This window comes from Leuciscus leuciscus, assembly GCF_965113295.1.
Source record: "Leuciscus leuciscus genome assembly, chromosome: 12".
NCBI lineage: Eukaryota > Metazoa > Chordata > Actinopteri > Cypriniformes > Leuciscidae > Leuciscus > Leuciscus leuciscus.
The window spans coordinates 5795750-5939928 of NC_138736.1; the positions used below are offsets into that span (position 1 = coordinate 5795750).

Below are 144179 nucleotides of genomic sequence, written 5' to 3' on the forward strand. Positions count from 1 at the left end.
AGCAATAACAGCAGCAGCAATAACAACAACAGCAGCAGCAGCAGCAGCAATAACAGCAGCAGCAGCAGCAGCAGCAGCAGCAGCAGCAATAACAGCAGCAGCAGCAGCAATAACAGCAGCAGCAGCAATAACAACAGTAGCAATAACAGCAGCAGCAATAACAACAACAGCAGCAGCAGCAGCAGCAGCAGCAATAACAGCAGCAGCAGCAGCAATAACAGCAGCAGCAGCAATAACAGCAGCAGCAGCAATAAAGCCGCTTGTCCACCAGCGTCTCGATTTCTGACGCGACGCCAAAGCCCATTCATTTCCTATGGAACTACGTCAGGCAGCAAAAACCTGAGATTTTCAATGCTCAGAAGGGGAAGAGGAACTGAAATATGACTATGCTATTACTTCACACCATTGATAACATAAAAGATAATGACTATCTTTATCTATAATTTCCCATACATGATGAGCAGTTCATGGAGTGAAGAGAAATAATCGTTGTAAGGGTTCTTCAAACACAACACAGCCTGTATCTTATTTGCTCAGTGCCTCAGGGAGTGAAGGTGGCATCGTGACAAATTGCAACGTACATGCCAAGTTTGCCTGAGCGTGCATTAGACGTGATGACGAGCAATCGGCCTAATTCTCACAAATGGTTTGTTATGGAGACTACACTCTGATTTCTCTTTTTTAAGACTCCAGAAAGGAATGATATCATGGGTGGAGTGTATGACAGCACATCCAAATGGATTAGAATCAGATGAAATAATAGACATCAACGATCATCATATTATCTTCCTCTGAAAGGTCCATAACACAATGATTGGTAATATGCTGCCACCTCACTCAGTGATACAGTACATCAACTCGGGCCACTATGTTTTTGTGCTGCAGAGAGATACTCAATACTAATCCGAATGATTGTATAGTGGGGACTATAGTTGCTTATAAGAACAAGTGTGATGTGATCTCATGATAACTCTCTGGACGCTGGCCTGCTTTCATCCTCCTGTGAGAGACATGTATGGCCCTCAGTTCCTCTGCCTTTTCTTTCAGGCATGAGCAGGCTGGTGTTCTGCTCTGATAACTGCTGTGAGGGAAAAATAAGGACATCTTGTCTTTGTGTTTCCTGCTGAGTTTAACCTTTAACTGAGGTCGGCCTGAACTCTTCTGAAAGCATCTCTTCTGAAAGTGAACAAATGAAGAGGAGAACAATTTATAACTGGGAAAATTACTGTTATGATTAAAGGGGACCTATTATACCCTTTTTCAAAGGCTAGACTAGGTTTTCATGCTTGATTTTTCTTTTAAACACACTACTTTTCATGTATTTGACATTGTTGCAGCTCTTCTCCTCCCAGTATGTCAGTAAAACTCTGTTAGTCTCTATGAAGCCCCTCCTTCTGAAAAGCACAATGTGCTCTGATTGGTCGGCTGGATCAGTGTGTTGTGATTGGTCAACCGCTTCCAGCATGTTCATAACCGCACACTGTACTAATGCAACTCATGCCCCTTTTTTTGCGTATGGGAATTATTTTCCCGTTTCAGGGAGTTCAGAAACAGTGACACTGACATAGAGAATAACTCACTTTGGACTGACTTTGTGCTTTGTAACTTTGCAGGCCTTTTTAAATCCTCAAACAGCAGCATTGCACACTAAAGAAAGTTGGAAATCTAAAAAAAAACATAATTTACTTGAAGAGGAATATTCAAAGTAAAAAGTAAAAGCTATTTCAAATGTTGTGTTCACAAAGACATGGAGATAATTCCAAATATGTGGATCGGTACACCTCTCTCAGAGACAAAAAGTATTTAATCTCAAGCTTCTGAATATGGCACGTTTAGTCCTTCTGAGCCATAAAGATATCATCCTTTGAAAGTTTTAATGTGTCATAAATATGCTGCTTCATGCTTATCAAATCTTTTCCTGTCTGAGTGTGAGTGTGTGTATGAGTGTGAATTTATGCACAGATGGGAAAGGAGGTGGATCAGAAGGAGAGAGAGCGTTCGGTTCATGTAAGAGTCACGGTGTTGCATTGTTATGGCATAAATGAAATATATAAAATAAAGCCGCGCTTTGAAGAACGGTCAAGACAAGACAAAATGCGCAGTGTATATAGCTCAACTAATGTTTGTAAAAAAATAAATAAATTTTGTTGTTGTGAATTTATCACTAAAAGGATATACTATTATTAACCCAATCTTAGAGGCAAGACACAGGCAAACACACTGATTTTTATCTGTCAAAGATTTGGGGCTTTTTAGCTTTTCATAAAGTGTTTTTTCAGACTTGTGGAAAGAAAACATTCAAAATACACTGTGTGTATCTCTTATAGCACTTTATCTATTTGCCTCTGTAGATTTCAATTAGGCTACATTACATATATTTTCGTTTTCTCAAAATGATTTTTTTCTCCTGCTCAGAAATCTCCACTTCAGCAGCACTTACATACACCAAACAGAGGGGTTTGTTCATATACAATTTGCCTGATTTTATACATTTTATTCCTAATTTTTTGTTGTTGATTTTTTTCTGCCTGTTGACAGTATTTTCGGATAGTGACAAGAAGAGATATCCAAAATCCCCTCAGTAAAAACCTTTGACTTTATGTCAAAAAACTAAACAAGAATTTTGAGTCTGGCTTCATCCAATGTTCAGATTTTTTTTTCTAGAAATACAAATGAGTGCATATTTAATAAAATAATGCTTCATTTACATATTTAAACATAGCATTTCAGAAAACATGTAATACAAATAATGTTTGCAATTATTTATGTAATTAATCAGAGGACTATGGTGATCTATATTAGTTCATTTTTCTTTACCCTATTCCCCTGGGGTGTCTTGCTTTAATAGTGTGGATGAAAAGGTTGTGAAAATCAGAATTATAGCTTCAGGAACATCACAGCAGGATTGGTTTTGCCCTCAAATTTTCTGCTTATTCTTTCCTTTATCATCATTTTGAATCTCGCAGCACATTGAAAGTTTGACATCAATTTTCCAGCTCCTTGAACTAAGGCAGAACCTTTAAACATTCTCAGTTCACGACTGTGAGAGATGGTATGAGCAACATGTGAGGAAGAGATGGCAGACAAACCAAAGGGAATTATTATTTCCCTGTAAACATGTAACTAAACCAAGCATCCAAAAAAATAAATTATCAAAACAATCAAGAAACCGAAAACTGATGATTGTCACTGTATTATGGTCATTATGTTTTTTAAGAAGCATCATATTTATGAGATATGTTATTGAGACAGTACGTATCTCCCCCTCTCAGGTAAATGTGTCATGGTTCCAAAGTGTATGCAGAATAAACAAATATTTTTACTGAACATAAATTCCACTGAACAAAATTATAAACGCAACACTTTTGTTTTTGCCCCCATTTTTCATGAGCTAAACTCAAAGATCTAAGACCTATTTCTCTCAAAAAATTTTCACAAATCTGTCTAAATCTGTGTTAGTGAGCACTTCTCCTTTGCTGAGATAATCCATCCACCTCACAGGTGTGGCATATCAAGATGCTGATTAGACAGCATGATTATTGCACAGGTGTGCCTTAGGCTGGCCACCATAAAAGGCCACTCTAAAATGTGCAGTTTTATCACACAGCACAATGCCACAGATGTCGCAAGTTTTGAGGGAGCGTGCAATTGGCATGCAGACAGCAGGAATGTCCACCAGAGCTGTTGCCCGTGAATTGAATGTTCATTTCTCTACCATAAACACAAAGGCTTTTCAGAGAATTTGGCAGTACATTTGGCAGGTGCTCAGATGGAGCTGTAGTGATGAAGTAGCAGAAAGAGTGAAAAGACAGCAGTTTTTTAATACAGCAGGGTAACTTTTCAGGAAAAACTAAATAATTTTTCAAAATAACCACTTGCTAAATGTGTACTATTTCCTGATTATTAAAAAAAATAGCATTTCATAATATCTCAAGTATCTTTACACAACTTCTGTATCATTCTGCTTTTGGTGAACAAGCTGCATCTTGAAGCTTGTGTTAGTTCAGGAATATGAATCTCCATTGTAATTGGAATAGCCAATATGGGAGCACTTTCTCTGTAACAAATCCATTCTCCCCACTCAAGGAAGCAATTAATTGCAGTTCAGACATTCTACATTTCCCTCCTTTGCAAGCTCAGTGTTTTGGGTGTCCCCCAAAACACACACAAAAAATATTGATTTAATCACCTAATACAAAACTGCAAATCATAAACCTGCATAAACAAGATCATAAACAAGCCTTTTGTCTTAAACCACCTTTATTAAAGTATAATCTTTCATAACCTATGTACATTTTTAATGTTTTAAAATGATTAACTTTCTACTTCCCCCTTTTGTTATTGCACATGGCAAGGCACTTTTACTTCTAAAGCACATTTAAATCAGCCACTGCAGACCAAAGTGCTGTACAATCTAACAAAATTAGACTATAAAATAAATAAACTGACAAGAAAACTAAATTTAATAAGACTACATTGATCCAAATGTCAGAAAAAAAAAAAAAAAAAAAGTTTTCAGTGAGGTTTTAAAACTATCAACATCGGAAGACAGCCTAATGTGTCCTGGCAAATCATTCCACAGGCATGGAGCAGCGACAGAAAAGGCACGATCACCTTTTAACTTCAAACGAGACCTTGGCACAGTCAGCATCAACCTGTTGGAAGACCTTAGAACATTTCCTGTGGAGAAGATCTGTAATGTATTGTGGAGCCTGTCTGTTTAACCCCTTAGAATACACAATGGAACCTTAAATGTATCACGATATCTGACCGGCAACCAGTGAAGTGAAGCCAGAACAGGCCAAATATGTTCCTTCTTTCTAGTTCCAGTAAGAAGCCCGGCAGCAGCGTTTTGTAGCACTGTTCAGGAAAGTGTTGTGGTGTTTGTTGTTAATGAGTGTTGTGGGAGAAAAAAAGAATAATTTGACCTTTAACCTAAAATCTAAAAATATTTGTAAGCCATATTTATGTGTTTGAAACTTTTAGATTTTGACATAATAAAAAAAATTAAATAATTGTATAATTCAATAGGCAATGAACAAGATGTAAGTATTTATTTCATGTTGGCTACTTGCAATCCACATTGTTATTGTGCTTTCTAATAAACACTTATATGCAATAGCCAACTTGAAGATGGACATCTTTGACTGTTGCGCGTCGTCTCTCTGATTTATTTGGCCAATTGTTGAACCACTGTAGCTATCGGCCAGTAGGACTATTGTTAGTCAGCAGGTTTTAGTAAACCGCTGATGAGGTAGGCCTAATTATAACTATTAAATAAAACTCTACAGCGAAATTAAGTCCCGAAAACTTAGGCAGCTGACTTGTTGGCTCGCTGCATTCTCAGGCAAAGACTTTGTAGGTAGTGTTTGCACGTGAAGGGACCTCATGAGGCAGCGTTCAGATGCCATCTTTATTTTCTTTTATATATTTTTTTTAGCTCAACTGTCACAGAATGGGAAGCCCAGAATTGAGGGATATCAAATGCAGCCAAAGTATATAAACATATGCCTCATTAGTGTATGTTTATGGGCTGCTATACATAAGCTGAGAACACAGTACATTGAGCTTCCACAAGAACCAATGAGGTTTGTTCTCGTGCGTCAAGCAGGTTCGGGTGTGCTTCTATTTATGTTCACTGATCAATGTTAAAATGTGAATAAAAGCCTAAATTAAATCTGTTCATCATGGTGGTGGTGGTGGCGGCGCAATGGATAAGACACATGCCTTTGGTGTGAGAGACCCGGGTTCGAATCCACTGTGAGACACCAATGTGTCCCTGAGCAAGACACTTAACCCCTAGTTGCTCCAGAGGCGTGCGACCTCTGTGTTGCATATATAGCAATTGTAAGTCGCTTTGGATAAAAGCGTCAGCTAAATGAATAAATGTAAATGTATTAAGCGACCGTGTCTCTTCAGAAAATTTGGACTAAACCGCTCAATTCATATGGATTAGTTTTACAATCTCTTTATGAACTTTTTGAAGCATCACAGTGGTAGTTGCGTAGCTGTCAAGCTCTCAGATTTCATCATAAAGATCTTCATTTGTGTTCCGGAGATGAATGAAAGTCTTACGGTTTTGGAACGACATGAGGGCGAGTAATTACTGACAGAATTTTTGGGTGAACTATCCCTTTAAGGGTATTTATTCTTTTACCTAATTATAAGCTATATTTGTTTCAACTAACTACATTTCAGAAACCACAGATGGAACAGAAGTCGCGTTCTAATCAGGAAATGGCCTGACCATAACAACAGTTCAGCACTGGAGCGTTCTCCATCAGGATCGGTTTTAGAAACTGCACTGACAAATCACAAGTTCGCAGGCTAATATGTATCACGTTATTGTAGTTTTTTTTCTTTAAAAAAAATCTTTCACAAATATATCAAAAACTTTAGTGCGTTGTTTAGGTAGGTTATGGTTTGGGCAGCAACAGAAAAGCCCCCGAATAATTCTCACACTGTGTGAATATATGTCTATTATTACGCTATAACTTCGAAACGACAGCACATTCTATGAATGGAAGGTTTTTTGTTTTGTTTTTTTCAAGATTCTTTGATGAATAGCCTATGGGTATCAAAATGCTGTCTATGAAGGCAGCTCACTAGGTTTTGAAACACAGCCTAAATGTGTGTTTGAGCGTGCTGGAGCCCGCTGTCAGTAATTCTAGGAGGAGCCCACGCGCTCCACATGCTCGGCTCGAGATGAGCGGCTGTTAGATGCACTTGGATTACCAGCTGCTGAACTGAAACAACGTCTCGCTCTCAAAAAAATAAAAAAAATATGTAAAACTGTGACGTTTCTGATTACACGTCTTTTTAACGAGTGGATATTCTCCTCAGACGGAGATAAAAAACACCAGATGCAGTAACAGCATCACTTATTTTTAGTCCCAGACGATGGAATTCAGTTTGAGAAACCCAGTGTGAGAAAGTGAAGTACGCACAGGATTTACATTCTCATCCACATGAAGGTAAGATGTACATTTCATTATGATGGGCGCCTATTGCCTAATTACCTGCAGATTATATATATATATATATATATATATATATATATATATATATTCCATTTGTAACCGATTGCATGATATGATTTCTGCGTATATGTGGTGCTTTACATTGATCTTTGATTTAGTTGTTAAATTTGTTAATGATTTGAATAATACAAATATGGAGAATGGAAAGAAAATGTTTTTTCTTTCTGAAAGATCAGTTTGCCAATAGAAATAATTGCAGAAAAAAAATTTAGATTCATAATTTCTTACTGTCACTAAAGAAAGACTGTATTGGCTGATCTTAAAGCTGTTTGAAAACATGAGTTGAGCTCTTCTGTTACCTTAGAAATTATATTGTAAGAGTGCACATGTCAGCATGGCAAGATCTATTTTATATATCTACTTTAAATATGAGGCATCCAGTCTGACAGTGACTGATATCGCTCCGGATTCTTCATAAACTGACAGTGTTTTGCAGTTCCATGCTGTGTACTGGTCTAGTTAAAGTTCCTTTGGTTATGAATATGATAACCACACCGTTTCATCATTTGTGTAGAACATTGGCTCATTATATAAACCATATACAGGAAGCAGAGCTTCTAGGTTTCTGTCTCCTTTATGGTAGGAGGATTAAATTGGATTCGCCACTGTATATTCCACTGATAGGATTAAGAGATGCTACTGGGAAAGCAAAAAAAAAAATATTATGAAACAAACCATTGCAGATGTTGTTTTTACAGTTTCATTAGTGATCTTTTAAAGAAAGTGTGCGTTGTGATGCATATGATCTTTTTTTATCTAAGTTAAACGTCACAAAAAGCACAGAAAGACACAAAGCAGCAATGATTTTTCTTTGCAGAGATAAGGATTCGACCTGTAATCAAATAGTACAAAATGCATTATTTGAGTCAGGCTGAGAGCAGAGCTAGATATGGACAGCGATTTCTAGATACCGACTGCTTTTAAAGCATGCTTGTGGGTTTCCTTTCAGATCAGCCTGACAACAAGTTCATCTCACACATGAAAACAAGGAAACCAAACATGACAGTGAATCACCATAGAGAGCGAAAACAAGCATGTTAATGTAGGACTAGTCTCAGTTCATGGGGTCATGAACATTCACTTGTTGAGCTATGCTCCTAATTCAGCTAATGGCTCATGCATTATTCATTAGTGTGTTTGGGACGGTCATATAGGCCATGTCTGCAGTGCTTCAAATATTATGAGAAGTTAATCTACCATAAAAACGATACTTGACACAGAATGGGCTTTTGTAGCGAATACAAGTAATAATCTACTTGACTATGACATCCATTGTTGTATAATTGAAGGCTTTTTTACAGTTGATTTATTGACCATGGCTAAGCATAAGCAAATGTTTGAACTTGTTAAAACAGATTATGGATTTTATAGTTCTATGCAAGAGATGAAACTGAATATAATTTAGCTTTTTCCCTTTGAATGCGGAGTGTATTTTATAATAACATAAAGTGCAGAGCTTGAAAATTAAACCCATTATCTAATTACGTTTTCTGTTTATTTTGCATTCAGTTATGAGCATCAATTGAGAATTAATGTTATACAAAACATGCATTTTAATGCGCTCTTCTTGTAGGATGTATAAAATTCGTCTTATTAAGTAGTCAGTTGATGATTTAGCTCGCAAGAGTAAATATATTCCTTAATATTATTACAGATTTCTGTTGAATAATCTCCTTAAAGGCATATAGTTCTCCCACATTTTTTGTCAGCGCTTACTCACCCTCAAGTTGTTCGCAATCTGTATGAATTTCTTACTTCTGCTGAACACAAAAGAAGATATTTTGAAGAATGCTGTAACCAGACAGTTGACGGCACCCATTGACTTCTATAGTAAAAAAAAAAAAAAATACTATGGAAGTCAATGGTTACCATCAACTCTCTGGTTGCCAACATTTTTCAAAATATCTTCTTTTGTGTTCGACAGAATAATGAAATGTATACAGGTTTGGAACAACATGAGGGTGAGTAATGAAGACAAAATTAAAATTTGTTGGGTGAACTATCCCTTTAAAAGGTTTAATGCTGCTCTCAGGTAGACTTTAAATTAATCTGGGCACGTTTGCAATACACAGGCAGGCTTATGTTCATCAATGCTTGTTCTGGCCAGTCTACACATGAGATGCGATGTACTGTATCAGTAGGTGGAGCTAAAGTACAGTCATGGGCCATACAGCGATAGAGCTGTGCACTACAGAGAGGCATTTAGACTGATAGGGATGTGTTTGGGCCATTTTAAATGCGAAACATTTAAAAGAATTATGCAAATGAATGCACTAAAGTTTGAGGTCAGTCATTTTTTTTCTGAAAAAAATTGTACTTTAATTCAGGAAAGAAGCATTAAATTGATCAAAAGTGATAGTAAAGTCATTTATACGTCACACAAGATGTCTATTATTAAATAAAAAATGTATAAAGAAATCTTTATAATAGTATATATATATATATATATATATATATATATATATATATATATATATATATATATATATATATAATATAAACTTTAAAATTTCAATTTTCCAAAGATTCCTGAAAACAATGTATCACAATTTCCACAAAATATTAAGCATATATATATATTTAACAATGATAATAAGATATGTTTCCAAATTCAGCTTTGCCACATGAATAAATTAAATTTATTTTACATTGTAATAACATTAACAATATTAAAAAAATCTTACCAACCCGAAACTTTTTAACTGTAGTGTACATTTGAAGTACGGATCTACGCTGTTCAGTGTTTCTTGTGTTTGTCTTTCTCAATACATTATAAATATTCATTAGTAATGTCTCATGCCCTATTTATCATGATTAAGTTCATTTAATGGAAGGCATTTTTTTTCCGCTCAGATATTAATTATCATGCTTGTTTAAACTGAATTGATTTGAGTATTTTTAAATGAAGCATATCACATGAACTGTAGACGCACTCGTTTTCATAAGCACTTCGGTGTGAATGAGGAACGTTCTTTACTTTTGAGCGTGAGAATTGAAGTATCTCAGAAACAGGTCCTCACAGATTAATCACATAGAGAAATCAAAATGGAACAAAATGGTTTCTAAATTAAGCCTCACAATAAGCTCTTCCTTTATGCCTGAAGTATGTCCACATGTTAACACGATTTTTTTTTGCTGCCATTTATTTACCCATTTTTGTTCACTCTCATCTTCACCAATGTTATGTGCTAAATTCGGTTAACGCAGTCTTGCTTCATTTTCGATCTGGTGGTCTTCACTGCCTGTTCTCATTTGCAGCCTATTTGGTTTTCTCTATTTTCTTGAGTGTCTCTCTGTTCACGGGAGGCTGGCCAACAGGCAAGCAGAGGTTGACAGCAGGCAATGCATGGTTGGTTTGGAGCTCTCTCTCTTTCTTTCTCCTTTTCTCTGTGTAATGGGAATGTTTGGCATCACATGGTTCTGTCTGCTCAATTCACTGCCTTTCCGTCAGTGGCGTTTCGTGATTGCTTTGCTAAAGTTATAGAATACGCAGAACAATCTTAATTGCTTTCCTGAGAAGGTGAGGTTGTTTGTCACAGGTTTGTAAGATTCACTGTCACCGAGGTTTAGACATCATGCAGTATCAGCATGTCAAGTTCTTGCCGTGCTACTTATATTAAACTATATATTTTTTATTTTATTCAAATACAATAGATTTGATAATGGCACTAATGCAACATGCCTCTTAAAGGGATAGTTCACCCAAAAATGATAATTTACTTACCCTCCAAACCGGTATGACTTTCTTTATTCTGTGGAACAAAAAAAGAAGATAATGTTGAAAAATGTCTCTGTGCTTTTTTTGTCCATACATTAAAAGTCAATGTGGTGTTTTGAAAGCCACTGCACTGTAAAAAATTATTTCCATGATTTGTTAACACAACATATTTTCTTTTGTCAAATCAACTTAGATGCACTAATGTTGTTCAGATAACAAAACATTTTAAGTTAAGGTTTATTAAACTAATGGCGTGGTGGCAATTCACTGATATAAAATAAAAACATTAGTTGATTCAACTAATAGATAGTTCACTAGACTTCTGAGTCTTAGTTTCCCCTGCGCATGCGCCGGACGCCCGGGAGACGAGTACGAGTACGACACAGACGACACTTGATTGACTTGAAGTCTTGAACGAGAGGGCGCGATTTTCTCCTCAGCTTGACAAGCTATAGCTTCTTCAGAAGCAGACGGTTTATGGTAAGTAATTTTAAAATTCAGTGTCTTAATAGACTGGTTTTCTCTAAGGGCAATGTAATTTATTTGCTAGGAAGCGAGAATTCATAAGAAGGTTTAAATCTGTAATAATTTTGCCTCAGAAATTCCAGAAGTTCCCATTGAGGTTATTTTATATAGTGTTTCTTATCTTTACAGTTTAGTAAGGCTGTTAGTGAAGCGTTTCAACCTTAAAATAATCCCGATAAATAACAATATTTTTGTTATTTTTAATTTTTGTCTTGATTGAACACGAATGCGTATTGCCCGTTTTAAAATATGCATTCAGGTTAAGTTAACGTTACATTTAAGAGAAGGAAACGGCAATAAGTAGGCTAATAGAGATTGAACTGTTAACGTTATACTTATGATTCTTAAGCAATAAGTGTTCAAATGAATCTTTTTATGTGATATTTCAGACGTGTTGAGCTTTTGAACATGTTTGCCAAGTTACACGACGTAACTTTGTAACACAGCTGAACGGGAAGGCGCCATATTCTTCTAGGCTGTTTATGGTAAGTATTAATCTCAACTGGTTTTGTCTAATATTAATTTAATGTATTTCCTAGGCGGCAAAAACTCCGAAAATGGTTTAAATTTATTATAATTCTGCATCAGAAATGTCGTCCTCTTTTTCGTTGACCCGTTTCCATTGAGTCCATTTAATATACATAACGTTAACGTTAGTGGTTTAATGTTAACGTAGTAGCTTTCACACATGAGCCTTTTATACGTTTTTTACATTTTAGAGATTATGTGTGAACGGATCCTAAACATGTTAAAGATGTGAGGAGCAGATGGCCTGCTTTATTTACCCAGAGACAGGTTAGCATTCTTTACTAAAACATGGGTTAACTGTTACTTTTGTAATACAGCATTGCCTTGCATTATAAACCATCTTTTTTAAACTACCTATTCTAAAACTTAAAACACTTATTTATTTATTTTAATCTTTAGAACCCATTTCTCAATACTTGGGTTACTTTGTCAAAACTCTTCACACAGTACGCACAACAGTGGTCTATGTGGGTTAAACTGTGGATAATTTATCACTGCTTTGGCACAAAATAAATTCAATGAATATATCTTTCAATTAATCTTTGCATGATTTCTTGTCTCTTACAGACAACCATTACCAAACCTGCAGGCCAATCTGCACGTTTACATAGGCTACTCTTTTGAAAACTGAAAAAGTGACCTCAGTATTGAGAAAATGTGTCCTAGCAATTGTTAATAAAAAAAAAAAAAACTGTAATATTCTAATTGTGGGTCTGTCATTTTACTAGATTGCTGCAAAATTTGGACGCATTGTGTCCACCGACATTAAGGCAACCTTTTTCCATGGGCTTGATGAGTAACGAGTAACGGATTTTTGCGGTTGTACCAACCCAAAGACATTGGAGAACTCAAGACCCTGATTCAGTCTCTTAAGGATGATGTGAGTATATGTTAATTTATTTTTAGAAAAATGGTTCCAGTGTCATATGCCTGATTAATTAAAATTTCCATGCAACAGCATAGGCGTGTTTCCACTATCAGGCCAAAATCGAGCATGCTAGTGCGTGCCAGGGCCAGTCGTGCTTACACTGTCACTTCCAGGGCTTGATCAGGCCTCAAATGGACTTCCTCGGGGCAAATGGCCAGAGCTTTTTGGAGGTTTTTTTATTATATAAAATAAATGTATCATGTTATTTTATCAGGCAACCAGCTAACTTCAACATTTAAGACAATTTTAGCAATTTTCAGTTCTCAAAACTCACTTTAAAGGGTTAGTTCACCCAAAAATGAAAATTCTGTCAGTAATTACTCACCCTCATGTTGTTCCAACCGCACAAGACCTTCGTTCATCTTCGGAACACAAATTAATATATTTTTGATGAAATCTGAGAGCTGATCACTCCTCCGTATAGGCTGCTAGGTGGCCCAAACTTTGTTGGCCCAGAAAAGTTATTAAAGAGATCTTTAATATAGTCCAAGTGACTACAGTGGCTCAATCTTAAGTATATCAAGCGACGAGAATACTTTTTGTGTGCAAAAACAAACAAAAATAACGACTTTATTCCATTATTCATTTCCTTCTCTCTGGGCCTCGTAGTGTTTTTGCGCTGCGCGTCTGTGTTATACGTCATCACGCATCACACACATGACCAGCGTTGGCCAATAGTGAGCCTACGTGGTGACGTGTAACACAGACGCGCTACGCAAAAACACTACGCGAACCAACTAGAGGTCCAGAGAGAAGGAAATGAATAGTGAATAAAGTAGTTATTTTTGTTTGTTTTTGCGCACAAAAAGTATTCTCGTCGCTTGATATACTTAAGATTGAGCCACTGGAGTCACTTGGACTATATTAACGATCTCTTTAATAACTTTTCTGGGCCAGCAAGTTTGGGCCACCTAGCAGCCTACGGAGGAGTCAGACAGAGCTCAGATTTCATCAAAAATATATTAATTTGTGTTCCGAAGATGAACGAAGGTCTTACGCGGTTGGAACAACATGAGGGTGAGTAATTACTGACAGAATTTTCATTTTTGGGTGAACTATCCCTTTAAGACACCAGCGAGTGTTGCGATTCGATGGAGATTCTGATCACTGTGAAGCAGATATATATTTATATGTGATGCTAAAGGCTACTTATGCTAACCATAGCGATAATAAATACACGTTTTATGTCTCTTTTTTCCCTTTCCCTTTTTTTCCCATTTGTTGATGCTCTTTTATATGAAATGATAAATACCAGTTTGATTCAGAATGATTGATAAGCACTCCTGACACAAAGTAATAAGTTAATGTCACTGTAACATTTTTATTGTAAAACATTGGTCAAATATTGATACTAGAATCTCAAGTCTTAAGTAATGGTGGGGTTGTCTGATGTTGTTCTATGGAGCCATGTTAAGGGTGGGTTTGAGGGAATCACTGCAGAGCTACTGGCCTGAAAGTGGAAAGCCTTAGTGCTTGAGGTCCGAGGCTATTGGCCCTCTCCCGGCACGCTGTTTGCCCTGGCTCGCACTGGCATGACAGTGGAAAAGTGGCTTATGACTACTAGTTTTTATTTAAAACAATGTTTTTCATTGCAGAGCTTAAACCAATCTAGAAGAGCACTTGTCCTTTTTGGGTTTCCTTACTTCCTTAAAGAGGAACCCTCCAAGTTCATCAAAATTTGTGAGGTATGTAAATATCATGTTTGTTGTAATACAATAAAGTCAGGGCTCAATGCTAAGGATTTTTTTCTACTGGCTATCACAGATACACATATCATAGTATTGATGCTTAAACAATATATTGTTCAGACCAAGAAAAGTCTATTTTTGTGTTTTAAAATATTTTATCAACACATTGCACTTTTTTGGACTGCAAAGCTAAAAGTTTTTCAGTAAAATAATTTATGTCACATTATTAGTGTCATATTTGTTTTTTTGTTTGTGTTTTTCTTATGGGGATGGGGTTTGGCCAATGACTTTTCTTTTTTTCAGGGGAGGGAGTCTACCCCATGTAGAATGTAAAGTTCTTTGGAGTAACTGAAATAATTTTAAGCTATTTTAAACCGACGTGGCCAAGACCTAGCATTATTGGTTTAAAATAATTAAAACATTAAAGAACATTTGCCATTAATTGTACTATAGATTAGGGCTGAACGATACATCGAATTTTCATCGTCATTGCGATATGAACTCGTGCAATGAACACATTGCAACAGACAGCCTGACACGATGAATAATGCCTGGTTCAGATTACAAGATTTTTGTGTCTGTTACGATAGTCACGGTGTCAGATTACACGATTTTGACTCTTGACTCGTGTCATGGACAAGAAACGTCAGACTACACGTTGCTTTCCGGCCAGTCATCGCGTGCCGTCACACGCGCACACACACACACACTCACTGTCCCTCGCTCAATCACTCACTTGCGCTCTCGCGCTGAGTCGCGCACACACACACGCTCACTCGCGCGCGCGCGCACACACACACACACTCAGTGTCCCTCGCTCACTCACTCACACACACACTCACCCGCGCACACACACACTTGCACGCACGCACACACTCGCACGCACACACTCGCTCACTGGCGCACACACACACTCACTGTTGCTCGCACTCTCACTCACTCGCGCACACTCACTCTCGTTTAAATACTCAACCCGTCGTAGAGGACCGTTAAAAAATTAAACATGCTAGTCTTTCTGTTGTGATGTCGTGAAGCATCGCAGATGCAACATAGGTTGTCGCCCACTATGACACTATACGAGATGAAACGATCGAATCTTGCGTCCCGACGCCCGTTGTCGTTTATGAATCCCCACAACACCCTACGTCAAACGGATCGTGCCAAAATCGTGTAATCTGAACCAGGCAGGTAATAAACGTTTGAGAATCACGCAAAGAACCTATTTGAGAATCACGCAAAGAACCTATTAAAGTACTAAGACATGGGAACAGTATAGCTAACATTCACATTTGAATATTTATCGCAAGTCGTATCGTCATTGCAATATTAAACAAAGTTATCGCACATCGCAGCTTTTCCTCATATCGTGCAGCCCTACTATAGATTCTATGGACTATGCAGGCTCGCCTCTGTTTAAAACTCATTCATTGTTAACCTACAAATGCTTTGCACTTTTATGATTCATAGTAATTTCCCTTTTCTCTTATTAGCCAACTGATGAGGAAGAGGTGGTGAAGGGGATGAATGTTGGACTCTTGGTGGTCACAGAGAAGAACACTGCAAAACTTCTCCCAAAGGAAATAATTGATGTGGCTGTGGTGTTAGAGGAGGAGATTGTGCTTGATGGCTTAAAGGACGTGTCAAATGCCTTTGCTGTACTAATGGGGCTTCTTTATGCTCTGGATATCACTTACCCCAAAGAGGTCAAATATACATTTGAAGTACTCCAAAAAGTGCTCATGAAAATTGGTGGCGAGGCATGTTCGCGGAATAAGGAACAAACTGTTCAGTGTTTAGTGGAAGAGGATTTTACTCTCCCCTACTCACACGCACTGACATTCTGACTTGGTGTTTTTATTCATCAACTTTGAAGACAAAATCTCTGAAACAAATATAACTCTTTGCTAGCTCTAATGAAAAGGAGAAAATCATTTTGTTCAAAGATATGCAACTTCAATGTAAGTGTTTATTTTTTATATATGCTGCATCTTTCTCACCTTTTTTACCCCTGACCTGTTTTCATGCCTGATAATTGAAGTAATCCATGTGAGTCCAGTGGATTGAGCTCAAGTTTATGAAGTGAGTGCTTTTTTTGCACAAAAAAAACGTGAATGTGCGTTGAAGATTGATAGATTAATATTTGGGTAAATATTTTTATTTTTGCACTAAGCACTCACATCGCTTCATAAACTTAAGGGTTAAACCACTGGAGTCACATGGATAACTTCTATGATGTCTTTATTACATTTCTGGGGCTTTAAAGTGGTAGTTGCATAGGCTGTCAATGAATGGACAAAAAGCTCTCAGATTTCATTAAAAATATCTTAATTTGTGTTCCAAAGACGAATTAATGTCTTACAGGTTTGGAATGACATGAGGGTGAGTAATGACAAATTTCATTTTTGGGTGAACTTACCCTTTAAATGCTGTTTGAGAAATGCTTTTTAATATTTGTTGAGATTTGTTATGAATAGTGGCCTGATATTTTGTGGTTTGCTTGTCAACAGTTTTCTTATTTCATTCACTTTATGAGGTTGTACATACTCGCATACTCCATACTTGTATTGTTTTATTGAACAGACAAAATATTGTTTTGAGCAAATGATTTTCATGTGTAATGTTCATTAAATGGGTTTTTTGTTTTTAATTCTATTGCACTTAATTCAAGCTGATGTTAATGTCATCACACTGACATTTGTTTATTCTCACACATGCTTGACATTTATAGCAGCAGCTTGTATCCTGTTGCTTTAATGTATTTTTTTCAAACAGCAGTTAATTCTCTCATAGGCCTACTAATTTATACTAAGATATACTTGTCAGACAATTCAATTAATTAATATTTTTGTGAATGTTATAATAAATGTTAAAGTTATGGTTTATTTGTGCTCTGTTATTCCAGAATTTGTTTTAACAAAAAAGCTTTTGTCATGTTAAGTTGTGTTGAAGTTGACTTAACTCATAATTTTAAGGCAACCGTGTAAACTTCTTAGTTAATTGTTACAACAAACTATATGTAGTTAAGATTACGCTGAGTTAACTCAAAATGAAGTTGACTTAACTCATAATTTTAAGGCAACCGTGTAAACTTCTTAGTTAATTGTTACAACAAACTATATGTAGTTAAGATTACGTTGAGTTAACTTAAAATAGTTTGTTCATATAATATTGAATTAAGTTGAGTGAATTTAAATTTGTAAGTTAACTTAATCCCTTTGATTGCTTGAATAAGTTGATACAATATTTAATCCTAAATTATGACAACAAAATCACTTGTTGTAAAAACTCACATTTTTAGGTTCAATGAACTCAAAATTTTAAGGCAACCAGGTAACTTACTTTTTTTAGTCAAACTAACAAATCATTTTTTACAGTGTGACTTTCATTGTATAGACAAAAACAGTTCAAACGTTCAACAAAAAAATCTTCTTTTGTGCTCTGCATATCTATAGTCATGCAGGTTAGGATTGACATGAGAGTAAGTTGCTAAATTTCATTCTTGGGAGAAATATCTTTTTATTCTATATGGTTTCAAGTAATCTTCATCATGTTGGACACTAATGGAACAAGAAAAAGTGTTATGGTGCTTGACAGCAGTCAAATACTTTAGTAATGTTTTCTCATATGGTCATGCTTAGATGGGACCGAATATGGGACGAGCGTACTGAACCGGCTTCGGTCTCAGCGGAGGCACTGTCAGGCTGCCATATGTGTTGTGTAATGGACTCTATAAAGCTTTTATGTAAGGTTGAATTGGTTTGCAATGATTGACAGTCATGGCAGGCAAAGGAATGCGCTTGTTTGAGAAAATGAGCAACCACTGATCATATGATCACATGTTTGTAATTCTCATTAATGGTTATAAATAACCAACATAAAAAAAAAAAAAAAAGGTTAATTAATAAAAATGTAGCCGAAATCATAACACTTATTAGAAGTTGTGTTGGTGAAAAGCTCTTTACTTGTAAATCCAAAAGATTTTCTTACATAAAAATACATTAAATGTTACGTGTGTATAGGAACATGCTTTTCCAATACATTTCTCCCTCTCTATCACATATTTACTTGTTTTAAGCTAACTTGTTTTAAGTTATTTATTTTTAAATGTTAGAACCTACACATGTGTAGGCCTATAAAAGCAGCCTTTTTCTATGGATGCTTGTTTCCATCACTGAATAAAAATAAAAAGATAACTGGAACTTTTTATTTCACAATTCTGACTTTTTCCCCCTCAGAATTACAAGATGTAAACTCGTAATTGCAGAAAATTGTCAGAATTGTGAGCTGACTTTTTCCCCCTCACAATTCTGACTTTTTCTCACAATTGTAACTGTATTTCTCATAAGAAATGTAAACTGTGGGAATTTTACTGTATTTTTTTATATATATATTTTTTTATTCTGTGGCCGAAATAAAAGCTTCCATCCATATTAATATTGAGTTACATTTGTGTCAGCCCAGCGGTGTCTTATTTGTACCTCTCCCAAGTAAATATTTATTTGTTTATTCGTCATTATCTCTTCCAAATAGTACTGAACTACCTATATTTCCACAATTCCATTTATATATATTGCACCATATATTCATTCCAGGATTGTGTTTAGTGAGGCTGACAGCGCCAGATGCTTTTCACTGCATACACAAGTATTTTAAAACTGTGAATCAAACGTTTCCAAGCGTCATTTTCAATGCCAAGTCACCGACTCAAGACAGAGGAAGTCTTTTCATGTGGTGATCAAAACTTTTCCTGGCTTCTCGATTCTCAGTGTGGAAAAAGAGAGTATAGTGTATTTAAAGTGTCTGAACAGGAATTTTAGTCTTTACATAATATGCACAGACTATTATCAGAATATCATAAAATTGACTGATGAAGACATATTTAATCATTTTAAAGGGGTGGTTGATTAGGATTTCACTTTTTTAACTTTAGTTAGTGTGTAATGTTGCTGTTTGAGCATAAACAACATCTGCAAAGTTACAATGTTACAATGTTCAATGTTCAAAGCAAAGGGAGATATTTGCTTTTAAAGAAATTGCTTTTTAAGGACTACAACAAACGGCTGGTACACAGCAAAATCTCCAGTGTTGAAATCCTGGTGTTAAGGACTCTTAGAGTAAAGAGTTCAATTTCTGGTGTTGAATTTCAAGGGATTAACACTGCTAGTGCAAACCGCACCCTCTGGCTGGTGTAAATATGTAGAGTTACTAAATTTACACGGAGAGAGTGTTATTAGTTACATCCGGGACATTTACGCGCTGGGCGCGACGAAACAACCTGAAACTTTTTTCACAGACGCCATTTTCTTTGACTCGCGATGCAAGGCATACGAGGAGGGAAAACGCAGATATGAAGTGTTTTATCGCATTTATATATGCATTTTATACAATTTTATTACATCATATTGTTTTATTACAATATGTATGTGCTGTGAACGGCTAAATCGTTCTCAGAAAGGCATTTTCGTTGATGCGCGATGCGGAGCAGACCAGGATGAGGTTGCTTTTAAACAGAGAAACGACGAAAGTAAGTGTTTTATCTAATTTACAATATGTATTTTATAACATATTGATTTATAGAGAAATTTAAATGTTCTGCGTGTTTAAACGAGCCGAAACCTTTCTCAAAGGCGACATCTTTGACTCAATACGGAGCTGACGACGAGAAGGTTTGCTTGTAACGTCAACAGGGAAAACACCCAAAGTAAGTTAAGTGTTTTTAACCTAATTTACAACATGTATTTCATGGCATTATAATGTTTTATAACGATATTTATGTGATGTGCGCCTAAACCTTTCTCACAGACTAACATTAGCTGCTGCCCTGCATCTTCTTTGACTCGTGACGCAGTGCAGACGCGGAGTTTGCTTTTTAACGGTGAAAACACAGAGTAAGTGTTTTAACTCATTTACAATACGTATTTTATAATGTTATTTTGTTTTATGACAATATTTGTGATGTGCAAATATCATAATGTGTTTATCCTCAAACTATCTTTTACTTTCATTTTATCTGAAAAACAAACTTTCTTAGAATGTGTAAGTACTTCTTTAAGATTATGTTTATGAAAATGTATTTATCAGATTAAATTTTGGTTGATATTTGAATATGCTTTCATGTTTAAATGTATTGATTGTGTTATTTGTGTTTGTTAGGAGCATTTCCATGCTGGACCAAGTGGCTAAGGCTAACCAGGCTTGGTCTTTAAAGGCTGTAACGTTACAGACTAGAACCTGGTGAGGGTCAGATTTTACAGATAACATATGAGATAATCATGTGCATAAACATTTTTAAAAAATTATAGCTTTGTTGCTAATTGGTATAACGTTAACTAGATTTTTTGTGTTTCATAACAGTCATTTTGAATTTGTCCAGTCAAATTACTTTACAAAAGTTACTTTTCCTTTTCCTTAAATAAAATTAGTTTTCAAACCAATTGTTTTCATGATTTGACAGGTAGATGTTTTCTTGGTTTTTAATTTTAGACTCAACTGATTGGGAAATCTCTGCCCATCACCTGCCTCCGACATCACAAAGCCACAAGAAGGGAACGAAGATTCTTCTGTCAGCTGACTATTTAGTGAGGTTTCTTAAGGTGCGTGTCTAAATTTATTCCTAAAGGGTTAGTTCACCTACAAATGGAAATTATGTCATTACTTACCCTCATCTCGTTCCAAACATGCAAGACTTTATTTCATCTTCACAACACAAATGAGGATATTTTTAATGAAATCTGAGAGTTTCCCGTCCCTCCATTGACAGTCCACGCAAATACCACGTTCAAGCCCCAGAAAGGTGTAAAGGTACATCATTAAAGTACTCCATGCGACTCCAGTGGTTTAACATACATTTTATTAAACTATGCAAGTGCTGTGTTTGAAGCAAAAAATCATTTACCACTTAATTTGTAAAATATTAATTTCCAACATGCGTTGTTAAGTGAGCGTGCATCGAAGATTAATAATTTGTAAATGAAGTTGAGTTTTTGTTGTTGTTGTTTTTTCGTGCAAACAAAGCACTTTTGTTGCTTCATAAAAAAATTTGAAGTTAAACCACCTGAGTCACATGGATTACTTATGATTTCCTTTATACCTTTCTGTGGCTTTGGAAGTGATAGTTGAATAGGCTGTCGATGAAGGGACAGAAATCTCTTAGATTTTATAAAAAATATCTTAAAGGGATAGTTCGGCCAAAAATTATATTTAACCCATGATTTACTCGCCCTCAAGCCGTTCGAGATGCATATGTCAATCTTTTATCAGACGAACACATTTTCAGTTATTTTAGAAAATGTCTTCGATCTTTCAGTGGTTATAATGTGAAGCAATAGGGTCCACTGCTTCAAGTCCAAAAATGTGCATGCATCCTTCACAAAAGTAATCCATCCGGCTCCAGGGGGATAAACGAAGGCCTTCTGAGGGTAATCCGTGCGGTTTTGTCGTAAAAATATACATATTTACTGGCTGCGCTGTCACGTTCGTTTTATGTCACAACGCTTCCTACGCTATACGTCCTACGTCATACGCCAGCATCCATCTCCGTAAACGCGCGTCGACCGTTGCCGGAAGCCAGTTATTTTCGTTTATAAAGTTTTAAATATGTATATTTTTACGACAAAACCGCACTGATTACCCTCAGAAGGCCTTCGTTTATCCCTCTGGAGCCGGATGGATTACTTTTGTGAAGGATGCATGCACATTTTTGGACTTGAAGCAGTGGACCCTATTGCTTCACATTATAACCACTGAAAGATCTAAGACATTTTCTAAAATAACTGAAAATGTGTTCGTCTGAAAAAAGATCGACATATGCATCTCGAACGGCTTGAGGGTGAGTAAATCATGGGTTAAATATCATTTTTGGCTGAACTATCCCTTTAAGTGTTCCGAAGATGAGCAAAACTCTTACTGGTTTGGAACAACATAAGGGTAAATAATGACAGAATTTACATTTTTGGATGAATTAAGTCTTTAATTTACTTGGAAATCAGAAAAATTCCAGTCTTAATCTAACCAAAATAGTTTATTGTTTGAGTCACCTTGCTGTATTTATAAAACACAAATAGTATTAATTGTAAATGGTCTGGTTTTGTGTTGTCTACTCTAGGGAACCAGCACTCCAGGATTTTGAGAAAGTTGGATCTGCACAGCCTTTCCTGCTCTGTGAAACAACTAGGCTATGCACTGAACTTTACTGTCAGCAACTGGACACAACTGATCCACTCATATCCTGCAACTGTTTTTCATCTGCTGAATGTTGTTGCTGTACTGTTGCAAAGTCGAAGGTATTGACTCAACTTCACTGACACAGGACTTACATTCACTGACATGTACAGGACTTGAAGTATTACAGAGATACAGACCATTTGATGAGCAGCTTTCACATAATTCTGATGACAGAAATGCCTATATTTTGCCTTCATTTATTTTAAAAGTTAACATATGTAAAGGGACTTGTTCGTTAATAAAAACTAGCTTGTTAAAACAACTGTTTGCATTTTGCCTTTATTTTTAACTTTACAATGAACCGAATTCTAACTTTCTGGATTGTTTTGATGTGCATTCAATGTTATCAATAGGTTAAATGCTTTGCTTTTATTTCTGAAAAGATTCCTTTTGTCAAAAAGCACATCTCATAAATACAAACTCAATTTGAGTCAAATTTAACACTCCTGAAATGTATATATGACTCCCTCCATTTTGGAGTTAAAATAACACTTTTGAAAGTGTGAAATATGCACATTACTCACGGAGTACATTTTAAACACTGTAAGAGTTCAAATGTACTCCATGAGTAATGTATATTGACTCAAATTGAGTTAAATGTACACTGGCTTTTTTGCTGACATGGATTTTTTGCTGTGTACCTTAATAAAGAGTGTTTGTGACATTTTCTGCCATTTGTCTTTAGTAGGAATGGAAGCAGCTCTAGAGGTAGCCTATTGGTATTGACACTCAATAATGTTATTGCTGAACAGTATTTTAACACTTAATGTTGTTGTATTCACACTACACTGGTGTTGGTGTAAAAATAAAAATGTTACTCAATAACACTGTAATTTAACACTAACACTAGTGTGGTGTAAAAACAACAATGTTAAGTGTTGAATAGTGCTAACTTTTAACAATATACAGTGTTGAATTAACAGAAAATTAGTGTTAAAAAATTAACACTTTCAAAAGTGTAAATGTTACACTGTGTAGTGTGGACACATATACACACTTTGCTGGTGTTAAATTTGACACTGTAGGTGTTGATTTAACACTGGGGATTTTGCTGTGTAGAGACTACACGACATTCCTACCGGGTTAGTGACATCACTAACCCTAAAATTTGCATAAACCCCACCCCCAGGAACGCGATTAATAGATTATCATGACCGAATATGCTAATCAATGACTAGAAGATAACTACACAAAAACTATTTAAAATCATCATCAACTAACCATTCAGAAATGTCCTGTTGGATTCTACATGTTGTTACTTCTTCTTGAGTCTCTCCATCTTTGTTTGACTCCGGTTTGAACATTAAAGGCTAAAAGTTTTTGACATTTTCAGTGCATGTCTGTGTGAGTGCAAGCTCTTGAAGCTCCGCCCCCTGTGCCGGGAGCAGCAGCTCATTTGCATTTAAAGGGACAGACACAAAAACAGTGCGTTTTTGCTCACTCTCAAACAGTGACAATTTTATAACATGTTATATAAAAATATCTGTGGGGTATTTTGAGCTAAAACTTCACATACACACTCTGGGGACTCAGTGAAAAAGACATTATACCACCCCTTTAAACAAAACAGGAAACAATAGTCATAAGCCTATTCTTTGCATTTGAGATTGACAGGAATTAGCTCAAAATACCTTCAGATGTTTGAGCAAAAATGTATTCCCCCCCATATTCACACACTAATTTATAAAAATGGGGCAAATCATAATTTTTTGTTATTGGTTTAAAATGCTTCCTCCGTTGCTTTGCTGCCAGTTGTGACTCTCTGGAGGACCAGCAGCACATTTTCTCAGCAGGCAAAGACAGACACAGCTGTGCGGGCTTTATTTTTAACCTCATATTGGCTGTTGATAAAAACAAAAAATGATTTATATAATTCATGTGGTGAAAACGTTGAATGCTTGTATGTTGTATGTTAAAAATGCACATTAACCTGATCGACTGAATTTAGACATAACGTACTTACATAATTTATATACAGCATGTAATTATATTCCATTCAATTTATATGTTCTTGAATTAGGGTGAAAAGTTATTTAAATCAAGGAGTGCATGAATTAATACACACACACACACACACACACACACACACACACACACACACACACACACACACACACACACACACACACACACACACACACACACACACACACACACACACACACACACACACACACACACACACACACACACACACACACACACACACACACACACACACACACACACACACACACACACACACACACACACACACACACACACACACACACACACACACACACACACACACACACACACACATATATATATATATGAAGAGTTCAGATGCAAAAACCTCTAAATGCCATCTGAAATTTTCTTCTAGAATGATCATTTTTATCAAGCTCGTTTAAGTTCAGGTAATTTTAGGTAACATTATTAGGTAATTTTCATTGCCATTTAAGTGAAATTACTGAACTTAAATGTACGAGCTTGATAAAAATGATCATTCTAGAAGAAAATTTCAGATGGCACTTAGAGGTTTTTGCATCTGAACTCTTCATATATATATATATATATATATATATATATATATATATATATATATATATATATATATATATATATATATATATATATATATATATATATATAGATATATATATATATATATATATATATAGATATAGAGATATATGTATAAGGGTCATCTCTCAGCAAAAAATACTAATAAAATAATTAATACCAACAGTAAACATTTTTTTCTTGAAACAAAACTTTGTACTGTATGTGACTGTGAGAAAGGAGAAACATTTAATTTTAGGACCAAATCCATGAAATAAGCTAACATATAAATGAGATTTCTTTGGGTTGATCATGTTATTGATAGAAGATGTTAGCACTGTGGAGCAAAACCCTGATATGCCAGCTGTCACCCCCCTTTTGGATCATAGATCTAAACTTAAATGGTTGTAATTCATAAATGTTTTCCAATCCGATATACTCAAACCACCTTCAGAGGTAGTCAGAAACGCATGTGATCCCATCATAATGGTAGTGTAAACGATTATCTGTCCGAGTCACCTGTCAATCAACCACTGCGCTGAAACGTGCTTTAAATGTGGACCTTTAAACTGAACAATTTAAAGGCTTGTACAGAAACATGCACAACACGTATTCACATGATGAATTGTAGTCCATTCTAAAAGTGCACCTGTCTCGCCTGACCACTTGTGATCGTCTCACGGAAGACTGACGTTAATAACTGGTATTAACAGGGTCACTGTTGCAAAACTACTGCTAAATGAGGGATGATGTGTTTTATCGCTAGACCAGAAGAACATTAGGGCCTTTTTGGGTGTGCACATTTCAAATACACCTGGCCACATAAATGTGTTTCTGCAAATCGATACAATTCCCTTATGATTTTATCTTTGATTCCCCTAATATATGCAAAAGTATTGTTGACTGCAGTGACGATTCTCATGCCAGACAGCAACATTTTCTGTTTAATGCTCTCTTGGGCCCAATTGGCAACCCATTTTTTGGCTGCCCCTTCCATCTATCTCATCCATTTGTGAGGAGTAAGGCTCACGTACTGCATGTGGACGAACACCATGCATTTGTTTGATCTGATCAGTAAAAACACAGTGACTAAGTATAAATAAATACCCCCTATGATGGAAAAATCCCAATTTGCATTGGAGGCTTTGATTGACAAAAAATAAATAAAAGCTTTGCTTGTAAACTGATTTACACGAGCCAGCAAAGCAGTGGAATAATGAACATTCAGTTTCCTATAGATTCCTGCCAACAGTCCTATTTTTTCCCATTCATATCTGATAGACAAACCCTTAGAAATTAGCATATGAAGTGGCGTTTTGTAGCTACAGTATGTGTGCTTTTTCTCCATGACATTTAATGAAAAGTCACAAGCAAGATTAGAGCTGCGTTAGACTTGATTTGTGTGGTAATTGTACATTGCATAGATTTAAACCCACAGGAGGTGTACAGTATGGAGTAGGGCTTCTAAATACTATGTGAAGCTATTATTGTTCATATCACTGCATGGAACGATTTTCCATGCTTGGAAAATAAGGAGAAAAACAGAGCAAATTTGGAGTCATTAAGCATTACTTTGTGTTTGATTTATCTGCCTCCATTGACTGCCTGTGATGTGCCTTGTCTGTCTGCTCCCAGAAAGCTATTTTGCTGGTCGTGCCCCATTATCTGATTTATAGAGTTAATGTTTGTTCCATTAACCAAACCGTATCCGTTGCCAATTTAACTTTTTCAATGCCTCTGTACAGATTTAGTGTTGGGATTACTATGGGTTTTTCATACCTGTGTTCACAAAGAGGGTCTTTATTCAGTCATTTCTTTCCCAACAGTGTTTGTAAAGCCCCACCGTGTCGAACCAATTTATATTGCCATTACTGTTGAGCACATCCGTATTACTTATATTCCATATTTCTATATATCTTGCAGTCAGTTTAATCACCTGGAGCAAGCAGAGTCCCCGCTGTTTCCAAAGCTATTAAAGAAAACATGTTTGACCTTCTCAGTAATAAAGTTATAGCTTGTCTTTCCTCCACGTTTTTTCTAATTGTGATGTAAAATCAGGAAAAATGTGTTAAAAACGATTCAAGGCGTCACTCAAAATCCTGGAAATCCAGTTATTCTGCACCGTCTACATCTGGAAAACAAAAAGAGTTCGTTTTTTCTTGACAGCTGAAATGTAAAATTCTAGCAACCTGAATGAAAATGATTGAATGAATACTCATATGAAAAAGACGACGTGCCAGATAAAGCGGTATCTGTCTTTCCTCCTGCTGTTAAAACCATCTTGTGCATATCTATGAAATAGAAGTCATTTTGATCAGATGGAAGAAGCCAGTTAAGGTCAGTGAAAATGTCAAAACTGTCAGAGATGTGAGACTGCTTCACACAGATAATCAAAGTTTAATTCTCATTTGTTTGCATTGCGCTCGCCCAGAGTGAACGACAGCCTTAGAGAGAGAAATGTTACTTAATATTTGACAGTCTGCCTGATTGAAATATAAATGGGTCAACTTCATTTTCAAAGAGACTCAAAAATTCCTGATTACAATTATCAAATGTGAACTCAAGTCAGCAATAAATGAGTGCAGGTGAACCGTTGTGCTAGTTCAGATATGACGACAGGTTCAGAAAAATGAGCTCATCATTGCAAAATTTTTCCAATCTCACATCTCTGAATTAAAATGTACAATATTCCCATTGGTTAGGCGTATTTCGGTTCATTAGTTCACACGAATCATTAATCATTCATTTACACAAATACTTTTCACTACAAAGAAATTCAATACAAATGTATAATTTGTAATAAATATATATATATATGAAGAGTTCAGATGCAAAAGCCTCTAAGTGCCATCTGAAATTTTCTTCTAGAATGATCATTTTTATCAAGCTCGTATATTTAAGTTCAATAATTTCACTTAAATGGCAAGGAAAATTGCCTATTAATTGTTATTTATGTGAATTTACTGAACTTAAATATATGAGCTTGATAAAAATGAGCATTCTAGAAGAAATTTTCAGATGGCACTTAGAGGCTTTTGCATCTGAACTCTTCATATATTTATATAGATATTATATTATATAAATACACTCACCTAAAGGATTATTAGGAACACCATACTAATACTGTGTTTGACCCCCTTTCGCCTTCAGAACTGCCTTAATTCTACGTGGCATTGATTCAACAAGGTGCTGAAAGCATTCTTTAGAAATGTTGGCCCATATGGATAGGATAGCATCTTGCAGTTGATGGAGATTTGTGGGATGCACATCCAGGGCACGAAGCTCCCGTTCCACCACATCCCAAAGATGCTCTATTGGGTTGAGATCTGGTGACTGTGGGGGCCATTTTAGTACAGTGAACTCATTATCATGTTCAAGAAACCAATTTGAAATGATTCGAGCTTTGTGACATGGTGCATTATCCTGCTGGAAGTAGCCATCGGAGGATGGGTACATGGTGGTCATAAAGGGATGGACATGGTCAGAAACAATGCTCAGGTAGGCCGTGGCATTTAAACGATGCCCAATTGGCACTAAGGGGCCTAAAGTGTGCCAAGAAAACATCCCCCACACCATTACACCGCCACCACCAGCCTGCACAGTGGTAACAAGGCATGATGGATCCATGTTCTCATTCTGTTTACGCCAAATTCTGACTCTACCATCTGAATGTCTCAACAGAAATCGAGACTCATCAGACCAGGCAACATTTTTCCAGTCTTCAACTGTCCAATTTTGGTGAGCTCGTGCAAATTGTAGCCTCTTTTTCCTATTTGTAGTGGAGATGAGTGGTACCCGGTGGGGTCTTCTGCTGTTGTAGCCCATCCGCCTCAAGGTTGTGCGTGTTGTGGCTTCACAAATGCTTTGCTGCATACCTCGGTTGTAACGAGTGGTTATTTCAGTCAAAGTTGCTCTTCTATCAGCTTGAATCAGTCGGCCCATTCTCCTCTGACCTCTAGCATCAACAAGGCATTTTCGCCCACAGGACTGCCGCATACTGGATGTTTTTCCCTTTTCACACCATTCTTTGTAAACCCTAGAAATGGTTGTGCGTGAACATCCCAGTAACTGAGCAGATTGTGAAATACTCAGACCGGCCCGTCTGGCACCAACAACCATGCCACGCTCAAAATTGCTTAAATCACCTTTCTTTCCCAATCTGACATTCAGTTTGGAGTTCAGGAGATTGTCTTGACCAGGACCACACCCCTAAATGCATTGAAGCAACTGCCATGTGATTGGTTGATTAGATAATTGCATTAATGAGAAATTGAACAGGTGTTCCTAATAATCCTTTAGGTGAGTGTACAGTATATCATTACATTTAGCTAATTAAGCCTATTTTACTAATGTGTGTAATATGTGTATAATAAAAAATGTTTGAATTGAATTGAATTGAATTGAATTTATTTCAGGATAACCCCTTGAGATGTAACATCTCATCTTCAAGGGGGTCCTGCGCATATGTACAGACACAAAGGTTAATAACACAGTACATATACAAAAAGACACAGACACAAACATATATACAAAACAATACCTCGCTCACCTGCCCTTGCCCCCACAATTAACTTAGCACACATATTAAAGTATATTGACAAATAATCAGCCGAATGCATTAAACAACAAATGCGTCATCTATCAATATGCCTTATGACAAAATGTCACATACAGAATAACGTCACATCTCACATAGAAATGTCAAAGAAAATCCAGATAAAGAAAATGACAAAAAAAAGTCATAATTGTATACATACTACTATATGTTTTTTACATAAACCATTTATATGTAATACCATTGATGTCCCTAATTACAAGAAGATGTAGTTTTAAGAAAAGAAAAAAGTGACGATTTGAATAAACCAAATGTAGAATAGACCTCAAAAAAGAGGAAGGTTATTCCAGTCATGAGGGGCTTTATATTGAAATGCTCTCCTACCAGCTACAGATAACAACCTTGGTACCGTAAAAAATGTTGGACATTGGAGGTGTCTAAGTGTATGTAGAGCAATAAGGTATTAAGTGCTGTTTAAAAGGTATGCAGGACAATTAGAATAAACACATTTAAAAATAAACAGAATCCAGTGGTAATCCCTTCGTGGTTTAGGTTGCAACCAGTGTTGTGAATCATACATAAAACAATGATGAGTTTTAAATGGACAGTTCAATATAAATCTACAAAGAGAATTGAATACAACATTAAGGGGTTTGAGATTGGACTCAAAGGTATTAGTGTAAACTATGTCTGCATAATCAATAATTGGTATTACCAGTTGAGAATTTTGAGTTGAGTTGAATAATTCTAATTGTTAAAAAAAAAAAATTAAGAATTTGAAAGACAGCCGTTTATCCCGCCCCTCAGATTGAGCCCTGACAATGGTGAGTTTCCAGACCTAATATCTTGATGTAGGTCTGGCTTGCCAGGCTATCAAAATGTTGCTTTTTTTATGAAACTTAAACACATTCAAGTGTTGAGCTTGAATACAACAGCAGAGGGCCTGTTCTTTCTTTTGATATGTTGCATGTTCAGATATTCATACAAAAAAATATTCTGGGGTCCATTTTGTGAAAATGGTCAAAAACGCTGGCGGTGGTTGGCGACTTTTTTTTTTTAAACCGCTGGCGGGGAAAGAGTTAAGTGCACGCGCACTAACCCCCCAACCCCCACCCGCACATCATTCTTATCGGTTATTGGCTGGAACACTGTTTGTTATGTTTCGTGGTCCAGGTTGGGCCGGTTTGTTTTTGTTGCCGTTTGTGGAGCCTGGGGTGTCTACAGAGACCGCGTTTTTTTTACAGTGTGTTCAGGGGACAGACAGCTAGCGGATAGTGAGGAGATGTTTGCTGTATGTGACAAAATGTTTCAGCCTAAAAAACGTGTGACATCGCTTAGAGCACCTTTAATGCAGATTGTAGATAATGTTTGCATTATGTACATGTTTCAATAATAATAAATCTCAATAAATACTGTGAAATGAGTCATTTCATCCCATAAGGATGTGAATATGGTGTAATTATGATTACTGAGTATAACATTCTCAATTTCTAATAACAAAAACTTTTATGTGACCTTTACGGTGTTTTCCACTTCTACAGTGAATTATTTGTAGAAGCGCATTATGGTGAAGTTCATCATTGGGGTGAAGTGAGATAATCACATTCAAAATCACACTGAAAACGGAGGACTAATTGCCCTTATTTAAACTGTGACTGCTTCTTGTTTTGCATCTTTTTTGAAGCTATGAGATTGGAAATGTTCTTCTGAGAAAGTCCGCCTCTGCAGGAAATACTGCTCTAAGAAACTTAAGTCCTACTTTATGTTCCCCCAGAGTTTAAAGGCGTTTATGGTACCAGAGGCAAGCCCAGTCCCATGTTTTCTAAGGGAGAGGAAAATGCATGAGCTCACAGTATGCCATCTCAGATAAAAGTGCCTTGAAATTTAGCCTGACTCTGCAAAATTGCTCTGTGCCTGCTCTTATTTTCTCCTCTTGACAGCCTGGCATTTGTGTGGCCTAGTAACAGCTCCATAGCCGTATCTGTCCTGTGTGCTGATGCTGTGAACAGAGGGGTCAGAGTGACTGAGATAAAAATCAAGGGCTCTCTGAGAAGGTCAGATGGCATGAATTGAAGAGGAGGATGTTGCACCTTCCCATTTTGTTAGAGATAAAGTGTAGAACTCTTACTGTAAGTGTGCTGGCGTATCACTGGTTTATTGACTGAACAAACTATACACTCTAGAAACATCGGTCATACTGCAAGGTTATCACTTAATTTGGTCCAGCCAATTGACTTTAACCTGATATTGAGTGCATTGAGGAGGTCAAGATGATCTGTTTGGGGCATATTGTGTCTGGCCTGGGCCTGTGGGAGCCCTTTTTGTACTGAATTAGGTGTATAGAATTATTAATAATCATAATTTATTGGATTATTAATAAGATTAATGATTGCATTCATGATTATTTATTTGTATTAAATTATTATTCCTAACATAACATAATTATTCAACCTTTAATCATCTTTATTCATTTTTAATTTACGATTGTTCGTACACTTAAATGACTGTAATTATTTGCCTGATTGCCTTTGTAGTGAAGAATCAAGTTTAACATGCAGGTATGCAGGCAAGGAAAGCTTTGAATTTTTTCTTTTAAATAAGCTCATCATCTGAGTATTTGAAGTGCAATTGTCAGTGTAAACGCACTAATTGCACTATTTATACTATAAAATGGCATAGAATAGTGCATAGAGTAAGTACGCAAATCGGAAAGCACCTACATACTTGTATCTGCCCTGAATAAATCAGTTTTGTGAAACGAATTGGAGTAAATGATTTAATGAGTCACTCATAAAGATAATCAATTGTTTAATTCCTGATTGAATCATTGTGAACGAATCGGTTAAGTGAATGATTCACTGACTCCCTAGTAAACTTAGTCACTTGTCGTCTCCTACTGACATAATGATGTAACTTTGGATGTGTAAATGTACCTGTATTGACTGTTAGAGAACTCATTTATAGATTTAAATGAATATAGTATATCTTTCTCATTCTTGATCGTATACACAGTTAGATTCCGACAGGCAGACCTTTTATGTGAAAAACTGAAGGCAGTGTTATAATTGAATCCGTGTATCACATTCTTTACACTTTTTGCTGTGAAAAACAATGTACAAATCCAATTTGCAGTTGTGAATGATGGAGAGACGTGTGGCCCAGATAGATGGAGGCTCAGTTTAAAACTCCTCTTTAAACTCTGTCTGACTCTCCGAAGGCCATAAAGATTAGAGATCCATCATCGGCGTAGTGGCTGTGCTTTGTTCCGTATGTCCCTCATAAAGCAGACGGGACACTGGGACCATAAAAAAGGGGCCATTTTACATTCAAGAGCTGACAAGCCATGCGGTCTCCCTCCCCTATCCATTTCCTTTTATTCTCCTTTAGCTTTGCTGCCAGCCGTCTTCCCGCACCTGGCCGGAGTCTGTGAACGCCTGCTGTTGGGTTTGTGTCAAGAACAGCTGGAGCACATGTGGCACTTGGCTGGCTCCAATCTCGATGGCCAAGATGGATTAAGTGCTAACGCACCTCGTCACAACAGAGGGCTCGATTTGGAGAAGATAAATATATATATATATACAGCCATGAATCAGGAGGTGCTAGCTGAGCCTGGGAAGAGGTGCATGGCTTCCCTTCAGTGAAATCACACAGCTGCAGTTTTTAAGGTTAAATTGTGTGAAGAACAGACATGGCAGAGTCTGTCTGATGATGGAGTTTGCAGCAGAATAATCACAAATCAATATACACATATAACTGAAGGCGTCAGTCTTGCCGGGGAAAGAGGTATATTGTGCAGCACGCGGATGGAATATAAAGGTCCATTGCGGCATTTTCTTAACGGTCTTTTATCCTGAGGGAAAGCTGAGGATAAGGTCTTAAGAGATGATGTTTATTTGTGTGTTATCACATGCCATTGAGTTGTATCTCTTTGACAGGGTGTGAATTGCCTGCAAATGCTGGGTAGAGAGTGACGACAGTAGTTTTATTCTCAAATGACTGTTTGATCTGTACAGAGTATGGAATTTAATAAATAAAATAAATAGGTAAATGCAATACGTATTCCATATAGTTCAACATAGAACCTTAATTCTTTCCCTGCCAGCGTTTTAAAAAAAAGTCGCCAGCCACCGCCATTTTTTTACCATTTTCACAAAAAATTAATGGCCCCCAGAATATTTGTTGTATGAATATCTGAACATGCAATATATCAAAAGAAAGAACAGAGCCTCTGCTTTTAAAAAACAAACACCAAAAAAACTTTGTATTCTAGATTCATGCATTCTTTTTTATTGATCAACACTTGAATGTGGGTAAGTTTCATAAAAAAGCTAAATTTTTGAGCAAAAAGCTGAGAAAATCATGTTTTTGTCAAAGACTACATCCAGATGGGATTCAGAACAATGATCAAAACATAGATGGAGTAGATAGAGTCTATCAACAGCCCTAATGCTTGCACAGTCCTATAGCTCGTCCTGGGATGACATTTCATTCAGTAACATTAGGCAGTTTTGATATATATGCTGTTTAATATTGATGATCGCGTTATTTTGTATATGATTACATAGTACATCTCAGATTAACATATGATATCATATGATATGATGACATGTTTTTGTTGTTCATGCAGGAATTAATTTTTGCATTAAAAAAAGCAGCTCGAAATGTGTTAACACATGGGCTTAATTAAACTGTGACACTCATGGCGTAAGGTGCTAAAAAAAAGCACCATCCTTTAGTTAAACCAACAATTCAAAATGACTATCATGGAATACAATTGACAGTTGTAGAATTATTACAATTGGAATTTCATTTCATTTTCATAGTGGAGCGCGGACAGATTTCACCATTGTATACAATATACTGTACAGTACACAAACTCATTGCAAATCAAGACATAAAAGTAATACAGATCTCTGAACAATGCAAATCTAGATTTTCAATAAACACCAAACAACGTCCTTTTCCTCAAAGGGTAATATGTGTAATTGAGCTGGATTGAAGAGAGAAACCACCACTCTATAAAATAAAGGTTCCAAAAGGGTTTTCAAAGTGATGCCATTGAAGAACCATTTTTGGTTTCCCGCAAAGAACCTTTCAGTGAACAATGCTAGCTTGTTTCCACCGCCACTGAATAAAAAATGAAAAAGGTAATTGTGATTTTCTTGCAATTCTGAGTTTCTCGTAATTTTTTCCCATCACTATTCTGACTTCTTTTCTCAGAATTGTGAGTTTATATAATAAACTAGCAATTCTGGAAAAAAGTCTGAATTTTGAGTTTATACCTATAGCAATTCTGACTTAAAGGAGTCGTTGATTATGATTTCACTTTTCTAACTTTAGTTAGTGTGTAATGTTGCTGTTTGAGCACAAACAACATCTGCAAAGTTACAATGCTCAAAGTTCAAAGCAAAGGGAGATATTTGCTTTTAAAGAAATCGCTTTTTAAGGACTACAACAAACGGCTGGTAGGGACTACACAACAAGCTTCCTCCTGGGTTAGTGACATCACTAACCCTAAAATTTACATAAACCCCGCCCCCAAAACACGATTTATAGCTTATCAAGACAGAATATGCTAATTAATGACTTGAATTAATGACCTAACCATTCAGAAATATTCTGTTGCATTCTACATGTTGTCACTTCTTCTTGAGTCTCTCCATCATTGTCTGACTCCGGTTTGAACATAAAAGGAAAAAAGTTTTTGAAATTTTCAGTGCATGTCTGTGTGACTGTAAGCTCTTGAAGCTCCGCCCCCTGTGCCACGAGCAGAAGCTCATTTGCATTTAAAGGAACAGACACAAAATGGTGTGTTTTTGCTCACCCTTAAAAATGGACAATTTTAACATGCTATATAAAAATATCTGTGAGGTATTTTGAGCTAAAACTTCACATACACACTCTGGGGAGATCAAAGACTTATTTTACATCTTGTGAAAAGGGCATTATACCACCCCTTTAACAACTCGCAACAGTGACTTTAGATCACGCAATTCTAAGAAAAAAAGACAGAATTAAGAGATAAAAAGTCACAATTACCTTTTTTTATGTTTTTTTTTTATTCTGTGGCAGAAACAAGCTTCCATAGTGAACAGTTTTAAAAAGAACCTTTTTTTTTCTTAGTGTGAAGAACATTTCTTAACTATAACATTAAGAACATTAACATTTCTTAGTCTAAAGAACCTTTTATGGTGTTCTACATGAATCAGGTCCTCTTCATTCTTAAAGGTTCTTCATGGAACCGTCAATGCCAAAGAAACTTTATTTTTAGGAGATACCTGTATGTGCCTACACTTGATTCACATTACTGTTCGCTGTACAGGCAGCACTGAGAGCCTAATCTGGGAAGAGCAGAGAACACGCCAATGCCACAGCATTTTAAGTGCTCTCTGAATTATGGATATCCCTCTGAGTGCATTTTCCTGTCCTCTTGTTTGATATCACTCCTGTCCATTTTGCTGCTATATAAATATGACACCTATTAAAGCCAGCTAATGGCTTATTGCTGTTCAGGGGGATCTCGCTCAGTGACAGAATTAGCCGGGTTAATGATTCAGAATGTTGTGCTTCTCATGTACCAAAACACCCTAGATGCCCTCGCCCGCTTGTGCCTCAGCTGTACTTCAGATGGTTAGATATTTTTCAGTTTTTTGATGTGATGCATAGTACAAGGTCAGATTTTGAGAGTACAAATGATGCTCTCAGGAAAGCTCAATATTACAGTGAGTAAAATGGCTGGTCTAATGGCAGATGGAAGAAACAGTCCTCCGTTTGCATGCCCTGGCGTCATGACAGCATTTCACAATAGCACTACACGTTCATACCCATGTGCTTTGGCGATACTGAGGTGCTCTGTCACAGTTGACTGTAATGGCTCACAATTCATTTATGCCTTATTTTGTAAATGGGAGAGGATATTGATGTGGACCACACTTGTCTTCCCCCCCAAATCTATATAGTTTATAGAGAGATACATCTTTTTGTTGGAACAATCCCATGGGAGGGCATAGAGAAGTTGAAAGAGGCTTTGTTCTGATGGGAGTTTTCTTTTTTTTTCTTTTTTCTGGATGATTTTTGTCATTCCACATTTAGGATGAGAAACTCTGAGCACAGAGCAGTACAATGAAAGAGAAAAGTAAAGTCAGATGAAGTGGTGTGGTTTAGTTATCCTGGTATTTACAGTGCATCATTTGTATATATGCAGTGAGCTGCAAAATAAAATTTAATAAAGAAGATTTAATAATTAAGATTTAATAAAACACCCAATGGGCCCCCTGAAACCTCCTCAGCTTACAAGAATTAAATTTAACACTGCAATTTTGTGCGAGTTACAATCTCGATCAACTTGGTGGTCTCAAGGTATCCTTAAATGATACTTTCCCTAAAGACATTTTTACAAACAATACATTCATCCTGTTAAAAGTAGGATAAATTATTTATGCCCGTAACCCAATTTAACCAGTCCATAACACTACATCGGTGAGTTATGCACAGACAAGGACTACTCACATTTCCTTAAGAAAGTGTAAAAAATGTATTTACATTTAAATTAAAATAATTAATTTGAACCATTTGAATTATTTTAACCATTTAAACCATTAAAACCATTTAAAATGCTATTTTAAAGGTTCCAAGTTTTGTTTTGGAAGTCTCCTATAAAAGGTTCACATGCATCCAAGGTCAAGAAACACTTTAATTTTCTTATAAAATACATTGCAGCTTTACCTCATTTCTCAAAGTGCCTCAAATAGGTCAATAAAGGATTCAGTCTCTCTAAACCCCTCCTCTCTGAGAGCCTACTCTGCTCTGATTGGTCAGATGGCCCAGTCTGTTGTGATTAGTCTACTGCTTAAAGTGCATGTCTGAAGAGAAATGCTCATTAGCATATCAGAAGTTCAGCTCTGGAGGCTTCCTCAGCGCTTGTACACAGAGATATGAACAGTAATGATGGCGTCGGTTTTACTGTATCAATCTTATCCTTTGGAAGTGCATATAAATGGATTTGCATTTGCAGCGCAGAAAACAGCATCATCTTGAGATGTCGACAACACAAACCAAACTCTTCCAGGCCTCAGCTACAACTACAGGGTTTGAGGGCGGGTCAAAGTAGATGTCGTTCACTGTCAGCGTCATTATGCAAATTAGTTACAAACCTATGTAGGACCTACTGACTCATTTCAGGCTGTTCAGAATCAGTTCTTTCTTTTGGGAGACAATAACTCCATTTATCGTGCACTTTGATCTTTAAAACTCTGTCGACCTTTTACATTCACAACCAGTGAACTTCATGAGAGGTAATATCCAAAAAAGGCATAATAGGGGCACTTTAAAATCTGTATATTTTGATATAGTGTGATATATTTCAGTTTTAGAGTAAAGTATTTGGCAATATCTCTTGAACTTGAGAAAGGCACTTTATAAATAAAACATTATTTTTGTTGAAAAAAGAAATTGCACGAGCATCATGGGACCTAAAACAGTTTAGTGGTCATTAAAGAGATTTCAAAGCTGAAAGCTTCATTAAGAATGAAGTATTTCAGAGATTATGTTAAATAATTGGTTATTATATATATCAGTCCTCACTAAGCCATTTTATGGAGCTTTAAGGAAGTTGTCACAGAGGATTTGGGTTTTGCGGTCACTAAAGGATTAAAAGTAATTTTCCCAAACAAACCTTTTTAATATTTCTGAAAGCTGTTAAGGGAAGAAAGCAGTGTCATCACGCATCCTTCATTCTAAAAAAAAGCTTTCCTAAAAAATGTCTGTCTTCGTTAATAATTCAACATCCTTTTTTTATTTTTACTTACTTCCAAAATAACGTTTTAGACTTCAGTCTTGCTTACTTAGGGAATACTCAGCCTATTGGCTAACATGACGAAGAAAAGCTTTAATTCATCCTCTCAGAGGAACATTAATTATCTTGGCTAATGACCAGAACTTATATGGAGTTGATCCATTCTCCTTTTTCTCCATTCTCTATTTCTATCCTGGCTAAGTTCCATCCCGATACACGCAGTCGTAGATGTTTGAAAAACCAGACCTCCTGCTATCTGGGAAACAATGATTAGAGAGCAAAGCAAGCCAGATTTGTCCCTTTTTTCCTGTGCCACACTGACCACAGCCCGAACAGGGCCGTGTGCTCATATCTAAAAATGGCTAGATGGCTATTCAATGTTCATAATGAATTTTCAAGATGTTTTGTCACATCATAATAGGGCTATTTAGTTTCTTTTTTTAGGGAAAGAAAATGAAATAATGTGCAGTTATTGGGTCTGGATGCCACTCAAAGCAGAATACATCTTCATATCTGTAAATTGACACTGAAAGGAATATATATGCAACAGTGACTTTGCTTGCCTCACTCATTTAAAAATATATAACTGCATCAAATGCATACTGACATTTTTTGTGTGTAGAATTTACTTTTAAACAATTTTAACCAAGTAAATTTCACATATAATTACCACGAAATGGCAAGTAACACATTGGGCCCTATCTTGCACCCAGCGCAATTGACTTTGTACACCGACGCATGTATCATTCCTATTTTGCACCTGCGCACAGCAGACTTTTCCCTCCACAGACGCACGTCAGTTAACTAAGAAATACATTTGCGCTCCCGGGGGCGGTTCAGCGCAAAGAGGAGGCGTGTTCCGGCGCAAACGTTCCCTCATGCTATTTTACAGGTTTAGAAAACAATTGCGCCACTAACCGAAAAAAACTAGTTTAAAGTTAGTGGCGCGTTGCGCATGTTATTCAGATGCTATTTTAAGGGTGCATGCTTTGCCATAATCAATGTAGCGTGTGCACAACGCGCATACACTTTGATTCTCTCATCTACACAGAAGCAGCAGTTTTCATTTTTGCAAATCATACATTATTACGATAGATAGATAGATAGATAGATAGATAGATAGATAGATAGATAGATAGATAGATAGTTAGTTTATTATAAAAGCATACATCTAGCTTACACATTTACCCAAATTATCATATGCCTGTTTAACCGAAGTTAATTTGGGTGTGTTTCTCCATCCCCAATGTCACTTCTCTGTGTTTTACGGCCCTGACGAGAACGTCGGTCTCCTCGGCTGTGAACCGCTGCCGGCGCGCGTATGGCAAATCCGCCGTTATAATAGCAATCCGCTTTAGAACAAGCGCGTCTGCTCTTAAAGGGAATGTGAGATGACGCTCTGATTGGTTTATTTCACGTTACGCCCAAACCACACCTATGAATAATGAAGCTACTTCAGACCAACCCATTTTAGATTTGCGTCGGGCGCAAGAGTCATTTATCCCGCCAGTATAATAACAACAGCGCCGAGACCCGCCCACAAAGTTACTTGCGTTTCGCGCTTGATACTTGCGTTTCAGATCGTTAAAATAGGGCCCATTGAGTTAAACATTGAGACATTTTAATGTTGACAAAACTGATATAGTATTTTCTTGTAATGTGCTCCAATAATCTGTTTTATTTACTTTTAATTTCCTTAGAAAAATTGCATGGGTGCATAGGAAATAGCTTCAATGATAACTGAGTTTCATCATACGAAGTGAACACAAATGACTTTTGTTAAACGTTCCGTCTGGGTTTGGTATATAAATAAATGATCTGTAAACAATATCTTACCCCATTTACTGAGAAATACATGGTCCGCTAGGGACTTGTGGGCTGTGTGTGTGTGAGTGTGTGTGTGCGACCAAATGCCCCCATGAGGATGGTAAAACCATAAATTGCCAACATGGATGTTAGGGTTAGTGTTAGTGCCTACACAGAAAAGTAATGTCTGAATAAAAATGCAGAAAAGTCATCAGATCAGTATAAAAACCACAGAACACAATAAAAAGTCCCAAGCGAGACAGAAAAACAATGTGTGTGTCAGAACATGATGCTAACAACAGTTCAAATTTGCTCTTTTTTTTTTTTAAATCACACAACAAAATGAAACCATTTAAATGTTAATGCATTAAATAACAATGAGCAATACATTTGTCTCAGTATTTATTAATATCTGTTAATGTTAATACAACTAATAATTTTTAGTTCATTTTAGCTTAGGTTCATTAAATAACATTAACAGTCATTTTGATTTTAATAATGTATTAGAAAATGTTGAAATTAGCATTAACTAAGATTAATAAATGCTTTAGAATTATTTTTCATTGTGAGTTTGTGTGTTAACTAATGCAGTTAACTTTAACTAATTGAACCTTAAATTGATCCCTGTTACACATTTAAAGGGATAATTGAGCCAAAAATGAAAATTCTGTCATCACTTACTCCCCCTAAATTTGTTCCAAACCTGTATGAAGATCTCGAGGGCGAGTAAATGATGGATTTTCAACAGTAGTTTCATGTGTTAACTTTGACAGAACCTTACGATTAACTGCATTCTGCTTTGTAAAGGCTAAATATGGCAACTTTTCTTCCACCTGAAGGGATGCATGACTGCATTTTAAAGGCATTGGACTGCATGCCCAACAATCGGTTGCATAAGGAGTTGAATTGATTCAGGCTGTTCTTATTTGTTCTTAAAATAATGGTCTGTTTTTGTTTGGAATCCTCCAGCTTGGAAAGAAAACCACAGTAATATTTCAGCCAAATATCTTCTCTGAATGTGATATGTGTCGTGACAGAACATAGTAAGAGTCCTGAGGCAGTACATACACACTCCACATCCTAATAAATCAGCACTCAAACCCCATAGTCTGTGGAAAACTGGCTGCTGATAATCTGAGGTATTGTCAACACTGTTGAGTGGATCCAGAGGTTCAGTTGCTATTCCTGGTATCTTTCTGTCTGTCTATCAGAGAAATCCCCCCACTGTGATCTAAAGAGAGGTGTTGAGAGCAAACATTCTGAACCCCTGTTACACAGGAGACAAACTGGCTCTCAGCAGCTCTTTCTCACCCCTCTTTATTCTGTTGATAAAGTGCTGATAGAGTAGAGAATACAGTAGCTGAACTGTTAGCATGTTGTTGTTGTTGGTATGTTGGCAGAGATGGTTTGACCTACAACTACATATAAAAATGTTACATGGCACTGAGGGCTAATGAAAGCAGATTTGACATGCTAGTGCTGTAGGTTAACAGCCAGAGTCTTGATATATCATACTCAGGGACCAAAATTTACACTTGCCAAGAGCCAAATGAGACAATAAATTGACTTTGGCAAGTAAATAAAATTGAATTACTCAGCAATGGCTGGTGATGTTACAAGGAACTGCAACATAATATATGACTGTGTAAATTATAGTTTACCCTGAGTAATGCATGGGACACGAGTGATTCAAATCAAGGATTTAGGAAGTGTCTACTAAATCAATCATATAGGATCTGTCTACTAAAGTGGAAAATTTACCATTAGAAGTTGATCTAGAATGCCTAGTAGTTTTTTTTCAATCCAGAACTGCATGTGACGTCTAATATTCCCAGCATTGGATCACCCAAATGAGGAACAAATGGAATTATTTTTGATGTTTTTTCTTCCTTCCTGGATGTATGGATGTATAGATGTATGGATGTATTGATGTATAGATGTATGGATGTATGGATGTATAGATGTATAGATGTATGGATGTATTGATGTATTGATGTATAGATGTATGGATGTATATGGATGTATGGATGTATGGATGTATTGATGTACAGTATAGATGTATATGGATGTATGGATGTATTGACGTATAGATAGATAGATAGATAGATAGATAGATAGATAGATAGATAGATAGATAGATAGATAGATAGATAGATAGATAGATTTGTAGAATGTTTTTGTCAGCTTTGAGTTCTCAGTGTGTTGCATTCTCAGACGGTTTTTTTTATGTTTTTGTGTTTGCAGATAAAGCCAGGATTTGAGAACATGGGTTGGCAAGAGACCCTATGGCTTTTGACATCATTTATCTTGGTGAGTGGACCATAACATCTCATTCATTGTTTGTTCAATGTAATGCATTTTTTATTATATTGACTCATAGTGAAATTAGCCTAAAATACATTCGTGTATTTAGAATTCGACATTTTACCCATTTGAACTTGCAATTGCTAAAACATGCAACTTTTCCTGGCCACTAAATTTTTTTATAATTTTTTTTTGTAAACTGTCATTGGATGATTCTTTCCTGATTACCCCACACCCACTAGAAAAAGAAAAAAAACATTACTCACTAATTGCTCCAGTTTGGTAATTACAAGTGGAGGTGACCTGAAAACCCGCAGAACTCTTGAGGCATGAAATGGTGGCTCCACCATTGCTGGTATCAGAGCAGCTGGCTCCGTGTCAGAAAGATGAAATGGGAGCATATGAGGCCCTCTGCATGTAGTACATTAGCACTATAGTATCACCGCAACTCACAAACAAGCCAATAGCCTACTTTGCTAATTGTATGTGCACATTAATATAATAATAAGTCCTCTCTGTTTATTTTTGACCTTGAAGTAGCTTTCCCATGACTGTGAATAAACCTAACTTAGTGGAAAAGTAATGAGCTTGCAGAATAGCATGTAACATTATGCAAGTATAATGGGAAATGGCATTTAATTAAAGCTAGACTGAACAGCAAAAACTGAGAGCAAGAGTGTGGATTGGTATTAATAAGTGTAAAAAATGGGTCTAAAAACACTATACTTTTTTTTTCTGTAGGACTTTAAAGATAAAATTGTAGTTTTTGAAACATGATCTTATTCGTTCTTGACATCCACTTTCCATTGAAGGACTAATGGTTTTCCTGACTGACTTGGGTGGTGGCCTGGTGGTCGTATGTATGACGTCATTTACTTCAAAGTTTGGAGTGACATCATATGTACGGCTGCTAAACTGCTACATGGGACATCAGAAAGCTCACAGATGAATTTGGTGTTGTAAATGCGTTATTGCGTGCAGGTAAGACAGACGCACAGCACTAAAGAAGCTGCCAAAGACTTTTCTCAGTTTGTTTAATGGCAGTAATGAAAAGGTGGGTTTGAGTGGTTCTGCCAAAGTAAAGATCTCTGCACAAAAACATCAAAGTTTAAGTCGTAAATGAATGTAGAATTCATTACTGTGAGGTGTCTTAAAGGGGGGAAAAAGGTAAAGTACTTTTGAATTGTCTCTTTGACTTCCCATTGAATATAAGATGACTCATACTGGTGACACAATGGTTAGAGATGCTCTTTGAATTTTGATATCAAGCCTGTCTTTGTGCGTAAAGCTTTATCCCTATAACTCTTCTAGAAAGGCATCCGTTTCTGTGAAGGATTTCTTATCTTTTTACAATACTGATATGAGCAGAGGAATGTTTCTGTCGGTTCTTTTGTGTAAAATCATACCTTTTCAAATGTCAAGTGCCCATGTGATGTCCTCAGAACTGAGTAGGTGTGCATTTGAGGTCGCAGGGGGAAAAATAGAGGTGTTTGTGGTGTTTCTGCTGTGGAAGGTTGTGTGCCATTCAGGAATGAATACAGAATGACTTTTAAATCCCAGTCTAATTCCTGACTTTGAATTGAGGCAGAAAACAGTGCAGAATTGTAAGGAAGAAGAAAACGGAATAACATTTAAAGAAACACATAGATTCACAGTAGTGGCCAAAACAAGTGACGTCTGGAGGGTATATTTGTTTTTTTATGACCCTATACAAGTTTGATTAAACCATCAAAATACGAGGAAAAATATTATATATATATATATATATATATATATATATTTTTATATATTTTAAATATGAGGAAAGAACGATTAGTGATTTATCTGACAAAATTATTTGCCAAAAAAGGCAACAGGATTCAGCTACAGGATTAATTTTATTATGCAATAAAAAAATCCATAAAAAAAAAAGAAAAGCTCACAGGAAAAAGCATACATTGACTACAACATAATAATTTATTAATATTTTGTTGGTTCTCTCTTGTTTTTGCTTGTGTTCATCATTTCTTTGTATGACGGCCTGGCCAAAAATTGTCACACAATTTGGCATGTTTCATTGAGTTATCACGAATAAAACAATTGACTCCAAAGACAACTATGCAAAATCTTTATCAAATTTTTTATAATATTTTGAATAAAGGGTGAAAATGTAAATTTTCCTAGTCCGGACATCACTTTTGCCCACTATTGTATATTATACATTTTAGTATAAATTACCCATGAACATATTAGATAATAGTCAGGGTTTGAAATGTTAGTTATAGCAGTTTGTTTTTTATTTATATATAGTTCTTTAAAATTAAAATAATTAACTTATTTTATGCACCAGTGTTGAAGAACACGTAATTTCCCAAGATACCTCAAATTATGTTGTCAATATATATTTCATAAAGCTATCTGAAATCAATGTGTTTTTGCTGTAATTTAATTTGATTTGATTTTTATCAAATTGTTTTCTGCATATCAGGGAACAAAATGGGCAAAATTTAGTGAAAAACATTTAGTTATGTAATTTTTCATGTTTTGTTCCAAACCTTATGTGTGACTTTGTGAATATATGTGAATTGCAATTCAGTGACGTCCACTTCATATCATTCTCATTTAAATTCCAATTTAACATCCCTAATTCGATTTAAATTCCAACTCGTGAATTAAACGAGAGCCAGTTCTTAGATACTGAATTTTCAACCTTGCTGCTGTGGTCAAGTTCATCTCTCTTTGCAGAATGTAACAAAGGCTGGAACAACAGAGACAAAAACAGAGCCCAGCGCTGACTTATCCCTTACTCCTGTCATGATGGCAGTGGAGGGAGAGAGACTGATCATGACTCAGTCTCAGTACAAATGTCTGGAGCTTCTGAGCCGAGATGGATCCCATAATAAAACGGGTAGGTTTCTTTTCAGTTAATTTTCATTTGAATAACAGACAATGGTGCTCTTAATCTTTTCATAGCCTTGTTAAATTCCAAGACTGTTAGTGGAGCACTTTATGGCTGAAAGCTATCACAAAGTGATCAGGGAAACAATAAAGGTTCTTCTCGAAAGGTGATGTGTGATAAAATACCTTTTCCTATCCCAGTTTAAAGATGACCTGTTATGCCTTTTTTTTTTACATTTTCAACTGTCTTTTTGAGCATTAAAAAAAATCTGTAAAGCACAAAGTCACTCCTAATGGAGTTATTCTCTATATCAGTGTCACTGTTTCAGAACTCCCTGAAACACCACCTCCATTTAGTCTTGAGTTTTCTTCAAGGAACAAACATGTCACAATATTCCTCATTTAAATAATTCCCGCACAAGGCATATGCTAAAAAGGTGGCGAGGCCTGGTTGAGTTAGTCAGTAGTGTGTTGTTGCCATACCCCGGATCTAACGCTGTTATGGAAAGGGGCGGGACATTTCCGAAACACGCTCGAAGTGGTTGACCAATCACATTACACTGGTCCAGCTGACCAATCAGAGCACACTGAGCTTTTCGGAAGCTTCATAAAAACAGGAACTAAACGGAGCGTTACTGACAGACTGGGAAGAGAGGAGCTGCAACAATGTGAAAATAATGTGTTTTTTGAAAATTCAAGCATTTTGGTAACCGTTTGGTAATACTTTACTATGAGGTTTCATTTGTTAACCTTAGTTAATGTATTAACTAACATAAACTAACCATGAGCACTACATTTGTTACAGTTTTTGTTTATCTTTGGTAACGTTAGTTAATAAAAATACAGCATTTCACTGTTTTTTCATGTTAGTTCACAATGCATTAACTAATGTTAACAAATACAAAACAAGTGTTACCCTTCAAAATGATATGCAGAGCGGCAGGTGCTACACACATCCAGAAACAGCACAAGGTTTGGCCATTTCATCAGCTTAGTTTTAATAAATGTTTTGTTTCCTTTTGCTGAGGACATTTTGAGTTCAGAAAGTTACTGTATGTTTTTATTGTACAATAAACCCTTGGATCTCAAAAGATCAAGGAACATTTGAGTCCTCATGAAACGACCCCTTTAAAATGTCAATTTAACTTTTATAGGGACGTTTTGCAGCAGATTCTGGGATGGCTTGCTCTGTTGGGATGAAACCCCAGCTGGAACCTTTGCCTCACAGAACTGCCCAGATTACCCCAGCTTTGACCCCTTGGGTAAGACTCCCGATCACATCTGATTGTCAATCCAGACCGAAACGCTCCAGAAACTGCAAATCATCGAGATTCTGCAGCACGCATGACATCTGTTACATGTCTCTGGTCTGACTATTATGAAACACAAGATGTTGCTCCAAAGAAATAATTCCAAAGCACGAGCGCAGGCTACTGGGATGATAAGTGAAGCCCTTTAATGAAAAGGTCCCAGACTGTCTGGAAACATTCATATGAGCTTTTATTTGGAAGTGCAAAAATAATATATTAGCTGATGGGTTGTGTTGTTCTAAAGGGGACAAAGATTTTTGGTACAGGACAAAATAAGCTTTTCCATATGGAACATCTGTGAGAAGCTCTTAAATATCAGTGAAATGAAGCTGCTGAAGTAAGGATATAACAGCAGACAATCTCTTCTGTTCACTGATAGACATCTCTCTGCCTGAGAATCAGCTCACTGTGTTTGTTATAAGACACTGATTGATTGATTCCCGAGGCCCAGGGCTGGAGTCAATCACTGGAACAACTTAGTGTGTACTCACACTAGGCACGGTTGCCTTACCGATCGTGATTGCCCCCCCCCCCCCCTCCCCCCTCCCCCTCCCCCTCCTCCCCCCTCCCTCTCTGGCCTGCACTCACATTGCACTTAAAGTGATAGTTCACCCAAAAATGAAAATTCTGTAATTAATCACTCACCCTCATGTCGTTCCAAACCCGTAAGACTTTCGTTCATCTCCGGAACACAAAGAAAGATCATTTTGATGAAATCGGGGGGAGATTTCTGTTCCTCCATTGACAGCTAAGCAACTACCACTTTGACGCTTCAAAAAGTTCATAAAGAGATTGTAAAACTAATCCATATGAATTGAGCATTTTCTGAAGAGACTCGATCGCGTTATATGATGAACAAATTGAATTTAGGCTTTTATTCGCATATAAACATTGGTCAGCGAACATAAACAGAAACTCAACCGAACCTGCGTTATGTGAGAGAACAAACTTCATTGGTTCTTGTTGGAGCTCAACACACGAGAATGAACCTCATTGGTTCTCACACATCAAGCGAACATGCTTGAGCTTCTGTTTACCACAACTGATGCGTGAGCTACAATTCATGTTCACCAATAAGGGGAGAACCAGGCCTGTTATAAACCTATATCCTATACTCGAATTCATTAAAAAGTGTACCATCTAAGAAGCAATAGAAGATGTTTCGGTGCAGTTGGCGATCACACTACATGCATACCGTGCCCGAGCCCAATCAATCCGTGCCCGAGCCGACCTCTTCAAGCGGGCCCGGGCACGATATGGAGCGAACGCACAAGTCAAGCGAACCAGACTTTGGGGGTCAAAGATACTCCGGCACGGTTCAGATCTTGTAATGTGAGTACATCTTTAAGCTCAAGTCATTACACTAAACTTTCCTTTTCCCTGCAGAAAAAGTAACCAAATACTGTGATGAATCTGGCAGCTGGGTACACAATTCATCCATCAATAAGACCTGGTCCCACTGTCTCACATTCTCAAAGGAAAAAATTAAGGTAAAATATTGCCCACTAATATAGCACACTAAAAATTGGTTTAAATGCCATAAGCAGATTTAAACATAAGACTGCACAATTGCTTAAAACCTTTGATAAGTAAGTGTCAGGGTCACCAAATTCAGGGCACTGTATCATGATTTTAAGAATCATGTCAGTACACCGAAGAGTTGCTGAGATACCGTCTTGGATATGCCTATTAGTCCTTTTCATTTTGAATTTGTTTTGGAAAACATTTAATAACTTGTGACATGCATAGTCCTTGATTATGACAGACTTTTTTGGTTAAAAAATGTGCACATGCAATATGTCCATCTCTGGAAAGAGTGGTATCATTGCATTCTGTAAGACCAAAACAATCTAAATACAGTAAAGTCAAGGCCAAATTTATTACAATTTATTAGCAAAGTAATAAATTATTATGATATGATTTTGACCTCTAGATGGTGCTGTCCCGAGGTAATTGTTTCTATAGGCCAAAATGTTACGAAGACTTCCCCTCCTGTTTGGCATGTTTGCTGTCAAATTTGTTAATGTGTCACACACACACACACACACAAAATTGTTTGGTTTATCAAAAAGCATTAACAACTTTTGACAAAAATGCTCTGAAAATTATTTAAGACAAATTTAGTGAAGATATGATATTTAGGAGGAAGTTAGGGGTAAGCAAGATTTAAAAAAATAAATAAATTAATACCTTTATTTAAATATAAAGTTTTTTATTGAAAATAAATGTTGTTTGTTAACTTTCTATTTATCAAAGAAACATTCAAAAATATATTAAATAATAAAAAATAAAAATATTAAGCGGCGCAACTGTTCAACATTGATAATAATCAGAAATGTTTCTTGAGCAGCAAATCAGTAATGTTGCTGAAAATTCAGCTTTGACATCACAGGAATAAATTACATTTTAAAATGTAGTAATAAAAAAAAATCATTTATTTTAATTTGTTATGATATTTCACAATATTATATTTTTTCCTGTTTTTTATTTATTTATTTATGTTTTATCAAATGAATGCAGCATAAGAGACTTCTTTCAAAAACGTTAAGAAAAAATCCCACCGACCCCAAACTTTTGACTGGTAGTGTATGTTTTCAATAGAGATGTAAATATCTTTTTGAGCAGAAATCAAAACCATTGGGAACATTGAACTTTTGATCAAAAGTTATAAGCAAAAAGAAAGCAGTGCAACTTTGAATGGTTGGTGAGGTTAGAGAGATTTGAAGGGACCCAAAATTGCCATGAATGATCAGACTCTCCCCAACGAGAGGGCTAAATTTCACAACTTCTTTATATATATATATATATCTATATCTATATAGACTTCTCCATAAACTCCCAGCTTGAAGAAAGAGAAAGAACACATACTTCAGTGCTTGGCCCCTAATTATCCAATAGGTCTCAAATCAGATACTTCTTTTATCTATAATCTCAAAACGAATGCTTTCTTCTTCAGACGTTACCAGTTCATGGCTTTTTAGAGACAGAGATGGAGATGGATCCTACAGCTGAGAGTCAGGTCAGCCCTGTAGTGACTCAGAAAGCGGAGGAGAGGAAGAAGATCATCGATGGTCAATATAAATGCTTTGAGAAAATGAACAGAGACCAGCCATATAACAAATCAGGTGTGAAAACAGAGAGCCTCAGAAGAGGTTTTAGATTGAATCATCAGAAACTCTTAGCGTAAAGTGCAAAGAGCAATTGCACGGAGGAATTGGCCCTGATTGTTTGTGTGCTTGTCTTCAGGTCCATACTGTAACCGCACATGGGATGGATGGTTGTGCTGGGACGACACTCCAGCAGGATCGTACACCTCTCAGTACTGCCCCAATTACTTCCCTGACTTTGACTCCACTGGTACAGTTCTTTCACTTTTTGTTTATCTATTTTATAACCAGGGATTGACATTATTTAAACACTGGTGTGTAACACAGTCACTTTGGCGGGTTGCATTTTATATATAATTTAATATATACATTATATAATTTATATTTCAATATAATACATTTTTCAATTTAAAGGCAAGGCAAGGCAAGGCAAGGCAAGGCAAGGCAAGGCAAGGCAAGGCAAGTTTATTTATATAGCACATTTCATACACAATGGCAATTCAAAGTGCTTTACATAGAAGAAATTAAAATAATAAAAAGAAATAAGAATAATTAAAACAGTTTAGAAAAATAAAAAATAAAATACAGTACAAACAGTCGGACGAACATTGGCACAGTGCTCATTCAGTAAATGCATAGTTAAACAGATGTGTTTTGAGTCTGGATTTGAATGTGACTACAGTAGGAGCACATCTGATCTCCTCTGGAAGCTGGTTCCAGCTGCGGCTGGCATAATAGCTAAAAGCAGACTCACCATGCTTAGAGTGAACCCTTGGTATTTCTAGCTGATATGATCCTAATGATCTGAGTGATCTGTTGGGTTTATATTCAGTGAGCATATCTGCAATGTATTGAGGTCCTAGGCCATTGAATGATTTATATACCAGTAATAATACTTTAAAATCAATCCTAAGTTTAACTGGGAGCCAGTGTAAAGACCTGAGGACTGGTGTGATATGTTCATATTTTCTGGTTCTGCTCAGAATCCTGGCGGCAGCGTTCTGTATGAGCTGCAACTGTCTTATGGTCTTTTTGGGAAGGCCAGTGAGGAGTCCATTACAATAATCCACCCTGCTGGTGATGAAAGCATGCACAAGTTTCTCTAAGTCTTGTCTGGAAACAAAGCATCTAATTCTTGCAATATTTTTCAGATGATAGTATGCTGATTTAGTTATTGCTTTGACATGACTACTGAAACTAAGCTCTGACTCTAGTGTCACACCAAGATTCCTGACTTGATTTTTGGTTGTTTGACCCCTAGAGTGAAGGTATGCGTTCACCTTGAGAACTTCATCTTTGTTTCCAAACGCAATGACTTCAGTTTTGTCTTTGTTTAACTGAAGAAAGTTTTGACACATCCAACTGTTGACTTCATCAATGCATTGGCACAGGGAGTCAATGGGGCTGTAATCGTTGGGCGATAGGGCTAAGTAGAGCTGTGTGTCGTCAGCATAGCTGTGGTAAGAGATTTGGTTCTTTCTCATTATTTGGCTCATTGGGAGCATATACAGGTTAAACAGGAGTGGCGCAAGAATTGAGCCTTGAGGGACTCCGCATGTCATGGATGTCCACTCAGACTTATGGTCTCCTATACTCACATAATAACCTCTCCCATCTAAGTATGACCTGAACCATTTTAAGACTATCCCAGAAAGCCCCACCCAGTTTTCCAGCCTGTCCAGAAGTATGTTGTGATCGACAGTGTCAAATGCAGCACTGAGGTCGAGTAGTACCAGCACTGATAATTTGCCTGAGTCAGTATTTAAGCGAATATCGTTTATTATCTTTATGAGCGCTGTCTCTGTGCTGTGATGCGGTCGGAAACCAGATTGAAAATTGTCAAAGTATCCATTCGAGCATAAGAATTTGTTCAGCTGATTGAAGACAACTTTTTCAATGATCTTACCTATGAAAGGAAGATTTGAGATTGGTCTATAGTTGCTTAATATGGTCTTATCCAGATTTCTCTTTTTCAGGAGGGGCTTGACAACTGCAGTTTTTAGGGAGTTTGGAAAACTCCCAGAGAGAAGTGAAGCATTTACCACTTCTAGAAGATCTGCTTCTAAACTGTTTAACACACTTTTGAAAAACGATGTGGGAAGTGTGTCAAGAGCGCAGGTTGATGTTTTAAGGTGCTGTACGGTTTCTTCCAAAATGTTGCCATCAATTTCTTTGAAATCAGACATAGTAACTACTTTCTCAGGTGGTTTGATCTGTCTGACCCCAGCGCAAGTCAAGGATGTGCTGATCACCTTTCTGATATTATTGATTTTGTCAGAGAAGAAAGAAGCAAACTCACTGCACTTGCTGTCTGAGAGCATTTCACTGGGAATCTGGCTTGGGGGGTTTGTCAGTCTCTCTACAGTAGCAAAAAGAGTGCGTGTGTTGTTTAAATTACTGTTTATAATATTTGAGAAGAAAGTCTGTCTAGCTTTGCCTAGTTCCATATTGAAAGCATGAAGGCTGTCTTTGTAGATGTTATAATGGACTACAAGTTTTGTCTTCCGCCACATGCGCTCTGCTTTTCTGCATTGTCTTTTCATATTTTGCACTGCTGTTGAGTTTCTCCAAGGTGCCTTTTGTCTGCCACTCTTCTTCCTGACTTTCACAGGAGCAATATCATCAATTACACCTTTAACTTTTGAGTTAAAAGAATCAAGGAGAAAATCAACAGAGTCTGCAGATATGCTTGGTGTTAAGGATATAGCCTTCATAAATAGGACACTAGTGTTCTCATTTAAGCATCTCTTCTTGACAGACACAGATCTAGCTTCAGTGGCAGGAGAGATCAATATATCAAAGAAAATACAGAAATGATCAGACAGTGCTACATCCTTAATAACAATCGATGAAATGTTTAGACCCTTACTGATAAGTAAATCTAAAGTGTGTCCATGATTGTGTGTGGGTCCATGTACATGCTGAGTCAGATCAAGAGTTTTTAAAACAGTTTTGATTTCTTTGGCCATATTGTTTTCTGCATTATCTATATGGATGTTAAAATCTCCAGCAATGGCAAAACAGTCAAACTCTGAGGTAATTGTTGATAACAGTTCTGTAAAGTCCTCAGCAAAGGCTGGAGAGTATTTTGGAGGCCTGTAAATAATGAAAAGTAAAATGCGTGGAGCACCTTTTAACACAATACCCAGATATTCGAAAGACAAGTAATTCCCAAATGATATTTGCTTACATTGATAGATATCTTTAAAAAGAGCAGCTAGACCCCCACCTCTCTTAACAGCTCTGCAGACACTCATAAAAGTAAAGTTAGGAGGGGATGTTTCATTGAGGATTGTTGCACTGCAGCTGTCTACTAGCCAGGTTTCATTTAGAAGCATAAAATCCAGGTTGTTTGTGGTTATTAAGTCGTTGACTAGAAGTGATTTATTTTTAAGTGAGCGAATGTTTAAAAGAGCTAACTTAACAGACTTACTTTCCCCCACAGCAATATTAGTTTGACGTGTAATAGGCACCAGATTAGTTGGGTTTGCTTAAAGGGTTAGTTCACCCAAAAATGAAAATTCTGTCAGTAATTACTCACCCTCATGTTGTTCCAACCCCGTAAGACCTTCGTTCATCTTCGGAATACAAATGAAGATATTTTTGATTAAATCTGAGAGCTGGCTCACTCCTCCATAGGCTTCTTTGTTATTGAAATTTGCCGGCCCAGAAAGTTAGTAAACACGATGTTTAAAATAGTCCAAGTGACTACAGTGGCTCAACCTAAAGTTCATCAAGCGACGAGAATACATTTTGTGCGCAAAAACAAACAAAAATAACGACTTTATTCAACTATTCATTTTCTTCTGTGTGTGCCTCTGAGTGAGTTCACGTAGTGTAACAGCGCAGCGCTTCGGGGTTGTACTTCAGAACGTAGGCTCACTATTGGCCGACGCTGGTCATGGGTGTGATGCATGTGATGTACAACCCAGAAGCGTTACACTACGTAAACTCACTCAGAGGCACACAAAGAAGAAAATTAATAGTTGAATTAAGTCGTTATTTTTGTTTGTTTTTCGCACAAAATGTATTCTCGTCGCTTGATAAACTTAAGGTTGAGCCACTGTAGTCACTTGGACTATTTTAAACATTGTCTTTACTAACTATTCTGGGCCGGCAAGTTTAAATAACATAGAAGCCAATGGAGGAGTGAGACAGCTCTCAGATTTAATCAAAAATATCTTCATTTGTATTCCGAAGATGAACGGAAGTCTTACGGGGTTGGAACAACATGAGGGTGAGTAATTGGGTGAACTAACCCTTTAAGTCTTTTAAAAAGGCATCTGAAATGTAGTGTTGTCAAAATTTTGATGCATATTGATACTGAAATAACTTCTAGGTCTTAAAGTGACAGCAGCCTAATATACCTGGTGCCAAATTATGAGATAATATAAAAAAATATCTATATGGCAGTTTTTCCCCATGGTATCGATGTCAAAATTTGTGGCCAGTAAAAAAATGCTGAGTGACTAGTAACTTTGGAAAACCACTAGCCACAGTGGCTGGTGAGCAAAAAAGTTAATGTCAAGCCCTGCAGAAAAGCATTCTAGGTCATCATCCTGAAGCAAAACCAGTTTAGAACCTGTGCAAGTCTACACCACCCCAATTCTTGAAGCATTTCGAAAGCTTTGAGCCTTTCTGGCACTAGGGTTACTTTAAAAGCTAAAGTATAATGGCTTTTGTCATGCACTTATCTCTCGTCTTTTTCCCTGTTCATTTAGAAAAAGTCACCAAATATTGTGATGAGACTGGAAACTGGTTCAGACACCCTGAAACAAACAGGACCTGGTCCAACTACACCCTTTGCAATGCTCATACCAAGGACAAGCTCAAGGTAGGAGGATGGGACATCCTTAAATTCTGCACTTGTTTTGAAGGAAAATGTTATTGTTATGAATATTTCTGAATTAAAGGGTCAGATGTTTTGAAAGAAACTCTTACAGTGCACATCCTAGCTAACAAAAATATATTCTAAGAACATTTCGCTATTGTTCCCATTAAGTTATGAAAACGTTATTTCGGATTGATCTCAGAACTTTCAAAACTTTCACATTTTAAAATGTTTCTAAAACGTTTTTTTTCTTTTTTTCTTAGTTATATGAATGTTAAGGGAACATTCCATTTGATCATTTTGCAAAAGTACATTCAAAAGTAACATTACCATAATGTTTGGACTATTTCAGTTTCACATAACCAAAAAAAATAAAAATAAAAACTTTAAAATAAAAAATAAAAAACTGAACATTCATAATTTTAAACATTCAGAAATAATGTTTTCATAACTTAACGGGGACATTAGGAAAACGTTCTTAGAACATACTTGTGTTAACTGGGATGTTAGATTGCAAGATTTTCCTGTGATTTTAGCCCATGTGTTTAGTGCAGGGCTGATTTACAAATTATATCCAGAATATCCATATAGCAGATAATTTACTAGCTGTTGATTTTCTAAAATGTGTATATAAATATTGCAAAAGAAAAGAAAACAAGACAAATAATTAGCAGATCAACATACCAGAATATCATAAAAAAGCAGAAATATGATAGATACAGCTCTGATGCAGTTTTATACTATTTAAAAGCTGTTACTGAAAGCAATGTTGGATTTGAGTGTTTCTTTCAGACTCAGTGGCAGTGAAGCGTAATGTCGATACAAGGCAGTTTCAGTTTAACTTAACAGCTTTTCTGGGGGACAGCGGCTCTGAAAATTATTCATAACATAATGGTTTCAGAGCCATACAACTGCTGCTTTACAAAGTGAGGGATAGAGAGAAAATGTCAGCTCAGGCAAACTCAAATAAAGTCTGTGCACTTCACTCCATCACACCAGATGGAGTTCATAAAAAAAAGCATAGAAAATTGGGATATGCACTTTCAATGCTACTTTTATGCTTTCTTACTACTTTGAGATTTTATCCTTGTTGCATGAAACTTACTGCTAAATAACACATGAAAAATATGCTTACATGATCTTTTTTTATTATTATGTTATGTTTAATACCTCAAAATATACTTAATATTGAAGTTTCAGGTTGATACTTTGTGAATTGTTGTAATCCTATGATAACTGATTATTAACAGAATATCAATGTGATAACACACTTTAAATACCGTGCATGAATAATTTTAAATTGCATACAGTTTGTCCTTTCAGAGACTGAAATATTATATGATATATATATATTTAATAGATGCAATCTGTTTTGATTTTCTTTTATGATATTTTTCTCCACTTTTGTTAATAATAATATTAAGACTACTTTATTGAATAATAAATTGTAATTTGAATATAAAAGGTGAATTTACATTAGGGTCTCTTGAAACCCAAAAAAATGAAAACAGTAAAGTGAATCTCATGAGAATGTGGTTTGACCATGACATTATTTGTCTCATTTCAGATGGCGTATATTTTATATTACATGGCGATTGTGGGTCATGCTCTTTCTATAGTGTCCCTTCTCATCTCACTGGCCATATTCTTTTATTTCAGGTGAGTTTCCAATCTCCTCTTGACTGTCTCCCCCCGTACGAGTTGAAGAAGGCAGGAAATATCTGCTGCGTAGCTGCAGTTACTTCAATAAACCTCTCGCTGATGGGTCGCTCAGTTGTTCACTTGTTTTTGGCAGGGCTGTGTGTTGTCTACTGTCAGACATTACTCAGAGCTGTTGACGGTGACGGTGTGGAGGTAGAGTGTTGCGGTGGCGTCTGAGATTTATTTAATTGACAGAGTCGGCTTTTCAAAGAGAGATTTACCAAGAGGCTTTCGGTTACCCCATTTATCACAGTGGTCAATTCAAACTGAATAGAAAAGATGGATAGGCGTTCCCGTCAGCATGGCCACGCGGAAATGCAGTCTGAACCCTGAAGTTAAACGCATTAACCCTTGAATTATATACATCTCTGGATCAGGCTTTTACTTTCACAAAGTCAGGAAAATTGGCCTTTTCTCTGGGCTTATTGGCTGAATTACCATATACAGTGCTTTGTGAATACATCAAAATCTAAACCAACCACCTTATTTGACTGAATTGCAAATCACACACTGAAATGCAATTTAAGTTTGTATAAAAACTGAAATCCAAAAGGAATTATTTCAATATGATATTGTTTTGGTACAGAAAAAAACCCAACAAATAAAAAACAGGAATTGCTATTTTGGAATCCTATAATTTTATACAGATGAAAAACAGTTATACTAACAAGTCTGGAATAATTGATGACGGCCATTAAATTATTCGAAATACGTCATTTTTGAGCTTGTAATGGAGACTTGAGCCACCTATAGCATTCTAATTGCACACCTTAGAACTTTTGTCAACCAATCAGATTCAAGCATTCGACTTAACCTGTATTATACCAGGACCGGTACTTTTCTGCAGGTTGAACACTGATAAGCTCTGCTTTTAATCGCCCTTGTTCGTGTTTGTTTGAGCGCTCTCTCTCTGAGCTAAAAAGGTTTCTATTTACAGTGTTTTCTTTACAAGCTTTGAGCATTGTAGCCAATCACAATCATATCTGTTGAGTGCTTGAACGCAATGGCCAATCAGAGGTGCTAGTCAGAATTCACTTAACACCGCTGAAAACGCACAAGGTTTTGTTTTGTTTGCTCGTGATAATCCTTTCATTTTAACATACTAAGTGTAAACACAATGTAAATAAGAGATTCTGAAAAGAAATTCACGCCTGGCAAAGAAATGGCTCTTGTCAAATCAAATTTGCACCCACATGTGACCGGAGGTATGTATGTGTATGTGTGTGTGTGTGTGTGTAAGTATGTGTTCTATAAGAGTAGACTTGAGTAAATGAAAGGTGTGAAGATCTGATTGTTGTGCATATGAAGACTTTTATTATTTATTTGGTCAATGTAAATTTCATTATTCATGTATGTATGATGTATTATGTATTTTATTATAACATCAGCCTGCCCAGGGACTACGGGTGGAAATTAGCTCTTGAGCTAAAACCTGGTACTATGCATCTCTCCCCTTGAGGTTAATGTTTATTGTACGCTGTCCCTGTTTTTCTAAAAAAAAAATATAATAATTAAAAAAAATTCATTGTAAGACAATTAAGAAAATCGGTTTTTACCAATTTTTCCCAGATATTAAAGCATTTTCCCATGATCTGGTATCGGTTTTGTAATATCGGATGAGATATTGAGAACGGTTGTGTTTAGATGTCTCAGTCTCAATCTGGAAGGGGAAGTTAAACCAGACCACCCAATCACTGTCTAGAAAAGGTGGTCCCTAAAAACCTAACGCATAAACAAAGAAAAAAAAATCAGTAGAACTTAGACCTTCTGTTAAAATGAAAAGAAAAAATGTGTGGTGCAAAAAGCAGGAAAATTCTACTGGAGAACCTGCTGTAATTGCCTGAAAGTTTATCTTTCAGTAGGAGAATGAACCCAACTACAGTTTCTTTACAAACAATTTGAATGGTTGAGTTGGACTGGATTGTGAAAGAAAAGCAGCCAACAGTTGTTCAGCATAAATGAGAAATGATAATACAGTTTAAAAAGCAAGCATACGTCTTATAAAGTTGTTTGAGAGAATGTTCAGAGTCGGAATCTAAACAGAGCGTGACAACGAAAAAAAAAAGCAGAACTATCTTTGTATTTTATTTCCTATATGTTAATTTGTTTTGTGTGTCAAAACTATTTAAAGGTACAGCTGTGTATACTTAAACTTAAATATGCTGTTCTCATAAGTATGTTTATTTTTTACTTTTGTCATTCAAGAATCGCAGTTATTAAGATGATTAATTTGGTGCTTGAAATAAAAACATCACAGAACATTGTAGGATTTGTGATTCAGCTCAATGAGCGTGCATGTTTTTATGGACGTTTAAATGATTTAGTGATCCTTCTGTCATTAACATTAACAAATTAACTTTTAATAGGACCCGACTGTTTGCACTCTACTTACAGGCTGAAAGGGAAAGGTCATTTGGCTCTGGCATCGCAAAAAACGATAGTTTCTCATCATTGTGTTTTATTGAGTGCAAATCCTTGGTGTCCATTTATCTGGCAGAGCTGCACTAAGCTCTGAGCCAAATGACGAGTATTTGTCAGGTTTTGTGTGTCATTTCATGCTGACTTGGTTTCCTCCGTATGTCTGTGTCCCCTAGGGTAAACTTAATTTCATGGGTAATTAAATGTAGGAGCCAAAGAGTCATATATACATTAAACGCCACATAAACTTTTGGGTTGTTTGTCACATAGTATGACAGTTGTATCCAGCAAGTAAGCTTACAATCTCATAGTTTTTTTTATTAATATAATTTTTTCAGTACACTGACTCTCTCTCTCTCTCTCTCAATCTTTCCATGATTGCTTAATGTACTCTTTAGATTGATTATTATTTAGAGGATTAAAAGCATATTTCTATTAAGACCTAATTTCAACATTAGCACTCAATAAATACTTTTTTTGTTTTTGTTTTTACAGTCTGTTGTTAGGACATTTCATTTTTGATTATGGCATTATGGCATGTTTCATATCCCTGCAAATGTAGCCTAAAATTACTGGGGGGAAAAGCAAAGCATTATTTAAAGAACATTTGGATGTCTTTGGCTTCGTTCTGTTTGTGCCTAAGCGATCTGATCAACAGGTCTTGCAACTCTTTTGAAATATCACTAGGCCAGTTCATTTATTCGCAATTGTTAATATTTTCATTGTGTCAGTTATGATGTTCAGCTGGTTTGGTACACTATCTGGAAGTGTAACGTAGCAACGCTTGTTTTTAGGGTGCGATGGTGATATTTACAGTCCGATCTTCTGAGATGTCAAAGTCTTAATGTCGTCTTATTGAGTCCAGATGTGGTGCTCAAAGAGGTACGTGTCAGCATACAGCTGCACTAAGCTTTAATTTATGCCCCACCGAATAATGCCAGAAATTTTTGGTTAGGAATATGGGAAATAGCTTTGGAAAATGAGCTCAGCTTTCACTCCCATCCCAGCTTTGCACTCAGCTGATCTCTGCTGGCAATTTTAGGTTAAACTGAGTAAAATCATGTGAGTAGCATGACTTTCTTAATTTGAAGATTGTGATGACATTTGCTGATGCAGGTGTGAACTTGTTTTACGTCCCAAATTTGGCATATTTAACAACTCCTGACCAACAACAAAACAACATTTACTCAGAAATACCCTTTTTCCTCCTCTAGATTTCTATCTTCTAAGATTTCTATTTAAAATAAATGATGTTCATTTGAACTTTCTATTCATCAAAATATCCTGAAAAAAGAATCACGGTTTCCATAAAAATATTAAGCAGCACAACTGTTTTTAACATTGATAATAATAATTTTTTAATTGAGCAGCAAATCAGCACACTGGAATTATTTCTGAAGGATCATGTGACACTGAAGACTGGAGTAATGAAGCTGAAAATTCAGCTTTCCATCACACAAATAAATTACATTTTTAAATATATTAAAATAAAAAACAGGTTTTTGAAATTTAAATTAAATTTAAATTTCGCAATATTAATGTTTTTACTGTAGGCCTATATTAGATCAAATAAATGCAGCCTTGGTGAACAGAAGAGACTAATTTCAAAACATAAAAAAATCGTACTGATTCGAAAATTTTGAAAGGTATTGTAGTGTATGTATTTCTGAAGATCACTGTTCCTTAACCTTCTAGGGCCTTCATGAATAATCCCAACCAATTTCACCCAATAAGCAATTACTGTTAAAAACAGGCAAGCATCTCACAATCACATTTTTTTAAATGAGGCTGCTCAGGCCTCAGGTGGCACAAACTTGATGTTCTGTTTATTTCATTAAATGGGTCGTATCATGAGGAATCCAATTTCCATTTATCTTTTGAGATATAAAGAGTTCACTGTTCTACTAAAACATACTGTAACATTCAGTACTTCACCAGCCCAAAAAAGATCCATTTATTGAAACTGGGCTAAAAAAAAAACATTCTAAATATGAAATCCTCGAGTTCCTGATATTACCATATGACACATTTGCACATCAGTGATGCCTGCCAACTCACATGGTGAGATCATATAGAGGAAACGGGGAAATCATTTGCTGTTTCTGGCTGCGTGTAGCATCTACTTTTCTACATATCTGACAGTCAAAGTGTAATGCAGGCTTTGAAGGAGGGGACAGGCAGAAACTATATTGAACCTGCTGTGAAGAGGTGCATGGAAATGGCATGAATGAATGGTCTGATTTATGAATGATTTATTCACCTGTGATTTGTTGTGCAAATCCTGGAAATGCTGAAAAAAGCTCAGTGCTTGAGATTAGTAAAAATTGTAATCTGTCAGAAGCAGATTGATTTTTATTTTATTTTTATGTATCTTAACTATCCCAGAAAAATGTTTTTGTTTCCATCCTGAAATGAACTGTCAAACTGAATTACTCTGCAAAAAGTCACACAACTGCCTCTGTCATGAATGATCCGTGATTAATATTTCTTTATCTCCCATCCAGGAGTCTGAGCTGTCAGAGAATCACTCTACACAAGAACCTATTCTTCTCGTATGTGCTCAACTCAGCCTGCACCATCGTCAACCTCATAACTGTGGTCAACAACCCCAAAGTGGTGCAGAGGAATCCGGTGCGTGACTCCACAATGCTCACATCATCAACAGGGCTTTTCACACTGCGTTCTAAACCCCCTTTCTACCCCGTAAAACCAACATTTCACACTTGTAAATTAGAAGTGGGGGGTAGCACAGCTTTTTACCCGGGGTTATGAAACATGGCTCAGAAGCACGATTAGCACTGCTTTTACGCTGTTAACCCTGCATTGCGGTGCTAAACGTGTACAGTTGAAACGATGCCGTGTTAGACCGCTACGGCTAGATGCTTAGCAACAGACAACCGATCGTATGCCTCATATTCACGTGCTTTGTGCAGTCACAGAAACACAGCCTCATGTGCATTGTACACCCTAAAAATGCTGCGTTGTTTCAACCCATGTTTGGGTCAAATATGGACAAACCCAACCGTTGGGTTTAAAAATTAAAGGACAAGTTCGGTATTTTACACTTAAAGCCCTGTTTACAGATCGTATCTGATGAAATAGAACGGTTAAGATTAAAATTTGGACACATGCTCCTGTCCCGAGAATTTTAGGTTTATTTCGCTTTTGTGGACCTATTTTGCCAAACGCGTCACACCCGTGATTGTTCAGTTGAGAGCTTGAATAATAGACACTCCAGCCCAGTTGGTGGCGATAATGCACCTTTGCCAATTGCAAGCAAACCACGGGCATTTCATTGAATAGACAGAAATAAGCCTAAAATTCTCGGGACAGCAGCATGTGTCCAAATTTTAATCTTAACCGTTCTATTTCATCAGATACGATCTGTAAACAGGGCTTTAAGTGTAAAATACCAAACTTGTCCTTTAAGCTTTCGTTGTTGTTGAAACAACCCAGCATTTTTTAGTGTATGAACATAGTTGGTTTGAGAGGGGAAAATGCGGAAAACTGGAGCGAAGAAGAGACTGTTTCATTCTTACCTGTACAGTTTGAAACATTCATTCAGTATAAACTTAATTGTACAGTCGGCAATATATATTCCACTTACCCGGGGTTTTGAATGACCCAGGGTTAACTATTTCAAACCCTATTGTTACTATTTCCTTATTGTACTGCTTTCTGTTTCTAAAAAAGGCTGATCCAAATATTAGACCAGAAGTGTTGTCAAATTGTTGTTTCATTTAGACCTTCAAAGTACAAAGCACATATTTCACGATAGATAGATATTCCACCATAGATATTCTATATTTGTGATGTGTAAGATTTTACACTTAAGAAGAAACACATATTTAGTGTACCATAAAAGGTTATATTGTTTTATTCACATTGTATTTTCATTGCATGAGACCTTTTCATGGAATATGATCTTGTCAGGTTTTGCTCTCTATGGAGGAATACATAAATCTGCCACATTGGAATGTACTGCGTGATCTAAGAGGTGTGGTGAGGAGATGCGTTTCAAGAAAAATATTCACTTTCAGCTACTGTACCTAATGTGATCGAGGAGAATTGCCTATTCTTTTTTTCTGATATACCAATATTATGAGAAAAAACAGGTAAAAAGTGAGACTAAAATGAGTTTGCACCCTGCTGAAATGGATTGGATGAGTGGGTTTTGAAGTTCTGAAAGGACTGGAGTGCAGCGGAGGTGTAGTTTTGGAGTTTAAGAAAGATCATAATAATTTTTTCTTACTCGCATGAAAAAATTGGCTTGTCTGAGAGATGCATTATTGCGTTCGCCAGGCTCCTTCATTTAAAAAACAAACGCTGCTGTGCCTGTTAAAGTACCTTTCTTACTTATGCTTTCTCAAAATGATGTCTGTTTTTTTGGGGCCAGTGTAATGCAGTGTGATGTCTTAAAATGTGCATTCTTTCGGGGGTGTGGGTGCATTCTCTATGTTTAATTTACGGTATCCTTGTTCAGCCTGAAGAACAAGCTCCTTCTGTTATTCTTTCCAACTCCAGAGAGTCGAGCCGCGGTCAGTGCAGAATGCATTTCCAGCCTCAAGGAGAAGAGGTTACAGATAGGTTTAGTTTAGACTTAAACCCTGTGTTTCTGACATAAGCTGAGCTTAGTCTGACTAGAATGCCATTACATGTCAAGGACATCTGAATTTAAAGTAAAAGAGCCTTGACTTCTAAAGGGAAGTTATGTGTGGGGAATAACATGTGTGAGGACTTGCTGCCAGTTGCGTGGGTGTAGCAGGCAGAAGAGCGATGCCATGGACATATGGTAAAAAGTTAATCTGGATGACTGACGTGTTGTTGGGAGGTGTGTGTGATCCAGCTCAGCGGATTGAGAATACACACTTTGCCAGCATTTTCTAATTAAAACTGCACACATGTTCTTACAAAGCAGCCAGGCAACTAAAAAATTCAGAGGAAGGGATCGTCCAGGCCGTGTTAAAGATCAAAAATTGGTATTCTAACGGGTTTTTTTTGAAACACTTAATTTGCAAGATCAACTATAAGTAGTTAATTTCCATGTAAACACTTTGGCCAACACAGTAAAAACTGGCTCAACCAATAGCATGAGCTTGAGGCGGGACTATCTGCTTTGCAGACCAATAACAGATTCTGAAACCTGTTTGAAAACTCTGTTTTTTGCTAATTTAATTTAAGGGTACACTTTATTTCCACAATCCACTTTAGACATTATACTATATAACTTTGCAACTAAATGTCACCTAGTCTCGTGTAGCCAGACCTTCAGACCGATGGTAGAAGGTCTGGACTCCATGGCTGAGTCCCAATTCGCCTACTTATACTACGACCTAAAAGTATGTACATTTTTTGTGATGAAAAAGTACATACTTTTGAGTGTGTGGCAAAAGAGTATGCACGTTCTGGGACATACTTCGATGACGTCATGCAACGTAAACGAGAACGTGGCTGCCTAGTTACGCATACCACGACTGTTAACAAAACATTTTACATTTCATTCATTCTTATATATCCAATATAATTTTATTTACTATTCCCATCTTTTTTTCCACAATACATTTACAATGTGTTTTCTCAAATTGAGGAGTGAAGCAGGGCGTCGTCGTAGATCAACCAAACGCAGGTCGTTTGTGAGGCGGCTGGTTCTGACGTTCATGTGCAATGTGTGTAACGAAAGCTACTTATTTTCTGAGTTAAAATATTTAAAGTTTATAGTGTAACTATTGTTTAACGTATTTTATACTTATGTATAATACTTAAAAATACCCCGATGAAAATTAACCATGCTTTTACTATAGTAAAAGTGTAGTAACCATGTTTCTTTGGTTGGACTGATAAAGTTAACATTTGTACAGCCACAGTACAAATAAGTCAGACAGAAACATCAAAAGAAATACAAATACATAAAAAAGACACTTGCATGACACTGTACTAGAGCCTTTTTATTTATTGTTTTGTAGCCTGCAATGAGGCGCTCAGTATCTTCATCGGACCCTACAAGATAAACACGGTACTTTTTTGGCACAACATAAACCCATTAATATTACGAGACAATAAAATATAACTTTAATTAGGGTTAAACATTTGAATTCTTAAACTTAAAAACTGAGGGCGCATCTCCGCTGCTGCATCCGACTGCCTTTACATCACCACCATCAGCGCAAAGCTCCTCCCTCCCGCACGCAATGGGTTGTGGGCAATATTAGCCGTTAGAGTGTGCATTGATCTGCACTTCGAATTCTAACCGGAAATAGTAGACCATCCGGGTATCTTTGGAATACTCATTTCAACATACTACGATTTGGGACGTACTAATTCTAGTTTCGCATACTATTTAGGACGGATAGTATGCGAATTGGGACTCAGCACATAGGTCTGCTTTCATTGGCAGTCTGACTGACATGTAAAGCAACCAAACACAGTTTTGTTCAGCGTCATTTGTAGGGGAGTGAAAATGTAAAGTCGGTGTCCCTACAATAACAGACCGCCTTGTAAAACTCTTAGAGGTTAAAGAGTGTATGCCATGAACTTCACATACTTTTGAACATCCAGTGTTCAATTGATCCTGATTAGGGCTCATTGTAACAGTGGTAAACACGAAGGCTTTCTTTTTCCATGAGGGGGTTTGGCACCACAATAGCTTTTTTTTTTTCTAGCCAGACCGTTAAAGAACGCAACACACATGTCTAAACCAATAACCAGAATTCAACCAAAAATACAATTAAACTCAATATATAATCATGCATAATTAGGATAGCAAAATAAATAGACTTTTAAAAGAAAGGAGAAAATGCTTCCCATAGTTTTAAGTTGTGCATCCAAACAAACTTTTGATGTAAATCCATCTGTCACTAATTTGGCTAATACGAAAACAATATTTGGATCAGTGTTTGTTTAATATGTTAGGCTGTTAAATCACATTTCTACTGTTGGTTATGCTTTTATTAAATTATGAGTTGTCCTAATCAGCCTATACCCTGCATATTGCAGTGCCTATGCAATTCATGAAATTGATTTTATTAAAAATAAATGTTACCAACCACCTGAGCCACTGCAGTAGATTACTGGCACAGCATTAATTCTTAACTAGCTAGACCAGAACCAAACCAGTTGGCTCGGACATAGTCATTATGCTGGTATAAACTGGTCTTTTCAGCAGGGCTGTCCTGTTAGATTTTGCCTAAATTGTGAAACTTAAAGTACCCGTCTACTTCATTCTCTGACTTTTCTCTCTCTGCAGATTGGCTGCAAGGTGCTGCACTTCTTCCACATGTACATGCTGGGCTGTAACTATTTCTGGATGCTCTGCGAGGGGATTTACCTGCACACGCTGATTGTGGTGGCCGTATTTGCAGAGGAGCAGCATCTGCACTGGTATTATCTTCTGGGCTGGGGTGAGTCTGTCTCCGCCAGCTCTGCTCCCCGTGTCTGAACGCAGCTCCCAGTTTTGCTTTCCCATCTGTCAGCCAACTCTAAATGTTAAATATGAACGTGAAGTTTATCGTGACCTGTTTTCAAAGGCAGCTGTTTCATCCGTCTTTGCTCCATTATTTATTGGATACATTTGCTCGTGGTCATGTCCTCTTGCTCCATAAACGGAAAACACTGTCGCCGGCACAAACACAGACGAAAGACAGGCGAATCAGCCAATCCACAGTTAGGACACAATGTGCTGGATAGTTGTGGATGTTTGGGGTCGTAGTTTATTTCACATTCGGATGTACTTTACTGTTCCCACTGACAGTTTTATTAGGACGGTTTATTGAAGATCAGGGCTTAACTATCTTGTTTCGCCTGTTCTCTGTGTTAGCAATGACATGGGTTAGGAAGTAGCTAACATATGGACAAAATTGTGGAGCATTATTAAACTGCATTGTGGATTGTGGAGCATTATTAAAGATTGTGTGATAACCCTGTGTCGGATCATCCATTTCCAAAGACAGCCCTCGACCATCTGTAGATAATCTATCTTGTGGCTTTTCAAGCTGTCCTGAGGATATTCAAAGCCGCTGTTAAAGGGATACTCCACCGTTTTTTCATATTAAACTATGTTATTCCCTTAACTAAGACGAGTTGATGCATACCTCTCTCATCTCAGTGCGTGCACTCAATCGCTCTGACGCGCGGTGACACTCTGATAGTACTTAGCTTAGCCCAGTATATTCAATGGTATCTGACAGCAATGAATTTAGAAGTGACCAAACACATCAACGTTTTCCCTATTTAAAAACAGTTACACGAGTAGTTATACGACCAAGTATGGTGACACAAAATAAAACGTGGCGCTTTTCTAAGCGGGTTAAAAAGGATAAGTGCGCGCCAGAGCGATTAAGTGCACGCACTGAGATTAGAGAGGTATATATCAACTCGTCTTATTTAAGGGAATAACAGTTTAATATGAAAAAACGGTGGAGTATCCCTTTAAAATTCTCATCAATACAGGAATATGTCACCCAAAAATACTCATCCTCTTGTTGTTTTACCCTATATGACTTACGTTTGACTGTGAAAAAAAAAAGGAAAATGTTTGAAGAATTTCCAAGCCATACCTTCCCAATAAATGTAACAGTTCATATGATCTGTGCATAATTATTTTATAACTTTGGGTGAGAAACAGGCTGAAATGTAAGTCATTATTTACTGATAATCGTTCCCTCATCATGCATCAAAAACTACTGTTTATTTAGCCTATAAATGCTGAGCCTGTAAAGTGCTATGATTTCAAATACTTCAATAAATCAAGTTACGCATTTCACGTGATCATGGCTCACCGTCTAATAACAGTTACAGCGTTATCATTCATTTTGCATTAGAGGGATAATATTTTGTGACTTATGTCTCAATTCTCCTTTCAACAGGATTCCCCTTGGTGCCTGCATCCATCCATGCTGTGGCGAGAAAGAAATACTTTGATGACAAGTGAGTAATGTTCAGTGCTTTTCAGCAGTAAATACAGAAGACAGGCCAGATTCAGTGGACAGTGGGTCTGATATCAGATTTATTATATTTTTCCACTAGCTGCTGGATGAGTGTGGAGACCCATCTGCTGTACGTGGTTCACGGCCCCATTATGGCAGCTTTATTAGTGAGTCCATTTATTTATTATCTATTATATTGAGATTTGCATATATTCACACGGTATTTACCACTAATCTGTCTCTAAGTAATCCATTTTAATCATGAAAAAAACTTGAGAATGCTTAATTTTGAGGAAAAGTTTGAATGCAATGTTATGTTCTTAGTGCCGCAAATGACAAATATTGCGTTTAACATCTCATTAGATCGAATTTCTGTTAAAATTGGATTATCGAGTCAATTACTTCACTGTGTTCATTCACAGCTTAATTGTGGTAACTCTGTGTGAAATTAAAATCTAAATAGAGCATGTTAGTTAAAGACTGTTTGGGGTTCATTTTTACGTATATCTTTTTATGTTGTAGGTCAATTTATTCTTTCTGCTGAACATAGTACGGGTCTTAGTGACCAAACTGAGAGATACACATCGAGCTGAGTCTAACATGTATATGAAGGCGGTGAGAGCCACCCTGATTCTGGTGCCCTTGTTGGGCATTCAGTTCGTCATCTTCCCTTGGCGGCCAGAAAACCGCTTGGCAGGAGAGATATATGATTACATCATGCACATATTAATGCATTACCAGGTAACTCAGACTGAATGCTAACTATTTTTTACTTGTGGAAGACACCTAAAAATAATTGTTAATGCTTCTATATTTTCTGTTTTGCAAGGGATTGCTGGTGGCAACCATATTCTGTTTTTTCAATGGAGAGGTAAGCAGACTGAGCAGATTAATATCATTATACAGGGGTATTTCACCCCATAATTTTTGAGGAATATTATTTTTATATTTTCCATGCAACATCATAAAACCCCCATAAAAGTGGTCCATACAAATTTTTGGTAATGGATAATTCATATTTCAAACCTAAAAACAGAGCGGCAAGTTGTATTGTAAAAAGCCATTGGTTTACTGCGTTAGATCAAACTGGGAAGTGTCATAGCACTTGCATATTGTTCTCATTTGTAAGTCGCTTTGGATAAAAGCATCTGCTAAATGAATATGTAATGTAATGTAAATGTTTACACATGTTTTGCAACAAAACAAGAATTTGCCAATGTGAATGGAGAATGACATTTCAATTGGCTCAGTATCCGGATGATGAAGACGAGAGAGTGCGTCTGCCTTACAATTCTTGCTTCCAGGTCGGTAGGTGACTACAAAGTCGAATCTCGTGAAAAATAGTGCCCACCTGGCTTGACAAGAGTTGAGTCGTCAATATTCTCTTAAATATTCATGATTTCTGTGGTCCGTAATGACTTCAAATTGGAGAGTTGCTCCCTCCAGCCAGAGCGGAACGGCTTCTTCTAGCTCACGATTCCCAATGTCATAATTCTGCTCCGCCGGGGACAGCTTCTTAGAGTAGAAGGCACATGGATGGAGGCGTAGGGGATCACCCTGCCGCTGCGACAGCACTGCTCCGACTCCAGTGGTGGATGCATCGACCTCGACGACAAACGGTAGTTCAGGGTTCTGAGACAAATGCTGTCTTAAGGTCTTCGAAAGGAGATGAGGGCAAGAGGTGTCCAGGACAGAGACTTGGGCCGGTTTTTCAGGAGAGAGTTGAGACGATGGTAAAAATTGGCAAAGCCCAGGAAACTTTGGAACTCTTTAATGGTGGTGGGTTGTGGCCAGTTCTGGATGGATTCCACCTTCCTCTGGTCCATTTGGATGCCATGTTGGTCGATGATGTACCCCAGGAAGTGAATGGAGGAAGTGTGGAACTCACATTTCTCTAATTTGAGGTGGAGTTGGTGATCCTGAAGATGCTGGAGAACTTGTTTTACATGTTGATGATGTTCCGACAGGGTTTTGGAGTAAATCAGAATATCGTCTATGTAGATGATGACAAACTGGTTGAGGAAGTCTGTAAATACCTCGTTCATGTAGTTCTGGATGACGGCAGGTGAGTTGGACAGCCCACATGGCATGACCTTATAATCATAGTGCCCTGAGGGGATAAGGAAAAAGGATCTTCTACTCGTCTTCCCTTGGGTAAGGTCGACCCAGGTAGCAGGTCGATGGCGCAGTCCCATGGCCATTGTTGTGGTAGTTGGGTTGTCAATCACTTGCTGATCACATCCTGGAACGCCCGGTATTCAGGGGATCTCCACTTTCCGTTCCGTCTCTCGGCTTTCGATGGAGGTTGAACATTGTGAGATGACAGGGTTAGGATCGGAACTAGGTTGAAGAGGGACAGAACAGGTCTTGACGATTGCAGACTGGAGGATCTCCCTTGAATTCCAGTCCACACGTGGCTCATGTTGTTGCATCCACGGGAGTCCCAGGATGATGTCAGCGGTAGATCATTCCAGCACCATAAACGAGATTTCCTCCGTGCGCAGACATCCTATGCGGAGCGTCAGGGTGGGGGAGAAATGACAGATGCGACCACGGCCCAGCGGTTTCCCCAGGATGGAATGAATCTCTAGGTTTTGGGGACTATGTTTCCTCTTAACGTAGAGCCTTTGGAGGAGGTTGAGAGATATGAAGTTCCCCGCTGAGCTGGAGTCAATGAGGGCTTGTACTGAAACAGTTCAGCAAACGGATCCGTGCTCGTGTTCGGGCTCTCGGTGCTCTGCATGGTGGGTCTGGTCTTCTGTCACGACACAGAAGGGAACAGACGGTGGATGTGCAGGCTTGATATGGTGAGGCTGATGAGGGTGAACAGGTGCAGGTGATTAAAATTCCGGTGATGATGAACGAGTGGGCGGATCTGGTGCTGATGACTGAGTGGATGATGTGGTTGACTCCGTGACGATGACATGGCTGTTGACTGTGAATGTGAAAATCAGGTTTTTAAAAAGATTAAGTTAAATTAACTCAAAGAGATTATGTAAACAACATCAATCAGCACTCTCTCTCTCTCTATATATATAATTGCCTAAATTTAACATTTATTTATTTGAATTGCATATAATATTTTTACATATAATATTACACAGTTTTAACATAAAGAAACTAATAAACTTAATGTGTTGCATATTTTCAGTTAAATGGCAAGATTTCTGTAATAGTACTAATAAACTGAATGTGTTTAAAAACACAATTACCAGATTTATATATTATCATCAATAAATACACTTTCTTTCATTCTCATACATTTTAATTCAATAAATATAGCTTGCTCACAGGTAGCCATATTTTAAATGTTCATACTTTAAAGGGATAGTTCACTTTGACATTCATTTTTGGTATGTTTTAGCTTACCTCAAGGGCATCCAAGATGTAGGTGTCTTTTTTTCCGCAGTAGTTTCAGTTTTGATATTTTTAGGTCAAACCGTTCTTGTCTGTCAGTCATATAATGCAGGTCTATGGTCACTGTCTCAAAGAGCATGCACAGAGTCCAAATTAAAACAATTCCCCGTCGTCCAAATTAAACAATTAGGACGTCCAAGATACACTAGATGTCGCCTTAAAGACATTCGTTCCAATGAACTGCCGTAGACAAGGCAACGTCTAGTGTGTATATATCTATGCACCAGTCTGCGCACACGTCAGATCAGATCACTTGGACATGGCTGTGTATAAGTGGTAAAAACGATATAAATACTGTTCGTTTTCTCACACAAACCGCTCGTTTCCTGTCTTAGGCCATCAATGTGTACTTACGATGGGGAATTGTTTAATTTGGACGACGGGGAATTGTTTTAATTTGGACTCTGTGCATGCTCTTTGAGACAGTGACCATCGGCCTGCATTATATGACTGACAGACAAGAACGGTTTGACCTAAAAATATCAAAATTGAAACTACTGCGGAAAAAAAGACACCTACATCTTGGATGCCCTTGAGGTAAGCTAAAACATACCAAAAATTTATTTCAAAGTGAACTATCCCTTTAATACATTTAATTGATTACACAAAGAACAGATTTATGCTGATTCTAAGCTATTTAAATAAATTCATTTTGAAATATGATTGATTAAAAATCAAATAGATGCAAATAGTTAATAATAAACTAATCTTGCCTGTTTAATTTATGTATGACTGACAAATATGCATCACATTTGGTTTAATTTATGTTAAAACTGTGCAATCCAAATGGATGGATTTTATGTGCAATTCAAATACATAATAAATGTTAAAGTCGGCATAAAACAGAAGTTGCGATAGTCTTTTCTTCGCTATTGTGACGTATATTTGTTTGAAACGGCTTCTCGAACAAGAAAAAATGTAGGACGGGACTTGATTTAGTCTATTGGGAATTGATTGGATGGTTGTGGTTTGCTATTGGTCAATCTCATGTGAGTGACAGGTTGCCCCGCCCTCACGTCAGTAAACACATCATCAGAGAAGAGATGACGCTGCTAGAGTTATTTTGATATAAGATTATGAGGGCACGAGAAATAACAATTTGTCTGGATAAATCATTTATAATAAATACTGCAATATTCCATAAATAAAATGTCATGCCATAATCCATTTTGATTTCATGGCTACTTTAAATTTAGGCCTAAATATTTTTTGATTAAGACTTTTGCTGTTGCATTATACTGCTACTGATATAACTTTCTCAAGGGTCGGTCGTAGTCACAAAGGATGGAGGCATTTCTCGTGTCATGCGTTTACACATTCACTGAACATCTATTTGAAAGCCAGACGTGTTCTTGAAGCGTCTCTTGAAGTGAGGGGGTACATGAAAAGGGTATTAATTGGCAGTAAATACCAACAGCCACGTCAAAACACATTTACCAGACTTGAGGAAAACAGACTTAAAGCACTTATGCATGACAAAACCAAAACAATGAAGACACAGTTTCATTAGAATACTCAGCATGAGGTTCCTGGCACGAACTTGAATGGAATGAATTAGCGCCTTTCATCCGCCTATGTGTAAGTCATGTTTTAAACATGCTGAATTATTTCTGGGCCTGGAAAATGGGTCAATTATTAGCTTATGCATGAGCAGCCATCTCGCATCAGCATCAGCGCGTCTACAAACAATTTGGATGTGTCCTAAGCACAGATCCTGTTTCAGGACAATAAAAGGAGCACTGACACAGAATAACATTTTCTTTGTGATGGTGTTTGTTTACCTCAGCGTAATGATTCGTTCTAGTCTAATGTCCTTCCCCTGTGCCCCCGTCTCCTCATGATTTGTGCCTGATCCAATATCCCTCTTTGTTTTGTGTTAAAAGTACAGAGCGGTAATTGGCGCATCAAAATCAGTTATGCTAATAATACAGTAATATAATTCCCACATGCTGATGGAGGTTAAAACAAAAACTTAATTAATACTAAAGTAATGGTCAAAGCATATTTATGTCAAATTAACATTTTTCATTAAAGTGGACCTATTATGCCCTTTTACAAAGTCTTGATTTTGTTTTTGGGCTCCACTAGAATAGGTTTCATGCTTGAATGTTCAAAAACACAACAACTTATTTTTCACATATTCTCCATTGTTGCAGCTCCTCTATTCCCAGTCTGTCAGTAACGCTCTGTGTAGTTCCTGTCTCTATGAAGCCCCTCCTTCTGAAAAGCGCAGTGTGCTCTGATTGGTCGGCTGGACCAGTGTGTTGTGATTGGTCAACCGCTTGAAGAGTGTCGCGGAAATGTCACGCCCTTTACCATAACCATGAGTTTTAACATACACTACTAACTCAACCAGGCCTCACTCCTTTTTTTTCCTTTTTTTTTTTTTGCATATGCCTTGGGCAGTAATTATTTAAATGAGGAATATTGTGACGTGTTCATTCCCAGAAGAAAACTCAAGACTGCTATGGAGGGTTTCAGGGAGTTCAGAAACAGTGACACTGATATAGAGAATATCTCACTTAGCAGTGACTTTTTGCTTTGTAACTTTGCAGACATTTTTCAAAATTACACACTAAAGAAAGTTGGAAGTGGAAAAAACAACAAAGAAAATAATAAATAAAAGTACAGTTTAAAGTAACTTTGATGCACAAACAGTGCAAGGCAGCTTGACAAATCACAATTTTCTCAATGTCCTGACAAGGCTCTGGGACACCAGATGTTACCAGATAAAAACAGATGTTAAACTGAAACCTGCTACCTGAAATTGATAAACATTAAATTCAACAGCTATTTGTATTGGTGTTTAATAATTTAATATAGTTGTTTAAAGACTAATCACAGACTGTGTTTAACTCAAGTTCATATTTAAAGATGGTTGTAATAAAAGTACAAAGCTCAAAGAATGTTCTGACTGATGAGACGTCTCAGCGCAAGAAAAATGACTCCAGCTTTGTCCAATTACATTCCACTTTAAAAATAAAAAATACAAAAATAAATCACTGGCTAATTCTGTTTAATAGCCAAAAACATACATACATTCTCCCATTATACTGTGTCAGTAGGATTATAAGGTAACACTTTATTTTACAGTGTCCTTGTTACATATGTTACATGTACTTACCATAGTAATAACAGTAAATTATGCATAATTGCATGCAACTAACCCTCAACCAAATCCTACCCTAACCCTATAGTAAGTACATGTAGTTGCTTAATATTACTCAGTACTTAAATATATAACACTGTAACAATGAAACCTTAAAATAAAGTGTAACCGATTTTTGCATTAACCAAGAATGCATTAATGAAAAGAGTATTTTGCTTGTCTGATTCTGACATGTTTCACTGCAGGTCCAGGGCGCTCTGAAACGGCAGTGGATGCAATACAAAGCCCAGTGGGGTCAGCGTCGGCGCGAGCACTGCTCCATGGGATCCACCTCCTACACCGCCACCTCCATCACCGAGGTGCCCGCTTTCATGTTCCATCACGACTGCAACAGTGAACACTTGAACGGCAAACAAACAGAAGACTCGGAGCTAGTGGCCCTCAAGACGGGCGAGACGTACGCATGAACGTTCGGAGAAAAAGACAATACTGGCAAAGAAGTGATTCAGTCAAACTGGAGACTGGAGACTCCTTTACAGCAAAGCGACATTGACTGAATGTTCGCAAACTCTCCCATCTCAGACAGCACTTACGAGTCGACAACAGAGCATTCGAAGCCTGTGTGTTGGCACCATTGAAACTCTACTGCTCTGCTTCTGCGAGTTGAAACGCAAAGGAAGCGAAGAAAAACAGACACGGGCCGCATTTCTTAAAATATGTCATATTAAAGCTGCTAGATTCAGGCTCCCTTCACATCCTTTTCAGGCCCGTGGCCACAAACTAAAAAGGTTCTTCGCAAAAAAACAAAGGATGTGTCGATTTGTGGGACAGTCTAAAGCTACTGGGAAACGATCCTCTAGAGGACAGGCTACACTCATCCGTCTCTGAACAAAGGAAAGTTCCTCTGTGCCTGAATCCTGTCACTGAAACGTCAAAAGAGGTTACAAGGATCTGTCCGACGGTCACTTCGCATTTGAAAATAGCTTTTTATCTGTCTTGCGAGAGTCCGGACTGCTTTATTGTTTTTGCAGCTGGGCTTTTCTGCCTCATCTTTGTTGGGAAAGGGGGCGTGGAGGAAAAAGATGAACAACATGGACAATTTTAGGACTGCTTGAAAGTCAATTCATAAACCTGTGCATAGATATGCATAGACATGTATTCTGTAAACAAAAACAAAACAAAAAAGAGACAAATATATATATATATATTTAATACGCTCCCGTGCTTCAGAGTGTAGATTGTATTTATTTATCTGTCTGATCTTGAGGCATATTTTCAGTGTTTTGGAGTGCTACTTCTCCAGTAAGTGCATTTCCTCTCTGCAACCAAAATCCACTGCTCATGAATGCACCAAATTCACTTCACGTCTTCAACTAGTGATCAATAATACACCTTTCGTCGCTTGCCTTTATTGGACCACAAATTACTTGTGGGACTGACTGAATTAGGCTGAAAATAAGAAACCGCAAAATAAGAAATCAGCACATTAGATGTATACTGATTAAAATAAATCGAGCTATATATAAAATATATATATCTTAAACTCAGTTTAAATTGTGTATATATATATATATATATATATATATATACACACACACACACACACATACATATATATATATACATATATATATATATATATATATATATATATATATATACACACTGCACATATACATATGTATGTATGTATGTATGTATGTATGTGTGTATATATATATATATATATATATATATATCAGCATGGATGCATTAAATTGATCAAAAATGACAGTGAAGCATTTTACATGGTAACAAAAGATTTATATTTCAAATAAATGCTGCTCTATTAGACTTTCTATTTATCAATGTGAATTTCACGTTTATAAAATGTGAAATCTGAAGGATCATGTGACACTGAAGAGAGGAGTAATGATGCTGAAAATTCAATTTTGCTATTACAGGAATATATATACTTTTAAAACATACATTAAAAATAAAAAACAGTTTTAAATTGTAATAATTTTCCAAAATTTTACAGTTTTTATTGTATTTTTGATCTAGAAAAATGCAGCCTTGTTGACCTTAAAGAGATTGCTTTCATGAACATTCAAAACTCCAAAAAGTTGAACTGGAAATGATACATAAATATACATATAGGTGTGAAAACGTTAATAAAATCAAAGCAACACATCTTGTTGTTATGACTGAAGAAAAATACTTTTCTGAAACAAAATGTAGAGCATCCCCCCCCCACTTATGTAAGAGTGTGTAGACCGAACAACAGTGAGGACGAGACGCTCTCGGCTCACACGGGGAGCATGTGATGGCAGGCAGCTGTCACAGCGTTTACATCGCCTGTCACGAGAATACAGTAACAACTCACACAGATACTACACCAACATGTGCAACTACAATGAAAATGATCTTTATAAATATATAAATTACTGCTAAATGAGAATCAAATACCTTATCGTTAAAAGATCACATGCAAAAATCCATTCAAAGGTACACTATGTAACTTTTTTTGTTCAAAATTAACAAATCAGTCAATAATTCATCAATCATTCTTTCAAAACGTGTTTTTGTCTTACCCTGATTCACTAGCCAATGGTAAGCCTGCTATAAGTGTTATACATGGTTTAGTTGACGGCAGAGGTTATTTGTAACGGTTGACATGGAGCAACTAAATCTCGATCCTCCAAGGAATCACCCGTTTTAAACAAACGCCGCACGGAGGAGAAGAGAAAGCGATAGAGCTCGTAATAAAACAAGAACCAACATTGGCTTGGCTTTTCAGAGATTTCCTTTTTGAGAAGTTGGGAGTTTGAAATGTTGTAAAAGCAACAAGGAGGTTGTGTTTTCTTTACTCATCAGGTAAGGTATTTTATTGAACAGATGAATTGCCATATATAGCTCTCTAACAGAGTTCATTGTAAAGCATCATCTATTGTAAAAGGTAATTTCATTATAGTTGTTGTAGCGCTGTGTGTGCTGGATTTTATTGGGTAAAGCTACAGTAATGTCTTCAGCTAGTCAGCTTGAGATTCTTTCCATCTAAGCTGGTTATATCTCTTAAGTCTGATAGTGAATGTTTTATGAGCAGAAGGATAATCATATTCATCCGCACAGTGCCGAAAGCACAACCAAAACAATGTTCTTCTGCAAAATGCATGCAGTTTTGTTTTTAACAGCTAGAGGGCCAAACGTTACATAGTGTACCTTTTTAAGTATTTACAGAATGATTTCCTACTGTGTGAATTTATATATCTGATACAATGACGCTCTGGAAGCAAGCCTTTTCTTCTGTACGACATGTTTATTTTGTGTTACTATGGACTACAACACTGTACTTTTATTTAAAAGAGATGTTTAGCTGTACATAGTGTGTTGTGCTTCAATGGGATCGAGGTGAAATTGTGACAGTTGGGTCATTTCATTGTGAGTTGTGTCAGTATCTCGGATTTGGTATTCACCATGTAATTGTTTTAGTCCAATGTGTAATTGATTTATCATGGTGCATTTACAGTCAGTCATTAAGCTTGTTTGAGCTACAGTTCTAAGTTTGAAGTCAAAAAGCTACATTTCTTGCTCATGTTTTTGAAGTGTATTGCTTATGTTGGAGATACAATCAGAAGAAAAAAAAATATTTTGTCAAACTCTTTGCAATCGTGTCCATATGTACAAACTCCACATGCCTCTATATTGTACATCAAATTAAATATGTTGGCTAATATCTGATACTTATATCTGAATATATTTTGACATACAAATATATAAGTATCCCATTTTCCATTTAAAAAAAAAAAAAAAAAAAATCATAATAGCATCATACCACTCTTTCTCATATCACTGAATCTAAGAAATATATACAGTAGTGGCCAAAGGTGATGTCCAGAGGGGATATTTCTTTATAATAACCCTACAAGTTTGATTAAACCATCAATGAATTAGGAAAATATGTATATATTTTTTTAATATATTAAATATGAGGGAAGAACAAAACACTAAATTTGGTTTTACTATGCAAAAAAATCTAAAATAACATCGACTACAACATAATCAGTTATTAATATTCATTGGTTAATATTCAATGAATTCATTGGTTCTCTCTTGTTTCATTGCATCATCACAAATAAAACTATTGACTCCAAGCACAACTACACAATATGCTTACAAAATCTTCAACAAATTCTTAAAAATATTTGGTTAAATGGTTTAGATGTCAATTTTCCTATGCCAGACGTCACTTTTGGCCGAACGCTGCTTGAAAGAGCAGGCATCTTCATTTGGCATTTCAGTTTAAAGGTTCAACATCATGGCTAATCCCATTCAGTGTAATTGACTTTTGTGGTTTGATCGGCCTCAGGGGTGCAGAAGCACAGATCGCCGCTGAAGATATTTCTGGCATCGGCGGTGTCACGTCTACTAAACGTCAGCCTCTACAGGTGCAGGACTGACAAATGTCCTTTGTTTGCTCCGAACATGTGCTCTCCTCCCTCTGCCCTTTCAGACATGACCATAAAAACACCTCTGATTTGGATAAACACACTCGGTTTTAATGTCCCCTCATTATAATATGGTGAGAAATCTGCCTAATGAGATTTAAAATAACTGTATAAATTATAATAGGTGACCCTGGACCACAAAAGCTGAATAAATAAGCTTTCCGTTGATGTATGGTTTTGTTAGGATAGGACAATATTTGGCCGAGATTCAACTATTTGAATATCTGGAATCTGAGGGTGCAAAAAAATCGAAACATTGAGAAAATCTCCTTTAAAGTTTTCCATTTATGTTCGCGATTCTGCTGCATTCACTCACAAAAATAAATGTTTTATTTATTTACGGTAGGAAATGTACAAAATATTTTCATGGAACATGATTTTTAATATCCTAATGATTTTTGGCATAAAAGAAAAATTTATAATTTTGACCCATACAATGTATTGTTGGCCATTGCCACAAATATACCCGTGCGACATGTGACTGGTTTTGTGATCCAGGGTCACATATGACGACAAAACATATTAATCTCACAAGAGATTGTAACCCATTACCCTTTTAAAAGTGCCCATATTTCAAATATCACCTTTCGTGCAGCATGTAATATCGCTGTTTATGAATGTAAAAGTTTTAAAGATCAAAGTGCTCCTAAATAGTTTCCTAAAAGAAAGAATCTATTCTGAACTGGTGAAACGAGCCGTCAGCAATTCCAGTCTCACTTTCTTTTACATACCTAATAATGTAACAAATTTGCATAATGCCAGCCTATAGTCTTCATCGGCTGCCTGCGAACAACATCTACTTTGACCCTCAAACACTGTAGCTGTAGCTGAGACTGGAAGAGTTTGGATTGTGTTGTTCATGTCGAGAAGATGCTGTTTTCAGTGCTGGGAATCCACTTTGCTGCACTTCAAAAGGATGAGGACTTGAGCTGGAATTAATACGGAAAAACTGACACTATCGTTACCGTTCGTAACTCTGAGTATCAAGTGCTGAGGAAGCATTTCGTTTCCGACACACGCTGTAAGCATTCGACCAATCGACCAATCACAACAGACTGGCCGACTGACCAATCAGGACAGAGTAGGCTCTCGGAAAAGTTGGGTTTAATGAGACTGAATCTTTGAATGAACCGTTTTCAGACTCTTTGAGAAATGAGGTGAGGTGCAATGTATATTATGAGAAAAATAGTGTTTTTTGGCCTTGCATGCATGTTAACCTGTTGTAGGAGACCTCTAAAACACAACTAGGAACATTTAAAATAGCATAATAGGGGCACTTTAAATAAACATTTGATAGTTTTATGCCTGACCGGCCTAAATATGACAGATATATGGCCTTTCTGTAGTCAGTGGGGACATTTATGGGGAATATAATCTATATAATTGAATTTACCCATACAAGATAATGTCTTACAATGTTATTTTAATCTATGGGAGGTTCAAAATTATATTTAAATCTTCTCATCAAATTGGTCTAATACAATATTTATTATCTAATTGATAATTAGGGGCAAAATAAATAAATAAATGAATACCTGAAATTCTGATTGTATTTTTCATCTTGGGTCACAACATCAGTTGATTTGATTTGAGTCTAAAGGTTTTGCACTGTGGAAATGTCTCACATTTCATTCTGAAAATCATTTTTCAGAGTTTCATTTTCTATTGATCCAAAGATGACATTCTACTGATGTTGTTGTTTTGTTCAGCAATTTCAATCAGATATATACTTATGAAAATGGTGGCTGTGTATCTCTTTTCTTTTAGTTCAATAGTCATTAGTTTATTGTTGTTTGAACAAGCACCAATATATAATTTGCATTCAGCACAAATACTGCTGATGTCACATCACGCACCATTGTGAGATTAATATTTAGTCTTGTCTTGGGAAGTGGTACATAACCGCACGCATAACATGACAATCGTGAGCGTTTGATTCTGCGTTTCTCCAGGCGTTTGCATCTCTTTCATCTCTTTGTGCCGAAGACAATGACAGCGGATTCATATTCATCACAAACACTACTGATTGTATCATGACATAATAACTGTGCAATCTGTGAGCTTTATGGGATATATGAAAGAGAATCACTCAGTACAGCTGTACGAACACAGATATAAAATTATCATTGGCAATAAATGATTTCCATAAATTGTGCTTAAGCTGTTTGTGCAATACCCAGTCTGTGCTTCAAGAGGATTCTTACGGTTTTGCATTAAAATGATAATCTGTTTCTTTCTCATGATAATAAATAATCGTCAGTATGAAATATGGACACAAATTAGTGCTATTGAGATAATACGATAATGACCTGCCCTAATAGAGTTCAGTATTAACTCTATTAGTATTAACTCATCGTCTTAATCATACACTCGATTTAATTATATCACATGGAACCGATCCAACCGATATAGATATCATTCCACAAAGTGATGAAGTCACTGATCACTACATGGTAACTTGCATATTACGTACTGCTGTAATATGTCATGCGGCGTTGCGTTATCAACCAGGCAGAACAATCCTCCCATCCACTATAGATAATTTCTCAAATTGCTTATCTAATCTGTCTCAGCTGCTGCCTGAACCCAAACAAACAGATGAACTAGAAGAACTAACTAGCACTATGAGCACCATTCTCTCTAGAACATTGGATGTGGTTGCACCTATTAAATTAAAAAAAGGTCAGAGAGAAAAATAAAGCACCATGGTATAACAATACTACGCATGTTCTAAAGAGAGAAACCCGTATTTTAGAGCGTAAATGGAAACAAACTAATTTAGAGGTCTTTAGAATCGCGTGGAAAGACAGTATGTCACGTTATAAAAAGGCCCTAAAAGCGGCCAGGGCTGAGCACCTCCGCAAACTAATAGAAAACAACCAAAACAATCCAAGGTTTTTATTTAACACCGTGGCTAGACTAACAAATAAACAGACGTCACCCGAACAAAATATCCCGTTACAGTTCAGTAGTAATGATTTCATGAACTTCTTCACTGAGAAAATAGAAAGCATCAGAACCACAATTGTAAACGTTCAATCTTCAATCGCGCCTTATAATTCAGCTTCAACTATCACCCCGCAAGAACAATTACAGTGCTTTACAACTATAGAACAAAAAGAGTTAAATAAACTTATCACTTTATTAGATCCTATACCAACTAAACTACTGAAAGAAGTGTTACCTGTAGTGGAAGAGCCTCTCCTCAATATTATTAACTCGTCTTTATCTCTAGGTCATGTTCCAAGAACATTTAAACTGGCAGTTATAAAACCTCTCATTAAGAAACCACAATTAGATCATAATAATCTAGCAAATTATAGACCCATTTCAAATCTTCCATTTATGTCTAAAATATTAGAAAAAGTGGTGTCCGCCCAACTGGGCTCTTTCTTGCAACAAAATGATATCTATGAAAAGTTTCAGTCTGGATTCAGACCGCATCATAGCACTGAAACTGCGCTTGTTAAAATCACAAATGATTTACTTTTAGCTTCTGACCAAGGCTGTATCTCAATACTAGTTTTACTTGATCTTAGTGCTGCGTTCGATACTATAGATCATACATTACTCTTAGATCGACTACAAAATTATACTGGTGTTCAAGGACAAGCACTAAGCTGGTTCAAATCATACCTATCTGACCGCTACCATTTTGTCTATTTAAATGGAGAAAAATCGATCATAACTCCAGTAAACTATGGAGTGCCGCAGGGATCTGTATTAGGCCCTCTGTTATTTTTAATATATATGATGCCACTTGGAAATATTATAAGGAAACATGGAATTAGTTTCCATTGTTATGCTGATGACCCTCAAATATATATTTCATCACGGCCGGATGAAAACGCTAAATTTTCCAAATTGACAGAGTGTGTTAAAGATATAAAAGATTGGATGACGCGTAATTTTCTTTTAATAAATCCAGACAAGACAGAGGTAATACTTATCGGTTCAAAAAACCGCCCACAAAACCTCGCACAATACAACTTTAACATCATAGGATGTCCTGTTACTTTATCCTCTACAGTAAAAGACCTGGGGTGTTATACTCGATTGCAACCTGTCTTTTGAAAATCATATTTCATATGTTACAAAAACAGCCTTTTTCCACCTTAGAAACATTGCTAAGCTACGTAATATGCTATCAGTTTCTGATGCAGAAAAGTTAGTTCATGCATTCATGACCTCGAGACTGGATTACTGTAATGCTTTATTAGCTGGTTGTCCTGCATCCTCAATAAACAAACTACAGTTAGTCCAAAATGCCGCCGCTAGAGTTCTTACGAGATCAAGAAAATATGATCATATAACACCGATTTTATCATCACTGCATTGGTTACCTATAAAGTTCCGTATTAATTACAAGGTATTGCTACTGACTTATAAAGCCCTAAACGGCTTAGCTCCAGTCTATTTAACGGATCTTCTATCGCCCTATAATCCATCGCGCTCTTTAAGATCACTAAATTCAAGGCTTTTGGTCATACCTAGGATATCCAGAACCACCAAAGGAGGGAGAGCATTTTCACATTTGGCTCCAAAACTCTGGAATAGTCTTCCTGATACTGTTCGTTGCTCAGACTCGCTCTCCCAGTTTAAAACTAGATTAAAGTCGCATCTCTTCAGCCAGGCATTCATATAATCCTACAGTTCAAACTACAATCCGTCCTCTAGCTCATAAATGCCAGAGGAGAACTGGCCCCCGACTGAGCCTGGGTTCTCCCAAGGTTTTTTTTCTCCATTAGGTCACCTGATGGAGTTTTAAGACACCATTAGGTCACTTGATGGAGTTTTTCGGTTCCTTGCCACTGTTGCCTTTGGCTTGCTCAGTTGGGGATATTTTGGGGATATTTAATTTAATTTTATCAATCAATAAATTCCTCTTGAAACAAACTTTGTTGTATTATTTTAATTTAATACTGTGAAGCTGCTTTGATACAATCTGTATTGTGAAAAGCGCTATACAAATAAACTTGACTTGACTATTATCTGTATTTTTATATTTAAAAAAAGCACAATTTCAATATGAGTTGTTTTTTAAGCCAAAATTAAACCTGTTAAGTTTAACAAGAGTTTAAATAAATATGTAGGTTTATGAACAAAAAATGATTTTTGTCTCGTTTTTCCAGTACATATATCTAAACATATTTAGACACATTTATTTTAGAAGAAAAACACCTTGATTTTAAGGGGCGTGACATTTCCGAAACACGCTTGGAGCGGTTGACCAATCACAACACGCTAATCCAGCCGACCAATCAGAGCACATTGTGCTTTTCAGAAGGAGGGGCTTCATAGAGACAGGAACTAAACAGAGCGTTACTGACAGACTGGGAAGAGAGGAGCTGCAACAATGGAGAATGTGTCAACATTTTTGTTTTTTGAACATTCAAGCATGAAAACCTGTTCTAGAAGACCCCAAAAATAGTAAAAAAAAAAAAAAAAAAACAGTAAAAAAAACAATAAAAGGGCATAACAGGTCGAGGTCCAAGTAAATGTATCTTGATTTAGGAATGTTTACTTACTGACAAAAATACTGAGGAATAATATATATATTTTGCAGTGCACTTCTAAATGGCATTTTCTTTTCCCTAAATCTTGCCATTAATAATGATGTTTGTGTCATGGATTAATCTGGATTCTGGCTCTAAGGCAAAGCTGGTAATTTGTGTTTATTGAGTCTTTATTTTGAGTCTTTATCTTATTTAGCTTAATGTGGCCTTAACCAGGCTAATTCTCAGTCTGTTCTGTAAATAGGATTTGTAAACGATATCCCAAAGAGTTGGAAAGAGTTGGAAAGAGTTCGTTTTCACTGGTTACCTCTGGTATCTCTGCCCTGAGTGTTTAGATTTCTCCGAAATTTCAGCCTGAGACCAGTACAGCCTGAGGCATGATGGGAAGATCTTCTGCTCGATAAAGCAAGAGTGACAGATTCATTAAAAAAAACAATCAGTTGGGTAACACACACTCTCTCTCTCACACACACACACACTTTCTCTCACTCTCTTTCTCTTTCTCTCTCTCTCGCTCTCTCTCTCACACACACACACACACTTTCTCTCTCTCTCTCTCTCTCACACACACACACACACACTTTCTCTCTCTCTCTCTCACACACACACACTTTCTCTCACTCTCTTTCTCTTTCTCTCTCTCGCTCTTTCTCTCACACACTTTCTCACACACACACACACACACTTTCTCACACACACACACTTTCTCACACACACACACACACACACACACACACACACACTTTCACACACACTTTCTCACACACACACACACACACACACACACACACACACACACACACACACACACACACACACACACACACACACACACACACACACACACACACACACACACACACACACACACACACACACACACACACACACACTTTCTCTCTCTCTCTCTCTCTCTCTCTCTCTCTCTCTCTCTCTCTCTCTCTCTCTCTCTCTCTCTCTCTCTCTCTCTCACACACACACATGAATATATCTGAACAAATCTGTGTTAAATTTCCCTTTTTCTCTCTGATGAATCTCTTGACACCACAGAAAGCCTTCATCTGAGCGCAGGCTGTCAGGTCTCTGCATTCATACTGCTTAGTCGAGCGTTTTGTGAAGTATCAATTATCACCCACGTCTACTTCTATTAATATACAAGCAAAATGGAAACAATGGCTAAGTCGGAGTTTGAGAAGAAACTAATAGCTTTATTTTTTTTCAAAACATCTTCCTGTGCCATTATCAAGTACAGTGAGTTTCTAAAGGCGGATTCCATTAACTATGACTGCAGGAATTACAGAACAAACTCAGAGAAAGTTCCTCAGGCCTGAAAAGTAGTATTTTATATGTTTTTATGTTTTTATAAAAGTGCAAAGACATGCTGTGGACAATAAAAATGCAACTAAATGTTGGTGAATGATTAGTTATGTTCTCTAAATCTGGAATCTATTAAACTTAAAGTTTTGATACCGATAGACTTCACGTTAAGAGTTGTTCATTTAAATTGATAAGAACATTAACAAAGTGAGTGTAATGGTTTGAATTTGGGATTTTAAGGGATGATCAGTGTGCTGTATGTACAGTATATTACTGTTTAAAAGTTTGTGTTCACTGTGAAATGTTTTGATCCTTTTATTCGCCTAGGATGCATTAAACTGATCGAAAATGACAGTCAAGCATTTCTAATGTTACTATTTCAAATGAATATGGTATTTTTCAAACTCTGTTCGTCCTCTGAAGCATGAACACTTTATGCATTCTAGCATCATATTCATCTAAAGGCTTTCTGTAGCTCTTACCATTGATGTTACTGGATTGTTGTGCACTTCTCAATGACTTTTTCTATAAATCTGTTCTCACAACAACACAATGCCTCAAACTTAGATCCAATCATCATAATAAGAGTTTACATTCTCTCTCTCTCTTGTTGAAAGTTCGAAAGGGCTGCTGAAAATTAGGGTTATTAAAATTATTTAAAAGATTTCTGTTAATTGAAATTAAGCTAAAAACAAAATCTAAATATTAGCTGAAAAACTTAAACTAAAAGAAAATGTGAAATGTTGCCTTGGCAATAAACTGAAATAAGTTTAATTTGAAACTGGAAATAAATTAATTCAAGCCCCCAAAAAAATAAACAAAATAAACAAAACAGAAATAGCAATATTTAAAACAAAATAATAATAAAATGACAACATAACGAAATGACAAAAAAAAGTGCCTAAAACAAAAGCTAATTCAAGATATTAAAATAAAAATTTAATAAAACTAAAATAACAGAATTATAGAAAATAGTTATTTCAAACACAAACACTAATATTAATTTATAATATTATTTAATTTTAAATTTTTAGACTTTAACTGCATTTTTATACAAGTAAATGCTACATTGGTGAACAATTTCTTAAAAGCAAATAATGATTGTGTAATCTGTATTAATTACACATTTCATCCCCAAAAATTTAGAGAAAAAAAACAATTTAATAGAGACATATAAAACAACATAAAGACGCTATATTTTAAATATTAATTTTTTTTAATTTTTAACAAATAGTATGAATGAAGGCCATGTTACGCCTTCATTCATAGTATTTGTTAAAAATGTAAAAAAAAAAAAAAAAAAAAAAAAAAAAATCCAAATGAATCATTGAGAAATGGTGTATTACAATATACATATTTTTTATCACTTGACAGCGTACGATATATGTCATGTATGATAATGATCCAGAGCTAGGATCATTATCATACATGACATTGTATGACTGAGCTCCAGCTGAGATTGAAGTCTAGAGCTCTTTCTGATCTCTGATGAGTTGAATACTATAAGTTGGCTTAAACCCGTGCTCTTTCATCACGTCTACTGGGAACAAACCATCGCCTGCATCAGCTTTGATGAAAACCCATTAAGCAGAAAAAAGCATTATCATGAGTACACAAACTAAAGGAAACTCTCTATTGGCACTTCACAGAAAACCCCACAAAACCTGACCTTTATTTTCTCCCCATGTCTTTCTTTCAGCAGAGGCCACTGTGTAAGAAATCACACGCCAGGACAAATAGCTGATGGGTGGAGAAGGACAAATATCTTGGCCGTGGGCCTGGAGAAAATCCAAGTGACCTCTCGCTAAGAGGTCAGCGCATCATTCCCGAGAGCCTCGGTCAGAGACACATGCGTCCTCGGATCACGCCGGCACATTTGACGGGGAAAAAGCCACATATAACCAAACATACAGTATAGTTAGCATCACCGAGAGCTTGTTTTCAAGAAGTGGAGATCCAGGGTCACGGTTTGTAGCGTCAGATGCGTGTCTGTTACGCTCATCAGAGGATCTCCTCATATTCAACTGTACCGTCACTAAACCAAACACACACTGAACCTTCACTGACTACAGCAAAAAGATATTGCTCAACGTTTGACAAATAACTTGTTTTTAACCCTAACCCTATTTTATAGAAACAAATAAAGTGTATTATGAAATATTGGTTTTTGAAGCCATGTCAGAAATTAAATAGCTATCAGGTTTTCTTTTCTTCCTTTTTCTTCCTGAATGAATTCATTTTACCTCAAAAAACAACATACAAATGTCTAATGGCACTTTATGAACAGGTCCTTGATTTAATGCTGAGCACAGTGGTGACAGAATACATGAATAATAACACTCGAATATTTATAACAGAGCTCTAAAATCCACAATTATCACATTCTGTCTTAAAATGGCTTCTGACTGAGCAGACATGTTCATTTTTTTTTTCTTCAACTGCATGAATGACTGCAAATATTTGATTGGTTATGTCTAAAGCGTCCCTGAATTTGTTCTAGATCATTATGGCGATTTGAAAGCATGTCTGAAACTCACTGAATGAGTTCAGATTTCATCAAAAAGATCTTCATTTGTGTTCTGAAGATGAATGAAAGTCTTACGGGTTTGGAACGACATGAGGGTGATTTATTAATGACAGAATTTTCATTTTTGGGTGAACTATCCCTTTAAGTAACTTTAATTTACAGACAAACTAACAAAACATACACGGACATTACTGGTATTTGCACCATTATTGACACTGTCTATGTTCTTTAAAGTGCTCATTCTCAGTAGATCACCTGCAGAAACCTGTCCTGTTCAGTAAATCTGGCCCTAAAGTGTCAAGTGCATTCAATGCAGCATTTCAGTCATGCATATTAACCTAAAGCTTTAGCATAACACTATTCTTCTGATGCAAAACAATCACTAGTATTTCCATCAGAAAATGCAACTCTAGTGTGCAGATCAAATGCAGCATTATGAACTGGGTTCACTCGTACAGACTGCCAGTCCCGGCACAGACACAGAGCGCGTGTCCAAGAGGAGGGCCGTGAGGACAGAGTTGAGCTCAGGATGAAGAGCACGTGAGGATCCATGAATCCATCAGCGCATGTCTCTGGATCCGCTGCTCCCTCTGTCACGGACACCATTCACTGCATGCACATCTCTCAGCAGATAACACTGTTCATTTTTACATAGTTGAATTCATATACAATATCTCCTTGATTATACTAGGATACAATATTTGCATTATCCTTAAGCAATCAATTTAAAACCTGAACAGTCAATCTATGAAATGGACATTTTTCAGTTTTTTTTTAGTTTTTTTTTTGTAATAGCAAATTTCAGTAACACTTTACTTAAAGCCTTTATGTATAATGCATTATAAAAGCATTATTACTGCATTAATTACGTCTTGTCTCGGTCTATCCATCCATCCATGCATCCCTCCATCCATCCATGCATTCATCCATCCATCCATCCATCCATGCATTCATCCATGCATCCCTCCATCCATCCATGCATTCATCCATCCATCCATCCATGCATTCATCCATGCATCCATCCATCCATCCATGCATCCCTCCATCCATCCATGCATTCATCCATCCATCCATGCATCCATCCATCCATCCATCCATCCATCCATCCATGCATCCCTCCATCCCTCCATCCATCCATCCATCCACACCCCCACAGTTCTCCTTTCATGGAATGACTCATGTAATTTCTTTTCAACTAAGGCTACAAATCATACTGAAGACATATCCAAAAGTATGCTGTATCCAAACGGCACTGATCTTGCAGGAAGACTCCTGGCTGTGAGATTTGTTACTCTCTGACATTACACAGTTCAGGCTTTATGAAGCAGAACAATCACATTCATTCCTTCAACCTCATAAAGCTTGAGCCTCACAGTATGATCAGAATAATACTGTGAACGCCTTAATAAAAAGCTAAACACATAATTAAATCTTAAACGGGGATAAATTAATTAAATTAAAGCAATTAAATGCCCTTTTAAATGAAAGTAACAGTCGCAAATATGCAAACTTGAATGCCATTTAAAAATCAAATCCATACGTTTCAAAAACCATCAGATAATTCAAAAACTTCTAGCATTCAGATGTTATTTTATATGAATCTCCATGTAAACAAATGTTTTGCTGCTCTTTCAGTTCTATCGACCAACCACTTCTTTTCCCACAGACAGTCCAATTAAAGACAGCGCTGAATCAATAAGACACACTGACTGCACAATAAATGCACATTCAACCAGCCATCTCATATTATGCTCAAGGTCTGACTTCAAGACATTGCTGGTTACCTGCAAAACTGCCAGATCTGACATTGCTCAAAATATTGAGCTGTCCTTGCATTCTGCATGAACCGTTTAATGTTTAGAGGCGGATTTATCACAGCCTCCTGCATAGTCATCATAAAACTGCAATAGACTCATGATTAATGATATTAAATAAGTCTGCATGTCAAAACAACCTTCCCTGCATGCATCAGCAAATCAACAACCCGAAAAGTTCAACTTTCTAAACTCAAAAAAATAAAGTTTCTTTATTGGCATTGATGGTTTCATAAATAACCTCTAACATCATTGGAACCTACATTACGCAAAACGTTCGTTACAGTAAAAAAAAAAAAAAAAAAAAAAAAAAAAAAGGTTCTTAGATTATTAAAATAATCTTTACACTGATTTTTTTTTGTGTGTTTATTTTTCTTTTTAAGAAAGTTTCTTTGTGGAACCCACTTTTGGAACTTTTATTTTTAACCTCCTGGGACCCAGGAATAGACTTTTGTCCACTGTAGTGGACATTATATTTTAGTGAATTTCTCTGACATCATACATGTCACATGACTCAACCTGGGTGTCCTGTAAAGAGCACATTCAGGACTTTGCAGAGACACCAAATGTTGTTTCACCATGAAAACAACTTATCCTGGGTCTTTAAAAATGTCTGACATTAATTTATTGATCAAATGTAGGAAATATGATAATATATTGTAATTATAATTTAAATCGGACTACTTTTCAAATTGTATTTCATAAACCAACATCTCAGGAAAATGTTATGGGGTTTCAAATTAAAAAATGACTTTCTGTTACAGAACAGGGCATTGATTTCATACATGTCCACTGTAGAGACATCAGGACTTACATCATGTTTATCAGGCATTTTGGGAGACACAAGAAGTGAATATGGAAATAAATTATACATCAATATTCCTATGGAATATTAGATATTATCATTAAAATGTTGCCAATTATTACTCCAATTATTACACTTCATTTTTCATTAAATGTTGCTCCAAGAACACTTTAATGTGCAAATTAGATACAGTGTATAGACACATTGCATTGAATGGGAATATTAAGTTATGGCCATTTTACCCACATATTGCATAAAGTAAAATGGTGTATCAATTCATACCGTTATATCTTTCATAACATAGTTGAGAATCATCTTTATACAAATTTTGGTTAAAAAAATCCTGAAACCCATTTGTCATTTTATTTTTTAAACAACTTAGTCCTGGCGTCCACTACAGAGGACATAGCATAACGTATGAATAAAATATTATTTTTCAAAAATGTTTTTTTTTTTTACCATTTGTTTCTTCTGCTCTAAGCAATTTGATGACATGAAAAAAAACTAAATTCAAAAAACTTTTTTTTTCTGGGTCTCAGGAGGTTAAGTGTGTGCAGATCATGGTTATTACACTGTAGATAACTAAAACTACAACTAAGGCCATACAAACATTTCCGTTACTTATAAAATATAAGCAGCATTGACTGAAATAAAACCATAGTATAATAACTCTGGTGCAGATGTTTTTTTCCAGGATGCGAGTTTATCCAGGAACATTGTCATGTAAAAACAAGAAGCAAACCAACTGATTGACCCACAAAAGTGGAAAAACAAGCGGCGGAGTCTGTCTATAGCCCATAATCCCGCTACCGTGGCGAGATGAGGGTGTTGTCAGGGCAACCCGCGCAGAGCCTTCAGGGCGCTCGCTGCGCACTTTGTTTACTGAGAGATGTATTGAGAAGGAAGAAAAATCATGTCTCACTATACCTGTGCATGGCCTATAAATCCAGCTAAGAATGTGGCTTTTGCCGTGGAACCAATAAGATTCAATAAGTCCTGCCATGAATTCCCAGGCCGCTAGCGTTCACATAAGCGATCACAGTGTATATAACTGAATCTGTCACCACAGATGTCTCAGTACAGCAAAGAGTCTCAGAGCAGAACCACTAGAGCTGATATGACCATCATGAAAATGTCACTGTTAATAATGGAGTAACTCTGTGCTATTAAATCATTCACAAAGTCAGATGAGATTGGGTTCAACGCTATGAAGCTGTACATCTGTAAAGGTCAATAAGGAAAAACAAGACAAGAAAAAAAAATGACAAGGCTTGTTAATTAGTCCATCTGACTTTAAAATGGACCTGTGTGATAATTCATATTAAGCCGGTTGATCCTTATTGATTGTCTTGTTTTTCCTCAAATAACCTTTTCAGCACTGGGCAAAGTATAGACAGGTTTGAAATGATCAGAGCACTGCAGTTAACTATTATAATTAACTAAAGTCGGCATGACACAGAAGTTACGATAGTCTTTTCTTCAATATTGTGATGTATATCCGAGTTAAACGGCTTCTCGGACAAAGAACAACAATGTAGGGCGGGACTTGATTTTGTTCATGGGGAATTGATTGGATGGTTGTGGTTTGCTATTCATGGATTTCATCAGGTCCCTTTCCACAGGTGTATTAATCAAGCACAATGCAGTCTGCATTCATAATCTAGGTGCTTGATTTTATACACCTGTGGAAAGGGACCTGATGAAACCCATGAATTGGTGGATCTCATGTGAGTGACAGGTTGCCCCGCCCTCCCGCCAGTAAACACATCATCAGAGAAGAGAAGAGATGAGATGTCCCTGCAAGAGGGAGGGGTTATTTTGTTTAAAGATTTTGAAGGCACAGGATAAATCATTTATAATAAATACTGCAATATTCAATTAAAGGGGTGGTATAATGCCCTTTTCACAAGATGTAAAATTAGTCTCTGATGTCCCCAGAGTGTGTATGTGAATTTTTTAGCTCAAAATACCCCACAGATATTTTTATATAGCATGTTAAAATTCTCACTTTTTGAGTGTGTACAAAAACGCACCGTTTTTGTGTCTGTCCCTTTAAATGCAAATGAGTTGCTGCTCCCGGCACAGGGGGCGGAGCTTCTATTACCTCCTCACACAGACATGCACTGAAAATTTCAAAAACTTTTAGCCTTTTATGTTCAAACCGGATTCAGACAAAGATGGAGAGACTCAAGAAGAAGTGAATACATGAATGCAACAGGACATTTCTGAATGGTTAATTGATGAATTTATGTAGCTTGTGTGTAGTTATCTTCTAGTCACTGATTAGCATATTCTGTCTTGATCATCTATAAATGTGTTACAGGGGCGGGGATTATGTAAATGTTAGGGTTGGTGATGTCACAAACCCGGTAGGAATGTTGTGTAGTCTCTACCAGCCGTTTGGTGTAGTCCTTAAAAAGCGATTTCTTTAAAAGAAAATATCTCCCTTTGCTTTGAACTTTGAGCATTGTAACTTTGCAGATGTTGTTTATGCTCAAACAGCAACATTACACACTAACTAAAGTTAGAAAAATGAAATCATAATCAACCATAAGAATCCATGTGGACTTCATGGTGGCTTTAAACTACTCTTTTTTTTGTGTTCGAAAACATTACAAGTCCTCTGACTTCAGACCTTTTCTGCTTCTTCAGTCATTCAGGTGATTCAGTGATTCATGTGATTCAGTGATTCTTCTGATTCACTCTGACGTTTGAATCAGTGAAACACGTCATTTCAACATGGCGAAACACACTGAGGGCCCAAACCATACATAATGAAATCCTTTTTTATAGAAAACTATTATAAATGTACACTAATCAGATGACTCTTCACAAAAACACTTTCTTAAAGGGATAGTTCACCCAAAAATTATAATTCTGTCATCATTGACTCACCCTCACTAAGACTTTCCTTCATCTGTGGAACACAAATGAAAATATTTTTAATAAAATCTGAGCCAGTTCTGTCCCTCCATTGACAGCTATGCAACTACCACTGACACTTCAAAAAGTTCATAAAGAGATCGTAAAACAAATCTATATGAATTGAGCGGTATAGTCATAATTTTCTCTTCTCATAAAGATCGCTTTATGGTTCTAAGAACTTTTAACATCCATGAAACCTTTCCATTGCATAAAAGGTTATTTATAGTGAAAATATAGTGGAATATAGTGGATAACTTTGTGATAAATGGTGGCTTCAATTCTGTGGAAAACTTCAGGGCACAGATTCATTTTTGACAGCTGTTGGGTCACATTTAACCAGTTACATTGGATTACCAAGACATTTGGAGACTCCACAATTTATGCCTTTAAGCGTCCTGTGTGTGTAATAGTGCATGCTGAAATAAGGCGTTGAGTCGGCACTAGAGAAAGGAAAAATCGCATACACTTTCAAAACAAGCCAAATCAGTACACTTTATAAGCATATTATATATTAAATTATAGCTGGCAAAATAAAAATATTCAGTGTTTGTAGCAAGGTTTCACATTTTAGTACGGTGATGTACACAAAAATAGATGGTGTTGAGAGAGTATATAAACAACCAGTGAAGCATAGCTATCTAAAATAAACAAGCGTGATAAAGTCAGCTTTGATCAGGAGCACAAGAGTGTGGTGTGATTCAAGCAAGATCACAGCGGAGGAACTGCAACACACCAGTCACGACAGTAATGAAACGCTCTGGAAATCAGCCAGAACACCGTGATAAATCTCTGATAAAACCACATGAAGTCCAAACTCTGTTTTAAATAAACAGCACACTCACAATATGACATTAATTAAAAGAGACGGCTTTGCATGAATGTGTTCGAGTCTATTCCATAAATGCGAGCTCATGCATCAGATACAACTATATTTCAATTCCTGCGCTTGCAAGGCAGAAAAAAGAACTGACTTTTTAGGTAAAATTAGGTTTTAGAAGTTGATTTTGGCAGCTATTAATGGTTAAATATATGCAAGCAAGAAGACCAATCATGATTAAGTATCAAAATAGATATTAAAAAGATGATTAATTGTAATTTTATATATACAAATGTAATAGTGATGTCCTTGCAATTGGTCAATGCAGAACCTGACACAGGCAATTACGCCGATACGGGTGGCTTTGCAATCAACATGTTTTAATATGGTTTATTTTCTAAAATGTTCGCCAAATCAGTGTTATTAGATGACTGAAAGCTATTTTTGATGATCTGAGCAAAAAGCACCTTCTAAACTTGTTTGATATTTCAAGCAGACCCAACTAGTCAATGCCAAAGCAAGATTTTATTTAATTCTGATAAAAATAATAATTATATATATTTTTTTAAATTATTTTTATTATATATATATATATATATTTTTTTTTTTTTTTTGTAATATATATATATATATATATATATATATATATATATATATATATATATATATATATATATATATATATATATATATTTTTATTATATATATATATATATATATATATATATATTATTATATATATATATATTTTTTTAATTATATATATATATATATATATATATAATAAAAAAATATATATATATAATAAAATATATATATATATATATATATATAATTAAAAAATATATATACAATAAAGAAATATATATAATAAATATATATATATATATATATACACAAATTTAATCAGAATTAAATAAAATCTTGCTTTGGCATTAATAATAATTTTGCTTTTGGCATATTTATATATTATTATATATATATATACTTTTATTTTATTTTTTATTTTATAAATAAATAAATAAATAACACCAAACAAGTTGAAATCATCTTGCAATTTGACTTTATAAATGCACTACCAATAAGTGTTTGCGGTTGACGGGAGAAATTCTCCATACTTCAGTGAATGATAAACTGCTGTTCACGGTTATGAAGGTGTGAGAGAGGATGTTCTCTCAGGTGGTCCTCTGATGTTTTAGAACACAATGGTTTCCAGACGGCCCCCCTGCCGGCTATTAAAAAAACATAAAAATGCCTCCTACACACGATGAGTCATGGCCAAATCAATACATACTCTCCATCCCAGGCAGGGTATTTAAAGTGCAGCACAACAGGAGGAGGAGAACAACATTAATTAGAGCTAAAGCTTTGCTTCCTATAGAGGATTAAAGTGAACTGCACAGCGCATGGGAAAAGACATACCTGAAGGGTAATATGTCATTGTGAAAAGTTGTTAAAGAACTTATAATAATAATAATCTCTGGATTTAAAATGTGTGCAGATAAGCTATAACTGTTGATCATTTAGTGTCTACTGTCTGCTCTTAATATAGTCAAGCAGGTTTTATAAATGGCGGCAGGTTTCTTCTTCTTCTGCTCACTGTGGGTTACCTTTAATGTGAGGATTCAGCACACTTGAACATCAAAATGTATTCAATGCAAACTGGTAAGTTTTCACACCACAAAAACTTCTGAAGTATCATTATTCACATGATAAGAACGTTAGCGTATTTATTGTACAACCTTGCCTTTAACTTGGTACAGATGAATATTATTACACAATTTAGTTAGCACAAGCAAAACAACACATTTCAGCGAGCGAAATACAGTATTTCTGCATTTCAGACATACATAATCTGAAATAAATAGTTTATCACTTTCTAACAGGAAGGTTTCAGGTCTTTTTTTTTAAGAGTCTCTTCCTCCAGTTATTACTATTAACATACAAGTAATCACATTCTTGCACACGTGTTTCATGAATACGTCTAATACGTCTCTGGGATCTGGTATAAGTGTCATAAATTATAAAATCAATACCTAAGAAATAATCTGAGGTGTTTGTGTAACAGGATGAGACCAGTGACGTACAGCTAGCAAAATGAGTGACAGTGGCCTGTCAAAACAAGACACAATGCACATGCATTCTGGGTAAAATAACAGAGACGGCGCCTCAGTGTGTTAAGAGGACGTCTCGGTATCATTTTAAAAAGCCTCATGCTACAGAACCAGCAACAATTCCTCAAAAAGGGAAATATGGTTGTTTTGCCACATCTATGTTTAAATTACTGTTTGATAGCGCATGAGGCATCCATTCATTCATGTTGTGAAGTGATACTGATAACACTTTCATTACCCATTATCCTTTACAACCCTTTAAACGCCGGCTTCATGTGTAGTCAGACCACGTCCTGCTTTCATTCCTAATAAAACGTAAACAGAAACCGCAAACAAAGTGCAGGCCGCATACGATAATAGATACTGGATAAGTAACAGTTGTAGGTGTTTGTGATTTTCGAGACGATTCTGCTGTATTTGGCGGGGTAGTTGGGTGGCATTTATTTATCTTTTCGGCCGGTCAATGTCATCGATCGCTGCGAGGAGTTTCTGTCGTGCTTTCTTGTTGATGTGGGACCCGAGGCAGACGGTGACCAGGTTAGTCAGCTGCTTCATAGAGTACTCCTACAAAACAAACTCATGATGAATCTCTACCGGAGACGCCTTTCACAACAATACATCTTTTTTTCTTTTTTTATTTTTTATGAGAAATTAAATCTAGCCTTGTACATGTTTGGAATGTATGCAGCCTTTGTCCTGGCATTTAAAGGGGAATCATTTAGCGCTGCATCATATGTAAAATATTCACACAGGCTGTGATGGACATATTAAATTATATTAGTTAGAAAAAGGATGTTTTAAAAGCATCTCTGATTTGGTGCCAGAGTTGGCAAGTTAGATGCATTTCCGTGAGTGTAACTACTGCACGTTTTAATGAATCAATTCAAAACTATGATTCATTTGCATAATCACATTTCAAAATGTTCACTTTTAGCAAAAGATATACATGGAAACATAAATATTTTATTACTATATATTGTTATATCGGTACATAATTGAATTCATATTTGAAATATTAAAATGTACTAAATATAAATATGTAAATATTAAATATAAAACTAAATAAGATGAATACAGCTAAAGCAGTACACATTCTGATAATTATATATGTATATAAAACTAATATAATTTATTTATGTGTGTGTGTATATGTATGTATGTATGTATAAATAAATATATATATATATATATATATATATAAACATTGATTTTTATTAATACTGATATAGATTTTTACTTGTTTTACTTATTTTGATGGTAAATTTAAAGCAAAAATATTTCTGATATGTACAAATATAAAGTACTAAACCCTTTTTTGTCATTTTAAGAACATGCCGACATTGTGTCATCAGTCTTACCCTGTGGTTCTTGATGAACTGCTCCATGTCGTTCTCAGTCAGGTAGTATGCTTTAATGTAGGTCTCTACGAACTCCTTGTCTGGGATTGGTCTGAGGTCGGTGAGCTTCTCCAGCTTCATCAGGAACTGCTGGAAGTCCAGCTGCATCAGTGCACGTCCTTCATTACTGCATTTCTTCACATTAGCATAGCTGGCAGACAGACAGCAGAGGTGAGTGTGGCTCAGACAGATACAGGACATTCATCAACTCTTGACAGTTTATGCTACATTAATTGTAGAGAGAGAGGTTAAGGTTAAGTGTCTCGCGAGCGAGCACAGCAGTGCTTGTAACTCTCTAATTTACAGGTAACCTCATGTCCTACTACTGATCGAACCTGGAACTTTGATAACCGCTAGGCCACCATAATGTTAATAGGAACGCATCAATAAATATACAAATAAATCAACAATGGAGTGATCGACCAATCAGAATCAAGTCTTCCAAAGAGCCGTGTAACTTTTTACGATAACTGACATCACCTTCTGGATTTATGTTGAAAATGTTCAAATATAGGGGTTCATACTCAACAGACGTTCCACATACATTATTTTCAGCAGTAATATTGACAGACTGTGGGATATGGTGATTAAGCCAACTCATCCTTGACTGGTAAGTGACACCAAAAGCTGAGGGCCATTTGTTCAGTTTGCCACCATTTCATTTGTACAGCTTGAGGGTCTCGGTCTCAGACCTGATCCCAACACTATCGATTTACAGTGTAGCAGCAGCCATGCAGAGTTCAGTGCTGTTGACTCCTCTGTTTGCTTTTAGTCTGACAGCGGTGTAATTACTTTCTGTGAGGGGAAAGATAATGCGGGGCCTATTGAGTATATCCAGTCTGCCAATATATTCCGTGTTTTCCTGCCTCCTTCCTGTCACGTTCTGCTTGATTTGGAATGCAACTCGGCACGGCACGGCACTGGCGGAGTCGAATTGCAAAAAGATCTGCCAAAATGGACAAGTAAGATGGATGAAAACAAAGAATATTCATCCTGGTTGCAAAGGTTTTTTTTTCATGTATAATGGCCACCATTAGAGATGGTGCTAGGATGAATTCTGGGGCTCTCACATTCATCTTTTTACCTTCATTAAGTGTATTGCTACTTTAAGTTAGACGTTTTTTAATGTTTTTGAAAGAAGTCTCTTATGTTCACCAAGGCTGCATTTATTGGATCAAAAACTGTTTTCTATTTCAATATATTTTCAAATGTAATTCATTCATGTGATCAAAGCTGAATTTTCAGCATCATTACTCCAGACTTCAGTCACATGATCCTTCAGAAATCATTCAATCATCCAATCATTCAAAACGACAGATGGTTTTGCTAGATAAGACCCATACTCCTCGGCTGGGATCGTGTAGAGCCTTTGAAGCTGCATTGGACCTTCAAACCGTTGGACCCCATTGAAGTCCACTAAATGGAGAAAAATCCTGGAATGTTTTCTTCAAAAACCTTAATTTCTTTTTGACCGAAGAAAGAAAGACATGAATATCTTGGATGACGTGGGGATGAGTAAATTATCAGGGAATTTTAATTCTGAAGTGAACTAATCCTTTAACAACGGTGCATCTCTACCATAAAGGTTGCTCATCCAACTCAATAGCTTCAGATCCTCAGGGTGTTTGAGACCAACGCACCGTTCTGTCAATGTCAAGTATGCATTGCAGACCACGTAGGGGACCAACTATCAAGGGGGGGCACTAAACAGTGAGGCACTTATTTGGCTAGCGGTGGCCCTGGAGGGATTGAACATTACAGGAATGATGTTTTAGTAGAAGATTCTCTAGAGTTCCTCATATTCTGGGAACATATTGTCATTCCACAAATGTCCATCTGTGCTGTTGTTGCGCACTCTCTCTTGCACTTGCACTAGGCTTTTCAACTGTTTAACAAAAGCATGCTCATCTCTGGACGGTGAGCGGTTCCTTCTTTATGCTGCCTTGAGCTATAGAAATGAATAATCAATGGATTAAATTTTCTGATACATCATCATCTCACATGCAGCTACATCCTGACATCTACAGTACAGTGAAGCTTGAAGATATACCATGAATAACCTCTCTGAAGTCAAGAGACGTCTGTCAAGTTGTGTCAAAAATGCTTCCAGCAAATCTCCATTACGCTGAAGAGGTGACGAGTACAAAAGCGTTTCTGCAAGTCTGTGAGCTGCAAGATTGCCGGCACACGGAAGATAATATACTGGGGTAAGGAGAGAGTGTTGGAAGACGGGTTGACAACAGCTCTCTGGAGAAGACATGGCTTCTAAGTTGCTTGTCACCGTGCCACACAAAAATCCCTGATGTTCATTTTCAATAATCCAGCTCTTGTCTAATGACAAGCAGATGGGTGCAAAGAAGGATGGTGGAAGAAGAGGAAACAAGAAGGAAAAATAAATATGAAGAAAATCAAAGACTGATGGATTTATATATGCAGTTACTTGAGAGCAACAAAGCCGTTCTGCTCATAGAACAAAGTCATTACAGACATTTGATGAATCCTCACAGAACTAAAGCATTTTTACAATATCTACAGTATGAGAACGTCTCAGGAAAAGGCAAAAACACTCCTTCACATTAATACATGATGAGAGTTGATCCAAACACAAGATCGATGATGCAGCTGAAAATCGTAGTGTTTCTTGCTTTAAATCAAATAACATCAGCACGCAGCAAAAGACTTCACACTCCCCCGAATCCAGAGTGATAAAGGGTTTGCTTTGCATCCCCTAAAGAATCACTGCCAGCCACACCATCACCGAAAAGGCCAAAAAGCTCCTCTTGCTAGTAAAAACACACCATGAGTTAAGTAGAGGAATGAAGGAGGAGAGAAGCTAAAGCTTTCATTCAGGTTTGGTGTTTTTGTACATATGGCTGTGGATTAAAAGCATCTGGCCAGTACATTTGCCTTTTGTGTTATCAGATATTTGCTTTAAAAGTAAACATATTGTTGGAGGAAGTCCTAGAAAATCAAACAAGTCTGCTTTCATGACAGGATAAAATGCTTTTGTTGCCATGTTTTAAGCATATACTGTAAATGTTCTACCGCTTCAAAGTTTGCGGTCAGTAATATTAAATTAAGGACTTTTTTATTTCAAATAAATGCTGTTCTTTTAAGCTTTCTATTCATCGTAGAATCCTGAAAAAAATGTATCACTGTTTCCACAGAAATATTCAGCAGCTGTTTTCAACATTGATGATAATAATACATGTTTCTTAAGCAGCAAAACAGCATATTAGAATGATTTCTGAAGGATCATGTGACTTAAGACTGGAGTAATGGCTGTTGAAAACTAATACAATTTCTATTGATTAGGACTCATCCTCTCTGTTATTATATTGGTTGAGACATTCAATTATCTAGCGATCAGTGTAGCAGGCTTTATGCTCATGTCTAAATCCACTTGTGCTTGCTTGTACCGTAAATATCACTGACTTTGTGAGCAGATTTAATCAATTGAGATCTGCCTGAGGAACTTCAGGAAGAAGTTGTTAGGACGAAAGTGAAAAGATTGGCAAAGCTTTTAACCTTCAACATCCATTAAAGCAAAACGGAAAGAGCGTGGCATAACCCAAACACTTTTAAGGTCAGTCCGACTTATAAAACCAAGCAACCGGGCAATTGTAAGAAAAATGAACGAGATGCCAGATATTATATGGAATTCCAGGGGAAAAACAGGGAAAACTGTCTAGACATCAGCACTTGACATCTCATGCCTCTTTGGGAGACTAGCGAGAAGAAAGTCACTTTTGAGACAAGCCAACATGAAGTCATGCCTGGGATTAGCTGGAAACCATGTGACAAAACATGAACAATTTTGGAAGGATATTTTGTGGTCTGATGAGACTAAACTTGAGCTCTTTGGCCTGAAAGTGAAGTGCTATGTGTAGCGTTAACCAAATACAGCCGATACCAACAATACCAAGCAAAATGGTGGCAATGCCATACTCTGGGGTACAGTAAGAGGGACTGGAAAACTCTGTGGCAACATGGACCGAGTCTAATATAGGCAAATCCTTGAGGAGAAGCTGAGAGGTAAATAATATTTTCTTTGTTTGGGTTTAGGCTTGAGTAGTTTGTAATGGCCGGTATTTCCAATGAAAACAGTCTGTGGTAGGAGATTTATCTGAGAGCAGGTGGTCTCATGTACATCCACACACATTTGGTTCAGCTCGGTGGGTCACTTACCCCTCCACTAATGTCCTGTTGGCCAGACGGATGCAGTGCTCCCATAAGACATTGGACACAGGCAGAGGAATCCGAACTATTTTCGACACATCTCCCATTCTTTGGTTGAACTTCTCAAACTCCTGCAGAAAACAATATTACATAAAAGGTCAAAAGTCATGACACTCATTTTTTGTTAGGATCTATTAATTTAAAGAGATTAAAAAGTAATTTAAATAAATATTGAATAATAATAATAAAAATAGTACAAATGCAATGATGAGCATGTTTTTAATTTTGGAATTAAAATTCATTTTGATATTTTTTGGAGCGGCATTTAGTAAAAAAAAATGTCAGGGTTATAAAACTGTCCAGACACCAAAGTCCTCAAACATGTAAATAATTCACAATATTTGTGAATTTTTCAAACCATTATGAATGCACATAGTACATTTCCAAGAGCTTGGCATATGTGTTTTAAACTAGATTGTTAAAAGATTGTTATTTTTTGTGTACACTCTTAATTGTCATTGACCCAAAACCATTAAGTCTTGCATCCTCCCTTGTGTGCAGTGCTTGGTGTTAACAATTCACCATAACCATCAGCATTATTATTGGGTGTTGTTGGGACCATGAGAGGCCAAGAACAGGCTACAAATAGTATTTTAGGATGCCGCACAAATCCAGAAATCCCAACAAAGGTGTAAATTAATTACAGAGTCAGAGAAGCGTAACAGCGGTCTATAAACGTTCACTGGAGCCATCCTGGCAGGCCATGTTGTCAAACCTACAGGATTCAGGTTATTCAAAGAAGCTCTCTCTAAATCCCTGCAGTGCAGATGTCTGGATAAAGCCGTGCCACATTCAAAAACCTGTACTGTAGAAGCCGGCTTCTCACGGAGGTGTTGATTCAGCTGTGCTTGAGCCCATTTCTCTTTCACTTGTGACAGGAAAACCCACCCATAACTTTCTTAACACAATGACATATGGCTCATTTGAGAGCCAAGGACCACATGCACCGTGAGCTCGCACCTTGAATGTTGATACAAAGCCAAGAGCACTGAAACTGCTGTGCAAGTTGTCTGGGTTATTATGCTACCTTTAATCTTGTGAATTCATTTTTACAACGTAGAAATATGGTTTTAAAAGAATGCAAAAGTGATTGTCTAAAGATTACGGTTTCTCAGTATCTAATTATAATGTATTGGCCCAGCAAAAGAGACAGTTTAAGAATTCATACTGAGAAACTAATCACAGCAAACATTGATCAGATTATTTGCTCTCAGTCATGTTGATAAGTATTAAAGCAATGCAAACCGAAAGGAGTCCCAGTTTTCGATTTCTAACAAACTAATTACGTTACTTAGGTACTTTTTATAGAAAGTAATGCATTGTTACTTTGGCATTACTTTTTCTCACCTGATCTGTGCTTTCTTGTAAAAAAGAAGAAGAAAAAAAGCAAAGTCAAATTCACACCTGTACAGTAGAGGGCAAATGTGATGAGTTATTTTTGCTTATTCGTGTGATTGAATTGGATCAAATGTCAGCAGCAAAGACACTAATAAAGTGAGAAATACAAAATATATTTGTGTTATTTAACATTTAATTATAGCTGGTTTGTGTAATATTGTGAAATTGCATTTCTCTGTTTTTATTCATTCTGAAGAAAACTGAATCTGTTTTTGTGCAAGTGAGATGAGTAAATACCTGCTCACATTTAGTCTAGAACTACAATAACCATCATGTTCACACAGCGCACACAACGCCTCTGCACTTACGCACAGTTTCTCTCAACATGAAGACCGGAGAGCTGTCAGTCAATAAACAGCGAAATCTGGTGTTACTTATTTGAAAAATTAAAACAGATATTTTGTTGTAAATTTAAAAGTAATGCGTTACTTTACTAGTGACTTGAAAAAAGTAATCTGATTACGTAACTTGCATTAAAGCTACACTGTGTGATTTTTTTAGTTGATTCTTAGCAAAAAACACTTAGTTCTTTCAAAAATATATGTGCTCATTAATGTATATTTACTTCTTTCAAGTAATAAAGTATTCTCGTAAGTTTATAATCTGCCATTGAAAGTACATACGGGTGAGGGGTTCGAATGCCGGTCGCCATGTTGCCCCTCCATATTGAAACTACATTAGCCAAAGAGGGACATAACAGTAAAGTCAAGCTTCGCCTTTCGCGCTTTACACTCAGTGACACAGAGACAAATGCGAGGGGGAGATTACTCGCGACTGCCCGCAGATTTGAAAGATTGCTGATGGAGGATCACGCCTATTCTCGAGGACATGTGGCAGAGGAAGATGTGTTCAAGGAAGCGAAAGAGAGAATTAAAACGTCAACGCGACAGGCAAATCACCAAGACCAAAGTCAATACTGGAGTTTCCCAGATGGAAAGAGCTCATGAGGAGCAAAGATTTTAAAACGGACGCCGAAGTTGCCTGCTTTCTTCTCGACAGGTAATTCAGCCTATTTGTGTAAATTCGAAGTTTTATAGTTGCTTGTCTAACCATAGCATGGTTGTGCATAACGCCAGAACGACCTCTAGTATAACTTGCGTTACTTTTCCTCACGTCAATGGTGAAAAAGTATTGTTTACCTTGTAACATAAATCTGTGCTGCGACGGATCACAGGTGATAGTTTTAAAGGCGCAATTGGACGAAGTCGAACTGGAAGCCATGTTAATCTTGGAATAATACGGCCACCGTAGGAGTAAAACGCCCTTGAAATTGAAAGGAACAGAAACTAATATTCACTGGGTAGTCATATACAATTTCACCGCTAGATGGGGGAAAATATCACACAGTGTAGCTTTAAAAAAAAAAGCTCTCCGGTGTGCCTTTGTGCTGTTTGATGAAAATCCAACTCAAAGTTTTCACCCACTTAAATCCTAAAGAACTGAAATGTCACTTCTGAGCTGTCATCAGTATTGCTTTGAATGGTCACAGTATCAGTCTTATAAATCAGACCCCAGAAAAAAGAAAGCAAAGAATCTCATTTAACCTTCAGAGTTTGTGCGCGCTTTGGAACGGGTTCTGAAATGTGTTCTTAATTAACCTCTCGGCCTCTTTTCCAATATTATCTATAAGGATGAGATGGGTAAAAGAAGTCAATGGGTAAGCTGTCTGCCCTACTTAATCTAAGGCCGGCGACACACTGGCTGCGTGGCGTGAGCGTGGCGTTTCTGTTGTGTAGCGTGGCGTTTTCTCTGTCTTTGCACACCACGACGCGGCGCTGCTGCTGCTAGGTGACATATGATAAGCCTCATTGGTGATTTATTCGACATATGGAGAGAGAGTTGTGGAAGGCCTATATTCATGTTAAACAAATATATAGCAGCAAAGACAACGTCGGCAGTATTGACGGCAAAATAGGCTACAGAATATTTCGTTCTGTATTGACAGGTGCAATATTTGAAAATCGATAATTATTATTTTACATTACATTTATATCTGCATTAATGTCAAAACCCTAGAGACTTTCAAACATCAAAATGTAATTAGGGGTTCAAGCATGAAATGCTGAAACCCTATTGTAATTGTAAGGATTCGTAAAACGCATCGTGCAGGACAAACCGTAAGGCCTAGAGACGTGAAACCTGGCCAGATGGTAGGCCTCAATTTGGGGACAACCTATCAGAGTATGACCCCAATTGGCCCATAGGTGGCGCTACAGCAACCAAAAGTACTAAATCGCTCATAACTCTTAGACCGTTTGTCCCAGGATCAAGTGTCTTATATCGTTGGAATCCTTGGCTCAAGGCGGACAAAATGGCTATCTCCGATTTGGATGTAGGCAGGGAAAATTTTCTGCTATGTCGGATTTTGTCCAAAACCTACTTTTGCGAACTAGTCCCTGGTTTTTGGCCCGATCGGAACCAAACCAGTCTAGGACAATTCTCTGGACTCTCTAGATCAATAATTATCGAAAAAAAGTTGAACTTTGGCATTTGGGTGGCTGTAACAGGGTCATTTAGAAAAGGGGCGTGGCAAAATACACTAAAAAGCCTATAAATCCCAAAGGAAAACTCAGAACTTCACAAAAATTGATGAGCATATGTGTCAGAACATGGAGAGGAAGCATGCAGAGTTTCATGGAGATCGGACCATAGGTGGCGCTATAACTGGCAAAAAGCCTTCATTCTTATTAGGGGTTCAAGCATGAAATGCTGAAACCCTATTGTAATTGTAAGGATTCGTAAAACGCATCGTGCAGGACAAACCGTAAGGCCTAGAGACGTGAAACCTGGCCAGATGGTAGGCCTCAATTTGGGGACAACCTATCAGAGTATGACCCCAATTGGCCCATAGGTGGCGCTACAGCAACCAAAAGTACTAAATCGCTCATAACTCTTAGACCGTTTGTCCCAGGATCAAGTGTCTTATATCGTTGGAATCCTTGGCTCAAGGCGGACAAAATGGCTATCTCCGATTTGGATGTAGGCAGGGAAAATTTTCTGCTATGTCGGATTTTGTCCAAAACCTACTTTTGCGAACTAGTCCCTGGTTTTTGGCCCGATCGGAACCAAACCAGTCTAGGACAATTCTCTGGACTCTCTAGATCAATAATTATCGAAAAAAAGTTGAACTTTGGCATTTGGGTGGCTGTAACAGGGTCATTTAGAAAAGGGGCGTGGCAAAATACACTAAAAAGCCTATAAATCCCAAAGGAAAACTCAGAACTTCACAAAAATTGATGAGCATATGTGTCAGAACATGGAGAGGAAGCATGCAGAGTTTCATGGAGATCGGACCATAGGTGGCGCTATAACTGGCAAAAAGCCTTCATTCTTATTAGGGGTTCAAGCATGAAATGCTGAAACCCTATTGTAATTGTAAGGATTCGTAAAACGCATCGTGCAGGACAAACCGTAAGGCCTAGAGACGTGAAACCTGGCCAGATGGTAGGCCTCAATTTGGGGACAACCTATCAGAGTATGACCCCAATTGGCCCATAGGTGGCGCTACAGCAACCAAAAGTACTAAATCGCTCATAACTCTTAGACCGTTTGTCCCAGGATCAAGTGTCTTATATCGTTGGAATCCTTGGCTCAAGGCGGACAAAATGGCTATCTCCGATTTGGATGTAGGCAGGGAAAATTTTCTGCTATGTCGGATTTTGTCCAAAACCTACTTTTGCGAACTAGTCCCTGGTTTTTGGCCCGATCGGAACCAAACCAGTCTAGGACAATTCTCTGGACTCTCTAGATCAATAATTATCGAAAAAAAGTTGAACTTTGGCATTTGGGTGGCTGTAACAGGGTCATTTAGAAAAGGGGCGTGGCAAAATACACTAAAAAGCCTATAAATCCCAAAGGAAAACTCAGAACTTCACAAAAATTGATGAGCATATGTGTCAGAACATGGAGAGGAAGCATGCAGAGTTTCATGGAGATCGGACCATAGGTGGCGCTATAACTGGCAAAAAGCCTTCATTCTTATTAGGGGTTCAAGCATGAAATGCTGAAACCCTATTGTAATTGTAAGGATTCGTAAAACGCATCGTGCAGGACAAACCGTAAGGCCTAGAGACGTGAAACCTGGCCAGATGGTAGGCCTCAATTTGGGGACAACCTATCAGAGTATGACCCCAATTGGCCCATAGGTGGCGCTACAGCAACCAAAAGTACTAAATCGCTCATAACTCTTAGACCGTTTGTCCCAGGATCAAGTGTCTTATATCGTTGGAATCCTTGGCTCAAGGCGGACAAAATGGCTATCTCCGATTTGGATGTAGGCAGGGAAAATTTTCTGCTATGTCGGATTTTGTCCAAAACCTACTTTTGCGAACTAGTCCCTGGTTTTTGGCCCGATCGGAACCAAACCAGTCTAGGACAATTCTCTGGACTCTCTAGATCAATAATTATCGAAAAAAAGTTGAACTTTGGCATTTGGGTGGCTGTAACAGGGTCATTTAGAAAAGGGGCGTGGCAAAATACACTAAAAAGCCTATAAATCCCAAAGGAAAACTCAGAACTTCACAAAAATTGATGAGCATATGTGTCAGAACATGGAGAGGAAGCATGCAGAGTTTCATGGAGATCGGACCATAGGTGGCGCTATAACTGGCAAAAAGCCTTCATTCTTATTAGGGGTTCAAGCATGAAATGCTGAAACCCTATTGTAATTGTAAGGATTCGTAAAACGCATCGTGCAGGACAAACCGTAAGGCCTAGAGACGTGAAACCTGGCCAGATGGTAGGCCTCAATTTGGGGACAACCTATCAGAGTATGACCCCAATTGGCCCATAGGTGGCGCTACAGCAACCAAAAGTACTAAATCGCTCATAACTCTTAGACCGTTTGTCCCAGGATCAAGTGTCTTATATCGTTGGAATCCTTGGCTCAAGGCGGACAAAATGGCTATCTCCGATTTGCTCGCCCTTCAGGCGCCAATTTCGAGTAAATTGCATTTTTTTGAAAAACCTATTTTTGCGAACTTCTCCTTGGTTTTTCGACCAATTGGAACCAAACCACTGCAAGAATATTCTCTGGAGTCTGACAATCAATTATCATCTAAAAAATTCAAAATTTCAATTAACGGTCGATAAGGGGAACCAAAATCTTTGATGGCACCAGGGCCACTTTTACTAAAACGGTTATAAATTGTGAATGGAAAGAGATTTTTTTGCTAAACTTGGGACACATCTTCCTGAGCTCAATCTGAGATCACTTGAAAAAAATCGCAACAATTGGCCAGTAGGTGGCACTATAAAACGGTTATAACTTGTGAACGGAAAGAGATATTTTCACAAAACTTGGGACACATGTTCATGAGCTCATTCTGAGGTCACGTGAAAAAAAATCATGAGAATTGGCCACTTGGTGGCGCTATAAAATGGTTATAACTTGTGAACGGAATGAGATATTTTCACTAAACTTGGGATACATGTTCATAAGCTCAATCTGAGTTGACATGAAAAAAATCGTGACAATTGGCCACTTGGTGGCGCTATAACAGTGAAAAAAATCATGAAAATAGCTATAAGCGCACCCAACCGTTAGTCTACTGAAAAGTGGCACGCAGTGTCTTTTTCCAGGGTGCCATGATAGTCTATGAGAACATTGGTGTATCTCAAAAAACTCAGTATACGTCATTGGCACAAAGCCTTGAAGGAGCCTTAAAAGTTTCAAGGAAGCCCGTGTTTTTTTCACAGGAGTGACCTCCTAAGAATCCTTGCTGAGTCCAACAATACCAAACATGCCAGGTTTCGCCTTATGGTTTTTGTAAGTGTCATTTAGAGCTTTAAAAAATTGTAGTTATCTTCAAAGCCGTTAGTCTGATCTAGACAACAACAAAAAAACAAAGGAAATTTGAAAACATAGGTAAATAGCTAAACAATAACGCCAAAATGTTAAAATTATGATAGGAACTGACAAAAAAATTTATTAAATCCAATCAATTTCACCCATGGATCATTTTGATGCTCTCACATGTTTGAAACGAACAATGATAGATTGTGATGAAATTTGTTTTGAATTGGGACTGGCGAATCCCCGTCCATACTGTCAATGACCGTTTGCAAAGACCCGCCCACTTTAGTTACTGTTGCTATGTCTGACAAGCAACGCCACTCTCACACCACACCAAGTGCTTTCCTGTAGCTCAGTGGTAAGAGCATTGCGTTAACAACGCAAGGATGTGGGTTCGATCCCAGGGGATTGCACATACCTATGTATAAATGTATAGGATAATGCAATGTAAGTTGCTTTGGATAAAAGCGTCTGCCAAATGCATAAATGTAAATGTAAGTTCTCACGCAGTGAAAAATACATTGCGGATCAGAGAGGAGACTGCGCGCTGATAGACAAGTACTTTTGAAATGAAACAAAGTCTCACCTTTCAAATGTAGTAATTTTTTAGAGACATTTAAACAATAAATACCGTTTTGTGACTCTTTAATGTGTCTGACAGATCGCTGTAGACTCGAGGCTCAGTTAAAGCTGCTCGTGAACCGATCATCTCTTCCTTCTAGTTAATTTATAGCATTAAAATAAACATGAATTAACAAAAAAGGAATGTTGTTTTAAAGTGCTAAGACGTCAATACACTTTGTTTTTCAAATTTAAATCCTCCAATGTTAATCTACTAACTCTCCTGACTGCTTTGTTGGACAAAATGGCGGATTATGATTAGTCAGGATCGCCTGTCAATCAAACTCCCTGCGAAGGGTCAATTGAGAATGCCCGTGCACACAATCCTGATCTAATCGACAACTTTGCAGTTGCACATACAGATGGTGGACAACCAGAATGAGACTTTTACCGCCGCCGTTCCCGCGGCGGCAAAATTGGGATGTGTATTTGCTGCCTTTTACCGCTGAGTGGCGCTGTAATCACAGACTTTGAAAAGTGTCAGTTTATTCTCTTAATGACGTAATCTGACGCTGCAGTAATCTGAGCTGAGGTCACAGATAAATTCAAGATAAATCTTGTGGTTAAACGAATTCAAATTCATTAAATTTAAAAAAAGTAGACACACATTAACATTGTGTGCCCAGTTTTTCTATAGCCTAATTTAGAAAGGCTATGTCAATAGGTTACTTGTCATTTACTTCGTGTTATTTTAATGTGTTTGTAGATTTATTAACTGAAACATAACAGTGAAATAAATTAAAATAATTTACCGTAAAATTAAAACATTTTCAGGACTTGCAGTTAGGCTACTAACCGATGTTAGTCGGTTTAAGCATTCTTTGTTATATTCAGAATTAAATAGGCTTACTTGTTGTTATGATTATCAATTGAATTCTTTAATAAATAATCAACCACAATGTATATATATATATTTCATTATTTGAACAAAAATGAGACTGATTGAATATGTAAAAATATAAATCTGCTAAATATTTTTTTTTGTGTGTGTGTGAATCATTCACGAGATTGAGATGACTGACAGTGATACCCGGCCATAGCAACGGAAGACATTTTTCAAAACAGATTGAACAAATCAGAAAAATACTTTCAATACAGTATTGCTTTCAATTAAAAAATAAACAATGAAAATGTAAAAGAAAATTAATTAAGTTTGAAAACCCATCGCACATTTCAAGGTATGAATAAAGTGTCGGGACAGTTTATTTATTTAAACAGGGTTGCATCGATAGTTTATTCCCTTTGTGATGCAAAATAAGAAACACAGAATCTTATTCTTGCAACATTTAAAATTTCTATTGTCAAAGAAATTGCAGCTAAATTAAAAAATTAAAACGGTACAAAACGAAAAAAGTTCAAAGCAACATAAATTAAGAACAGGCGTTTTTCTTTGCCTCTCTCGCGCTGGATATTTTTTTAGTAAGTTTGGTCTCCCTCACTGCGCGCGCGGGTCTTTCTCGAAATTAAGCATTTCAGCGTAAAAAAAAACACCATACAGCTGATAATACTGTATATGTCGCTGTGTGTCATCCTCACAAATCACGAAGAAAAAACTGTAACAAATAGCTTTTGTTCCTTCAAAGATACAACATGCCTTGCTGAATTCACCTTACAATAAAACGAGGTGGGTCGCGAATTAAAGAGCTCTGTATCTGCTAAATTGAAATTGTTTGTGGAAAACCTTTAAATACAATCAATAAAACTACAATATAAAATGTAATAAGATATAGGGCCTACTGTACATAGGCTATGGACTTTTGGAGATTTTGAGATTAATCCTTAGAATTTTGCCTTTGCCTGCTCATCAGGCTCAGGCTGGCTCCGACACTCTCCATATGAAAGACGGAACATTAACACCTCTGTCCTGCACCCCCACGATAAAGCAACTATTGCCTTCTCCAAACCCCCCACAGGCTAGCTGAGTTTGCAAAACAAAACAAAGAGTTTGCCACTCGTCGTGGTGTGGCAAAACACTTAATTATAAACTTCAATATTTCATTCAAAACAATCTCAAAACGCTTTGTGACATTTTGAAAAGCCGTGGATGCATTACTGCCACTGGAACCATGAACGCAACAGAATACTGGTTCTGATTTTATTGTTTGTCGTTTAAACGTCATATATATATATATATATATATATATTTTTTTTTAACAGAACTGCTTTTGAAATTACGATTGGAATTATTATAGGTTACAGAAGTAAAGTCATTGTATAATATTTGTTCCTTGGTGTAAAATGGAAATGCATGGTGATTTTATTTTGTAAATAGGCTATAAGCAAAAAACTATGTTTTAGAACTATAGACAAATCTCTCTGCATCAACAATAGACTATACAATGCATTAATAGGCTAATATAAAAATATCAGTAGTCTAAGTTAGTTCGGGATTCGAACCCGTGTCATCTAAATGATCGTGACGTAAGTTCAACCACCGCGTTCAAACGCCGCCGCGTTTGTCGAATACTAATTCAACATGCTAGAATAAAACCTGGCTTTAGAACAATGCATAGCGCCACTCGTCGTGGTGTTCCAAAAAATTTACAATACTTTAGTTTCATTTATTTCAGTGTTAATGTTTGAGTTAAAAAAATCCTCTACAGATTAAATTAACACAAAGTCGGCTATAAGAATCCTTTATAGGCTACGAAAAAAGCAAAGGGCTTACAGTCTTAACATTTAGGCTACTTTGCTTAAATTCGATACATTTATTTTCAGTAGGGCCTAATACATTTGTAGGGATGTAATTTCAGTATGCTTTACCAACGCTATGTATTCAATTAAAGTTCCAAGAGGTCTGGTCTCTATATTTCCTTCCCAGCTGACACTAATATGCAAGTGCACAGCAAAAATCACAACTTGTGCTTGCTGCGAACGCAAGTTATTTAAGGTGTCTCAACTGTACACAGTCTACCCTACAGTGTGAATTCGTTACAAGGTTTCATTTAATTAAATTAATGTGCAGCCATTTGTACAAATAGAGTCTATAGGCCTACGCCTACTATACTGTTGTAGCCATTAAATAATCTCATTTAGTATCATATTTGTTAAAATATTCTAATGTTATTTTTTTCCATCTATGTTGAATAATTATGAAAAGTGAACAGCACGAGTAAGATAGGATGCATTATATCGAGAGATGGATATGGAGTGGGTCAGACATGATTTTGACCACTTCATTAAGTTTTGTTTAGTAGAAAACCTTTCTTTAAAGTGAATTTCGTTTTCTATAAATTGTATCTTAATTTTAATATATTTTTCATCAACCAATTGCTGGATTTAAGAGATAAGTAAGAGAAGCAAATATAACAGACACTAATCATGGAGGCGCCCGCGCGGTCACTTGCATTGCACGTCAGCTGGAGCGCATCTCATCCTCCTAACTTAACGAAACTCAGCGTATGCCTCACACAGACATGATAAATACATCAAATACACAAAGCTTGAAATGTCTTCAAACGAAATAATTCAAAACGAAAAGAAAAAGGCTACTCTCTGATTATGTCTTTACGTGCATTTCTCTCTAGGTGCGTTCACTACAAATATGGCGATCGTCAACTTCATCTTTGCAGTCGACACTGTCAGAAAACACTAGTTTATTGATAAAAATCAATGCACGCATCACCGGATTTACAAATACACATCTTGCTTGTTGCACGCACATATTATGTCGAAAAAACGAAATATTATGTTGAAATAACATTATTATTAATAATACATCTTTTAGAATATTTGATTAAATGCTGCTTGTTCAATTTAATAAAATTAAAACTTTAATTGTGATAATTAAAATAATTGAAAATTAAATATTTAGTGGCCAAGTTTTGCTAATTTATTATATAGGCTATTATATGCATATTGCCTATATTAAGTAGGTCATATTAAGACAAGGCATATATTAAGTTATTTTAGCTGTTATGAGAAAAAAAATCTAACGAAATCTAAAATCTAAAAAAAATTCTAACGCCAATTCAACATGCCAGAATAAAACCTGATTTTTGAACAATGCGTAACGCCACTCGGCCTGGTGTGCCAAAACACTACATTTTAAACTTCAATTTTTAATTCAAAACAATCTCAAAACGCGTTGTGACATTTTTTTAAGCAGTAGCCTAGCCTATATAAGGGCATTGAAACCAGGATCTTAACTAAAACGCGTTCCGCGTAATCTCTCAAAAATTATGCCACACTACTCCATGTATTTTTTTTTAAGGACTGCTTTTTGAAATTACTATAAATTACTATGCAATTGTATCGCTCACGAGAGCTCTTCATTTATCTAATTCCTCAATAGAATAGTAAAAATATTCAGCGTCATTGCTCCTAATATTGTCTCTATTTTCAACTTTTGATTCTATTTTTTCAGTTCTAAAATTGATTCTATCTTTGGTTCTATTCTGTTGTAGCCTAATAGGCCTATTTATATATATGAACAATATGCCTATTAGGCTTAGGGTTTTATATTTAACCCACTTACATTTTAAAATACGGCAATTGCTGCTGTTTTGCACAATGTCCCTTTGCGCCACCTGGCGGTCATTTCGGGAACGACTTTGAAATGCGGCTGGTTTATTTTTGCCGCGGTGATTTCGCCGCGGCAGCTGGCGCGGCGGTAATAGGCATTCTGGTTGTCCACCATCTGTAAGAAAGCCCGGAAAATCCCGCTTATAATGTAAGAGAGCATCTTTTTTATGTATTTGGACCTAGGCCTAATAATGTGTTATGGTGCGCTGTCACCAGTGTTTTTTTGTTGTTTTTTAGCGTAGCGTAGGCTACTCCTGATTTTGTTAGTCATCTCATCTCTTATATGCTGTGTATGATCATGGTAGATCGCGGACATTGCGTCATCAATGTCATCAATTGCGTCATCAAGGGGCCCGCCTTGATAATCCTACTTAAGGGTCCGGTGTTGGCTCGTTATGCCACTGAATATAATTGTTTAAACTCCTTATCAAAATTACATATTTACAACAAATTTGACACATATATATGGGCACACTTTGAATACTACTAATAAAAGTGGTAGAGATCAGGCAAGACTGTAAGAAGACTCAGGCAAAAAGGTGCTATAACTGTCAAAACGCTTTAAAACCATATATGCCCTATGGTAAACTGCCTGTATTGGCTGTAAATTGTCTTTTCCATATATTATGTCAGTGGTTACATGCATGCTAAATAAAACTTAATAGCTTTTGATGCTTTTTTGCTTTAAGGCCTTAAAGGCCTTAATTGCTTGAACCCCGATAAATGCTGCTTGCAGCTTTAATTTATTAATATGTATTCGTGTCAAAATGACATATAAACATCTTTTCCTATTCTATGTTGCCTGGAAACGCTTCCAACACGCTTGCGTGTCGCGTGAAAAATAGGCGTCGGTTCTATTTCTAGCATACACGCGTTTTCCGCGCGCAAGCTCTAACCTGCTAACATGGGAGCCGAAATAAAAACGGACACGCCACGCAGCCAGTGTGTAGCCGGCCTAAGCAAACAGCATCGCTTTTGTCACATGACCATATAGTTAAAAAGGGCCTATCATATACAGATTATTGTGATTAAGAGATCACATTAGAGAAGTGACTTTTGTTTAAAAAGGCTTCTTTATTTATTTTAATTTTTTTGGTTTGTTTTAAGCATTATTGTTATTTTTATTTATTTTTTTTCACAGAAAAAAGCATCCAGGTGTAAAAACGAGTCTCATACATAAATTGTCTATTTATAAAAATCAAGTAAATTATTATAAAAACTGGTAATTGTCATATACTTGAGGGTAAATTGTGTTAAGCTGTAGATTGAGAAATGTTTTTTTTTGTGTCCTTCAAATATTCTGAAAACATTTTCTGGTTTATAAAAAAATATGAAGCAGGAATATTCTACATTATTCTCCAACATTCTGCAAAATAGAATTCTTTGTCATTCCAAAACTGAATATCTTTCTTTATTTAGAGGAACACGCATAAAAAGAAGAATTACATTTTTTTTGTCCATACAATTAAAGTCTAAAGGGTTCAATGTACTCTTTGACTTTCATTGTATGGAGAAAAACATATCTTCTTTTGAATTCCACAGAAGTCATACAGGTTGAGAACGGCATGTAAATGATGACAGAATTGTCATTATTGGTTGAACTATCCCTTTAAGTAGAAAAAGTAACCGCTTACTGTTACCCAAGAGAAATAAGAATCGGTTCACACAGTACATGGCAGTTAGAGACAAATAACAGTGTATTTTTGCTCTATAATGCAGGCAAGTAATTATACCATTTATTTATATATATAAGCAAATTGTCCTTTATGTGCCCGGGCACCTGGACTTCATTTTCATGGTTATTTTAAATAAAGCAAGAGTCAACGTGAGTCACTGCAGTATTTCTGCAGATACATGATTAATTCAGTAATCTTGGCAAACCCAGACAAATTGGCTTCAAACAAACAGACTTGGCGCAGGGCTACAACGATGGCACCGAGAGAAACGGGCACAGCGCTTCACTCAGCGGGCGCACAAAGGTGAGCCTCCTTTCTTCATTTGCAGCCAAGCTCCATTACATTCCCCACTAACACTTTGCAGCTCGGATCAGGAACTTATGTAAATCCACATGATTATGCATATTTCGGAATTCAGCGAGCTTCCTCAGCAAATAAGCCAAAGAGATAATTCAATTGTGAAACCCCATCTGCTCTGAGCTTTTTTTTTTCTGTCTCTTTATATATGCGTCAGCCATTCAAAACGCTCCAAACCCAATGCAAAATTCATATGGGCTAATGAGCAGAGGTTAAAGAAGAGATGTGGACATGCAAAGGAATGAGACACACTCAGTCCAATGATCCTTAACTGAGACATGAGATAACTTTTCCACTCTATAAACTTGCCCTTCAAATTCTGAGTGTGACTCCCAAAGCCTGACCATTTAAATAATTTAGATCCTGACAAATAATTGATAGCCGTGATCTTTCAATCTAGAGGAATTCATGAGGCAGAGTCATTAGGCATAGAGAAAATCTGCATGAAGAAAGCTAACTAGCAACCTTAGGGTAAACATATCAATCAAGCCTGCTCGTTGTTGGCTTCAACTTGTTTGCTTGCTTCAGTAGAAGTCACAATAGGGCCAGTATATTAACATAGACGCATCATTTCCATGCATTGGTAATGTGCTGCATGTGAAATGGCGACAGTGACAGCCGTACTGGGCTTTCCTTCAGAAGTTCAGATCCTCTCCACAGCAGCACCCAGAGGAGCAGCACTTAACCTGAATTATCTCACTTTAAACATGCAGCTGTGTGAGTGGGCATGAGTTCAACAACATGAGGTCCACCGCACATGACTGCACACTTAGACTTGATTTCAATTGATGAGAATTTATCTGCTGTGACAGCAATGACATTCATTCAGAAATCAAATACTGATAATAACAAAGTTGGCAAAATAGCCATACATACATACATATACAGTGTGTATGTGTGTGTTTACACACACACACACACACACACACACACACACACACACACACACACACACACACACACACACACACACACACACACACACACACACACACACACACACACACACACACACACACACACACACACACACACACACACACACACACACACACACACACACACACACACAGTAGTCAACATTTGAAGTGGATCAAAAAAGTTCATCAAAGTTGTCCCTAAGACAAGAACGGGTATTGTTAAAAATTCATGTATAACTTTGATGAAAGGTTTTGATCCACTTCAAATACACATAAACACACACATACACAGTTTATATATATATATATATATATATATATATATATATATATATATATATATATATATACACACACCGTATTGGGCTCTGGAACCACACTCCTTGAGAGAGGCTGGACTCTCTCCCACTCTGGAGTTGCCCATGGTGAGAGGCGGCGGGCTGGTGTGGGTTTGCTTATAGCCCCCCAGCTTAGCTGCCATGTGTTGGAGTTTACCCCAGTGAACGAGAGAGTCGCATCCCTGTTGCTTCGGGTCGGGGATAGGTCTCTCACTGTTGTGTGTGCCTACGGGCCGAATGGCAGTGCAGAGTAGCCGGCCCTCTTGGAGTCTTGGGGAGGGGTGCTGGAAAGTGCTCTGGTTCTACCGGGGGACTTCAACACTCACGTGGGCAGCGACAGTGACACCTGGAGGGGGCGTTATTGGGAGGAACGGCCCCCTGATCTGAACCCGAGCGGTTTCTGTTATTGGACTTCTGTGCTAGTCACAGCTTGTCCATGACGAACACCATGTTCAAGCATAAGGGTGTCCATCAGTGCACGTGGCACCAGGACACCTTAGGCCGGAGGTCGATGATCGACTTTGTGGTCGTTTCATCCGACCTCAGGCTGTATGTCTTGGCCACTCGGGTGAAGAGAGGGACAGAGCTGTCAACTGATCACCACCTGGTGGTGAGTTGGATCCGATGGCGGGGGAGGAGCTGGAGGGTTAATGGGAGTTTGCCCAACCAATCCACATGTGCTTTGTGGATTTGGAGAAGGCATTCGACTGTGTCCCTCACGGCGTCCTGTGGAGGGTGCTCTGGGAATAAGGGCTGTCCGGTCCCTGTACGACCGGAGCAGGAGCTTGGTTCGCATTGCCGGCAGTAAGTCAGACTTGTTCCCAGTGCATGTTGGACTCCGGCAAGGCTGCCCTTTGTTACCAGTTCTGTTCATAATTTTTATGGACAGAATTTCTAGGCGCAGCCAGGGGCCGGAGGGTGTCAGGTTTGGGGACCACACGATTTCATCTCTGCTTTTTGCGGATGATGTTGTCGTGCTGGCCTCATCAGACCAGGACCTTCAGCGTGCACTGGGACGGTTTGTAGCCGAGTGTGAAGCGGCTGGGATGAGAATCAGCACCTCCAAGTCTGAGGTCATGGTTCTCAGTCGGAAAAGGGTGGCTTGTCCGCATCAGGTTGGTGGAGAGTTCCTGCCTAAAGTGGAGGAGTTCAAGTATCTTGGGGTCTTGTTCACGAGTGAGGGAAGGATGGAACGGGAGATTGACAGAAGGATCAGTGCAGCTTCTGCAGTAACGGGGTCAATGTATCGGTCTGTCGTGGTGAAGGAGGAGTTGAGCTGCATGGCAAAGTTCTTGATTTACTTGTCGATCTACGTTCCTACTCTTACCTATGGTCATGAGCTATGGGTCATGACCGAAAGGATAAGATCCTGGATACAGGTGGCCAAAATGAGCTTTCTCTGCAGGGTGGCTGGGCGCTCCCTTAGAGATAGGGTGAGGAGCTTGGTCACTCAGAGTAGAGTCACTGCTCCTCATCATCGAGAGGAGCCAGCTGAGGTGGCTCGGGCATCTGTTCCGGATGCCTCCTTGACGCCTTCCCAGGGAGGTGTTCCGGACAAGTCCCACCGGGAGGAGACCGCAGGGAAGACCTAGGACACGCTGGAGGGACTATGTCTCCCGGCTGGCCATTGGAACGCCTCTGTATTTCCCCCGGAAGAGCTGGAGGAAGTGTCTACGGAGAGGGAAGTCTGGGCGTCTCTGCTTACCCCGTGACCCGGCCCCAGATAAGCAGAAGATGATGGATGGATGGATGGATATATATACCGTATATAAATTAGATTTATCTGATAAGATTTGTTTTTGAGTCTCTTATGCTCACTACATTTATTTGATCAAAAACTGGTAAGAACATTAATATTGTGAAATATTACACTTTAAAATAACTTGTCTGTTTAAATATATTTTAAAATGTAATTCATTCCTGTGAAGTCAAAGCTGAATTTTCAGCATCATTACATAATGCTGATTTGCTGCTCAAAAAACTCTTACTGACCCCAAATATTTTGAACAGTAGTGTGTATGTGTGTGTAATTTTGTATAATTCATAATAATTAAAATATAAAATTAAATAAAATATTAAATTAACATCATAATGCATTGAATAACTGAAGCAATGCAATATCTATTATTGATACCACACATTACTTTCCATGAATAGTATCAATATAACTAATAATTTTATTATGAGTATAACGAGTAATGCAATAATGTAATCTGTTACTTTTAGAAATAATGTTCCTCTTATGAAGTACATGAAAGTATGTAATGTAAATTGCAGATAAATAATTCCAGACTGTAGCACCCAGGAGCTGATATTCCCTCACCTCATCAGTAAAGTCAACCCATAATCACATCCGTCACTTGAGTGAGTGTTTGTACAGTGTTTGAGTCGTCGCCTGTCTCTCTCAGTTAAACGCAGCATGTCAACCTCAACTTTAGACCTCTGGATAACCTTCTGAAACACACATTCTGACACCACATATTTCGATCATCGAGTGTCCTGTCAGGTGAGTACAGCAGATGAGTGGATAGGACATGTCAGCAAGGCTCTGCCACTGTGGCATGACAGTTTCCTTAAAACTAAACAAACCGTGCTGTAATTGACTAAGGAAGCCAAGAATATGAGTGGAGAAACGGTTGGCTGATCTTTACTGATGCACGTCTAAGTGTGTTCTCCTCTAGTGTGAAAATGAACAGAGAGGAGGGAGGCCACACGTTATTCTCGCACATAAAACCCATTGCACGACCTCAAAAACACATTACCTTTAAAAGGACATCCACATAGATGTTGTGCTGTGACATTATCTCTTTAATGTCCCATTTCACTCCAGCCATCAGTAACAGCATCTGTTCGTAATCTATGGCTTTGGCCGCCACAATCCAGTAAATGGGTTTGCGGAGCTCGCTGGCTGTAGATACAGTCTATAGAGAAAAGAGCACAGAAAAGGTCAAAATAAAGAGCACCTATACATAACCATCAGGCAAAGTGTGGAAAACAGTTTAGTATTAGTCAAATATCCAAGATCCAAAGTCATTAAGTAGTTGCTGTACATGATTTGCTATGTACTCATAACAAAAGTATTTAGTGATAAATAAACCCTAGAATCCAAAAATGTTCTATTGTACAGCTTTACTTCTTAATGATATTTTCAGTTCTAAGCAATGAATAATAAGGATATTCATAAAAAGGACATATATGCTCTAAAATGGGAATCAATTTACCCCAATTCAACTCAAAAAATGAAGTTCAGTTACTGCTTTAAATTAAGTCATTTCAACTCATAAAAAATAAAAATAAAATCTTGCCTGGTTGAAACTTGCATAACTTAAAAATGAAGCTGAAATTAATTTATTTTGATGAGTTAAAGTAAACGTTGTCATGACTTATTAATCATGTACTTTTTTACAGTGCATGTAAATTAAGAAAACTAAATCATATGTGGATGTAAAGATACAAAATGTACATTTAAATTAAATATGCATATATTTAGAAGAATAAAGAATAACAAAAAATGAAATAAAATACTGGTAAAATGCTTATCCAGCAAGATGTGAAAAAAAAAAAAAAAAAAAAATAGTGTATCAGTTGTTTTAAAGGTTAACAAGGGACTGTAGTGTATTACACTTCATATCACCTAATATTGTTATAGTCCATTGCTGGGTGATTTATGTCAGACACTCCACACCGTCCGATCGCACAGACAGCAGAGCTCATCAATAGTCATTTTGTGTCTTATAACAGAAGTTACACATTTTAAAGACTCTAGAGATCCTGCATCAGACAGGAGGGAGATTGAAAAGACTGAAAAGGAGAGAGTGGAAAGGTCAGGGCCATAAACAGAGTGATGAAACGGACCTGTGAGTAGAACTGCTGGAGGAAGGGCTTCTTGGCTGAAGGCATCATGGTGTCGAGATGAGGCTGAAGGAACTCAAACTGCTCCGCCAGAAAAACTCTGCAGGGAAGAAAAGGCCCAAATCAGAGAGCGCTTTCTGCAGGTTCCCAGCAAAACAATCACTATATGACATTACCCGCAGGGAACTGGCTGTGCTGAAAACTAGTTACAGTGGTAAAAAAAAAAGGTATGATGTGACTAGGAAGTTCAATGCTTACATTTTTCAAGCTTACATTTTCCTGCTTTCATTTTTTTTTTCAGACAAGACCTACAGACATGAGAGCTAAATATAAAGCCTTCTATATTAAGAGCTACAGTTACTATAAAAATAATTCACTGCCTTTTTTAAAATCACAACATTGAACCTCAGATTATTTGACACTGATATATATTAAAAAAATAAAAAAATAAGTTCAGTCAAAATGATTATTTTAATTTCATTTAATAGTTATTAAACCCAAAGTAAGTTTTCTCCCCATCTAGTCAGTATTTATGTAGATTTCTACAATCAATTAAATAACACTGGCTACGCACCGCCGTTGAAATTTGTCTTTGTTCATATCTAAAGCATTAAACACATTAAAGAGAGATACATAACAACAAAAATATTACAAAAAAACTTCACCTAAGGCAAGTGTGTCATTTCAAAAGAAAACAAACAACCATTCAAAACTAAAACAATCCATTGGTAAAATGTGTAATTGTATAACTGTCGATATCTGACATTAGAGAGTGTTTTTGTGTTAATTGGTGTGAAAGTCAAATTAAGTTCACTGTGATTCAGTGCTTTAAAACTAAAAAACTAAAAAAATCCATGGGGTGGATACTTTTTATAGGCAATGTAATGAGATCGGAAATTACCATTTGTTAGCATAATTTTCGAACTGCTGAATTAACAAGATGGCTCACACAGTCATAAAATGAATATATGTTGTCAGAGCAAATCAACTGTATCCAGGAATCAAAACAAAATTCTGCAGGCAAAGAATTAACTGAGAGAAGAGGTAATTAGAAATCACTGATTCCTAACGCTGCCAATGGCTGTGTACAACCGGGACCTTCATAAAGAGTCACTGCTCACCAAACACCGCCAGGTAATTTATGCTAATGACAGCCCACATACAGAGATAAGAGTTCAATGAGCAATAAGAGTCCAAATATTTGCATATAACACCTAATGAACACTAGAATTGATGTGAAAGCAGAATATGAAAAGCTATATGTTGAAGAATTCGGTTTTCTGTGAGGTACTGAATATTGTTATGCAGAATAAGGTTGTTACCTTTTTTTGGAGAAAACATTTAATGACAAATATATTTCCTTTTAGAAACTTAAAATATCTGCCAAAAATGTAGATTTTCAGTGTATTATCGTTTAAAAGTTTAGAGTTGGTGAAATATTTCTAATCTTTATGAAAAAAGTCTCTTATGTTCACTAAGGCTGCATTTATTTAATCAAATAAAACAAAATAGAGTAAAACAATTCACTAATGCCAAAATTTGAAATTTAATTTATTCCAGTGGTGGCAAAGCTTATTCCTATTCCAGTCTTCAGGGTCTCATGATCCTTCAGAAATTATTCTAATATGCTGATTTGCTGCTCAAGAAACATTTATTATTATTATTATTATTATTATCAATGTTGTAAACAGTTGTGCTTTTTAATATTTTTATGGAAGCCTTAATAACCATTTTTTTTGTCAGGATTCTCTGATGAATAGAAATGACATTTACAATTAGTGGTCGACCGATATATCGGCCGATATTTGGCACTTTTAAAATATCGGCATCGCCCGATACGTTTTTCTGATTGGCCGATGTGTTGGAAGCGGGACTTTTATTTTGACGGGCGGCCCTGAGAACACCAGCGCCTGAGAAGAGAACGGCAGCGCCTGATCACACAGCGCTCACTCACATTCTCCGTCTTCATTAGTTTACGATCTCTGTCAGTCATATCTAATACTTTGTTAGACAGAACTGGTAAACAAAGAAAGTAAATGGTAAACGAAAAAGTAAAATGTTGCTTTTATATTATTTGTTACAGAAAAGGCAAACAATTAGGCTAAAATACTTTCTCATTTACTGTCAACATTCAGCAAATGCACATCTACATCATTTAAACAAATCTCTGAATATCTAATAAACATTTAATTTCACAAACCTTGCAGATTTAATGGAATCCAGCAGTGATATCTTGTGAAGTGTGCGTCTGTAGCCTGCATAAACGTGTGACTGCGAGTGACGGTCGGTCCGTGCGAAGTGAGTGAATGCGGACAGAAGATCAGCTTCACAGGAGACGCAATCGTTTTCACTGTGTGCTGTATGTAATATTAGCGTTAGCTTGTCTTTATTTGAAAGAATATGATTACCAGTGCGCACAATATTACCAGATTACTGAGTGCAATGTTACGGTGTTTACTTCCTTTTTATTCACATATTAATATATTTTTAAACAATTACTTTATTTGTGAAAAATACTGTAATAGGATTGCAGATTCAAAAAGTTGCCATCTAAAGTATAAGCATGATTATTTTAAAGATTTGTTTTCTAATTTATTTAAAATGTATAAAATATTGATTAAAATAAATATAAAGTATATAATAAAAATATCGGCCATCCTGTTCTCTAAGATATCGGCATCGGCCATCAAAAAACCAATATCGGTCGACCACTATTTACAATGTTATAATGTCAATTTTGGTCAATTTAACATGCCTTGCAAAATTAATGTACTAACTTTACAAACTAATATATATAGGCTATATATATATATAATTTTTTTCAGTCAATAGTGTCTCTGTAGTATAGTGTCTATATATATTTACGACCAGAGACACTATTGACAAAAAAATATATATTTTTTTTATATATATAAATATATGAAGAGCTCAGATGCAAAAGCCTCTAAGTGCCATCTGAAATTTTCTTCTAGAATGATAATTTTTATAAAGCTTGTATATTTAAGTTCAGTAATTTAACTTAAATGACAATTAATAGGTCATTTTCATTGTCATTTAAAGGTATAGTGGAGGATTTTCCCGAATTTTAGAAAAGAACCGCCCTCTCCACTTTTTGAAAAAATGCACATGCGCAACACTCCCGAGAGGGAACGCCTATTAAACGCTAGCATCGCTAATCATAGCTTACATTAACTTTTACTAGCAGTGATTTTAAATGGATTTCTCCAAATAGCATGCCAAACTTTACATGTCGAGTAGAAACTTTGCGACTGAGGCATCAGTGGGAAGCCCAACCTGTGCTTTTAGCGCACGCCAGTCTGTGAAATATTCTCCCAAAAACACTGGTCTTGTTTCTTTCTTCAGAGGCCTTTCTCTTCTTGTCATACAATTCGTAGACACTTTTTCTCTTGCGACCCTCAGACATTTTGAAAAAACCCGGTGAGAACGGCAAGCTTCAATGAATGGCTGAAACCGTAGCTCACCACACATATACACCTGAAAGTGCGCATGTGCAGAAAGGACGAGCACGTACGACGGCCTTACGTTAACATATCACCAGAATGATTGACAATTAGGAGGACCAATAGTATAGGCTACCCACCCGGAAAAAGAAAATCCTCTGCTATACCTTTAAGTGAAATTACTGAACTTAAATATACAAGCTTTATAAAAATTATCATTCTAGAAGAAAATTTCAGATGGCACTTAGAGGCTTTTGCATCTGAACTCTTCATATATATATAATATATATATATAAAATATTTTTTGTTTTTTGTCAATAGTGTCTCTGGTCGTAAATATATATATATAGACACTATAGTACAGAGACACTATTGACTGAAAAGTGTCAAATCTCAACTACTGTCCACAACAACAATAAAAAACCTTATCACTAACTAGAAAAGGCTAAATAAATGTGCAGGTAATCAGTGAATCAAGTGCATCATGGTCAGAGTGGAAACAGATGACATCTGAATATGTAGCATTTATGTGGAAGGTAAAAGGCCAAAGAACCAGAGCTTGATTTTTAATCGAGTAAGTGGTTGCTTGTTTTTGTCCCATTGTTATACATTTAATAATGAGAATATTTGATTTGGAATGAGAAAAAAGGTCTCGTCTGACCATACTTGTGGTGTCGATGGAATAGGGTATAATCGAAGATCCGTATGGTTACGCTTGTATAAATACATCACCCTGTTTTGTCGCTTATCTTTCACACCCTCACGCCTGCTCTCTGCTCAGACTCTGAAACCCTCATTTATTATTCCATTAAGCAGGATGGGGCGCAAATAAGAGGTTGCACTGCCACTAACCTTCTCAAAACGAGGTGTTTTTGAGTGTAGTGCATTCTGAGCATGAACATGCTCCACAAGGAGAGCCCAGATCTTCACCGCTTTGTTGACTCAATGTGGTTGCGTTTTTGTGCATCAGGAGGAAGCAGACAGCCATTCCTTCCCAAGAAGAACTTTTTCCAGGCTTAGCCTCTGGATCTTCTGATCCATCTTAAGTCTAAGACTTTGAAAATGTTCTCCAGCACAACGCTTGGCATGAATCGAACGCCATCTGGATGCATCTAAAGCAACTATATATGGAGGATCAAACTCTCTCTGTGAATTTGCAAGGGAGTATTCCCTGCAGTTTCATGAAGGCTTAACGTCTTGCTGAACAATCAGTCGAACGGGAAAAAGGTCAGAATAGGAGGACTGGAAGATAAAACGTGGTTTGAAGGCCTGACGACTTGCTCTCTGGAATAATGGAGGAGATTCAGGTAGCTCTCATCAACCCCTGCGGTGTCACATCACTTAATGAAATGAACTCCCCTTTCTGTTGCCAAAGCTGGTTCAGCCCACTCCTGTAGACTCATCCGCAGGGAGAGCAAGGCTTAATGGGGTTCGCTGATTAGATAACAACCACAGTGATATGACTGATTGGTTAGACAGGCTTGGTTGAAAGGAGGCTGCTGAGGTTAGACATTCAACACCTAGCAACAATGAGCTTGATTTTTTATGTAAATTTGTGTGTTTCTGCTACAGAGAAATCACACATACAGCTGGATATATGAAGCTGTTACCGTATGGCTGGTTTCTCTTTTTAAATGCACTCCGCAGAAATGTATTTTTAAAGAAATTATTTTCATTAAAGATTTTAAGAAATTGGTTCGCTAATGCAGTAAAATAAACTTATTTCAAAAACATTCAAATCTTAATTAGTAAAATAACATATAATGAATTAATTATTATAAATAAATGATGTGTGTATACATATAGCAGTGGCCAAAAGTGATGTCCGGAAGGGATATTTGTTTTTAATGACCCTACAAGTTCAATTAAACCATCAACAAATGAGGAAAATATTTAAAATATTAGAGAAGAACAAAACACTAGACCTGGTTAAGGTAGTTATCTGACCAAATTATTCAAATTAAGGCAAACTATAACTACAGGTTTTATTTTACTAATTAAAAAATGCATAGAAAAAAAAAAAACCTCACAGGAAAAAGCCTACACTGACTACAACATAATCAGTTATTAATATTTCGTTAGTTCTCTCGTTTTGGCAGGTGTTCATTATTTATTTGTATGACAGCCTGGCCAAAAATTATGTCCACACAATTTGCCCTGTTTCATTGCATTATCACAATCAAAACAGCTACGCAACATGCTTACAAAATCTTTTTAAAGACATTTTTAATAATATTTGGTGAAGATGTCAATTTTTTAACTGTTGGCCACAACTGCACATATTTGTAACGAAAACAAGGGTGAGTAAATAAAATAATAAAACAACTTTCATATTACGTGGAACTATAGTAACTCGGTTTATAGTAGCTTACAGTGATTCAGTGGCGACGACTCTCTCAGCCAAACCATAGAGCGTATCACTGGCCGTCAGGATCACCAGCTGACTGAGATGAGGACTGGGAACCTTCTCCTTCCTTTCCTCAGGAGAAACATGAGGACCTGCGCTCTCCCCTCCAGCCTCCTGCAGGAACAACAACAAACATTTAGGCCGTTTTAAAACAAACTTGCGGTTCGGTTGAGGTGAGAAAGCAATCCGACCCAACGGACCAAGCGGTATCAATACATTCATAATATAATTCATATATTTGACCAATAAGAGGACATCTTTACTCACGTGTGACTTACATAAACACATTTTGGTACGCTTTGAAATGTTGCCTTGTGAAAGTGAACTGAACCAAGAAGAAAATGCAACATTGTAACAAATTAAGTCCCTGTTTTGGAACAAAGCAAACTATCTACAGATCTAAAAATGGCCGTTTACACCTGGTATTAAGATGAGTTTTGGTCGATTGGGTCACAAGTGGACGACTTAAATACAGGTGTAAATGGGGTCCAATACGTTTTGAGCTTGTCCACTTTCGACCACTTCCAGAGGTAGTCAAAAACGCATTCGACCGGATTGCTTTCGTAGTGTAAATGCTCGTGGTCGAATGTGTTCAAACAGCCGCGAAAGACCGTCTACTCCCCGCCTACTGACCTAATGCGTAAGCATTATGGGAAGTGCGCTAGCTAGACGGGATTTAAACGTTGTCGCCTGGAGACCCAAGTTAGGGTTGAAGACAAAAATCATACCAAGCACAAAGTTCTCTCTCTATTCCTGATTTCTAACACACACTCACAGCGTTCGGCGTGGTCTGGCGGCCGTCAGAGAAGAAACTAAAGTTGATGCTCTCCGTGTGTTTTTCCATCGTCTCCGGGCGCGTTCATATGTATATCGCACTATGCCCTCCCCCTCGAAGAAATCAGGACAGAAGTGGTTGAAAAGTGGGCAAAAGAGACGGATTAAAACACCAGGTGTAAACAGGAATGTGTCTTCCTCGTCTACGTGATCCGATTGATTAATACCAGGTGTAAACAGGGCCCTAGACTGCACGAATGAAACTAATAGGACTGAAATTATTCCTCAAAAGAAGTAAAATACTGCCTGTATTTATTTATTTAACAAACAAAATGAACAGAGGTTTAATAATTCGCTTTGAATGCTTTGATTTCAGATTCAGAAATGTGCACATGTAGTGTTAGAAGTGGGGTTTTTCAACCAATTATCCTGAAAAATGTCTTGTTTAATGGAAAAAGCTTTCCTTTGAAATACTACTTACTGGACACACAGAAAAAAATTTTTTTCTTCTAACACTATTGTGCACCATTAAGTAAGTCATAGTCGCTTTTCATTACCAGAAAGTGGATAACTACTTTAGAGGTTTAGAGTTACAATAAAAGTAATGAGTAAATGAGCTGTCAAATGAGACCAAACACAGTATAAAACAACAAAAACAAATATTGCTATTGCCACCACATGCTAATGCTTTGCTCATATGTATATCAGGATTGCACACGCTTCTGCTTTCCCATCATCCTGTACCTGCAAGAGGGGGTTGTAAGGTGAAGCGTCCTTACAGTCCTTAATAACCATTTTCAAGAGTGCTTTGCAGCAAATGGCACAGGCCTCACACACTCACCAAAGAAAACCATGACATAACAGGATGAAAGCCATTAAAACCCCAAATTAACAAACCATGCTGTGTATTTACTCACATTTACTTTAACTGAAATCCCATTTAGATGTCACATTAACACAAATACCATATAATCAAACTGTAATCACTTCATTTAAAAGTCTGCTCTAAAGAATATTTCACTCAAAAATGAAAGTTCAGTCATTTATTCTCCTCCTGTCATTGCAAACCTGTATTTTCTTCCTTGATTCAGGGTTATTATTAACTAAAACTATCAAAAACATTTCTGTTAATTGAAATAAAGATGAAATACAATAAAATATTAATATTAATTATATGTTTATAATAATAATTATTAAATATTAATTAGAAATGTAGAAATGTTGCCATAAACTGAAATGTTAAAGCACTACAATTATTAACTGGAAATAAATACATATTAACTAAAAACCTGAGCTGTGTCTGTAATCACTCACTCGTTCACTAATTCCTAGTGCATGGCAGTCCACTATAATTATGATTAATAATGATAAAAAAAGGAAAGAATTACAACCAGTGTGAAATAAAGCAGGAATAAAAAAGCTGCAAACTTCATCTCTCGTTCAATCTCGCTTGCTCTCTCTTGCAGCTTGCATTGGATTATGGGAAATAGTGCTTCAGTGAGTGTACATAGGATGTACTCTTGAAATCAGAGTGCATTGTGGGTATAAAGGAGTGCGCGAACGTAAGGAAATGAAGTTGTTTCCCCGATTTAGAGCACTATATAGGAGATAGAAAATGGGTTTCGGACACAGCTTACCTAACACTGAAATAAAAAAATTAAAATTAAAATATTAAAATAATAATAAAAATAATAAAATGACAAAAGCACATACTAAAATGACTAACAATTCAACAAATGGATATGAAAACTAAAAATATAAAAATAAAAGCTAATTCAAAATAGGAATACAACTATAATAAAACTATAATCACAGAAATGGATTAATGTTCACTATGGAAAAGACCAATGTGAACATCCTGACTCCTTTTGTGAGCATCTCCTTTTGTGATTGACGGAGTGAAGAAAATAAAGTGGTTGTGGAACAACAAGAGTAAATGGTGACAGGATTTTCATTTTCAGGAGACCTATCCTTTTAATAAAAAATTGCACAAAATTCAGAGCAGGCCAACAAAAAAAACCCCAAAACAATCTGTTCTTTAGGTGATGTGAAAACAGCTCGCATGAACCTGAGGAATCATCTCACAAAACATGAAAATTGGTTTGAGATATCACAACAGTGCAATGCAATTTGATCTTTGCCATTGCATCATTAATATTCAAAGCCTTATTTCCCAATATCCTTACACTAACCAGTTCAGGCCATATGTTATTACCGCTGAAGTGCTGCCTTTGCGGATGTGTGTATTACATTCTACATGAATGAATCATACAACTTGATTTGATACAAGTGTAGACATCTCCCTGTAGAATTAAAAAGAGATCAAATCCAGTCTGCATGCATCGCTTACAGATTTAGAAGAGCATTCAACGTTTACTAATATATGTGTGGGTGGGGAAAAAAACATACACTGTTCCCAGTAAGATTTTTTTTTAAAGAAATTAATACTTCTATTCAGCCAGGATGTATTCAATTGATCAAAAGTGATAGTAAAGACATTGCTATTTACAATATTTATAAAAACAGTTACTGGTTTCCATAAAAAAATATTAGGCAGCACAATTGTTTTCAACAATGATAATAATTATAAATGTTACTTATGTAGCAAATCAGCATGTTAGAATGATTTCTGAAGGATCACGTGACACTGAAGACTGGAGTAAGGATGCTGAAAGTTTATATTACAAAAACAAAATTGTAAATTGTAATAATATTTAACAATATTACTGATTTTACTGTGCTTTTGATCAAATAACTGCTGCCTTGGTGAGCATAAGAGAATTATTTCATGAATATTGAAACATCTTACCGATGCCAAACTTAAACATTCCCAGCTTTCACTTTTCTTTCCAGAAAACAATATAAATTATTGGAGAGCAAATAGCAGGCAATTCAGCATCAATGAATTCTGACCGGACTCTCTGCACTTTGGTCTAAACATGAAAGATTCTGAGGTAATTTCCTGGCCACCAATTTCACCATGTTCAAAGCTGAAAGCAATATTGATCTTTTGTCCAGTGTAATATATTCAAAATTATATGGCCACTATATGACATTCATCCTTTCAATGAGGTCAGAACAAATATCTTCCAAAAACATATTTATGCTGAAGGATGCAAGAGAAATCTTTCATCGGATTGTACTATATATAAAAAAAACACTGTCCATTGTAATCTATCTGTCCATGAAATGACCTTTAAAAGACCATAACCCAAAGGCATGTGCAGTACACGACGTCTGATGAAATGTGACACGAAATGCCAACTATAGAGACATCTTAAACTTACACATATAAAACAGCAAAGGCCCTATCAGACACCCGGCGCAATGCAGCGCAAGTGTTTTTTGCTAGTTTCAGCCTGACGCAGTTATGATTTTCACATCCTGCGCAACGTTGTTTAAATAGGAAATGCATTTGCGCCCATTTGTGCGCCCATGGGCGTGCTGGTCTGAAAACGAGGTGTGTTCTGGCACATTGTTGGTGCGTTGCTATTTTGAGGCAACTGAAATAGACATTGACCAACTGAAACCTGGTCTAAAGTCAATGGTGCAATATTTTTTTTGTTATTTAAAGAGCGCATTAGTAATGTGCGCCTATAGGCGGGTCCACAACGCGCGTACACTTTGCTTATTAAACACACAGGGACGCACAGCAGCACACAAACATGGCAGATATTAAAAATAAAAGAATTACAATGTAAAAGATTATTATTGTGTACATAAAGACATGGTGGAATCCGGCTTGTCCCGTAGATGGTCTGTTCGCGTGCTTTGCACCTCGCGCACGAGCAGATCCATTTGCGCTCTGGAGACGCGTTCAGTCTTTCCGCTTGCAAATTCCGTCATGTAAATAGCGAATCCACCATGGCGTGAGCGCAACTGGCTTTTAAAGGGAATGGGAAAAGAGACTCTTCTGATTGGTTTATTGCACGTAAATCCCAAAACACACCCATTAATCATTAAGAAAATAGGGACAACCCTTTTAGACCGCATGCCGACCATTTTTCCCGTCGTTAAACTAGCAAAAGTGGATTCGGACAATTGCGCCCTGCGCTTTAGACCATGCGCTTAGATCATTAAAATAGGGTCCTAAAAGTGTTCAGCCCCCTCTGACTGAGTCATGCTTTCATTTACACCATTTAATCTTGTTTTGTTTTTTTTAAATGTTTTTTGTGCTAATCAACATTGTAAACTAACAAAGAGTCTAAATAAATGCTAAAGAGGAAAACCTAAATGGAGTCTCCAAGACACCAGCGAGCCAAAGTATAAAGCCAAATCTACTTAAAAAAACAATGTTAAAATGTCCTGGAGTGGCCAAGTCAGAGTCCAGGTCTCAATCCACTTGAGAATTTATAGATGGACTTGAGGAAGGAGAAAAAAATCTGGATCTTCATGAAACCGGCTGAGCTTGAGCAGTTCTGCACAAAAGAATGAAGAGAAATTGCAGTCTGCAGATGTGCAAAGCTGATAGGGATAGGCTGTGTATGAAATCGCATACTATATAGTAGGAGCTACACTTGGTTTGAAACTTTCTTCATGACTGTTAAAAAAGTATGTTCTATATAGTATGCATGTGTGTAGTAAGCAGGCCTTGACATTAACGCCCACCAACCCGCCAAATGCGGGTGTATTTCAGCAGTGGCGTGTAAATGATGTCACTCCTACTAGCCACTTTGGCTTATATATAATATATACATGTTTCATTTTTTTTTTTTTTTTTTTTTAATGCTGAGTATCCAGTAACTTTGGAAAACTCCAATCCACAGTGGCTGGTGAGCAAAAAAGTTCATGTCAAGCCCTGGTAGTATGAATGAAAATTGGACGTTCTTCATCCGCCATGTTGTCATTGTAACATGATAGTCGCTTCACTTCCATTCACAAATCCTCTCCCATGGTCTCATGGGATAGTAAAGTGTCCATCGAATGCGCACATCAGAATCTACTCTACTCTGTACATCCTGTTTTCGCCTACTATATAGTATGGAAGTAGGCATATTCGGACACAACGCTGCAGTATCCACACAGACTAAATATTGCATGTGATACATTCCAACTTGATACTTCTGAAAATGTTGTGATTAATATTTTTTTCTCCCTCTTTGACATGAAAGAATATTTTCTGTATTGATCAAGTGCCTAAATATATCCTGTATGATTAAATGAAACAAAAACTTCCAGGGGAGTGAATACTTTTTATAGTCGCTGAACATTCTTAAAATAGAAGCCCTCTGAAAATAATATAAAAGCAGACATGTAACCCTCAAACATCCAAGTCACATCACACATTTTTTCCTCCAACATACTAGTTTTCAGCACAGCCAGTTTCCTGCTGGTAATGTCATATAGTGATTGTTTTGCTGGGAACCTGCAGAAAGCGCTCTCTGATTTGGGCCTTTTCTTCCCTGCAGAGTTTTTCTGGCGGAGCAGTTTGAGTTCCTTCAGCCTCATCTCGACACCATGATGCCTTCAGCCAAGAAGCCCTTCCTCCAGCAGTTCTACTCACAGGTCCGTTTCATCACTCTGTTTATGGTCCAGACCTTTCCACTCTCTCCTTTTCAGAGTCTTTTCAATCTCCCTCCTGTCTGATGCAGGATCTCTAGAGTCTTTAAAATGTGTAACTTCTGTTATAAGACACAAAATGACTATTGATGAGCTCTGCCGTCTGTGCGATCGGACGGTGTGGAGTGTCTGACATAAATCACCCAGCAATGGACTATAACAATATTAGGTGATATGAAATGTAATACACTACCGTGCCTTGTAGAAGTTTATTCAATTTGTGCTCTGTGATATGTCAAACTAAAACAATAATAGTGCACCATTTCCTTAAGTGTGTTCTTTTATGAAGGCACGCGAGAGACTCTGAAGCCAGCTGGAAGGCAGAGATTTATCTTTCAGGAAATCAGACTAAATGATGTGTGGTGTAAGCCAAACACGTCAGGAACATGCCATTGGCACTGTGATGTCAGGATGTTTCCCTGTGGCAGGACCTGGGCGATTTATGAAGATACATTTGGTTGAGGTTATGACCAAAATATAAGCAATATCGTTTTTGCGTGTTGAATAACAGTGTAGTAATTTGTATTTTTGAATAATATACTGAATTACATCATTTATAAATGAAAGATCTAATTGAACTACTTTCTCTTTTGATTTAAAACCTGATGGCCGCAGACCAAAAGATAAGATTATTCATAACAAATGTTAACTCTGGCATAAGTGCAAAAACAGCTGCTTCACATTGAACAGTCTAGTAATAAACAATAAAAGGACCAGAAAAAAATGGTGAAATAAAAACACTATAAAAGGACTTTAGATTGATTCAAACTGCCTACTTGGAAATGCAAACAGTGTTTACATGATAAAGGTTGCACCTTTTAATTTTCACAACCCACTCGGCTTATTGATATTCCTCCATGCTGCTTTATCACTCTCACGTGCAAATCATTTAAAGCTGCCCTGCCTGCTGAAACTAGGTTTATCTATGCACTGAGGTATAAAAGATACTGGCTGACAGATTATGCTGTTGCAGCCGTATAACCCGTCATACCATTCAGTCCTAGTAGGAGATAAAATGAATGCAAAATACAGGAAAGACCTGGAGGAAATCCCACAGGAACACCTGATAGAGTCTGAAAGACACCTGCGACTTGGGAGAAGATTCGTTTTTTAGCAAGACAATGACCTCAAGCATTCAGCCAAAGCTACACAGCCAATGGCGTAAAAAGCCAAGTCAGAGTCTTGGATCGCAATCCAAATGAGAACAGATTGTATAGCAAGACAGTTGTTGTACTACTCCTCCCTTGTAAATCGCACTGGATATATGCAAATGCAGTCAAGCTTTCAGGGCATTCTGAATATGTATTAAGTAAACAGCAGCCAAAAAAAAAAAAAAATGCATCAAACTATTGCTGAATGGTATCTGAGGTTAACGCTATCCATTGAGATCAAGTGTAATGAGGTTACGATTAACATTCTGTTCCTGTTAGAATAAACATGAGAGGATAATGGGATTACTGGGCTTAATACCACGCATACATTTGAGATTAAAGATGAATAAATTCCCTTTGAGTTCCACTGCCATAAGTTCTCTGAAGATACAAACTGAAATTACAAATATGCTTAAAAATACTATTTCAGCCATTAAATTCATTGCACATCAGAGGTGTTGTGCTGATAATGACCCATAGGATAAACAGCTCTGTGAGAAAGCTAATAGAAAAAAAAAAAAAAATCCCTAATTGACAAATGTGTACAAATAAAAAGTGACTATGAGGGCAGAACATTCATTGTTAGTTACATTAAGATTCTGCAGGTAAGATCTGATGGTGACACTGGTGTGCTCTAGACAAAATATGATGGGTTACAATTTAAAAAGACCGTTTTCTATATGAATAATAATTTTCAGCATCTTCAGTGTCACATGATCCTTCTAATTACTATACATTTTGAAAACAGACTTAATATTTTAGTGAAGACTGATATATTTGTTCAGGATTCTATAAATAGAAAGTTCAAAAGAACAGCATCTATGTAAAATATAATGTTAATATAATAAATGTCTTTAGTGTCACTTTTCGTTAATTGAATGCATCCTTGCTGAATAAATGTCTTTCTTATAGAAGCTCGTTTCCGCCACTGAATAAAACAATTTAAAAGATAATTGCGACTTTTTATCTCACAATTCTGACTTTTTATCTCACAATTCTGACTTTTTATCTCACAATTCAGACTTTTTTTCTTGCCATTGTAAGTTTAAATCTTGCAATTGCGAGTTATAAAGTCTAATTCCGAGGTAAAAATACTGACTTTTAGTGACTTTAGCGAAAATAGCGACTTTATATCTCACAATTCTGATTTAAAACTCGCAATTGCGTGTTATAAAGTCAGAATTACGAGATATAGACTAAATTCGGGGGAAATCTCCCACATGGTCTAAAATAGTCTGAATATACTTAAGATGGGTGTACCGTATATTGACTCGGATAAGACAAAAACACTGTTTGGAAGATGGTTCATGATGTACTCGCTCATTATATATATATATATATATAAAAATAAAAATAAAATAAAGTTACATATCAACCTTCAACTGATTTTGAAAGTCTGGGCCAAAATAAAACAGCACTAGCTTTGGTAATGTGCACATCATAGCAAAAACAACGTTAGAACAACTGAAAAAGGTGTTTAAAAACGTTTAAACTTCATGTTCATCCTATTAAACTGATCCTGATATGAAATTTCACAGTTCACAGTTTTTTTTTGGTTCTGCAGAATATCTGCCTTGGGGAAGTTAACATTATAGCACACAAAGTTTTCTTACTTTCGGAAGAGCTATGCATGACTAACTGCAAGGATCCGCAAAGGTATATGGCTTAAAATTACGTTACTACAAAACAGGAAATAAAATTGCCAGATGAGCCTGCATACAAATGCTCATTATCTGCATATGAATATAATTTTGTAGACTTTGCTGGCTTAGCATCCCATTTAAAATCCCTTCTGCTTTCAGTCAGAGCATTAACTCTGAAAACAAGTATTTCATGCAAATCACAGTTATAAAGGACACTAAGCTAAAGAAGATATCACAAAAACTACACGTTAAAGCTGAAGCATAAAATACAATTGGTGAAATAACATTAATTATACTGTACAATAAAAGAAACCAAGTCTTAGCCTCATGTTGGTAACATGAATAATCTGTAAGACAGAAAGTGTACGGCACTTTTCTGTGAACTTGTCTTTTTAAAAAAAGCTGCAGTTTATAGAAACAACGACAGCCGTACTTTCCCTATATACACCTATAGTCATTTTAGCCTCACCTTTAAATCATAACCTGGAAAACAGACATAAAAGGAATCCCGTTCTCCATCTGTGGCATCTACATTTGTCTGCCAAAAGACCAAAGGCACAACAGCAAAGACAATGCAAAGTCAGGCAACTTTGCATGCAGGTGTAATAAGTTTGTAAACCTTCCAAGAGTCATATTAAAAATTTTGGAATTCTCTTATTCTGAACATTTAAAAGCTTTAAAGTGGCCATGGTGAAACCATTCAGTGAGCAATGCAAGAAAATATGGGGCAAAAACTTTTTCATGGCTATACAAAAACATGCACATTTTGCCATTTTAATACCTTCAGAAAATGCTTAAAATTGTTTAATTCTTTTCTGTTGTAACTGACCGCTTATCACAGATGCTGTCGATAAAGGCTGTTTTTAACCTTGAACATTGCTTCAAACAATCTGTCAAATGAATTAAACGTTAAAGGACCTCAATGGAAATCAAGCTTCTTTAGCAACCCGGTGCAAAAAGCGCCAGTGGTTAACAGCTGGTGGAGAGCGTAATCTTTGTAAACTGGACCAGGAGGCGAATCCTACCATGATTTATCGCTCCATCAATCTGAATGCGATACAATGCGCCAGGCTTCATAATTGTCCTCTTATCGGGCGCTAAAGCTACCATCTAAAATATGAAGGGAAAAGGTTCCAAAGCCCCCCAAAAAAGTCAATATCTCATCTCGAAACGGTGACTCTTTTCTGTGAATTTTGATTCACTGCAAATAAACTGAAGGCTAAAGCAGTGCTACACCCAGAGTTCGGGCTTGGGCTTTATTAAAAATGAAAAGAAAAGAGAGAGAGAAAGAGAGAAATGGAATCTGATAACACGCAGCTGAAATACCCAAGCAACGGCCTAGCATTCGCCACAGCCTCGGAATGCTTAAATCTAATCTGCTTCTAGGGAACAAAAGACCAAGAGTGGGAATGGTAAGGAAAAATCCATTTCATTGTGAACATAGCAGAATTTAATTACAAAGCCCTCACAGCTGAATATGAGTGGCCTCAAATGTAATGAATCGCTCTCTTAATGCACAAAATAACTATCAAAAAGAAAGAACAAGGCACATTTTTATAAAATGCGATCCTGAAAGACAAGGCGATATTTCGGTGTTGCTGTTAATAAACACTGTTGAGTTACACTGTTGATAAAACACAGAGCAGCTTATTAACAAAAGAGAGTAGATAATGCGCATCTAATTACAATCCCCAGCATTTAAAATGGTTATGCGCAATCATTCATTGGTGATCAACCGAGAGCCAACTGCTGACCCAAGCACACTCATAATAACTCACAGCATATTTAATTGATGCACACTTCATCGAGTGCTTTAACAAAACGAACACACAAAATACATATTCAATCAAGCATTATGCAAAAGCTCAAAACGTCTGGGGTTCTGACGTTAACATATTTAAATTATTGATTGACAAACCCAACGAGGGAATAGACAGTTAATTAATGGGAACCAAAACAAATGAAATCTCTTGACACGAGCCCATTTGATCATATTTCCATATGCTTTTATGCCTATAAGGTACAGTATCTAAACTGGACTTTTGGGAAAGTACAGGAAGCTGCAAACTAAATATTATCCCTTTGATGATTTATGCTTTTTAGGGCAACAATGTATCAATGAAGCCACAAACTGTAAAACTGTTTTTTGCACTGTGCAGAGAAACTCCGTCTCAGTCAGTCACTTTAAATGAGCGCAAAACACATTTCTATGTAAATAAAAACATTCACTGTCTTTGCACTGTTATGATCCAATAGTATCTGCATTTCAATAACATAGCAGAGCGTCCTAACAGCAAACAAGCAAATTAAGGTCACTGTTCTGGATAAACTTCAAATGCTTCATGGAACATGTGCATACATGTCAATCAAACGGAGCACAACAGAAAGGGCTCACAATATTTGTTTTTATACACCAAATTTTGTTTTCATGAAGTGTAACTGCAATGGGATCAAAAAATAAAGAAAAATAATGTGATCGTGTTATGTTCACTGGCGCATTATTACGTTGAATGTTATTAAGTTGAGCGTTTCTTCAGCTTCAGAAAATTCCCAGAAGCAACTTTTTTTCTTTTTGTTATGGAAACTTTTTCCCATATCTTCATCAATTATTGTGCTACATTTTTAAATGGCGTTCACAGTACAGTATGTATAGTATCTATAGCAGGATAACTTTAAGGGCCCTATTTTGACGATCTGAAACGCAAGTATCAAATGCGAAACGCAAGTAACTTTGTGGGCAGATCTCGCTATTATAGCGGGATAAATTACTCTTGCGCCCGACGCAAATCTAAAATGGGTTGGTCTGAAGTTGCTAACATTACTCATAGGTGTGGTTTGGGCGTAACGTGAAATAAACCAATCAGAGTGTCATCTCATGTTCCCTTTAAAAGCAGGCGCGCTTGTTCCATGGCGGATTATAACGGCGGATTTGCCAGGCGCTCTCCAGGAGCGGTTCACAGCCGAGGAGACCGACGTTCTCGTCAGGGCCGTAAAAGACAGAAGAGTGACATTGTATGGGGATGGGAGAAACCCACCCAAAAAAGCTTCGGTTAAACAGGCGTATAATAATTTGGGTAAATGTGTAAGCTAGATTTATGCCTATTTTTTCACATCTTCATGGGCACCACAATGATTTCCCTCGTGTGGAATATTTTTCCTTGTAATTATGTATGGTTTGCAAAAATGTCTGTGTAGAGTAGAGAAGCAAAGTGTATGCGTGTTGTGCACACAGTACATTATGGCCAAGCATGCGCCCTCAAAATAGCATCTGAAAGCGCCACTGACTTTAGACTAGGTTTTTTCTGGTCTGTGGCGGAATTGTTTCTGAAACTGCAAAATAGCACCAGGGAACGTTTGTGCCGGAACACGCCTCCTCTCTTCGCTGAACCGCCCCCGGGAGCACAAGTTCATTCCCTAATTTACAGACGTGCGTCTGTGGAGGGAAAAGTCTGCTGTGCGTTGGGTGCAAAATAGGAATGATACATGCGTCGGTGTACAAAGTCAGTTGCGCTGGGTGCAAGATAGGGCCCTAAGACTCAATCTTAAAATGAATCTTCAATCTTAAAATGTATTATAAAACATGAATAATGTCATAGTTAAAATTATGAAAGTTATACATATAAATATATTAAAATTATAAAATATTATTTATTTGTATTTGGGATAAATAAAATGCTAGCTGTGGAATTTGCCTTACCAGAAGGAAAGAGACCACTATCATTGTCATGCAATAAAAAAAAAAAAAAAACATAATTTGAAGTGTGGCGGAAATACAGAAAAAGAATACCACAAATGACAGAATTCTCCAGTGATTCATATAGTATGCGTGTTCACTGTTGTGCTATATTAAAAGACACATTTTATAAACTAATAAAAGTGTGAAAAGTGTTTTTTTTTAAAAGGCCACAAGTGCCCATAGTTGAAGAAATTCATTGGAAGGAACTCCTACTAGTTAACCTCTTACTTTTACAAATCACTTTAACAGCTTACCAAGCCAAATCTGGTACTCAAACTGCATGTCCAACCCTTATCCAGCCACTGTTAAAGTACCCTGAATCGGTCTGCTAATTACAGCCTTTTCCAAGGCAAAATCAGACGAAATCTGCCAGACTTCCTTCAAGCAATTTCTTTAAACCTCCCTCCCCCGTTTCACCCGCTAACAGCCCCATCCGATATCTCTCCAACTGTTTCTCACACAGAGTGCTATGCTTCCTTTAGCCCCAGCTGACCCCCTTCTATACTCTTCATTAAGTCCATCGCTGTTGAGCTACCATCCCATGTCCTCCCCTCATGCCTGTGTGGGTGTACGCCGGAGCATTTTCACACCAATTAACTCCCTGTCTTTGTGTGTGTGCCCTACTCTCGACTGGTAACAGAGAGAACAGAGAGCTCAGCCAGTAGGTCCCATCCCTGTGTCTGGCTGTCACTTTAGTTTATCGCGAAGCCCAAATGGCTGTTATTTGCTTGATTAACTAAAGTCCGATCCAAACAGGTGGTACTCGAAACCCATAAACTAGACCAAGCGGTCTGATTTAGTCAATCTCAGATGCCTTGTTTGGGGAAAAACGGTAGGCTAATTGTAGACACAAACAGAGCCCCGTCTTTGTATTAGACATTTCACAAGGGGTCTGTAGGTGTGCCTGAATTTCATCTCACCAATAGTACAGACAAATAAATAAACAAAACTGAAAGGATATATCCAGTACATTAAAGGTAGGGTAGGTAATCCTGTTCAGAAACACTTTTTTTTATACTGGGTGAAATGGTCCTTCCATCCTGATAGTAGTCAATACATTATGTGTTTAGAAAAAGGAATGAAAAAAATCAGACCTCTGTAGCAGCTGCAGGACAGTAAAAACTCTGACCAATCACTGCCATTCGGTGCGAATGTAAAGAACCAATCAGATGCCTTCATGTCTCGTGCCCGCCCCGAGCCCCACTGCGCGCGCTGCCCGGCGTGCACTCATCACATGTCACCGTTCCCGGAAATATTCAGCTCAAAGAACCTGCATATGCAGTCAGCGAAGGCAAACAAGGCAAAAACTACTTCCTCGGACCCTGCCCGCGCTCTTGAACGACCTCCTCTGCTTCGCCCTCGACCTGACCTGTCCTCGAGCCGACGATGCGGTACTTGTCTCCGGACTCGGAGTGTACGTTAGTCTTCATTAGAGTCAACAATGTTTTCATCATGGAAACTCTTACATGCAAAACACCGTATATGTTATGAATCTTACACGAAAATTCATCTTCATCACAGTGTAACTGATGGTAATGGAAAAACGTGTATCAATGCAACCTGTTTTTAGTTTTGCCTTATAAATATAGCTCGTTACCGAATGAAACTTTACCATTATCGATATGCTAGCTTGATAGTGAGTACTAAAAGAAATCTTATTTGTTTATATTCATAGTGATAAAGTTAGGTATTTTATTACATGTGATTCTGACATGATGTCACTGTATGTACTGCGCTCCTTCCTCTCCACTCGTCTCAGGTAATAAATGCGTCTTGTTCCAGCCTGAGCGTTTGGCGTCGCGCGTTCATGTGTTTTGGGGGCGTGGCTTTGGAAGGAGCTCAGAAGGGAGGGGGTGGAGTGAATGGAAATAATGAGCTGTGTTTATTGCAGATTAAAAGGTCTACAGTCACTCGATTTTTATATTTTCTTTTTCAGAGTACTTACATTTTAATTATGTATTGGTATATAAAGACAGTTTAAACAAATTTGGAATGTTTTTTTTTTAGAAAAATGATTACCTACCCTACCTTTAACGTCCAGGAAATCCAATATTTATTGAGATGGTCATGTGACTATCTTAATAAATATGAGATAAAATGTGAGAGATTTTTCTCTTTTTAAAACACAAACATGAGACGTAAAAAGTTACATATTATGCATTCACAAACATCAAGATGCATCATATGATGATCAATAATCCTTATTACATGACTCTCTGGAATACTTGTATCTGATTGGTCAGTCACAGCATTTTGTGGTAAAATATTTGTGTATACCACTAGACTGTCCACATATAATTTGATAGGGAAAAATATATATTTCAATCAGTATTTTTTACTGAAAATATGTGCAAGCTTTTGTAAAATTAATTAATTAATCTTTTTTTCTTAAATTGAGTATCAAACATATCACTTTTTTTTTTAACAAAATATACCACTTATTTTGGCTTTAGCACAACAAATAAAAGCTAATCATTTAATTTGCAAACAACATATTGTCCTTATAATGTTTACTGTTTATCATAACCCATACATATGTCTGTGCATGAAAAATACAAAATATAAAGCTATGTAGCAACTTTATATTTATTTTTATATTTATTTATTTATTATATTACATTATATTTTAGGAATGAGCCCTCACAAGGGGGATCTTTTTCTCAAATGTGATGGTTTTCGCATCCATTATTAGAAAACGTATTAATTCTGTGGTCTCATCCTTGTCACAAGATAATTTCACCTTAAATGAATATTGAATGTTCATTTATTTTCTTATTTTGTAAGTAGGCACTTTTCGCCCCGATCACCCTCTAAGGGTTTATTTTGTGATAATGACTGCCTTACTTAAATGTTAACGAAGTGTGAAAAACAGTTTAGATCATTATTGTTCATAAATTCAAAATGCAGGGTTGGGTCGTTGTAAATATCTGTAGTCACAGTCACACCACTTCATAAAATTAGGCAGACATCTGTGCCACAAACAAACTTTATAATGTTACCATTACTCTTCTAAATAAACTCACTGGAGTGGATAAACCAATGCTTATAGAAGAACATTTCCAGGCTAACAGCTCACAAATTACAGCTAAATATAAAAGCTCTTAAAATAGTAGCTTTGGGTATTTGTCACATCTTTAGCAAACATGGCTCTACTGGTATGCAATTACTCTAGCTTCAAAATTGAAGAAATGTCTGGAAATATTGGTTCTGTGACATTCTCATTTTCTGGAGCTGATAACATTTCTGTCCTTTGCCCTTTCAGTGAGACACTGTGCTTACTTTAGAAATAACTGAGAATGACAAATACAGTGAGACAAATCGCTACTTTCCATGACACTACTACTACAAAGCTGTCTCAACAAAACAAGAGCATGTCTTGGATGTTGCCAACACCGTACTACATACTTCTGCGGTACATCCTCAAAGCCTTGGCTTTGTACAATTTTCTGTGGCTATGATGGCATTCAAGGCTTTATACCCACAAAATTGTTCTTAATCCTCCTGGCTTCGAGGTCTAGCATCATAATGGTATCTGTAAAAAGATAGTGTACTTCGCACAAGGATCAGCTGGAAGCGCAACCTATTGACATATGACTGCTATTGTTGAAACTTGCCTGTATTGTCGAAGCTGATATGCTACAAGAGCGACCCATTGGGGCTTTT

At 36.9% G+C, this 144179-nt stretch overlaps 2 protein-coding genes and 2 long non-coding RNA genes across 5 annotated transcripts in view; 3 read left to right on the forward strand and 1 right to left on the reverse strand.

The window, feature by feature from the left end:
• Positions 1–6684: 6684 nt before the first annotated feature.
• On the forward strand, positions 6685–75914 carry calcr (calcitonin receptor). The gene is made up of 16 exons (XM_082187089.1): positions 6685–6974; positions 42597–42662; positions 45381–45543; positions 46688–46795; positions 48230–48333; positions 49800–49968; positions 50090–50200; positions 54672–54784; positions 56349–56440; positions 61405–61531; positions 66144–66297; positions 67762–67822; positions 67922–67988; positions 68344–68562; positions 68651–68692; positions 74593–75914. The coding sequence occupies exons 1-16, from the start codon at positions 6969–6971 to the stop codon at positions 74812–74814; spliced, it is 1824 nt and encodes a 607-aa protein (XP_082043215.1). The 5' UTR covers positions 6685–6968; the 3' UTR covers positions 74815–75914.
• LOC309511796 lies at positions 11332–17460 on the forward strand. Its single transcript, XR_014210761.1, has 4 exons — positions 11332–12078; positions 12540–12691; positions 14335–14424; positions 15918–17460. It is a non-coding gene; the product is annotated as an uncharacterized lncRNA (long non-coding RNA).
• Positions 19495–23701, forward strand: LOC309510572. The gene is made up of 6 exons (XR_014210397.1): positions 19495–19951; positions 20055–20128; positions 20230–20315; positions 20581–20661; positions 20911–21020; positions 22532–23701. It is a non-coding gene; the product is annotated as an uncharacterized lncRNA (long non-coding RNA).
• Positions 75915–96256: 20342 nt separating the features above from the next.
• The window catches only part of vps50 (VPS50 subunit of EARP/GARPII complex), a 144016-nt gene continuing 96093 nt past the window's right edge, over positions 96257–144179 (reverse strand). For both annotated transcript variants that reach the window (XM_082187047.1, XM_082187046.1), the window contains 6 exons: positions 127619–127767; positions 121789–121885; positions 120696–120854; positions 102255–102376; positions 98028–98217; positions 96257–97233 (listed from right to left, as the gene is read on the reverse strand). In XM_082187047.1, coding sequence (XP_082043173.1) covers positions 97114–97233; positions 98028–98217; positions 102255–102376; positions 120696–120854; positions 121789–121885; positions 127619–127767 — 837 coding nt within the window. In that variant the 3' untranslated portion in view covers positions 96257–97113. The remainder of the gene's footprint in view (positions 97234–98027; positions 98218–102254; positions 102377–120695; positions 120855–121788; positions 121886–127618; positions 127768–144179) is intronic.

Bases quoted from the DNA above. Each gene is read 5' to 3' on its own strand.
- calcr (XM_082187089.1), top strand. The intron at 42,663-45,380 runs GTGAGTGGACCA...CTCTCTTTGCAG, and splicing joins TTTTGACATCATTTATCTTG to AATGTAACAAAGGCTGGAAC. The intron at 66,298-67,761 runs GTGAGTCTGTCT...TCCTTTCAACAG, and splicing joins GTATTATCTTCTGGGCTGGG to GATTCCCCTTGGTGCCTGCA.